Raw genomic sequence first — 140,325 nt, forward strand, 5'->3', positions numbered from 1 at the left:
CCCTCTAGAGTCTCTTATTGTCTGTCATTATCCACAACTGGCAAGTTTAAAGGAAGTGGCACTCTTTGAGCAGCAAACAGGCCCCCATTATTGCTTTGTGTTGACTTTTGCTTCTCTAATCCTGTATTTGAGTCTTTAAACAATCGGTTGAATTAAGCCGGTACTTAACGTTGTGATCACAGACAGGTAATTTCCCAGAAAAGGAACATACAGGGGCAAGACAGCTGAGTAAACACAGATACATACCTCTGTTACATCACATTAACTCCTGCTTTTGACCTGCGTGCTTAAGTGTGTGTATTTTTGTGACAAACATGCACGTACACACACACAAGTCATGACAGGACACAAATGTGCTGGCATCCAGGGCCTGGCCACTCATCACAGACGCTGTGCTGTAAATGGACAAGACTTCCCACCTGTTGTCTTCTCTGCTGTTTGTCAGTTTTTTTTAGTTTCTGGCTTGTTGTGCTCTTTCTCTCTTTAACACCAGATCTGTCTAATCCCTCTGTTGTAAAGAATAGATTTAACTGAGACTATAAAACTGAGAGTTTTAGATATCAGTGCTGGGCCGAGTGTGCTTTGAGTTCATTACAGAGAATTGCGTTCATGTAACTGAGCAACAATAGACGGGTGCACCGAACAGAATTATAATGCGACATGTTTAACACTGGAGGGCAGCCATGGACAGAGTACAATGCTCAAACTATGGGTGTGTGTCTGTGTGACAGCTGGCTATGCCGTGCTGGAAATCCACTTTTGGATTTTACCCTAACAATCACCCAGTCACCAACCCCCAACCTTCAGCCTTCCCGTCAACCCGAGCTTCGACCTCTGGTGGGAAGCACACACGGGTGCCCGAGTCCGTGCGTGTCACATTAGTGGTTGAGGGTTTGTCTGGGACAGCACTGCACAAAGACACGCTGATGGACTTTGGAGCTCCGTGCACTCTGCCACTCTTTATTGGAGTGTTGGTGTTTTGTGCCACAGGTAGGAACACTAAGGAGCCACTGCACAGTTTGAGGGAAGCAGTTTGGGTTTCTTGTTGCTGTGATTTGCATGCTGTTGTTTTTGAAGACCAAAGATGCTGCTGAGTGTTGCTTAGAAACAATATGCTTTTTTTTTTAGCAGTCTATTATTTTCACTAATTCTCACTGTGTTTGCATTCAAACAAAGTGCAGTACACTGAAAAGCACTGATCACCAGACTGTACAGACCATGTGTTGTTGGCATTTTCACTGGTAAATCTCAAAACATCTGTTCTATCTAAAAGATCTAATATACATTTGTCAGTGCACACAGTCCCACTCATTTTGTTATGCTGATACTATACATGTGTTCTCTTTCACAGTCGACTATTAGTCTGGTAACTACATTTTTAAAAAATTATTGAATATTTGAAATATACATTTTAATAGTCATTACTACTTTGTTTTCTCGGGCACCAAAGGACAATTAAAAGCTTTCCTCCATAAGACAGTTTGAAATTGTTTTTAATAACTTTTTTTGTTTTTTGTTATTTTTCCAGTTTGTTAGTAAACTGAAATAATCTTTTGTGCGCTGGTGGTTTTTACAAAACAAATATTTTTATAATGTAGTTGTCTCTTCATTGATCATTTGATTATTACGACAAAGTTTCTCTGGGAAATTAAACTTTGTCAAAACATTCACGAGAGACTGTTTTTACCCGTGCACTTCAGCAGTTTTTTTGTTAGGCTTCCATAATGTTGGGGAGATGAAAGAAGTAAGTAGAGATACCTAATCTTCTGGCTTAATAAGTTCTGAAGCCTACATTTCCCATCATGCAGCTCAATAGCATTTTTAATCAAATGCCCATACCTCCTATATACTAACTTCTTTCATCCAGTTTTTAAAGCAGGCTGTTTGTTAATAATTTTGCCACAAATCGAAACCGCGGTAACCATGTTGTAATCTCAAACGTCACAGTAGAGCTGACGCAACTATGGAGCAAATATTCCTTATGACGAGCAGACAATGCAAGAGATACGATCGAAAAGCTGCGGGCATCATCACATAAACATAAAAATCTCTACACAAGACTTCTGGACTTATTTCAGCACGGATGCTACATCTGCTTCACTTCATAGAAGTTCCATTGTGTCCCCTTGCATTTGTGTCTCTAACAAGTTACAAAAATAAAATCAGATGTACTGGAAGACATCTGGACGTGCCTGAGAAGATCTTGACCAGAAGATCAGTCGAATTCAAATCTTTTACAACTTACTATCTTTATTTGCTGATTCCCACAGCTTTTTGGATTGTCTGGCTATTTTACCTGCTATAAAAATGCGCAGATCGACCCTTTAAATCAACCTGCTTTGTCGTGGCTGTTCATGTTCTTGTGCGCAGCCTCGGCAGCCAACCTTGAAAGGGAGCTGTTTAAGGATTTGATGAAGGGCTACAACAAGAACGTTCGGCCCATGGAGAAGAGTGGAGACATCACTAAAGTCTCCATCAAGATGACGCTCACCAACCTCATCTCTCTGGTGAGTAGAGCTTGTCCTGGTGCGTATGATTAGCCAGTGATGACCCTGACCAAAACCCTAATTCTCACATTAGACAATCAGGATACATCATTTTTATTTTTATTAAATTATTCTCCCAAGCCATGAGCAAAGTCTAAGTGTAATATTTTTGTCTTCAAAACGTAGGACAGGCTAGGGTTAGAGTTGGGTTATCATCTATAATGACCTCAGAGGGTTATTGTCTATGGTTGCAATGTTTACCAAACTGTGTCCTCAGAATGAAAAGGAGGAGGCCCTGACCACCAACGTCTGGATCGAAATGGTAACTTTTGGAGGTCCTTTTTTAGCTTCTTTCAAAAATACCCAGTTTATGCATTCGAAAAGAAGTCAAACCTGCAGTGTTTCTGTGTGTAGCAATGGTGCGACTACAGGCTGAGATGGGACCAGTCACCCAGGTCAGCTCTGTATGGGAACATCACCTCTAGTCTGCGTGTCCCCTCCAAAAGCATCTGGTTGCCTGACATTGTACTGGAGAACAAGTGAGTGAATCCACCTTCAGATATGAATTTTCCATTGAGATATGAGTTTTAATGGTTAGGCAGCCATCATGATACGTCTCTGAGGACTTTTTTGGGCTGTTAGTTGAAGCATTCTAAAATATTAATTAACAATAAATTCATTTTCAGGATAAATGGGAACATTAAAAATGCATTCATACAGTCACCCATCAAATCATAGTTGATTCTGATATTTGTTTATTCAGGAGACCTGTGGGTTAAATCAGGTTTCTCTGGACTAACCAGTCTGCTTAAAGCCTTGTAAATGCACCTAAAGTACTTTGAAAGTAAACCAAACAACATGTGGGAGGCGAAGAAAGCATTCACCAAAGATGTAGCTGCCTTTTTTTTAAACAAAACTTCGGTTCTGTTTTCTTTGAGCTGCACCAACCCTAGTGAAAGGTAAACATTACATCGTGTTTCTAAAATCTCCTTTCCTCTGTGCTCGCCGAGGAGAAGCACAGTGGTGCAAAAATGGAAGCAAAGGGCAGAGTTTAGGTAAAAGAAGTCATGAGTGAACTTCAGATAGCGCTTTCAGGTTCTGCACTCTCACACTGTTAGAGGCAGATTTAGTTTTTAATACTATTGCAATCATTTAAAAACACATATTATCACATTATGATGACAGATGTATTTGTTTCCAGGTAAAGTTTCTCTTATCTAAGATAAACCTACAAGCCTGTACGTGTGAAATCATGAATGAGGCCTGATGTGTGCATGCGTGCACGAATGTATGCAATTAACTGCAGATAAACCATACACCATCTTTCTCATCTTCCTTCTGGTCCGTAGCATTGATGGACATTTTGAGGTAGCTCTTTACTGCAATGCACTGGTGTCTCCTGATGGCTGTGTGTACTGGCTGCCTCCTGCTATTTACCACAGCGCCTGTGCCATCACTGTGAACTATTTTCCCTTCGACTGGCAGAACTGCACCATGGTCTTCCGGTAAGAGATCAGATGGGACTTGATCTGTACAAAACGCAAGCAATCACAAGTCTGTCACCCCCAACCGGTCAAGGGAGATGGTTGTCCCTCCCCCAGCCTGGTGCTGCCGGAGGTATTTTGTTAAAAGGGAGTTTTGCCTTCGAACTGTCACCAAGTGCTTGCTCATCGGGGGTTTTCTCATTGCTGGGGTTTTCTCTGTATTATTATAGGGTCAACCCTTTATGTAATTTCTTCTTATATAAATAAAATTTAATTAAAGGCATGACATGTAAAAAGAATCCAGAGTGTCTAAATCAACAGCAATCAGCTTCCTTCAGTCATGTTACCTTCTTGCTCTTGAAGGTGTTGACTGGTCGACTCTGACCGCATGTTCTGTGCCATGTGTTCAGCTCGCAGACTTACAGCGCCAATGAGATCGAGCTGGTTCTCACAAAAGAAGATGACGTCACATTAGAGTGGGTGGATATCGACCCAGAGGCCTTTACAGGTATTTGAAGAATAGATTTGAAATTAGTGAACACAATAAAGACATCCATTGGTTCATATAAAGAAGAAGAAACTTTTTTTCTTGTGATAAAAGACTATTAAAGACTTTTATTTTGTGTTTTTTAGAGAATGGAGAATGGATTATCAGACACAGACCAGCCAAGAAGGTGATCAACACTCAGTACACCAAAGATGACCTGGAGTATCAGGAGCTGGTCTTCTTTCTTATCATTCAGAGGAAGCCTGTCTTCTACATCATTAACATTATTGCTCCCTGTGTCCTCTTCTCCTCCCTCGGCCTGCTAGTCTACTACTTACCTGCCAAAGGTTCTTCTTCTTACTTTGTGTAAAGTGTGATCATAAACCCATCAGGCATAACATCATGACTATCTGCCTAGTACTGTGGTGGTCCATCTTTTGCTGGACTCCACTAGAGCCCTGAAGGTGTGCTCTGGTATCTGGCACCAAGATGTTAGCAACAGATCCTTTAGTCCTAAAATGTTTCATGGCAGGGCCTCCATGAATTGGACTTGTTTGTCCAGTACATCCTGCAGATCCTCGACTGGACTGAGATCTGGGGAATTTGGAGGCCAAGTCAACACCTCAAACCTGTTCTTGTGCTCCTCAAAGTATTCCTGAAACATTTGTGTCAGGAAGCACTATCCTGCTGAACGAGGCCACAGCCATCAGGGGATACTGTTTCCATGAAAGCTTTTTCATGGTCTGCAACAATCTTTACATAGGTGGTATATGTCAAAGTAACATCCACATGGATGGCAAGACCCAAGGTTTCCCAGCAGAACATTGCTCAAAGCATAACACTGCCTCCACCAGCTCACCTTCTTCCCATAGTGCATCTTGGTGCCAGGTGTTTCCCAGGTAAGTGATGCACACACACCCGGCCGTCCACGTGATGTAAAAGAAAAAGTGATTCATCACACATGGCCACCTTTTTCTATTGCTCTGTGATCCAGTTCTGACGTGCACATGCCCATTAGACTGGGGGCATCATGCAGCTATGCAATGCTTCTTCCTTTTAAAAGGGAGTTTTGCCTTCCCACTGGCACCAAGTGCTTGCTCATAGGGCGTTGTCTGATTGTTGGGGTTTTCTTTGTATAATTGCAGGGTCTTTACAATTAAAGCACATTGAGGCGACTGTTGTTGTAATTGCAATATAAATAAAATGTATTTGAATTGAACTGTAAGGAATTTTGGAGTGAATATGTAGGTCTGAAGCCCCATATGCAACAAGCTACAATGGACTGTGCATTCTAACACTTTTCTATCAGAACCAGCATGAACTTCTTCTGCAGTTTGAACTACAGGAGCTCGTCTGCTGGATTGGACCCCACGAGCCAGCCTTTGCTGCCCATGTGTCAGTGAGCCTTGGCTGCCTATGACCTTGTTGCTGGTTCACCACTGTTTCTTCCCTGGACCACATTTGGTCTGCAGACCAGTAACAACTCATAAGAGCTGCAAAATATGAGATGCTCTGACCCAGTCGTTTAGCCATCACAATTTGGCCCTTGTCAAACTTGCTCAAATCCTCATGCTTGCACATTTTTCCTGCTTCTAACCTCAACTTTGAAGACAAAAAGTTTACTTGGTCCCTAATATAGCCCATCCACTAACAGGTGCCATGATGAAGACATAATTAGTGTTATTCACTTTACCTGTCATAATGTTGTGCCTGTTGATGTACGTAGACAGTGAGTCAGGATTTTATTCATACTTTGACCTATGATCATAGAAATACAGTGACGATCTAGCCGTTGATGCATACATTAGGTCAAAACTGCACCACCCTGACTGAGTGCTGGTTTTGGTTTTACAGCTGGTGGTCAGAAGTGCACCATGTCTATTGTGACTCTTCTGGGCCAGACTGTGTTCCTCTTCCTCATTGCTAAGAAGGTTCCAGAGACTTCTCAAGCGGTGCCTCTTATTGGAAAGTAAGCGGCTGATTTTCAGATTTCAGCTCAGAGTTTTAGGTTTGTGTTGAAAATGATACGAACATTTGACCGCAGGTATCTGATGTTTGTGATGTCGGTGACCACCATGGTAGTGATAAACAGTGTCGTAGTCCTCAACGTATCCCTGAGAACCCCAAACACTCACAAAATGGCAGACAAAGTCCGGAAGGTGAGGCTGTGTCTGAATCATTTGAATATCTTTTAAAGCTGCTCAATGAAGGGAACACGTCTATTTAGCTGTGATTTCATCTTAAACACCGTGTCACCCTCAGATCTTCCTAAACATCCTGCCTCGCCTACTTAGGATGCAGATGCAACCCTGGACACCAAACGCCGGCCATGCATCAGAAATGAGAAATGGTGAAACTGTGTCTGCAGGCAGGAATGGTGTCCACCTGGTTCCCTGCCGTCGCCGCAGCTCTATCACTGTCATCACTAAGGCGGAGGAATACGTAATGAAAACAGCTCGGTCTGAGCTCATGTTTGACAAACTCAGAGGGAGAAATGGATTGATGAAATCAGTGCTGGAGAAGCTACGTAAGTATTTGAAAGAGTTTGTTACACATTCTTTTTAAATTATTTGTAAAACTTTTGACAGTTTAGGTTATCCTTTGAAATGCATAAATATAACACGTAAATATATGGCTTTTTGTGAATATATGACTCCAGATGATGGGCTGGAGGGGGGTACAGCACAGCACCTTGTTAATAGTCTAGCAAAGGCCAGTCCAGAGCTGAAGCAGTGTGTGGTCTCCTGCAAACACATCGCTGAGACTGCAAGACAGCAGAATGACTTCCAGAGTGTATGCTTAACCATTTTACTCTTTGCACATTTGCAATGGACATTTAGATGAGGTCTTAGTTGGGAATGCCAGAGCTAATAGCAATGTATCATCTCACTCAACCGCAGGAAAATGAAGAATGGTTCCTGGTTGCCCGTGTCATCGACAGGGTCTGCTTTATTGTCATGGTGTTGGTGTTTTTTATCGGCACTGTTGGCATCTTCTTGATGGGCCACTTCAACCAGCCGCCCTCTACACCTTTTCCTGGGGATCCAAAGAAGTATCTCCCTCCACTACACAACATTACTGCTGTAGCAGGAATGGAAACAAACGCCTTAGGGTGAACCAGGGAGAAAATGTTTGATGTTATCACTTTAGCCAGAGTGAGAATCTGACAGCCTTCATTAGTGATCTTTCACTAATGACTATGATACAAAGAATGGAGAAGATGCAGCTGTATGTGTTTTCTGCACAGGTGCCTGCTGTGGGGCTGCGGACGATCACAGAAGCAAGTACAATCCACTGCACCATTGTGTGAATGCATACTGTATCAGCTGTCCTGGCTGTTGAGATTGTTTGTGTTGCATTTAATGCTGTAGAAGATGGTCTCCTTACTTACATCTCAGTGTTTGCTCTAAGTGCTGTTCATTTTTAACAAAACTATGGGCACAAGCCACGAGACATGGTGTCGACCACAGATTTCATTCGTTGTACGAGAATCTTTCTTTTTATCAATAAAAGCATTTTAATTGTATGATTTTTGTGACTGAGTCATTTTTGAGGCCAGTGGAAAGTTTCGGCCCCCACCCCTCCACTCCCAAACCTGCCACTGAAGCACAAATATCCTGCACAGCCCCCCTCCTCTAGAAGCATTTCAATTACATGACTGAGTGGTGCCTTTCTACCCCAACAAAAGGCAGATCCGGCTGGTTGGGATGGAAACAGAGTCGTTTTGAGATGGAGCTGAAGTCCGAAAACACTCACAAAGCCAAACACTGCTATGTGAATAGCCACACAAACACACGGGGGGTAAGAAGGCTTAGTCCCTCCAGATAATGATAACTCATGAAGGCTCGCCTGGTTTCTTGCTCGTAACACTTAGATGATCCGAGTCTGTGGAGGGTGAACACTGATGGTAAGCAGGCCTGTGATGCTCTTTTGTGCTGTTTTCTTTCTTTCTAATCTCTTATTGGAAATACATGATAAGTAAAGGCTCCAGGAAGATCTTAGCCAGTATAGAAACTCTTGAGCTATCAATGTTTATACAAGGGAGCTTCGGTTTGATGCTGTGAGCTGCTACTCGCAGCTGCAGGCTGGGTGAGACAGGAATATTAACGTGTGATCTGAATGTGAAAAAGTATTAAGCTATTGCAAGGAGGATGTTAATATTGATACCAGGGAACTGCCAAGAAACACAGTACAGGAGAAGGAAAGCTCCTTTTTTCCCCTATCAAACTTTTGATCACAACATAAAAATTTATTAAATTTTAAATTACAAGCTTACATGATAAAGATCTATTTGCTATGATTTTGAGACCGTTTTAGTGGATGTTTTATCATTTTGTCAGATTAATATTTAGTATTTAAGGCACAACACCAGCTCCAAAAAGTTGTGATGCAATTGTTTGAAAATCTGATAAACCTACATTTTCTTAACAATAGAACAATGAAAACATATCAAACGTTTAAACTGAGAAAATGGCTCCGAAAATTGGGGTGGGCAAAAGGCTGGGAAAGTAAGTGGTACTCAAAGGAAACAGCTGGAGGAACATTTTACAACTAATTAGGTTAATTGCACCATTAAACAAAAATATGACAAAGATCCAGCAGTGCTGAGCAGATATGATCGTAGCTTTTCTAAAAGTGCAGCAGGTGGTCTTCTCAGTACCCAGATGTCTACCGGCTGTTATTAAAAGAAGGGGGGATGCTACACAGGGTAAACATGGCCCTGCTCACAGCTTTTTTAATACATGTTGCTGCCATGTTCTGTTTTTATTTACATTTTACACACTTTCACAACTTTTGGGGGAATTTGGTTTGTAAATAATGAAAGATGTGTGTGGATTTTCTTCTTTAAGCACCTACTATACTTTATTTAAGTAACTTGCTTGCAGCCTATAGACTGGGTATGAGTTAAAGCATCCATCCTTCAAATGTTTTCTTTAAGGTTTCGGTATGATTCATTTTTCAGTTTGAGACCATGTCAGCCGTGATGAATCAGCCTCTTCCCTTTGGACGACTTGAGCGAGAGAAGCACATTCACATGGTCTTCAGGGCTTTTCACAACCGCTGTGGACCCTCTTGTGAGTGCCAGACTCAAAGCACTCCACCCAAATCCCACCAAATGCCTCCTGACCTGGAATCTGAAGAGCAGCTTTTGGGCCAGACTGCTGAGAATGGCTTGATTCAGCCACCGGTGAAGAAGACTGGTAGTGCAGTGAGATCATGCTTTATGTCTGTGCTGGAAACTGCTAGTGAGATTCATATCACTGCCAAGCCAGAGCTGCAAGGTGAGGAGGACTACTTTTTTCTTTTACATAAAACAGGACTCTTGTTTAGATGTGTGTGCGTTAAGAAAATACCACATCCTGACTGCAGGTCCTCAGTGTGTTTCTAGGAGGATCTATAACATCACTACAGAAGGCAACAGGTCACAGTCATTTGTGGCTGTGGAAGGTATTTGTCCCGTTCCACCACGTGTCTTACTCTTATAACTACTGATGTTTTTCAGCATATTCTCAGCATTTGTTCTCTTCTCCCTCCTCTTAGAGAGCTCCTGTGTGTGTCTGCAGTGCTGTGGTCCAGCTCGGGCCTACACCCTGAAAGGCTTTGACAGTGAGGGCAGTCAGGTCTTTTATTTTGAAAGGCCCCTTAGGGTGGACGCCTGTTGCCTTGGCTGCTGCCTGATGGAGATGAGAGCGTACACACCTCAAAACCATCTCATTGGCACCGTACATCAGAGGTAGGAAACTTGTTCATTCCTTGGTGTATATATGTTCCTACTAAACGCTGATGAGTTTGTTTCCTTATGTTGCTCAGTAGTTCTAAACTACATGTGATCAAGCCACACTTAGGCTTATATAACTCACTTCTGTTGTTATAATGAGAGTGAATATATAGGTAGGTACTGTAGGTAAGTAGGTAAAGTTAGTGGTGAAGATTTATATTAAGGAGACATACTTCATACATGAGCCTCTTTAGCTTCTCTGAGAAATCTAATGAACTGAATTTTACAAACTACTGGCCTTTGGTTAATGGGTTAACAAAAATTATAAACATAAATATAATTATGTCTGAAGGAGTCCACAGAAGTCTTTAGTCTGCACTCATTCATTTCAGTTTTATTTATATTGCCTATTTACAACAACAGTCACCTCAAAGCACTTTACATTGTAGGGTAAAGACCCAACAATATTAGAAAGAAACCCTAACGAGCAGATGACCCCCTTGTGAGCAAGCAGTTGGCGACACAGGGAAGGAAAAGCTCTCTTAAAAGGGAGAAACCTCTGGGAGAACCTGGCTCAGAGTCCAGCCCTAACTATAAGTTGATTAGAAAGGAACATTTTAAACCTCAATCTGCTCTATTGGGGTTATATGGTACTATGATGTCTTTCAGATAAAAGGGGGCCTGATTATTCAAGATCTTGTATGTGATCAGAAAGATTTTAAATTTGATTCAGAATTTAACAGGGAGCCAATGAAGAGAAACCAGTATGGGAGAAATATGCTTTCTCTTTCTAGTCCCTGTCAGTACCTAGGTCCTGTCATCATTTTGACAGGACCTAGGTACTGTCAAAAAGACAGTCTTTCAGGGAACTTTTAGAAGAATCTGATAATAATGGGTTACAGCAGTCCAGCCTAGAAGTAAGGAACTAGTCTGGATAAAATGGTTGTTTTGTGGATCATTTGAGTTTGAAGAATAACATTCACATAGTATATTTTTTTCTTATTATTATTACTATAATTTTACATTTTTAATTTGGGTGAACAAACACCAGTAGCATTTTATACTGTCAGACTAAACACTTCGCATGTGAGCCTTTTTCCATGTCATTCAAGGCCTGGGACCACACTGGCCTAGATGCTCAGGCCTGTCTGTAAATAGCAGTCGGGGCCTTTCCTGTTCTGAACAGGCTGAGTGTAATATAAACCTGGGATGGTTAATGCACAGCACAGCTGTCTGCACACCAAAAACACACCAACAGAGCTGGCGTGGGCTCGTAGGGGAAGGAATGCGACATCCTTCCTAATGGGAATGTTGGCCAATGGCATGGCAGGCTCACGGCTCTTCTGTCGTCAACCCAAAATACTTCCTTCTTCATCTGTCCTAAATCTGACTCCAGGGTTAGCGGGGGTGTCTTTGCGTGTCAAATTTAGAGTTTTCCAGAAGCGACAGTCGGTGAAGTTGTGCCCAATTAGGACTGGCCTGGCAGAGGTTTCAGTGACCAGAGTTCGACTTGGTATAAATATTCTCTCAGTTGTGCTCTAATAAAGCATGTCCCAAATTGAACTCTTCTGACACCGAGCAAACAATTGCTTTGGTGCTGCAGAATCATGACAGCTGAAAATGCAATCATCCAACCATCAAGACTGGACTGCGCCTCTGTGTGAAGCACTGGCCAGTCTCTTTGCCAGGAGGCTTAGTGCACGGTTACTGAGTTGCTGTGTGTTGGTGACCATGTTTTCAGGTGGAGCATGTTTACGCCCCTCCTGGAGGTCTGCGCTTCAGGAGGGGCGTCTACCATCAGAATCCAGGGCTCCTGCTGTCCATGCCGTTGCTTCTCCAACCAACAATTCCAGGTAGGAATATTTATAACTCATAAAAGTATATGTGTGACTGAAAAGTGTAACATTGCAGTAGTGCTTTCATGCAGTTTTAAATTATACACTAGATTGTCTCCAACATTGGTGAGGAAATAGGCACGATATGGAAGAAATGGCCTGGCTTCAACGAAGAACACAACATGGACCATGAATACTTTGGGCTGGAGGGTGAGTTCTACCTCAGTAAATTACATTCCTAATTTGTCTTTGACAGGATGCCAGAGAACATTTACCTTTCCCAAAGTTTAGTTTCGGACCAAGTTTACTTTAATCGACCTCTTCAGATCTGATACTTTTATTTACTGAACAGATAAGAAACATGACTGAAAGAAAAACAACAGACCAATATAATAAAGCGCACTAACCGGATACCTTATTAGGTACACCTCGCTAGTACTAAACTGCAGTATATTTTGCCTTCAGAGGTGCTTTAAGTCTTTGTGCCAGAGACTCGACAAGTTGCTGCAAACACCCCTCAGAGACTTTGGTCTATCATGACATGACAGTATCACACAGTTGGAACAGAAGTTTTGGCTGCACATTCATGATGTGAATCTCCTTTTCCATCACATCCCAAAGTTACTCCATTACATTGAGGCCTGGTGACTGGAGGCCATTGGAGCACAGTGAGCTCACTGTCACATTAAAAACAAAACAAACAGTTTGCACTTTCAGACATGGTGCCATCAGAAGATGTGTACACTGTGCTTATAAAGGGATGGACGCAGTCAGAAACAATACTCAGGTAGGCTGTGGTGTTTAAATGCTGTTTATACTAAGTCCAAAGAGTGCCAAGAAAATATTTGGCACACCATTACACCACCAGGAGCCTGAACCATTTATACAAGGCAAGATGGATCGATGACTCCACACTGTTCATTTTAAATTCTGAAACAACTGAATGTTGCAGCAGAAATCAACAACATTCAGTTTTATTCATAGCACCAAACCTCAACAACAGTCACCTCAATGCACTTCTTGTTCATAGCTGACAGGAGTGGCACCCAGTGTGGTCTGCTGTAGCTCTGCTAGGTATGCAAGAGCATGCCTGATGTATTGTGCATTCAGACACTGTCTTCTGCATACGTTGGCTGCAACTCTGTTTAGAAAAGTGCTATATAACTTTAATAATAAAGTTAGTATTATTTGACTTTGTGTTGCCTTCCTGTCAGCTTGAAGCAATCTGCTCATTCTCCTCTGACATCTTGCATCAACAAGGCACTTTTAACTTTAACGTCAGTGGATCGTCTTCATCACAACCACATGCCTAAAAGCTTCGAGCTGCTGGCATGTGATTAGTAGGGGTGGGGAAAAAAATCGATACTGTGTAGTATCGTGATATTTTGTTTGCTAATAATGTATCGATACAGGGACAGCAGAAATCGATATTTTGTTACAAAAAAAGTTTGTGGAATGGAACATGCTCTGACTTCAGAGCATGTTGATCCTTTTTCTGAGCCAGAATCCTGACATTACTTCACTGTCCAAATGTGTTTAACTTTTTTTGGCAGCAATAAACATGACAGTTTACTTATTTTAATTTAAGACACGTTTTATTTTAATTAAGTTTAAAACTTTATTTAATGTAAAATTATATTTTGTTTTAATTTACTTTCAAATTCTTCAGTTGCTGAATGGGCTGCATAGTTTTCATAAATTTCATAGTTCAGAATAGCTATAATTGTACCAGATGGTTGCATTCAGTTAAGTTGGACTAGACTGTAATACAAACCGTTCAGTTTGTCAACAATAAAACTGACTGAAATGAGAGAAAGACTGAGTGTGAGACTTTGATATTAGATAAAATGAATATTGATAAAGTTTACCTGTATGTACAGAATCTGAATATATTTAAAAATATTTTTTTTAAAATTGCAATAATATCGTATCATATTGTGCGTTAAGTGTTGTGATAATATCGTATCGTGGGTTAAGTGTTGTGATAATATCGTATCATATTGTGCGTTAAGTGTTGTGATAATATCGTATTGTGGGATGTATGGTGATTCCCACCTCTAGTGATTAGCTGGTCAGATTTGTGTTAACAAGCAGCCAAACAGGTGTACCTAATAAAGTCACCGGTGAATGCTTTTAATTTATAAAAAATAAATGGAAAAAAAGACTGTTCCATGATATTTACAGGGACATCAACTAACACCACTAGATTGTTTTTTTTTTTAAAAAGAAAAAGATAATTGCCAAACATTAACTGCATCTCTCTGGCTAGTATCAGACTTCTTTAACATTTCTAAGTATACCAAAGTCACAAACATAGTTTATTATTTAATCACGGCTTTAGTACAACTGTATGTATTCTATTTTCATCTTCTAGTTCCACTCAGTATGGAGTCACACACCAAACTCCTCCTCCTGGCAGCCACTTTCCTGTTGGTAAGCACGTGTGTCCATCAGTGGGAAGATGTTCTGTCATACACAATATAATTATACCTTTCCCAAAGTTTCTACCTCAGACTTTGAAGACTTAGTTGCAAGTATGTGTTATGAATAAATTAGCTTACTTATGAATAAACATTCAGCAACAGTTTTATCTGTTCATTCATACTTACTTCAAACAGCAGCTAACAATTTTAATTTCATTCTATAATTTTAGTGAATAACTTATATATTTGTAATTTTAGGTAATGATTTCAACTGTTAATCATATTAATATAAAAGTAAATTTAGCTAACAGTATCATTGGTCCATCTGTACTGGTGGTTGCTTTGAAGACAAGGACCAGGTCTGCAACCACTCACAGTCAGCTGCTGTCTTCAAAATGACTTTTGTGCATTAATACATCAATAAAACCACAATAAGACAGAATCTGCATACTCTGTGACTGAATGGAGGTCAAATTGGCAATAAGATGCAATATGTCTAGAAGACAAGTTCCTTCCCACCCGGCAATCTTGGCAATCGTCTCATGATCACTGACACGCTCCATCTCTTGGTAAGCAGCTGGTCATTACAAATACCTTTAATTTTTATTTTATTTTTTTTAAATGCTTTGATAAAGGTTTTTGTTTTTTGTTTTTTAAGTTGCAAGGAGGTTTCTCCTATTTTCACTCTAGTTTGACTGAGTAATTATTAAACATATGCCCTCCTTATTTGATGTTTTTTTCTTTTTAATTTTCCTAAATGCTTTTGGTCCGGATTGGATCCTTTGGTAGGGCCAATCTGGCCCCCAGGTTGTATGTTTGACATCCCTGCCTTGGGATCATTGTATACTAACTGGAAATCAGCGGTTCAGTATAAAAATCAGGACACTATATTAAGATGATCCCAGATGGGTGCACTGTAATATTAGAATATAATATTTGATGTATTGGCTCGTAAGGAGCCTTTCACGATTTGGTTTAATTGGAACTTGCATTACAACTGGAGATCATAATTTATATTGATGTTACATGCAAACAACCAACATGTTTACATGTAACAAAAGCAACATTTTGATGTGTGGGATCTTCCTCGGGTATCAATCGCAAGCATCAAAAATCTGCTTATGTAAAGATTCTTTAAGGAGTAAATTATTACTTTGAGCCAAAAAGTGTTCAGACCGTTCTTCTCCCCCCCCGTTGCACACTTGCTTTCTTTCTCTAAAAAACATAAAAAGCATACATAAAGAAGACATTTTAATACAAAGAAAAACTAACACGTAGCACAGTGGTTAGCACTGTGGCCGCACAGCAAGAAGGTCCTGAGTTCAATTCCAACATCAGGCCGGGGTCTTTCTGTGTGGAGTTTGCATGTTCTCCCCGCGTTTGCGTGGGTTCTCTCCGGGTACTCTGGCTTCCTCCCACCATCCAAAGACACGCAGCTTGTGGGGATAGGTTAATTGGATAATTCAAATTGTCACTAGGTGTGAATGTGAGTACGAATGGTTGTCTGTCCCTGTGTGTTGGCCCTGTGACAGACTGGCGACCTGTCCAGAGCGTACCCCGCCTCTCGCCCTATGACAGCTGGGATAGGCTCCAGCGCCCCCCCACGACCCTGAAAAGGATAAGCGGAAGCGAATAGATGGATGGAAAAACTAACACTGTTTCTAACCTGTCTGAATGATTTCTCTGCAGAATCATATGTTTTTTGAAATGAGCTGACCAGCATCATCACATGATTTACAGACCAACGGGCACCCAAGCTTCCCGGTCTGGGAAGAAAGAAGAGCGGATAAAGAGGAATCTCGGCTTCTTGCAAACTCCACAGCTTCAGTTCCAGCGTTTATAAAAGAAAAATGGCACTAAACCATCTTTAGCAGCAGATGCATATTTACCATTTATTGCTATAATCCATCAGGTGTACATCCAACAGTGTTTCCTCGCTTTCCACACACTCACACACACACCTGCATCCATCATCACAATAACAAATAAGGGCAGCATTACAGTTTTTCAACAAACTGTAGGCTCTTTCTTAACATATTAAAAAAAACAAAAAAACAAAAAAGCTCCCCAGGATAAAAACTGTAACAGACCCTGGGCCCCGTTTTCTTTCGTGGACTACAAAATGGAAAAGGAGTGAATATCAGTGTTTCAGGACTCCTATACACCTTTAACATTAAAGCAGAGCCCTTCCTTTAAAAGGTGGGGTAAAGAAAGGAGAAGGCAGGGAAGGGAAACCTGGTTCAGGTCGGGCTTGAGGCCAGGCACAGTGATTTAGGCAGCTTGGCAGTTCATTCTAAAGATGCCGGTTATAGAAACCTGCCCAACACAGGATCCTCATCCTTTGGGATACAACTTTTTAAAAATCGTATTAAGTGATCTTTGATGTGGATTGCATTTAAACATTAATATTTGTTCTAGTCCAAAATGACCAGAGGAATTGTAGTTAAAATACAGCACTGTGTTATAATAACCCTGTTTGAGTCCCAATAAAACTGATTAGCACACCTATTTTAACAGCAGGTGAAATGTCACGTTAAGCAATAAAATCATATAGAGTACAACTGATTCTGTTGTATTTAAAGCACACTTTGTCGAGCGTTCATGACCAGAACAGCCCACACCAGTCACTCACTGGTTAAAAGATGTTACAACTTGCATTACTAAAAAAGAAAAAAAGAAAAAAAAGAAACAAAACTGTAATTTCCTCTTCCAGTTGATTAAAATCACCTCTTTCATAGACCTGTTTCAGTGTTCTGTTGAAAGGCTTTTCTGTTCATTTCCAATTTGACACAAAGACCCAACGGTCTCCTGGCCTCGGTCCCCGACTTTTGCTCTGTCTTCGCATTACGCAGTGCCAATCCACGCAGAGCTGCCCTTCTCTGGACTCGGCTTCCCCCAACACATCCCGTATGCACACACCTGCACACCGCAAACAGAGACCACATCAGTAGAGTCTAACTACATCACACAGGTTGTGTTGTTGTTCATGTGAAATCCCACAGCAGGAGTTCTTACTCTTCGCTGAGCATCTCGGTGACGGGGGGCTAACGTCCTCCGCTAGCATTCACCAGACCATGGAAGTCTTCCCATGCTCTGCAAACAGAGGAGGATGCAGTAAATTATAATTCGCAGTAAAAAGCATAAAGAAATAATTATTTTCCTTGAAGAATCGTAAGCCCATCAGTTAACTGAATGAGAGCTTTAGATGGGGAAAAAAATAGTTGTATTCACAGTTACCAAAAACTAATGATGAAAATAAAAAATTTAGGCTTAGCTTTATGAGCTAAAGCTGCCAAAATAAAGAAATATACTAACAGAGGTCATTTCAATATCATAAAGATTTATACAGGCCATGTTAGAATGAATGGGACTTGTTATTCTTAGCTCCATACTGGTATTTCTAGACTTTACTAGAGAAGCTTTGCACGATTCAGAGCTCAAAATAATCCCTGTGCATCTTTTCTGTGCCTTCGTGCAGAAGAAGTTGGTCTTTTAGCTTTTTATCCTTTCTTTGGACAGGCTGGCCATTATAAACAGAAGTTTTTAACAACGTGTGTCAAGAACATCCCCATCTCATTAATATCAAGCGCCAAGCGAAAAAAAAAAATGGAGCAACAACATCTACATGAGGATATAGAGATTGTGTAAAAGGACTTGAAAGCCATCATACTAGGCATTCACACTCAAAGCTACAAAGGACAAACATGGACACAGAACTAGTTGTTTTTTTCCCCAAAGCATGAAAATGGGAACAAAAGGCAGAACTGAGTTCTTGTATACTGAAGAAATACTGACTCAAGGTTAAGACTGCAATGGAAAACCATTATAATCAGTTAAATGGGCATTTGTTTCACTCTCTAATGAACTAATAGAAAAATATGGGAGTTTGTAAAATTATATTAGTATATAGACGTGCACAAGATATGTGGTTATGTGTACAGTTATACATTTCAATTTGGAATAATACTTCAAACAATAAAATAAAACATTTTGATAATTGTGTTTGTTATTTCTCCCTTAAAATCCAAACATACTGTCAAAATAAAAATCTAACTTACAGAAAACCATCATCTTATCACCCGAGCATGTTAAAAACAAGCCATTAAAAAGGCAACATGTAAGTGTACTCTCTCGTTGCCTCTTTGGTTGGAAAATGTGTGTGAGCATGCAGGTTTATGGAATGAGCTGAAGAGAAAGGAAAGCTGGAGAAGAAAATAAAAAAAGGAGAAGACATACATACTTAATGCTGTCTGTGTGTGTCTTGTACTCCATGATGGTGTTGGGGGGCAGGTTGAGGACTCTGCGCAGGGTGTCTCTGATGCGGGCGGTGGTCCCCTGGTCACTGGCTGTTTTGTTCCAGATGGAGATGATGTCCTCCTGGCGAGAAGCAGCATGAAGAGGAGGCATGTGTGAGCGTTAGGTCAGGCAGTTAGTGACCATGTGCAACCGAGTGTGTCTGCTTTTGGCAATACCTGGAAGCGTACTGACACCACAGCCCCACAGATTTCCTCTCCTACCATGAACTGTTCTCCGAGCATAGCCAGGATCAGGTTCTCCCAGCATCGAGACGCCAGGCCTTTTCTCAGACGAATGATCCACTTCCCACCCATCTTATTAGCATCATCCTAAACATACACAATTTCAGATCAGGCCTTTCACGCATAACCAAACAACCAGAGCAAATAGAGGATATCAGCCAGTGTGTTTACCTCCCACATGGGTTTAATGCCTTCTTTGAAGAGGTGGAAGTCACTATGACCTGTCAGATCGCCAGGTCGGATCATGTGACTATAGAAACGCCAAAATTGCTCCACCTGGGATGGACAATTGTAATAATTAGTGGAAAACAAGTCAATATGTGGAGTGTGCAGCTCTGCACGGGCACATAAACAAAAGGAAAAGTGCACTGGCTCCTGTTTTAAGCCATATAAAGATGTGATGAGGAGCGACAGACCGAAGCAAAGCTGCCAATTTGTTTGATGTTCTGTTCGTAGCTCTGAGTGCTGGCTGGTCTCCCTGGGGTGCGTCTGGAGTACCAAAAGGTGTAATTGTACTGGAGAGGGTGTTCTCCTGCTCCTGGCACCACCATCTGCCGGAAATGAGAGAGTAACTTGTACAGCTCATTGACATATTAACTTTATACAGACTCAGAGCTATAATTTGTCATTTTGCCTCTGTACACCACCAAAGCGGATTTTAAATCGAATAATTAACATGTGATTAAAGTGCAGACTTTTTGCTTTAATTTAAGAGGTTCTTCAAAAATTATATTTACTGTTTAATTCATTTCCAGATGTTCAAAATTTTATAGTTTAACAAACAAGCCAAAACTAAAGAAACTGTACCTTTGTTCAACAAATAGTAGCACAATCTGCACATACATCTGTGTAAGACTTTAGCGGCCTCACTTTTTTCTTGGAAGTGTTCTGCTCCTTCTCTTCATCTTCGTTTTTTTCCTTCTCACCGTCTTTCGGTGAGCCTTGGTCCTGGTCGTGGTCTCCGCTGTCATCGTCTTTCAGACTACAATCGAGGGAAATGCAATCAATATTTGAAATCAAAAGGGACTTTACACCTGTTGTCAGGTAACAGCCCTTTTCATTTTAACTCCTTTTACAGAGTGTTTTAAATCAAATCTTTTGTCATTTTGTTACCCAGTCTGTTGGCGTTATACCGTCTTACAGCAACCAGTATCTAAATTATTCAGTTGTGCCCTCATCCTGGTCAACACATCAGAAATACAAGAAAAAAAATTAACACAAACTATATCCTCGACGAATAGAAGATTTGCAGTATGGCTGCTGTATTCATTTAGGGCAACTTAACCCAATAAACCTGCAACTGATGCATTTTAAAGTTGTGGCCTGCAAACATGCGCTCTGTGCTAATCTTAAACTACGGTCACTATTAATAAGAGCTCTCTGCGTGTAACAGTGTCTCTCCAGTTTCCTGCATTTATTGGCCACGCGAGTCTAATTTGTGACCGGCCTCTACGCGCCTCTCCCCGCCTCTCAGTTAACTACCACACCGAGGATTCGAGGCCTATCCGCCTTCCTCCAGGCCAAGCTAACAGCTAACAACACTGAAATTCTTCATCAAAAAGCACCATTTACTCACAGGTATTGCTCCCTTTCTTTTTAAAAGCGCGTGTAGGTGTTGCCCTCGCACTCCTGTTCTTTTATTAACTCACAGAATTCATGCAAAAACATATAATAAAGCTGACACACCTCTCACACACGCAAACCACGGTCAGCTTACGTTACCCTCCCCAGTGAGTTCACAGTAGCGACCGACGAGACCGCTCTCTGGATATTCAGCGAAATGTTTTAAATACTCACGCGTCAAATTTGTTGTTCATTATTTTGTAGATAGGAGTCTTTTCGGAGTCCGACCACAGCCTCCTGAATCCCGCAGCAAGTGACGGCGACGCGCACAGCAGCGGTTTAGTGGACGCGCATGCCATGTATCGATCTTAGTGATGAGCACGAAAAGGTCAAAGGTGAGCCACATCTTTACTATCAAGCATGTGCTCATTTATACTTAATTGAAATGTGCATTAAAATAAATAAGTAATTAAGAAATATGCATACATGAAGCAAAAGTCCCAATAATTTTATTTTATTCTCCACATTTCAGAACTTTAAGATATAATAAATGCACATTAGTACCACTGTGATCTGTTAATTGTAGTTTTTCAGAGTCTGATGACTCTGTTGAATAAACAGAAACCCTGTGTCTTCAGCGCAGATGTATGTGCAGGCCGACACACACTGTCACACAAGAACAGCCTCAGAACAACACGGGTGGCTTAATCACAGCAATTGAATTCCTCTGATACGCTGCAACCCTCGTTTCATCGCTTTCCATTCCTCTGCTTGTAATCTGTTCTCGCGGCACCTTCAAACAGTAGCTGTGCTCAGGTCCAAGCAGAGCTGTGGACCAAGTTTTGAAGAGGGGCGGGGGAGGCAAAAAAAATCAAAAACAAAGGGAGCTGGAGGGTGAGGATGGAGTTGGGACTTCTTTTGGTCCAAATCGGTTCAGGCATTATTATGGAAGCTTAGTGGCTACAAGACCATGAAAACCCCTGTGTTTGTGTATTGGAAACAAACAATTAAAGCCAGATAAAAAGCAGAGTGTTTGGGGGTGAGGGACAGCAGGAAAGCTCCGGGGTGGTATATCACGGTGTGGTGTGGTTCGGTTGGCGCTGCTTCTGCAGACCATCCCCTCGCCCCCTGTGCCTCCACGAGGACCTTCATGAGAGGGCCCTTTGTTCTGGGCCGGCAGGCGCACCAGTGAGTGAATGAGCAAGAGCAGCGGCGGCCTTCTTCAGTGGCGGCTGTTTGTTTACACCAGCCAGTCCCGTCATACTTCATTAGCAGCCCAGCCCACCGACAACCTCTGATGTCCTAATCGCCGACAAGCATGTAGCTGCCCATCAACCCAGAGCCTTGGCGGTTCAGGATAAAGGCTTTTTTTTGGGATTCCCACTAAGCCTGCTTGCCTTCTCATCCACAGGGAGCGTGTACATGTATGCTCACACAAACACACACGCGATATCTGTGGCCTGGCTGGTTCTTTCATCACGGGCCAAGAGGCAAATGGAGGTAAGTCGATGTTAGTGGAGCAGCAACGGTCCCAGAGATCTAGCTCTGCATCACAGAGACGTGAGAAACCTGCCGTCCAGACAGAGGCAGACAAGACAGAGGGATTATTGAGTGCTGCCATCTTCTGACCACAATCATTAAACAGTTAACTACGCATTAAGTCACGCAAATATGCGGCATGCTAACAAGTCGTAATTGTACTAGCGTGTGTTCCAGTGCGAGTTGTCAGGCCTTCATAATTGGCACAAACACTTACCTGAACATCGGGACAAATGATTAGAATTTGGTGGTTAAAGGTCACCCTTATTTTACAAAAAGCTTACATTGCAAGAATTCATGTCAATTCTAAGAAAATTATCACAAAAGTCTAATAGGAAAAAATGGAGAAGTAATGACATCAAACAATTAAAATAGTCAAAGGTCAACATCGCCGTGATGTCATAATGTTCGTCGGTAACTACATTTCTGGCCATTATTCAAGTTCATAACACAGAAAAGGATGGAGAGGATTGGGACAATATTGCACATTCACCCAGACACTAAATCCTTTGGTTCCACCTAATGAATTCCTCGTGTTACATAATACAATGCATAATTCAAATTCACTAACCTCCTGAACGGCTTTCCCGAGCCTTTCCTGGCTTTTCACTACTTTCCTGAAAGACACACACAGATCCACCATCATTAGCGACAAGAACTTGCTACCTATTAAAAAAAACGTCTGCTTGATGACAGAGCTAACCTTTGTATTCTGCGAGCGAGGCTCAGAGTGAAGCCTGCAGAGCAGTCGGGCTGATAAGTGGACGGCACTATGGAGTAAGCCCCCGGAGGAAGTGAACAGGCCAGACTGACGTCCTGCGTGTAACAGTGAGGGACACAGCTGGCCACAGGATCCTCATCCCTGGATATCATCTGCTCAGATTGTCCTTCTACTACCTAGTTATGTTGTTAAAAGCAGATATTTCGACTTAAAGCAGTACCGGATAAAGAGAAGCAAAATAATGTTAAGCTATTCAGAGGCGATGTGAACTCTATCCTAGTGTATAGACTGAACTGCAGAAGGACGGATGTCACATAATCTAAGCTAACACTAATGCTCTGACTTTGTATTTTACTGACCTTATAAATGTGGAAGCCAATAGGGTGCAGATCCGTATCAGGCCGGCTCTGGTGCAGGGTAACCCTGACGTTAACTCCTGATGTCACTGCTGGATCATCAGAAACTGTAAAAGGGAAGACGGGGTTCTGCCAGTGAGACAGGAAGTTCCTGCTTCCTCCGGCTGTCTTTCCCTCAACCCACGAGCCGTGGAAGTAGCTGGTCTCCCACTCACTGTCTGCTGTTAAAGGCAGTGGGGGTGCTGGGCTTTTCATGGCACTGAGGATGAGATTAATTGTTTTAATGGCGCAAATAAAATCAGAAACATTAAATAACTTCGTGAAAAACTTAATAATTTTACCTGAGGGAGATGGAAGAGAAGGAAAAGACCCTGATGAGAAAGCGGGCCTCGGCTCCTGGCTGGTAGGTGCTGGGGATGAGAAGGTAGAATCCGGGCTCCAGCTGCCCGTGGAGAACCACCTCTCTCTCGTAGGTATGGCAGTGAGTAGAAGCGCGAGGAGGTCTGTTCAACATCCGGCTCAGATTGAAACGCTTCTTTTCCACCTAGTGCAAACATACTTTCAGTAAAGCGATGGAAAGCCACACGAGTGCATGTCAACACTAAATGAGAGAACAAACCTTCCACAAGTGCAGCGCGATGGCCTGGTAATGCTGGTGCTTTGTATTGTTGCTGTCCTCGACTGGGGTTTGTGCATATTTCTCTGTGTTTCTCCATTTCCGGCACTGCAACAGAGACACCACCACCTCTCCTCTTTCGCACACTTTAAGCCAAAACTTGGGGTTGCTGCCGTAGCTGCCACAGTTTCGGCTACCGCCAGCAGAGTGCCCTTTTACCCAGCGACCAGCCAGCTGATGACTGTGTGTCAGCAGGTTTCCTGCCGGAGCAGAGAGGCATCAGGTTAAAACAAGGGCACCAAGAAAGTAACATCTGAAACAACAAAAACCTCTTTAACAAAATAAGGCAACACCAGTATAAATGCTCTTCAAGTGTCCTTCCTCACTGATGGGATAGCCCACTGTGACGTCATCAAACTGGGACATAAATTCAGCCTCGTCCAACCAGAATTCACCCTCTGCCACCCTGGCTTGTAGCTCCGAAGCACAATCAGGGGCAACAGAATCCCAACCTGCACCTCTGCAGAGAGAGAGGCAAAGAAACATCTGGATTTTCCCACATTTACAAATTTGTTGATGTAGGTGTGAATTCCAGAAATGCACTCCAAATTCCGTATAATAACTGTGACTTTAGTGAGATAAAATCACAACTTCAGACAGACATCAGTTACACCTAATGGCTGCGACTAAAGTCTGAAATCTTAAAGCCAGTGCTGTCAAATCTAATGAATCACTTTATAAATTGAGTAACCTTTGAGTAGAGCCCGGCCAATTTATTTATTGACAGGTTGATATGAGCTAGTTGCCAATCTATCAACCAAAACTAAAAGATATAGAAGATGCGCTGCTGTGTTGATGTTGCACAGTTTGTCCTCTGCAACTTCCCTGTTGGGAACACTCCAAACACAATAAAGCAGCTGATCCAAGCAGAGTCGGACATAAATGAGTAAAGAAATAACTAAACACGAAAAAAACAACAACATTGGTTTATATATTGGAATATCTGACTTTTAAATCACCAAATATCAGCAGAACTCTACCTTTAAGAGCTGTCACCAGAACCTAACTATGTGAATATGCTCCTGTGTGGCTGTGGATCTGTAGAGTGATGGCATCAACTAGTAGCTAACAGATCAGCTGTCTTGTTTTGCTTTCTTTTTTGTGAATGATTTAACTTTAAAAATTTAAATCAATGTCCAAATACACAGTTTTTGGAACAATCTGACAATAATGAATTACAGTAGTCCAGCCTAGAAGTACTGAATGTGTGAACTAGACATATCACACAAATTCAAGATAGTGCTCCTTCATTTGTTTAATATGGACACTACAGGACATTTCCTGATCAAAAATGACCATGAGATTCATCACAGTGTTACTGGAGGCCAAGGTACTGCTATTGAGAATATTAGGTAAATAAAAGGTAAATGGACTGGTTCTTGTATAGTACTTTTCTGAGCACTCAAAAAGCTTTAATCTTAAGAACATTTGTAATCTGTAATTTGAAGCATCTGGTTTAACAACTTTCAACTCCACACATCTGGGTGTCAGATATACTCCACAATAGACAAGTCTGACACACACCTCCATACCCAGGCTCCTCCCCAGTAGCGTCTTCCCCAAGGATTTCTGATCCTTAGCAGCCGTACTTCACCCCCTGACACCTTCTTCACATCCAGCCACTCCATGACAGTCAGAGCGTGGTACTGATCCAGCTCAGTGAGTCCTGAAATAGAGAAGGCCAGCAAGTGATGTGGCACAGCATCACTCACTGTATTATCTGTGAGCAGACACTTTTCTGACCTCCGGGCGTGCTGTGAGTGGAGAAGCTGAGCGCACAGTCATCCTTCACAGGGTCCAGAAGGTTCAGGTCCAGCCTTCTCTTTCTGACTTGGTCACTGTCCTGTGCTGTTTGCTGCTCCTCCTCCGAGCCAAAGTCACCCAGGCTCCATCGCTCAGCTAGACCACCTGTCAAGTCCACCAGGGCCTCGGACACCTGACCTGCCCACAGTCGCTCGTATGAACCACGAAGCCTGCAGAAGATGAAAGGGAAAGGAAAGGGGGGTTTCAAACTTTTCCTCATGATTAGGTCTTGTTTGAAAAATACATGTTAATCTCAAGGAATCAACTGACTTGGCATAGGCCTTCTCCAACAGGGCAACCCAAAAGGCAGTGGGGGAGTGGCAGCGTGAGAAGCAAAGAGATGAATTAATGCAGGGCAGGCGGTCGTCAATGGTCACCTCTGTCCAGTGTCCCTGCTGCCAAAAGCAAAAATGAAAGCAGCCTCTGTACCTGCTGTCACCCCACTGTGGCTGATCTTCAGGCAGAACCTACACAGGATCCAACGACAATGCGAGTGACAACAGGAAACACACGATGAACATTCTCCACATTTAGAACAAAACCAGTGCTGGGGCTCACAAAATCAAACTGATGAGACAACCAGCCTGTGTTACCTTGTTTAAAAGCTGTTTGTTCTTGAGCAGGAAGGTGCACGCACAGAGGAACCAGCAGTCTCCTAACAGGCCTTGCTTTGCATGCCCCAGGCTGATGCTGCTTGGGAAGAGAGCTGGTGACGGGCAGATCTCCTTGACATGTGAAATGGAAATAATAATTGGGACTGAGACAGTGATATGGCTGGAAACAGCAGAGCAGGTTAATTTAATTGCACATATTTATTTTTGTGAGATACAGAGCAGTAACTTTGAGAGTCCTTCATAATCAGGTCAACCACCAGAAAAAGGAAATCCCCTCATCTTGTGAGGCGGCACAAGCTAATAGGCCACAAATGTCAAGCCCTATGTGGCAGGATCTTATCAATAACAACACCCGATCAATGGAAAGATAACCAATAAGGAATTTTCTGGGCATTTCCACTAGACAGGCTTACTTGGGGCCGTAGCCAGGTGATGTCTCCCTGCAGTCTGGCCAGAGGCGTGGAGCTGCCAGAGAACAGGGAGGCGTCCACACAGCGGAAGTCCGGGTCCTCATACAGAGCTGGACCTCCGCACTCGTCCCTGCCCTCTTCTTTCATGGCTCCTGCTGCTTTCAGCCTGGAAACCTGCTGGACCAAAGGCCACCTTCACTGCATGTACCTACATATAACACTTGCATTACACCTTAACTACATTATGCATTCGTGAAGTCTGCACGGATCTGAGAGGAAGCTGCCGTTACAGAGCATCACTGACTTTTACGGCATATTCACCTTCACGTTTTAGCTTTCACTCACTCAATACCAATGACATACTAACATGAATATACAAAGAGATGTTGGAAACATAATGTCAGAAACAGCATGTGTGTATTTATCTTACCTTGCTCCTCTTTTAAGCTCATTTCGCCACGTAGCTGTCATTGTGTATAATAGCATCGTTAGCTCGAGCTAGCTTGCACAGCACAGACACACACAGCAGGTACGCTAGCATCTCCATATCGCTTCATCTTATCGTGGTTTCAAATCCATAACCACAGCGGTTTTCTCTCAGTGTGACATATTTAGCGATGAGTAAAAGTTATATCGACAGCAGACATAGCGTGATGGTGAAAATAAAACAGACACGGGGTCTTCCGGTGATGCAGTGAATCCTTCCTGTGCTGCGGCCACTGCCGCCCACTGCTGGAATCTCTGAACTGCAGGAACACCGTGTTTCAGATTCCATGGATACATCCAGCTTAAAGCGGGGGAAAAACTCTAAAAGTGTAGAATGTTTTTGTTGAGATTTACCATAATACATTATGAATTAGGTAAAGGTTTTACCAAGTGATTACAGAAAAAATTATATAATTATTTTTTGCTGTCATTGAGGGAAATAATGTAAATAATAGTTTATTCTCTGCAAAGCGGCCAGAATTGTGGCTCCCAGTGACTGGCTGTGTGCTATGTGACATTCAGTCAGTCTCAAACCTCCTTTCCTCAGCCACAACACTGAAGATGGGTCATTCCAGCATGACAGCAACCCAAACATACCACCAAGAAAACAAAGGAAAAAAGCACATGGAGGTCATGGACTGGGATGGCAACTCTCCAGATCTCAGTCCTGCAGAAAATCTGTGCAGGGTGCTGAAGTTTTGTGAGACAACCAAGAAATCTAAAGGGTTTATGTAAGGAGGAGTGAGCCAAAATCCCTCCTGAGATGTGTGCAAACCTGGTGACTGACTACGAGAGAAACGTCTTGCCAACAAGGGTTTCTCCACCAAATACTAAATCGTGTTTTGCTTAGGGATCAAATACTTCTTTGACTCAGCAGCGTACAAATATTTTTATAACTTTTATTTGTTTGGTTGTTTTTCGATTTTTGGTTGATATTCTGTCGCACTCTGTTAAACTGAAACTACCATTAAAATTACACTGTTCGTTTTCTGTAAGTGCTCAAACTTATAAAATCAGCAGGAGCTCAAATAATTATTTCCCTCACTGTAAATGTAGAAGTAGTAAATGCAGAATACCACCTTCTCTGTGTAAATTGATGATTTTGTAGAAATCTGTAGGTTATGAATTTGCCTTTTTTTTTAATCTGATGGGGATCTGCAGTGTGTGGACTGTGTGGGTGCTGTAATAAATTTCTTCATTTCTTTTTTTAGTTTGAGTGCCTGGCTGTGGGCATGCAGGACGTGCCACACTCCTAGGAAGGAGAAAGACACCTACTTGTGGTTGTCTGTCTGTCTCACGTCACTCATTAGTCATTTTACATTTTTGTTTTACCTTCATACACAGTTCATGAGGACATCTGGCATCATTTTTGTCTATACTAGTCATCCTGCACCCCTTTGTGACCAAACCTTTGGCTTTCTTTAACATTTGTTTGAAATGCGGTCCTTTTGTACTTTACACTTTGGTTGTATTATGCATCTTTATTGTGTCTCTTGTAATTAGTTTTTGCTGTATTTATATCTATTGTTGCTTTTAGTATCGTCCTACTTCCACATTTTTATTCTTTTAAGTCTCTGTCTTACTTCTATCTCATAAATTGAAATTCTTGTTTATGTTTACTCCATTACTGTACTCAAGTGCTTTTTAAAAAAGTTAGTTTCTCACTTTTAACCTTTTACTGTTTTCTGATACTCCCTTCTGTTTGTAAAATGGATTTCTTTTCTTTTCTGTAAACGCGTACTCATGCTGTGTCAGTCAGCTTTACTGCTAAATAGTGATGCAGAATAGTGATGTTTTTTCATGAGGTCAATAAAAAGCAACGGATGCAATTATTGATATATTTTTTAAAAAAAATATACTGTATTTATTAGCTTTGAATCATGTTATACAAATGAAGTATAAACAATATAAAAAACAACATAAAATATAAAATACAATACTATTTAACTTTTACAGAACTAGTCTGTAAACTGATGCACTCAAGTGAGCTCCGTGAATGTTGTCCTCAGTGTTTTCTGTTTAAAAAGAAAAAAAAAGAGGAAAGGATTAGAAATCAGAAACACAAGAATAATCTTGAAACAGGTTTTTTTTTTCTTCTTCTTGTGTTTGATAGCTACTGATAGGGTAAGGAATTGATCTTACCGTGGCAGTAACTGAATAGCAATTTTCACCCACTCGTCTTCAGGATTGGCACAGATATGTCTGTTTTTCACAGTCTTGAAACTGATGTTTAAAAAAAGTTCAGACATTAGTATCACAGCAGAGCTGGCAGTCAGTGTGGATTATGTGTTTTAGATGCAGTTACGATATTTTCCCCACTTACATTATTGCCTTGAGTTTGCAGTTGTCATCTTGGACTGTGTAGCTTTTCAGCCTTTTTACTGAGACAGGGTTTTGCTGGTACCGTGTGCAGCAATATTTATTGGAACCTTTGAAGGAAAGAATGAGACATTTCAGTGAAAACAGCATTTTACATGACAATATGACAAAAAACATTATAATAACGTCTCAGTGAATAATCGCTGAAGCCATACTCACTGCTTTCATCCAGTGCCACCAGCAGCAACACCAGCAGTACGGAGACACGCACGGCGAACTTTGCCATCCTCAGTAAATCAGCAGTGAATCAGTTTTCTGATCAGGATTCCCAGGGAGTCAGTGATGAAATGATTGTAACCGGCTGTGGCAGAGAAGTTTAAATACTGTGTGAGATGGAAATGTCCCACGAGAGGTCAGGGAGGTGGAAAACCCTGTCTGAGTCAAACGGGAAATGTGACTCGTCTTTTTTTCAACCACCGAAACCCCCTCCTCTGTGTACATTATGCAAAAATAATATGAACATGTAACATCTTTTAAAAGTTGCTATGTAATAATAATTAGCATATGTTTGCATAGCTGGACTGGTGATTTTTCATTTTTATGGGCCAATGGTTTGTTTTGTTTTGTTTTTCGTTTTTTTCCCGTAACGGTATAAACAATGAAAGGTGGTGGATTGGCCAGATGCTGGGAGATGTGTAAAAATAACTCAGTTGTTTGGTGGTGGCATCGCGGAGCTTCCACAGATTCAGTAACATTAGCAAGTGGTGGAGGTCAGCAGGTGCAACACACTGGCAGGTGGATGAGGGAAAGGCAGGAGGAGCAGAGACCCGAGGCGGTGAACTGATCTTCAGGTAAGAAGTTATGACCTGCAGTCTATCTGGCTCAGATATAAACCAAGTTTAGGTGGAGTTTATTTTCGTTATGCTGACTTTTTACAGTCAGTTACAATAAGTAGTACTGCCTACTAGCTAGCATGGCGGAGTTTATATACAGCTGGGCGGGTGCTGTGATGTTAATGATGTTGAACTTGTTTTATCTTATTTTATTTATAAAGGTTAGTTATTAGAGTTATCAAACGTCCCGTAAAAAACGGAATCCTCTCGTATTCAGAGAAAATATTATGCGTTTGGTGTTGAGCTGAAAAGGAGCACAATTTGTCCCGGACTTCAGCTACAATGAAAAAGACACAAAGCTGGATTTATTCTGTGTCTTTGCTGCACAGCTGCATCTTCTTCTCTCATTCTCCCCCCTCTCTCTCCTGTTTCTACTTCAATCATGAACCTGATCAATGATCAGCTGATCGGCTTTTCTCTCTTGTTTGTTTATCGCCCACTTTGCGCCAGAAAGAGGAAACCGGCAGACGCTAAACAACAGCAGCACGTTTAAGCTTGATCAGCTGTTGTTAGAATTTATTTAATATTAATTTCTAGTGATATCGGTTTGGTTATCTGGTGAGAGGGAAACATGAAGGTGAAACCAGGAGATGTCCTTACTGAATCATCAGAGCTGAACAGGTGATGGAGAAACAGGTTTACCTTTTAGGTGACATGAATGAGTTGAAGGGAAGTTATGAACTGTTTCTGAGAGACAAATAACACCAGGATCCTTTTCTAAGATAAGATAAGACTTTATTGATCCCACAACGGGGAAATTTTTGAGTCACCTCAGCTCAGGTACAGATATCAGAAGGAAATACAAAAATACAAATAAGTACAATCGATGAAAAAAAGTGAGATAATACACTATATACAATGGTAGCACACACAGTATGTGATTATGGATATGGTTGGAAATATGGAAGACATAAACTATATAGCTTGATGTAGCTATTGTACCACTACTATCCCTATTTGTAGACATGTACACACACATATGTACACACTAAATATACATATGTATACATATACATACATATATACCTGCACATGTCCATACACATGGAAGGTCCATTATGCATGAAGTGGTGACCGTGGATGTTCACAGTGTCCTGTGACTTATGACATCGTGATTGAGGAGTTATAGAGTCTAACTGCTGTTGGGATGAATGATCTGCGAAAGCGCTCCTCCTCACATACTCATGCAGTGGGTGATGTGGGTTGTTCATGATGGATGTCAGCTTTACTAACATCTTCCCCTCACCAACCACCTCCACAGACTCCAGGGGACATCCCAGCACGGAGCTAGACCTCCGCACCAGTTTGTCAATCCTGTTCCTGTCCCTGTCCGTGCATCCACTCCCCCAGCAGGCCACTGCATAGAAAAGGGCAGATGCTACCACAGTGTCATAGAATGTCCCTAACAGAGTCCTGCAGACTCCGAAGGACCTCAGTCTCCTCAGCAGGTGGAGTCGACTCTGGCCCTTCTTATACAGGACGTCTGTATTTGTAGTCCAGTCCAGTTTATTGTTGAGGTGAACACCCAGGTACTTATAAGAGTCCACTATCTCAATGTCTTTCCCTTGGATGTTCACCGGTGTTGTAGGGGGTGACTTCCTCCTGAAGTCTATGATCATCTCCTTTGTCATGCTGGCGTTGATTTGGAGTACATTGGTCTCACACCAGCCAACAAAGTCACTGATGACCCCCCTGTATTCCTGATCATTCCCGTCTGATACGCATCCAATGATGGCTGTATCATCTTTTTATGTAGCTGACAACTGGTAACTGTACAGGGGTGGATCTAGCAAAGTTTTGCCTGGGGCCCAGGTAGGGCATTAACAGGGAGAGGTGTGCACAAGGAAATACTTTTCTTTCTTTTTCTCATTTAAAATGTCTCGCTTTTACCAAATAATTATCTGAATCTTACAACAAACGTTTTCATCTGATGTAAAATGTATAGAAATCCATTATTGTACATAGCATTTTTTTTAGGGTCCCATCATAATTTCTTCAGAAGTAGCTAAGTACTGTATATGATGCCAGTATTTTCCCACATTTTCTAGATACTGTATCAGTACTGTGTGTAAAATGCCATCAAAAAGTCAATTAAGTTTTATTCTTTCTCACCTGTCTTTTTATCTCCTCTCACTTTTTAAAGGTTGCCATGTTAGAAAAAATATTTTGCCCTGCCATGCTGTTTATTGATGTGGCAAATGAATGGTTTATGAAAATATATCTAAATCTGTCATCAGTAATCAGTAATGATCATGTCTCACCTCTAGTCTTCTCTGTCTTAATTTCAGGTTTTCACCATGTGTTGTAGACAGTTCAGGAGGTTAACACCAAGCAGTCTACTTTCGGGTACTGTTTAGAATACCAGAATAGGGAGGATGGTGTAGGTTTAAGTTTATTAGACTGATGCATATATACCAACAAGACACTGTACATCACTGTGACAACAGCGTTTGTTTTCATTCAAAGGCTTTATGGTTTTTCCTATAATACCTGGTGGGCCGGTCTCTAGTCAAAATGCCCGGGTCGATTTTTTGTCCCAGTCCAGCCCTGTATGTTTGTTATTCAACTTGTGTTAAAACATTTAATCACGTAGCCAGAACTGTATGTTGTACTCCACTACTGCATGGTACAAAAGTCCCCTCCTCCATCCCCATTTTCTTGGAGTTTGGCGAGGTCACTGAGGCAGTTAGACATCTCTTTGGTAGCAGGACCCTTGGGGTGGACATGGTTTGCCTTGAGTTCCTGAAGGCTCTGGATACTGTAGGGCCGTTAGTTGATACACCTCTGCAACATCGCATAGAGATCTGGGGCGGTGCCTCTGGATTGGCAGACTGGATTGGTTCTCATCTTTAAGAAGGGGGACTAGAAGGTATGCTCAAAATACAGAGGGGTCACACTCCACGGTTTCCCTGGGAAGGTCTATGCCAGGGTACTGAAAAAGAAAGTGACTCTGTGGTTGAACTTCAGATACAGGAGGAACAATGCAGGTTTCGTCCTGGTCGTGCAACAGTGGACCAACTCTTTATCCTACCAAAGATATTTGAAGGTGCGTGGGAGTTTTGCCCAACCAGACTACATGTGGTTCGGTTTGTGTGTGCTTCGGTGGTATGTGGTGTGTGGCCCTTTGCTACAAACCATTCACTCCCTATGCAACTGTTGAAGAGGCCGAAGATCATTCCTGATCTCAATTTTTTTTTTTTTGCAGAGGATGTGATTCGGTTGGCTTTGTAATGTAACAATGCAATACAACCCCCCCCCCCCCCCCCCCAAAAAAAAAAATAATAATAATGCTGCAAATTTTAGAAGATGTTCTGTCATAATATTTCTAAAGTAATTTTGCTAGTCTACTGTACAATATCCAGCTAGGTCATCACTGTAAATAAGTTAAATCTAATCGAGAAGATGGAGCATGATGTACTAAACATCCTGTTGATGTTACTGCTAGACGGATAACATCAGAAGCCCATGTGCACAAGACATGGGCTTCTATCTGTAAGTATAACCGCAAGCTGTTTTCATCTTAGCTGTTGACCTTCACTGAAAGTTCTCAGTGCTTGTTTTCTAATTTCAAAGTCTTTACTGTTGATGTATTGCCATGTCTTACTCGAATATGGTTAGAAAGCAAACAATGTCATTAGTTACACTTGATCATCTCCTGCTGTGACAGACACCGCACTGTTCTCTTTTGTAGTACCGGTTTGGATCCACTTTTGCATTCAGAAGTGCGTTAATTTGTCATGGAATGGATTCAACAAGATACAGTGCTAGCTGTACAGTTTAATAATAAAGCAAAGTCCCATTCTGTATAATTCTGTATGGCTGTCACATTTCTGTATTTTCTGTTTAATTAAACAGTTTATCTTATCTCATCTCATCTTATGTAATGTTATGTTATGTTATCTCTTCTCATCTCAGTCTCATCTCTTCTTATCTTATGTTGTCTCATCTCAGCTCATCTTATCTTATTCGAGGGACTCTTTCATCTGGGGAACAGGAGGGACATTTACACTGACAGCAAACTCTCTCACCGAATTTTGTTGAATTAAGATGGTCTTGAAAAATCAAAAATATATTTACTTTTCTGTATTTTCTGTTTAAATGAGTTTGTTTTATTGATTTTTATTTCAGTTTCCCCATCCATTTTCTATTGTGATATCACATTTATTTTATTGAATTTTAATAATATTATTTTTAATGTTTTGGCTTCTGTAAGTAACGCAGTAATCTCCTCTTTTGGGGGGTGATGAATATATCTTATCTAACGATATCATTATTGAGAATATTATAAGTAAAGTAAAAGCATTAGAAAGATAGATATATAGTTTTCAATGATGTTTGACTATGAGATTGCGAACTGCAGGAACTCGGTGATGTGGTTTTGTTGGAAACTTCATGATAAGCAATTACACTTACAATAAGTGCATCATGACCTATTTCAGTGCTCCAGATGCAAAGCTTTACCGTTGTTGCATGGGTCTTGGGTATAAAATAAGTTCCTCTGACCTAGAAAAGAACATCCAACCTCAAAGCAACCCACTTGTAGCGGCCCACGTGAAGTCAGAGCACGGAGGTCTTCAGTGAAGCTTTCATCCTCTTTAAACTCTTATCTCCACTTGTATCTAAATGTCACATACTTTATATCTATCTATAAATATATATATATAATTATTTTTATGTCTCTTTTAAGTTTATGTCAAGAGTCACAAAGAGGAATGACGCTTTATAAAACGTCCCATGTTGCACGGCTGGCTCTGTCTTATCAGGGTGTGTTGATGCAGGTCACACTGGTCACATGTCTAACATGTGTGACCTAATATGTCTCTTTTCAGTTTTCCTATAATTACAACTTCTAGTTTATATTTGGCCAACATATGACACAATGAGCACTGAATAATATAAAGAGCTTTTTCAAAAAGCTTCTGTATTTTGCTTTTATTTCAATTCAGTTCAGCGAGCAATACTTTTTAACCACACTCTTTTTTACGTGACAGTTTTAATAATTTTGTACTTTACAAATTTCTTTGTATAAATACAATATATAATATGATGCATAATTATTGTGCCCTACCCTAAATACAAGCAAAGTTGTAACAAGTTTAATTGATCGCTTATTTTATAGAAAGTACTTTTTAATTAGAAGGGGGTTTTTTTTCCTTGTAGTGGTTTTATGTAAGGTTTTACCATTTAAACGTTTCCACTCTTGGTTGGACAGAATTTTGGGTTCTATAAATAAAAAAAATTAGGGGGGTTTTCGTGACAGTCTAGCACCACTGATGTGGTCAGAGCTGAGGTATAAATGAAGCTCCTCAACAGTGCACCCCCTTTCACTCCACTTGAAGATAGGCGAGACAACTTTATCATCAGAATCACTGTTGTCAACTGAAACAAAGACATGGTGACAATCAAAGCCATGGCGATGGTGATCGCACTCACTATTTGTCTGACTGCGAACAGTTCTGACGGTATGTACTTGCTGCCTTTCTGTTTTTCATCTTTAATTTTAATTATTTATTACTATTATTTATTATTATATATTTTCTTTCCTTTTTCACAGGCTATCGTTACTGCTGTCGAAGATATATGACAGGCCGATTACGAGATCTTGAAATTAAGGGGTACTCAGTCCAGACTATTAAGGAGATGTGTCCCATTGATGCCATCATGTGAGCGTCACTAAAATCATTTTAAAGGTTAAAGACAGCTTCAATGATTACCGTGGGTGTATAAATATTTACATATTGCTTTGTTTTAATGCAGTTTCCACACAAAGAAGGGGAAAGCATGCGCCAATCCAGCTCTGAAGTGGGTGATGGACGCTGTTGATCGTTTAAGGTGAGATTTTTAGAAAGAAAATAATGAACAAATGTTCTGATTTGAAACAAACAGCAAGAGAAGTAACTCCATCTATCATCATTTTAGGAATAAAGCGCAGAAGATCCACCAGAACAACTCACTGTAGCAGAAATAGAGGATCGTCTGAGCTTTTTAAGGATGCCAGCTACAGCAGACTGTTTTCTATGTGAGCTCTGCAGCCTGCAGCCAGCAACCAGCAATGCATCACTGTTTTTAAATCCAGTTAACTCCAGCTTGAAGAGCCTGCTGTAAATGGCGAATGTGGTGTTCAGCAATGCATATCTCAGCTCAGTTGTAAGAGCTTGTATCATATTATGTCTTTATCGTCTTTGTAAATCTTATTTTTTGCTTTTATATGTTTATAAAATAATTTATAAAAAGAGTCATTTGTTTTATTAATGGTTTTGTAGTTTCATCTAATCATTCAAATAAAATGAGTACCTGTTCCAAGTCTAAAACAACTTGTTCTTGTGTGCTGTTTAATTTTTTATCGTTAGGCTGTGTACACCAGAAATAATTTTAACTTTGACTATATGTATATATATTTATTCAATCTCCTTTTTCCATCACACTTTGATTGCATCACTTTTTTGTATTTTTTCTATTTAATCAGCTGCTGTAACACAGTAGCTTCCCAACTTTTGTGATAAAGAAAGTATTTCTCATCATATTCTAATTACATTATCACAAACTGAGAATGCAGAATTCTAACTTATTGTAAATGCGGTGATTTAAATGTTTAAACAAGGCATCCACATTTTTTTGGCCACACGGCACCACAAATGGACATTTTTAAAGTAATTTACACAAATTTCCCATAGTCTAAGTCGATATAAAAGCACAGAATTCGATGGGCATTCATCCATCACGTCTCCGCCAAATAAAAAAAACAAACTTTCCTTGCTTGGAAGCAAGGTTCACTCAGAAAAAAGCAATCTACATGTAGCAGATATGAGATAAGGGCATATTACAGATGATATATTTTATTATGCTCTCTATTTATCATGATAGATATAATAAGAAATACATGGACTGACAGTCACACAGTCTCAAAAAATGGAAACAAAGTGCCAAAAAATCCCCAAACAAACAAAACCCCAAACTCTCTCTTATTGATATGCAGACAATGTTATTTCTGTTATTTCTGTATTTTTTAAAGTCTTATGATGCCATAGTCAAGCGTTTTACACATTCATCCAACAAGTAAAAGAGCAGACTGAGTCGAAAGCAGACACCGTTAATGTCGTTAGTATCACAGATCAAAACAAAAAGACCCGTTAAAAACACCTGCCGCAGTCCCCTATCAGTCAGAGGAAGCGGTACAATTAAATCGGTATCTCTCATTTTCTCCGCTTTGCTTTTCTCTCCACTGAAGAATCTGCTCACATCTATAATCCCACATTCTTTTTATCATTTTATGTCTCCTGATGGCCTGTTATCACAGAAACATGGCATGTTTTGAAGCCATAATTAAAATTTGGACACATCTGTTTATGTCGAGAGAGGCCATAAACAGAGGATTTTTTTATGCCAACTTAAGTTTGACTCGGGTCAGACCAACAAGTACTCTGGATTTGATCTTTTAGAACATGAGGAACGCTTCATAGGATGAACGTTGAGTAGAAATAGCCTTGAAAAAAATGGACTATTCACTTAAACTGAATTGCTCAAACATAATAACATCAGTGCTGTACAGTACAAACACACCAATATGATGATATACAGAACACAGAAATAGAAAAACAGTTAAAAACAGTTACACAGGAGATTTTCTGAACTTTACTGTAAAATTTGAACAATGCTGTCATTCTATAATCATACCAATGATTGCAAACGCTACCATTGTTTTGATCCAACAATGATCCAAGCAGTTCCTCTTTGTTTCACTGGGGAAAGTGGCAGGATTTTTTCATGATGTAGCTTCTTCTGCTCTGGGCTGAGCTGAAGTATTTATGAAGCTGCTTGATCAGCACATTACCAGCACAGCCTCACTGACTCAACCTGAAGAGCCACCAGATACAGTGAGATAGCTTCATCATCACTGCTGCCAACACAAACACAGAAGACATGCTGCCAATTAAAGCTGTGGTGGTGATCGCACTTACTGTTTGTCTGCCTGCAAGCACATTTGCTGGTATGTACTTGTCTTTGTTTCTTTTGTTTCTTTGTCTTTTCTCCCTTAATCACATACGCTTACACATCAGCATTGCCACTACTGGGATCTGGCAGATACAGATATTATATTTTACTCTTCCCAGCTTATCGTCACTGCTGTCGAAGGTACATGATAGGCAGGTTACAGGACTCCATCATCAAGGGGTACTCAGTCCAGACTGACACAGAGATGTGTCCCATCAATGCCATCATGTGAGCATCTTTAAAATTATTTTAACAAACTGCTTTAAAGATCAAAAAATACTTGAGACGAAATTAGTGTTTACTGTGGGTGTAAAAATATTTACATATTGCTTTATTTTAATGTAGTTTCCACACAAAGAAGGGGAAAGCATGCGCCAATCCAGCTCTGAAGTGGGTGATTGACGCTGTCGATCATATAAGGTGAGATTTTTTGAAGCAGAATAAAGAGCAAGTGTTCTGATTTTCTAATAAACAGCAAGAGAAGTAACTCCGTCTATCATCGTTTTAGGAATAAAGCACTGAAAATCCACCAGCACAGCTCACAGGGGCGGAAAAAGAAGACCATCTGAGCTTTTTACGCACACGGTGGATGCCAGCTAAAGAAACACTTCACTCTTTTATCTTCCACTGACGTCCGTCTCGTGGAACCTGCTGCAAATGACAAATATGTTGTTAAACAACAGCAATATCAGCTCAGTTTTAAAAGCTTGTGTAATATTTTAATTTTATATTCTTTGTAAATGTAAGATAGGATTTTATAGTTTCATATAAATGTTGAAATAAAACGAGCACATGTGCCCGATCTGCTTGTGTGCTGTTGTTTTCTGTGGTGAAAACATCCAGCTTTGGAAGTTCTGTGCTGCTAATAGTTAAACAATGACAGGTGAGAGTCCTGTGACATGAGCAGGAGGAAGTCATGGGAGCTGAAGAAGGAACCGGTATTTCTGTTGACATGGTGTCATTAGCTACCACTTAATTATTAAAGTAACATTCATGTAATAATTAAGTAATACAGCAATAATGGTTTGAACTGCATAACATTAAATTGCAGTTTATTTAATTGGGTTATATGGGGTCATAAACTGGATGTAATAATGTCTGTGAAGCAATGCAAATCAGAAATATTATAATATATAGTGTAATATATTAATAAGAATATATAACTGCTAGGAATCAAATAGTGATAACTATGCATGTACATTTTTATATACTAAATTTAAAGTGGTAGTAACCTCATAATAATAAGGTAATACTGGTTGATGCTTTAATATATTAGAAAAGTTTTATTATATTATGACGATGAAATTAAACTTACCTTACATCCCCAGCATGTGTTTGAAGGTAACTGTGTAAATATTCTGTCAATTGCTGTCTTTTAAAAACACACCTGAGATAGTTTCTATGCAATAACCAGGAATCCGGGCTGCAGAATGCATAACTCCCTGTTTTCTCTCCATGTTAATAACCTATGAAAGCAAACTCAAATAATGTGTTACTTTGTGTAACCATCACGTTACTTTGTCATAATTGAATGAGTTTATTTGCAGTGCTCATGAACGCGAATCATACAGTCTCGATTTACAAGGTCCTTTGTAGAGGAAAATCCATTAATGAGGTCTGAGCTCCAATCGCACGTGAAGAGGAACAAATTTTTCTCCACCCCTCGCTCTCGCACAGATTTCTCTCAGCAGGATAACTTCTCCACAGAAGAGAGGGACAGGTGAATAATCGTAGAGGAACAGAGTTGCAGACTGGAGCAGGTTTCAATAACATGGTTAATTCAACACTCAGACGCAGACTAAAGGATCTCTCCCAGTATAAGTAGTGGCAGGTTGATCAGCACATGACAAACAGGTGAGCTTGATTGTGTCAGGTGTCCCCGAGTGGAAGGTGGGAATTCTGGAAGGATCAAACCCTTGCAAGACAAAGCATGGTTAGGCACGCACGCACAAACACATCCACACACTCATAGTGATAAAGAAGGAGAGAGAGAATGGCAGCGATGCACGGGAGGACCATGACAGCCTTGGCTGTTATAATGGGTAGGCGCCTGACCTGATGGATACAGACTCTTTGCTCACTCACGCAGAAATGCACTGATTTACTGACTTTTCTGTCTTTGTCTTTTGTCAGTCAACACCTAATACACTTGTGTGGACTTCCTCTTCTGTATCAAGCTAGAGCCGCTTGCCACTTGTGGTAGTTTATGTGTAATAACCAGAAATGAGAAATATGTAACCAAGACATGAGATGGTTTTGGTGGAAAGTTTATAGTAAGCAATTGCATTTATAGTCCGTGGATCGTGACCTATTTCAGTGGTTCAAATGCACAGCTTTTCCTTTGTTGCATCGGTCTTCGGTATAAAATAAGCCCCTTTGACCTAAAACCTTCGTATAACCTCAAAGCAACCCACGTGTAGCGCCCACATTCAGCAAGAGCACGAAGGTCTTCGGTGAAATACCTGATCCTCTTCAAACACTTATCCCCATGTGCTTCTAAATGTCACACACTGTATTAGTTATTTTTAGGTATCTTACATTTTAAGTGCATGTTGAGATTCACAAAGAGGAACAACACCTTAAAAACCTTGTGCTAACATGTGTCTTTTTAAAGTTCTTTCAAAAAAATACCCAAATATAAGCTCATGTACACATTTAAAGTTCCTGTATTTTACTGCAGTTTAGTCCATTATAATTCAGAAGGAAATGCTTTTTTTGCTGGGTTTTCGCTGTGGAGGTTTCGTTGTGGTTTTTTAAACCACACTTTTTATTGTGACAGCGTAAATTACTTTCTACTTTGCAAATTTTTCTCTGTGTTTACAGTTAACATGATATGATGTTTTCTTAAAGGTTAAACAGTCCCACCATGAAGACAAGTGAGTTGGAATAATTGTAGATGATCGTTTAGTTTCTAGAATGTCAGCTGACACGTGCGCTTACATTTTTATACAACCTGTTGCACACATATTGGTTATCGTGTTGTGGGTCATGTTGTTTTCTGTGTGAGCTTTGCCGCCAGCAGCCAGCGACTCTTTTGGTTTGCTGGTGTAAACAATGCAGTATCAGCGCGCGTGTAAGAGAAAATCTTTATAAATGCATTTTGTGTTGTGCTGTTTGAATGATGTATCCTTCCTCCTTTACTCTTAATTCTCTATTTAACAGGTATTACAGTCACAATTTGAATTCTACTGGAAGGATTGTACAGCACACATTTTTGTTAACTTTAAAAAACAAGACTTGGGTTCCCCAGTTTGAAATTATTTTGGATTTTTTCTAATCAATGCAGGATCAAAAATACGGCCTTTGCATAAGTCTTGTTGTAAGCTGCAGCTTAACCAGACATTTTTGGTCACCTTTAACGAGCTTCGGGCATTCTGGCTGGAAATTTCTTGGCACTGACTCGGTCACAAATTTTTTGATTACTATCAAAAGTGTAGGCCATTGGTGTCCAACTCCAGGCCTCAAGGGCTGGTGTCCTGCAGGTTTTAGATCTCACCCTGGGTCAACACACCAGAATCAAATGATTAGTTCATTACCAGGCCCCTGGAGAACTTCAAGACATGTTGAGGAGGTAATTTAGCCATTTAAATCTACCGTGTTGGATCAAGGACACATCTGAAACCTGCAGGACACCGGCTCTTGAGGCCTGGAGTTGGACACCCCTGGTGTAGGCTACCAAAACATTTAATAGGCGTGCATCTATACTTTTGTTCCCGTGTGGGTTACAATACCGGCATTCATTTTATATTTAATCCCCTAGTTGTGCCAGATTTTGAATTACTACGGTGTAAACCTTTTTGTATTTTCTGTTTAATCGGCTGCTATAAGACAGTTATTTCTTCTTCTTCTTCTTTTTGGCTGCACATAGAAAACACATATGTTCCATAGCCCAGGATGACATCATTGATGTGGAAAAAGCATAAAATTTTATGGACACTGGTCTATCAAATCTCCACCAATGAAAACTCTTTCCTTGCTTGAAAGCAAGGCTCATTCAGAAAATCTACCTGTAGCAGATATGAAATAACAGTTAATTACACAATGGTAAGAAAAATCTGTCATAACACAGGAAAAGATAAGCCTGAAGCAAACCCACTCACACAGACAGAGTGGGTTTGCTAGTTTCAGTTTAGTTTTTATTATCTTTTGTATTTATGATGATACAATGATAAAGAATAGAATAAATATTAGAGATCTAGAGTGATTGTAGTGATCTCAGTCTCAAAAGCACATTTGACCGTGTCCACAGAGTGTCCTGTGGGAGTTGCTCTGGGAGTATGGGGCATCTAAGAGCCGATCAGTCCTTATACTTCTATTGCAAGACCTTGGTCTGCATAGCCGGCAAATAAGTTTGCTGGTGGGTGTTGGACTCCATCAGGGCTGATTCTGATCATAAATTTTATGGACAGAATTTATAGCAGTAGTCAAGTGGCAAAAGGCTTCCACTTTGTTCTCAGAATCTCGTATCTGCTTTTTGCAGATGATGTGGTTCATCAGCACCTCCAAGTCTGAGGTCATAGTCATCAGCCAGAAAAGGGTGGAATTACCACTCTGGGTCGGGGGTGAGTTACTGATGAGTTACTAATGATGAGTTACATCCTTTTACTTGATCAATGTACATTTTTTTTTGCAACAATCCAAAACAGCGAAAAATACAATGTCAAGTCCAGAATATTCTTCAGTAAAACCTCAAAGGTACTGAATGCTCAAAAATATGCTGAAAGGAAACTTAAGCACATACTCCCACACAATGTAACTGTTTAATTTAACATTAAACACAGTTAAAGCTCACAAATCACATTCCCATCTAAGTGGGAATAAATAAAATACATATGCAACAGTGGGAAGTGTAATAGTTTATACTTCCAGTGTCTTTGAATGAAACAGTTCGGCTATACTTCTGTTTGCTCTCCAGTTGTATTTAGCAGAGGCTGAGCAACCCAAGCGTGTTCCTTCTTCTTTTTCCTAACAAAAGATAAAGATGGAAACACCACAAAGGAGAAACAAAGATGTTCTTTTTATGAACAAATATGCGAAACACTGATACATCTTACACCACATTGTTTGTTTTATTAAAACAGACACTAATGTGTCCTTGTATGTATGTCCTTGAGTGACTTATGTATGTATGTATGCATATATATGTATATATTGTACTATTCTTAGTTAGTGTATTGTCTGTCTTGTCTTAATGTTGGTTTAAAATGGAGCACTGTAACAAAAAATAATTTCCCCCAGGGATCAATAAAGTATTCTGATTCTGATTCTGATATTTGAATACAAATACCATATATAAAATATCACACTTGGGTAATAAAATAGTGACAGGTTTATAATTGAATTTTTGTCTCAGCCTTTTGGATTATGACCAGTAAAAATCAATGGTTGTAGCTATGTTTAAACCAGTGACATTTCCCTAATTTAAGAATGACGCTTTTGTGATGTCAATGCTGAGAGTCACAAAAAGGAGCAACGCCTTATAAAATTTCCCACATTGCACTGCTGCCTCTACAGGAGTCTTTGTCCGGTCAGGGTGTGTTAATGCAACAATTAACATGTATGATGCAATGTTTTTCTTTTAAATTGCCCATAATTATAATTCCTTGCTTCCTACTGAGCTGGTTTGAAATCAATTCCTCCCAAAAGTTACACGTTTTTACACAGTTAATAAGTAATCACACTACCTTTTTGTGACAGGTGTGTGTATGTGCATAAACACTGTAAGACTGGAAAAGTGTTAAATAAAAGTTGTTCCATAAATTTCCATAATCAAAACAAATGTTTCCAAACACTGCCGTTGTGTGGATCCATGTGGATTCATACGCCCCTCCTACTTGTGCCTCTGCTGGGACTTTTTGTGATGATGTCACATGTCTTGATGCGTTTAGAGCTGAGGTATAAATGAGGCTGCTGAGATTAACAGTTTTACCAGCACAACCTCTCTGACTCCACCTGAAAAGGCGAGACAGTTTCATCATCAGAGTCACTGCTGCCAACACAAACGAAGAAGACATGCTGCCAATCCGAGCTGTGGTGGTGATCACACTTACTGTTTGTCTGACTGCAAACACATCAGCAGGTTCGTATTTGTTGCTTTCTTGTCCTTTCTTGCCTTTCTATGATTTGTTTCTTGTTTAGTCACAAATTGTCTTTCCTTCTTTCACAGCTTATCCTGACTGCTGTCGAAGGTACATGAGAGGCAAATTACCATATTCAGCCATCAAGGGGTACTCAGTCCAGACTGATACAGAGATGTGTCCCATCAATGCCATCATGTGAGCATCATTACAATTACTTTAACAAACTGCTTTAAAGAAACTAGTGTTCACTGTGGGTGTGCAAATATCAACATATTGCTTTATTTTAATGTAGTTTCCACACAAAGAAGGGGAAAGCATGCGCCAATCCAGCTCTGAAGTGGGTGATTGACGCTATTGATCGCATAAGGTGAGATCTTTAGAAACAGAATAAAGAGCAAATGTTTTGATTTTCTAATAAACAGCAAGAGAAGTAACTCCATCTATCATCATTTTAGGAAAAAAGCGCAGAAGATCCACCAGCGCAGCTCACAGCTGCAGAAATAGAAGATCATTGGAGCTTTTTAAAGAGACCACTGATGCCAGCTACAGAAAACAAAGTTTTTTATGAGATCTTTGCATCCAGCAACTGTTTTATAGTCCAGTGAACTCCATCATGTGGAGCCTGCTGTAAATAAGAAAGATGTTGTCAAACAATGGACATATTAGCTCAGTTTTAAGAGGTCTATAATATTAATTTATACTTTGTAATTGTAACATTTTGGTTTTGTGCATGTACTGTTGTGTTAAATAAGAGTAATTTATGCAATTGTTTTTGTGGTTTTATACATACATTGAAATAAAATGAGTACCTCTTGTGGGTCTAAAACTATTAGCACGTATGCGCTGTTGAATTTTTTCACACTAAACACGTGACACTGCATTCCTCCTTTAATCTTTCCAGAGTTCCAGCTCTAGACATTTGTGTCATAACATGAAACCTAGAAAACAGCTAAACAATAACTGACGAAACTTCTCAAAGGAGGAAGTTGTGGGAGCTGCTTATGTAAAGCATGTAGTAGAGCAGGTATTTCATCAGCTATGATGAAGTGGAAGGCTTAGAAGGCTTAAATAAGAGCTGCAAAATGCATAACTGCCTGTTTTCTGTCCACTTTAGTGTTAATAGGTCAAGGTCAAGGTCAAATTTATTTATATAGCACAAAGTGCTTAACAATATAAGCCATTCAACTTTACCCCATTCAACTTTAAACTTGAAGTAATGTGATGATTAACTGGTGTGATAATCCGCCTCAGTTTGTCTTTGTCAGTCACATGATTCTGGAGTGAAGCCAAGGAAGTCTAGCCAGGTAGCAGGTGGCAGTTGAGCTGATGGTAACAGACTCTTTGCTCACTCATTCAAGAATGCACTGATTTATTGACTGTCAATTTTCTACAATTAAAAACCATAAAAAAAAACTTGTCTGTACTTTCGAACAGAAAATGTTAATTCACATGACCTTGACAACAACACCTGATTAATGGCAGATAACCAACAAGGAAGTTGCTGAGGCATTTCCACAGTCCTACCTGCGGGCAAAGACAGGTGAAATTTTCCGGCGGCCCTGCCAGAACCACAGAGCTGCCAGAGAACAGGGAGGAGTCTACAATAGGGGAAGTCCAGGTCCTCAGACAGAGCTGCACCTACACACTCTGCTTGGCTGGTTCAGCTTCCTGTGACCATCTTTGCTGCATTCCTGTACATTTCACTTTTGCATTATATTTAAAAACACAGACTAGCTACATTATGTACTCATGAAACTTGGAGAAAGGAAAGCTGCTGCAGCTGTGTGCCGAGGGAGCTCGGTTTCAATTTGGGCAAATTTCCTCCCTCAAGTACTTTAACATTGTTGCTTTACACTTTAATAATATTATTTAACATTGCACCACAAAATTATGTGAATAACATTCATTTTTAGAAGGTAATCATGCTTCATCTGATATCCTGTTTGACTTTTTAACAATTACTCACTTTATCACAACACAGTGACGTGGATATGATCAAGTGGGGCTGCTGGTACACTGAGGGGACACACTGCAGGGATTCTATGCATTATAAGTTCACTATTACACACACCCGGCTCAAAAATAAAGTAATGAAAAAACTGTGGCAGTGCAAACATTTTTCTAAAGATTTACTAGGTCAACTTTATGCACAAAATTAAAAGATTTGCTTTTCACTCTAAAAAAGAAAACATTGGCAAACCTTAAGATATATCAGAACAACATGATGCAATGCCTTTCTGAAAATTCTCAGCTTTTGACTTTTGTTGCTGACTTTAAAAAGAGCTCCTCATTTAGTCAAGAATTCTAGCAACCTGGACTTTCTTGTTCATCTAATTCCAATATTCCTGTGTGGTTGAAAATAAACTTGTAGCTTCAGTGGTATGTATTCCCCCATTCTCAGAGGCTTGGCTTGTATTGCTCCCAGCTGGCGACCTGGGACTTTTCATCTGTTTGGCTGCTGTACTAACCACTGCACCGTGGCAACACATGGAGCCTTCCTTTACAAACATTTAGCTGATAAAACTACATTTATTTAATGTAGAATAAATAAAATGAAGAGGACACAGCAGAAGGTTAGCTGAAACACTGTTTCTTCTGAATAGGTAAACCACACTAGTTTGGTTAAAGCCATAATCTTTGCAGGTAAAAAGTGAACTGGAAATGCATCCCAATCATTCTATGAATGAATTATCACATGCTTGGCTGGCTGGATTGTTAGCTGTTTGGTTTGATGATGGGTTGGATGGTTGGAGGGTCAGTATTACTTTTACTATTAAGAAACTGTGTCCTTTAGTCTCATTTACTTATCAGAATTTTGTCTTTGCTGATGTAAAACTCAGTAGTTTAGTGTTGTTCTTAAAAATGCAACTAAAAAGTTTTCAGCAAGACTAAAAATGAAATCAGATATATTGAGTTTAATATAGTTTGTTACTTTTAAGTCAAAAACTTTAAATTAGTGTATATTTACCCAGGCATACTTGAGCTTTTCATAAGCTTGTCTTTTATTGAGTACTTTACATCAGGTGCTGTATGGCTTGTTGCTGCTGGATCTGCGGTCATTTTCCTGGAATAAGAAGGAAAATGTGATCTCGCCTACTTAATCTTTAAATAGTTTTGAAACAGACATTTAATCATACCTGGAATTTTTTCAAACTAATATTATCAGTGAAATAGTAAGCATCTGCACATATTTGGTCTATAAATATCACAACATTCCATAATCAGTGCAATTTCAGAAGCCTGCAGATCCATGGATCCATGTGTATTTATAGGTCCCTCCCACATGTTCCACCTGTTTTGTTTTTATTTTTAACTTTCAATGCTGGGATTTTTCTAGTTCGCTAAGAGCTGAGGTATAAATGAGGCTGCTGTGATCAGCACATCACCAGCACAACCTCTCTGACTCCACCTGAAAAGGCAAGACAGTTTCATCATCAGAGTCACTGCTGCCAACACAAACGAAGAAGACATGCTGCCAATCCGAGCTGTGGTGGTGATCGCACTTACTGTTTGTCTGACTGCAAACACATCAGCAGGTTCGTATTTCTTTCCTTCTTGTCTTATTTTCTTTAATTTTTTTCTGTTTAATCACATTTACACATAAGCACTATTTTTTGTCCTCTGTTATATGAACAAATGGTCTTTCCTTCTTTCACAGCTTATCCTCACTGCTGTCGAGGGTACATTACAGGCAAATTACCATATTCAGCCATCAAGGGGTACTCAGTCCAGACTGACACAGAGATGTGTCCCATCAATGCCATCATGTGAGCATCATTACAATTACTTTAACAAACTGCTTGAAAGAAATTTGTGTTCACTGTGGGTGTGCAAATATCAACATATTGCTTTATTTTAATGTAGTTTCCACACAAAGAAGGGGAAAGCATGCGCCAATCCAGCTCTGAAGTGGGTGATTGACGCTATCAATCGTATAAGGTGAGATTTTTAGAAACAGAATAAAGAGCAAGTGTTCTGATTTTCTAATAAACAGCAAGAGAAGTAACTCCATCTATCATCATTTTAGGAAAAAAGCGCAGAGGATCCACCAGCGCAGCTCACAGCTGCAGATGTAGAAGATCATCTGAGGTTTTTAAAGAGACCACTGACGCCAGCTACAGAAAACAAACTAAGAGCTTGTATAATATTAATTTATACATTGTAAATATCAGATTTTGGTTTTTGCATCTAGTGTTGTGGCAAAAAAGCGTAATTTATGAATATGTTTTTGTGATTTTATACATACATTTAAATAAAATGAGTCTAAACTATTACCCGTTATGTGCTGTTGAGTTTTTTTCACATTTAACACGTGGCGCTGCATTCCTCCTTTTATTTTGTTTCCTAGTTTGTAACAGTGAAAAATTCCAGCTTGGAAGTTCTGTGCTGCAATCTAATTGTTAAACAATAGCAGATGAAAGTCCTGTGACATCAGCAGGAGGAAGTCACAGGCTGTTTATTTAAAGCATGTATCAGAACAGGTATTTCTGTGCAGACAAGATGTCATCAGCTCTGATGATGGTGTTTAGTTGCACTTTTTACTACAGGCTGGTAATAATGATGCAATAGTGGGGGTAATGAGGTGGAAGGAGCCCAGTAATAACACAGAAAGAGGACGTTATTACTAATTACTAAAGTAATATCAAGGTCATATCATGAATCACAATTGTTTGACAAAAACCAATATTAGACTAATTGGGTGATAAGAGGCCAGAAAATGGGAATAGTGGGAAATGTAGAAACAACATATGCCAATAAAACAATGCCAGTTAGTACAGCAGTATATCGAGGACAATATGATAAACTGCTAGCAATAAAATTGTAAGAACTGTGCATTTGAATTTTTATTTACTGACTTTAAAGTGGTTGTAACCTCATAAGAATAAGGTAATATGGGTTAATGTTTTAACGTATTAGGATAGTATTACCATATTATGATGCTAATATGAATCTTACCTTACATCTGCAGCGGAAACATTATTATATGTGGCCTGTTACCTGGAAACATCTGCGATACTTTCTGAGCAGCTATACAACACTTTGATAATCAAATGTAGCTTTAGGCCACATCGGTACGCGAGTGAAAGTGATTTTTAGATGGCATGGATGCACAGCAGTCATGTGGCGAGTCCTTCATGTGCTGCTGTGCACTGCCACCCACTGCGGGTACTCTGCACTACACACCGTGGCTGTTCAGCATGTCTTATGCTCTTATGGTCACGTCACATTTTGCTTGATCATTATTTACAGTTTCATAATCGCTTTATTGGGAAATGTTTCTATATTATTATTCCAATTTTCTGGCTTCTTATCACCCAATTTATGGTTTCTTATGGCAGTTTGTTGTCTTTTCTGGTCATTTTGTGTATAATTGATTTAATTAATTTTATTTTTAAATCTCATTGTGGTCCCTGAATCTTTGGCTCCTTGATTTTTCTGTCTCTTTATTCCTTTAACTGTTTTGACATTTTGTTTGTTGCCTTCTAGCTTTATACTTCTTTGTAATAGTTTAAAATGCTTATCTTTTTTTTCCTAGTAGTTTTTCATTGTATGTATTTATGTATTTGTTTGATCAGATATATTAACTGCAATATAGTTTACTACCTCTAGTCTAAGGAGCTTGCAAAGAAAAGCATCTGGACTTCTTTGAGTTGCTTGAAGACGTTTCATCTCTCATCCGAGAAGCTTCTTCAGTTCTAAGGTCAAATGGTGGAGAGTCCCAGATTTAAACCCAGTGGGAGTTTCCCCCCAAACAGGGACAAAGGGACCCCCTGATTATCCTCTAACTAATCACATGAGCCAAGGTGTGAAAATGGGTGTGGGTCACAATCAGCCTGGTTTTGGGTGAGCTCATTGTGAAACCTAACCCCACCCTATCATGTGATTTCCTGAGGTCAGATGGCCCAGGGTGTGAGTGGGCGTTAAGGCGTCTGGGAAGGGATCTCAAAACTGGATTATAGATGGCAGAGAGTTGGTGTCGTAAACCCCCGCCTCTGTTCAAAGATGGTCGCTCACAGTGGACATAGATGGCTTCTTTCACTCCTCTTTCAAACCATCTGTCCTCTCTGTCCAAAATGTGAACATTGGCATCCTCGAAAGAGTGTCCTTTATCCTTAAGATGCAGATGGACTGCGGAGTCTTGTCCTGTGGAGGTGGCTCTTCTGTGTTGTGCCATGCGCTTGTGAAGTGGCTGTTTGGTCTTTCCAATGTAGAGGTCTGGGCATTTCTCGCTGCACTGTACAGCATACACCACATTGTTAAGTTTGTGTTTTGGAGTTTTGTCTTTCGGGTGAACCAGTTTCTGTCTGAGTGTGTTGCTGGGTCTGAAATACACTGGGATGTTGTGCTTGGCGAAAACTCTCCTGAGTTTCTCTGATACACCGGCTACATGTTCATCGTGACCTTTTCCAGCTCTTCAACTCCAGAGATTTTCATTTTTATTTGTAATTTTGCATTAGTTGATAATTTATCCTCTTTAAACACTTTATCCCCATGTGCTTCTGAATGTCTCACACTGTATTAGTTTTATTTTTGCCTCTTTTATGTTTTAATTGTTTTAACTGCCTGGTGAGTCACAAAGACACTCCTTATAAAACTTCCCATGTTGCAGGAGCTGGCTTTGCAGGAGTTTTTGTCTTGTCAGGGAGTGTTAACCTAACATGTGACCCAATATTTGTATGCATATATATATATATCTTTAACATTTATATAAATTTATAATTGTGTGTATGTATAGATAGATAGATAGAACCTGGAAGTCCCGAGGTCAAAATGGGAGATGCCCCCAAGGGTGATGGACAACGACCGAGCTAAGATCCTGTGGGACTTCCAGATACAGACGGACAAAATGGTGGTGGCTAACCAACCGGACATAGTGGTGGTGACAAACAGAAGAAGACGGCCGTAGTGATGGATGTAGCGGTTCCAAATGACAGCAATATCAGGAAGAAGGAACACGAGAAGCTCGAGAAATACCAAGGGCTCAGAGAAGAGCTCGAGAGGATGTGGAGGGTGAAGGTGATGGTGGTCCCAGTGGTATGCCAGTCATCATCCTCCCAAATACTGCGTGTTAAGCTTTATAATATGTTGCTTTGTTTATTCATTCATCATTTTAAAGTTTGGATTCTTTTTCTGGACAGACGTTTGAAACATAGAAATGAAAAAAACTAAAAATGATCGTAGATATACATGCATATAGAACCGTTAGACAGAACACTTTTTTTGCACTGATATTAAATTTTTAACATTTAATAATTTTGCTGGAACAAGAACACCATCTTTTCCTCACCTGCTTGGAAATATGTCATCATGAATGTTTGTTTTTTACTGATATCATCTGTGAAATAAACATGTGCACACATATTTGCATACTTACTAAAGTCAAAACAAAGGTATGCAGACACTAACACAGTGTAGTTTGTATTTATAGCCACTCCCACCTGCTCCACCTGTTCCACCGCTTCCTCTTTTTTTATCTTTAACTCGGGAAAATGCTGGGACTTTTTGTGATGATGTCACATGTCTTGATGCGTTTAGAGCTGAGGTATACATGAGGCTGCTGTGATCAGCACATCACCAGCACAACCTCTCTGACTCCACCTGAAAAGGCGAGACAGTTTCATCATCAGAGTCACTGCTGCCAACACAAACGAAGAAGACATGCTGCCAATCCGAGCTGTGGTGGTGATCGCACTTACTGTTTGTCTGACTGCAAACACATCAGCAGGTTTGTATTTGTTTCCTTCTTGCCTTATTTTCTTTGATTTTTTGTCTGTTTAATCACATTTACACATAAGCATACACATATTTTAATTTAACACGTTTTCTTTCCTTCTTTCACAGCTTATCGTTACTGCTGTCGAAGGTACATGACAGGCAGATTACCATGTTCAGCCATCGAGGGGTACTCAGTCCAGACTGTCACAGAGATGTGTCCCATCAATGCCATCATGTGAGCATCATTACAATTACTTTAACAAACTGCTTTAAAAATTAAAAAAAAAAAAACTTGACACAACATTAGTGTTTACTGTGGGTGTATAAATATTAACATATTGCTTTGTTTTAATGTAGTTTCTACACAAAGAAGGGGAAAGCATGCGCCAATCCAGCTCTGAGATGGGTGATGAACTGTGTCGATCGCATAAGGTGAGATTTTTAGAAGCAGAATAAAGAGCAAACACTGTGATTTTCTAATAAACAGCAGGAGAAGTAACTCCATCTATCATCATTTTAGGAATAGAGCGCAGAGGATCCACCAGCTCAGCAGCCTGTGATTCCTCACTGTTTTATAGTGAACGGCGTCTTATGGAGCCTGCTGCAAATGACAAATATGCTGCAGATATCAACTCAGTTTTAAGAGCTTGTGTAATATTAAATGTTTGTATTCATTGTAAATATAAGAGTTGTCCATGAATTAAGCTGTGGTGAGAAAGAGTAACCAGTTCCATGAGTGGTTGTGTGGTTTCAGGGAAACATTGAGTACCTGTTCAGGTCTAAAACCACTTCTGCTTGTGTGCTGTTGAATTTGTCCACATTAACACGTGACACTGCATGCCTCCTTTTATCTTAGTTCTTTGTTTATCTTCTCACGCTGAAAGATTCCAGCTCTGAAAGTTCTCACTGTGAGAAGTTTTCTGGAAGTTCTGTGCCACGTGATAAAAAACCCAGGAAGTCGTTAAACATTAATAGGTGAATTTCCAGTAACATAAGCAGAAAGACAATGTGGGATCTGTTTCTTTAAAGAACGTTGCAGAGCAGGTATTTCTTTGTTGACAGTTAGATGAGAAATCTGCCCTGATTTTAATCTGTAGCTTTTCTGTGGTTAAGCTAGTTTGACCTTTGACTTAGTATAATACCTCGTTACACATTACCTGCATTCATTTTGTGTTTAATCTCATTGTATTATATTCTGATTTATGAAGATCTTCATTTTTTGTATTTTCCATTTAATTTTCTGCTTAAACACAGTCATTTCCCAGCTGTTGGCATAAATAAAGTATTTCTCGTCTTATCTTAATTATATTTTGCTAGATTCTGTGCATGCAAGGAACCGAGGCTCCTTCAGAAACAGCCTGTAGGCAGCAGAGTTATCAAAATTAGATTTTTTTTTTAAATTTGATTGGTTTTAGTGTTAAGTTTTACTCACTACGATAAACTTGGCTGCAGTGGTAAGCGTCTGTGGGTAAGACATGGAGTAAATATTAAAGAACAGCAATTTATCTTTTTAATGGTAATAATGTAATATGGCAATGAGGGAAAGATTTTTAAGTAGACAAAATAAGAAATACAAAAGGACTGTACAGCTGCAAAGTGCTGTCAGGAGCACATTTTCAATATTCTGCAAAGGTCTTGAGCAAACCCTAATTTCTTTAAAATTAGCTAGAAAAGTGAGAGATGTATGCAACGATTTATTGAAACATGTACAGACATAAATAGAAATAGAGTCTATATAAAGTATATAAATCAAAAACAGAGTATGTACTGTTATGAAGGAAGGAAGGCTCAGGGTTTAAGTAATCAGCATCATGGGCTCATCCGATTAGAATAAGAATAAAGCAGTCATCTAATCATTCACAGGGTTCTCCTTTTATTCTCAAATCAATAAAGCAAAGAAGGAAGGAAAGACACACATGGACTGCCAATGCTGAAAGAAAACAGAGATTTAAGTTACTCATTACCTTAAACAATACATAAAATAAAAACCCCAAACAGAACCTCACCTCTGCTGCCGCCCCGTGTGGGAGTGAAGAAGGAGTGAGCCAAAAGTGAATGCAGTCCTTATATTATGTGTGACAGGTGAGTGCAATTAAGGACAAGCACCACACCCAATCAAAGGTGAGAGAACTAAACAAGGTGTATCTGGTGAAGTGAGTGGGTGTGCTGGGATGTGCTAAAAGGTGGGTCTTTACAACATGTACAATTCTAAAGAGCTTGAAAGTCAGTATTTGGTGTGACCGGCATTATTCTTCAACACTGGCTGAACTCTCTTCATGGAGCTTTCTCTTAATCTCTAAGTAGTCTGCAGGAATAATTCTCCAGGCTTGAAGGACATTCAAAGCTCTTCTTTGGATGTTGGCCGTCTTTTATTCTGTTGGTCTGGGCTCTGAGGAGGCCAAAATCTGACAGTACTTATCTGTGATCATAATTCCCAACACCACTTACTATTAGGGATGGGTATCGTTTAGGTTTTATCCGATACCAGTACCAAACCGGTACTTTTGAAACGGTGCCGGTGCTTAAACGGTGCTCAAACCGGTGCTTAAAGAATGGAGAACACAAAATTGGTCCACAAACCTCTCATGTTCAGCTGTTTTTTTTGTAAAAAGATAACAATGTTAGCCTTTTCTGCAGCTATGGGGGATTTATGGCATCACTCTTGGCTGGAAGCAGTGCTTAAACAATGGAAAAAACACACTTTGTCTAAAACCTCTCATGTTTAACTGTTTTCCACTTTTTCTTTGGTCATTTTAGCCTTTTTGGCCAGGGTGCAGGGAGTATCTGACATCAAACAAGACCACAGCTGCATGTAACTACAAAGGTGTTTGCTAGTTCACCTTACGTGCATTAATGTAATAACTGGTTAGTGTACTCAACGTAAATTACACACGAACAACATGAAGCTACTCATGCAGAGAAGAACGGCTGCTGCTGCCGTCATCATCCGTCATCATTTCTGCTACACTGGCAGGGCTAGGGGCCAGGACTCTCCTCTTCGTGTTTTTGGGGGATGTTGCTAACTCTGGGTCCAATAACAGGCACCACACCCGCAGTAGATGTGCCCGGTGTGAGGTCTCGCAGCATTTCTCGGCGTATAACAAAATGCTATACGTCACCAGGTGTTTCAACAGATTCGAGGAGTTACCTCCTTTGCACAGTATCACCTTAAAGCACTTGTTGCAGGCTGCTGAGTTTGCATCTTTTGCTGTGAAGTACAGCCAGACTTTGACCGCTTCGCCTTGGGCGTTTTTAATCTGTAGCTCTGCTCTAAAAGAACGTACGTACCTGGGCCCGCCTACTATCCTCGGAAACCTAAAATGATTGGCTATAGAATCCAAAGTGACATCTCAGGAAAAAAAAGCACCGAAATGTGCGCTGCTTTTCGGTCTGGTTACTACCGTTTATGTCAGAACCGGTACCCGTCCCTACTTACTATCATCATTATCATAGAGTCTTTTAAAGAAAGCATCTTATAACAAAGTGGGTAAAGATCGTTTTTAACATTTGTTCTTTAGCAAGTTGTCCGTTATTTGTCGACACAACACTGGTTCATCCCTGGAGTTCGTTGCCCTTTTTATGCTTGAATCCTTCATAGAACAAGGTCAGAAGTGAAAAAGCAACCGATGTCCAAAGAAAAAAAACTACAGTGCGAGCGCATTATTAATTTCTCAATACTAATGTGATGTATTTATCTCAACAAATTGATAATTCCCAATTTATGTAGCACTTTTAATTACACCAAACCAAAGCCAGGGTTGGAAATGATTTAACTGTAACACTCTAATGTTGTTGTTGTTTTCTGTAATGCTCCAAAGCAATTTAAAATTTTAAAGATTAATGACAAGGAATGCACTTCTGTAAAAAACAAACAAAAAAAAAAAACCCAAGATCAATTAAAAATTAAAGCTAACCAAAATACTCGGCTGTGGTTGGTCAGTTTCCCTCAGCTACTCTATGCTAAATAAATGATACATGATTTCCACATCGTTACAGAGGGAGGCTGTGTGTACAGCTCAGCACTAGATGGGGGTAGTGTCACTTTGAGGTGTTGTGAAACAACGTTTCAATAACACTTGGATTTGTTTCCAGCTCAAGTCTGTTCCCGAGGTTTCTTCTCGTGTCTCTCAGCATCCCAGCTTCTTACACACTGGTTCACACGATGTGGGCTTTCACACTGTTCCCTTTATACATTTTATGGTTTGGATAACTTTCCGAGTTTAATTTCAACAAAACTGTGATGACACTTTTATTTATCGTCTCTTGCCATCAGCTGCGCCTTTTGGCGACACCAACAAGGCTGAACAAACCGAGCGTTTTCTCCTGTCGCATGAATCCATCCCAAATGACAGTCCGAAGCCACGCTCACGGCCACTATTACATCACCTCCACTCTTCTGCACCACTGCACAGAGTGCTTTTCTATGAATAATACAGAGAGACTTGGGAGGCGGGGGTACACGGACATGGGACTTGGTGACTAAATGACACAGATGACAAAGATCGTTCTTACGTGAAACACGAGTTAATCCGAACAGTAAATAATCACATCAGCCTAATGAACTGATTCAACTTTATTAGTTTAATTGACAAATCAGTGACACAAACATTCTTACAGCCATACATCACATGTGTGAGCTTTGGGTTCACCTTACTTGAATTACAGAAGTCGTTGCAGGCGGCTACAATGAGAAATGGCAGCGGTGTGGCCGGTCCCAGACTGCGAAGGAAGACAAGGTTATAGACTGCTTTTTTCCCCCTCCCCATGAGACAGCAGGCTTTAGCATAGAAGGAAAATGACATATTGCACCATGAGATCACCAGACAGGTCCTCTATCTTAGCCAGCGCACACACACACAAACAAACAGGGGCAGGCAGGAAACCTCTCATGAAACTCAAACACAGATAATGAGGCATCCTCGGTGAGAAAGGTGGAAACAATTGACTTTATACAGCCGGAATTTCCTTCCTTCTCCCAGCACGTTTGCATGAGGGGGAACATCGAGCAAAATCTAGTGAAAACTAGATAATCGTTTATCTACTGCTGTAAGCTTTCTGGAGTTTTTGTTCTCCCTGTCCTCCCTCTCCATCAGCCCGTCTCTCTTGCCAGCACAGGCGCACAGTTAACGCAGAGTTAACTCAGCTCAGTGTATAATTAGACAAACAAAAAAGAGAGGGATGAAACATCTAAAGGAGAAGAGACTCCAAATGATTACACATTCACTCCGCTTCCTTCCCCCTTGCTGCACACATAACCATCAATTAGAGGAGAGGAGGATGAGGACAAGCAAGCAGCCAGGAGTCTATTTGTGTCTCTATCTCTCCTTCTCTTTCCCCTTAAGACTCCCAGCACCGGGGAGGGAGGAAGGAGGGAGAAAATAGAAGTGAAAAACAAGAAGTATATAAATAAAATAATCAGAGTGCCTCACATCCGGCCGACTGATTGGCTGAGACGCGAGTCAGGCAGATCTGGGCCACAGTTGCACTCATTGTTCAGTGAGCTTTTCTACACAGTCCAACCCAGCGACAGCAATGAATGTTGATTGTGACCTTAGGTCTTCGGGTACAGTGGAAACAGAGTGTCACTTTTGTGTGCGGCGCGGCTGTGTGCGTCTGTTCTCGTCACCGGATTTTCATGCAGCCACTTTGCCCCTTTGTTCATTTTTTTTTTCTTCCTTCGCTCGTTCCTGACGCCGTCGGAGCGAACCACGGGGCACAGTCAACGGTCGATGGTTTTTTGTGTCCATACCAAACTCACCGACAGCGTTGAATGTTCACCGAGGCAAGCAAGGCGAGGAAGGACGGCAGCTGTGACCGTGAGCCGAGCTGACACGGGAGGCAGGGTGTGGAGGAAGAGGAGGGAGGAGAGCCAGTCAGACAGGCATGGGACAGGGGGACGGGGACGATGCTCAGAACCACAGAGGTCAGGTTGCGTAACGAGAGGACATAACGACACAAGACAGTGGCAGAATGAGTCCGCTGTCCTCAGGGCAATGACAGTTCTGGTTATGTTCCCCGCACACACACACACACACACACACACACACACACACACACACACACACACACACACACACACACACACAAGCATCACGAAGCATACTTAAGCTCGAGCATAAGCTGAGAGGCTCTGCTTTAGAGCTTTACTACCACCTCATTAATCAGAGGAACACGAAGTCTTTCATCTTCAGATGAAAATTGCTCGTAACAGCATCTGAAACACAGATGAAGAAAAAGTTGTTAGCGCTGATATCCCACTGTCTTCTCTTTAAAGACTGATTTCACACACATGAAAAAAGAAGAAGAAAAACACACACGCAGACAAACATTTTCTCCATTTCCTCCTGTGGTGTGTAGCCATGAGGATAAATTTGGCTTCTTTTGCATAGATTTTGTGAGATCTGTCTGAGCTCTTTGATTTATGCCGTTTTCTTTTTTTGTTTTTCTTGATCACAGCATTGAGAAAAAAAAACATTCAAAACGTTACATACCGAAACCATCTTTCCAGAAACAAAGTCCCAGCTTCTATAAATAACCCACATATCATTCTGTCAGCGGTGTTCATTAGAGCCATTTCTTCACTACAAAGTAGTGCTTCCATTCATCTTCAGTCTTTTTGTGGTGGAAGCATAAAATAAAATCTCAGAGACAAATATCTGGGCACTGGGGAGAAAATGGATTTCTGTAATTAGGCTGAATTCTACTAAAATATAATAAGCATATGCTTGTATTTCTACTCTTTAAAGACCCTGTGAGCAGTTCTGCTTAACCATCTTCAATCCTGGCACAGTTCTTATGGACACCGAGTCCGGAGAACAATACTGACGTCCTGCTGTGAGCTCCCTTTGTCCGAAGCGGACCAGTATCTGAGGGAACAACTGCTGGCGGTGTCAGTGCACTGCTGCACAGAGCAGGGGCTGACGTCAGGTTGGTAAACGCTGATCTATGGTCATTCATCGCCCCATTTCATCGGCTTAGGGTGCTGATGTCATCGCGCGAGCTCGACCTGCATCCATTACTCTGCTGGGGCTGCTGGGAGGCCAGCATGAGGCTAGCGTGATAACGCCCCGGCTGCAGCGGATGAGTAATGCGCCATATTACTGCCGCTGTAATTCAGTCATAAAACAGACAATTTGTTTTTTGGTTCTTTGTCCCGTGCGTACGCCGCGTCTTTGAATTACTGCCTCTGAATTCTGCCGTGGGATGCTTTCCTCTGTGTACATGCAAAGATGTTCAAGTCATTTTTTATTTTTTTTAAATGACAGGAATACATTAACTGCTAAATAAAATGCACCATAATATTTAATGATACTCAGCAGATAGCAGGTCTGTAACATCACGTGTTCGGATGTTTCTCTTCTTTCTGACTGAAGCAGAGGTCTCTTTTTCTCCCGGGGTGAAGCAGGGCAGCTTCTGATAAGAGCCTAAATTCATATGTCGAATTAGATTGTCCCTACTCCATCACAGTCACACACACACACACACACTCTTACACCTCGCCCCCACAATAAGACCTAAAATGAAAAATAGGCGGAGGGTCGAAGGGAGAGGAGAAAAAGGGGGCTTTGCCATGGCAACCCCAGTGTCAGCCAGCCATTTCTACTTAATCCCCCCCCCCCAGTTCAATGTCGCGCCCTCTGAGAGACCCCCTCTCTACAGCTGAATATTTCTTTTGTGCTGGTAGACTTTGCGTGTGTGTGTGTGTGTGTGTGTGTGTGTGTGTGTGTGTTAGGGAAGGAGGGGGTGACAGAGGGAGGAGGGATTGGGGTTAGAGGTGGGTAGATCATAGCTATCCCAGTTTAAATGGGGGGCCAGGCTGCAGGTCACAGAATCTCAACATTACACCGGGGGCACAAACCAGAGATCAAATCACACACACACACACACACACACACACACACTCAGATATATACATTTAAATACTGTATTGATGGAGAGTGATAATCATTTCAAATAGCTGATAATTGCGCCATATGGCAAACAGCCGTGCCTTTCCTCCCCGAGCCTATCAACAGCTAACTCCACTTCTTTTTCTTTTTTTTCCCTTTCCACTCTGAAACTCTCATGGTCTCTCGCTCTTGCCCGAGCAGGCCACTCTACATTACTGACAAAAGCGGTTATGGAGGAGTGGGTGGGGAGAGGCGTCAGCTGCTAGACAAAATAAAAAGGCCTCTATTTGTTCCTGACAATAAACGTCCCCATCTTTGGAGCTCCTCCACAGCTGCAGCCAAGATAGGCTTTCATTTCTAACTGCAGACTAATAGAGAGCGGTGTCTCCTTCCTCCACTGTATAAGCGGATTTGGCATGCAGGATAAAATTCAAGAGGTTTATAGCCATCTTTCTGTGACGCACTGTGAATATTTTTGCAAGAAAGTGAGTGCTGTGGTGAAGTATACCTGACTGAAATCATCTTCACGGAGCCGGGTGGGAAAACCTAGAAGACAAGAAAACGCAGGAGGGTGTTTATTTCAATGCACAGAACAACAAACACAAAAAAGAAGGAAAAGAGTACAATGTTTTCTTACAATTAATTGGATTTTCACTAGAAAGTTTCCTAATCAACCCACGATTAATTGCCCCGAGTTTGCTCAGGAAATCCCTAAACGCACTTCCCTTGAGGCTGAGCGATGGAAGCGGGCAGAGGAAGTGCCAGCGGTGTGTCTCTGGGGTGGTCCAATGTGGCCGTGGGTGAGGCTTTAATGTAGCTGCGTGTCCACTCCAGTGTATACTGTACATTCAGTCATAATGACTAACAGACCTGCAGTCTCCCCGTAGGGGCCTCACATGCCACTCCATGCCTACACATGCATACGCTCCACTTTAATGACGGCTCGCAGACTTTATTTGAAGTCTGCTGTGCTGTTTGCAAAAAAAAAAAAAAAAGAAGAAGAAGAAGAAGAAAAAAAACGAAGCTGGATTTTCCATGAGGAAGGAAAAATACAACTTTGAGCATCGACGTTGCCTATGTTGGACTAATAAGTGACCCGGGAGGGCTGATTATATAAAATGGGCATAAATCAATTGAAAATATGGACAATAATTACAGCTTGGCTGCTTTGCCGTGGTTCCTTTTGCTCCCATATATAGATGTGGGCTTGCCAAACATCTGGCTGGGTTATAGTATGCGCCATAGGCTACAGACATAATATTAAAAAGTATACTGCCAAGCAAACCTGGCCAAAGCTTTTTAAAGTCAATGTGCACATTTTGCAGCCTCGGGCTAATGTGTTTTCTTTCTCCATGTTCTGTTTTGCATTTAAGCCTCTGAACCCCGAAGCTGCAGCAATGAAACACTGCTACGCTCTCCTTCTTCGCAGCCCCCTCCCTGTTTTTAAAAAAACGATTATTATCTAAGCCAAAACTGACTTAACAAACGTAAAAGTGCTCCGTGCCAATCCAGTCTATTAGAGAGCAAAGGGCACATTGTAACATAAGGCTCAGAGTCTGTTCAACAAGTGCGAAGACATAAAGCAAAAACAAAGGCCCCGAGTTAGTGCCCTGGAACTGATTGGCAGGGTGGGGTCACTGGGTGACCCCTGACCTTTTTAACCTCCAGGAATGTTGTCATGCTGGTGTGTGTATTGTTCGAGCCTCCCTGAGGCCAGCCGAGCTGAGCGTCAGATTAATGTGAGCGCTGAGTGTTTCTGGGCCCCCTTCCCTCCAAAAAAAAGAAAAAAAAAACGTTGTCTTTCTTCCCCTAATCCCTTCTTTTCTGCTGTTCGTCCTCATATTTCAACAAACAAAAGGTATCAACAGGTCTGAGAGTGGGAGTGGGAGTGGGTTGATGTTGACGGTCTGAAGAGCACATGCACGCAGAGAGGCCTCCATAATGTGGGTGCCAGGCTGACTCTCGTTGCTAATCTAAATGAACTAGAAACAAGCTTTTTTGTTTCTTCTTCTCTCTCACTCTTTTTTTTCGATCACTTAACAAATAAACTACAGTTTTTATTGGTCCACGGTGCAGATCTAAGAGATCTCTGTATCCTGAGGCAGTCTGAGAGTCTGGCTCTGGAGGAGGTCACCAGCAGCATTAGGAATCCGACAGATGAGAGGGCCAGACAGACAATTACTGGCCAGGTACGTCCTTTATACCCACCTAGGGCTGGTCAGAGGAAATGGAGGAATTTATGATGTCATAAAAAAGTGCCAGGAGAGAAGTGCCTGAGAACAGGTTGTCTCTGGACCTGGAGCCATAAAAGACTCCTGCGGCTTCCGCTCCCACCCCCCGCCCCTCCTGACAACACTACACTGAGGACCAATATAGAAGATTTAATGAAAAAATATATCATTTGCTCATAAAATTAAAGGCATTTTCAAATCATATTGTATGTTTTTAGGTTTTTAGACTCACCGACGCCAAAATGTCCTACAGCCCTTATCGAGCCTTAAATGTAACACTGTGAAGTTGAACAGATTTTGTTGCTTTTAATATCTTAAAAGTGGCTTTTATTTCTTTCTTTTTTTTCTTACTGGTAATTGAAGGTAATTCCTTCAATTTTGAAGAAAGCAAAACACCCAATGTCCGTGTCCCCTTTTACTGAAGAGAGGATCCAGCAACATTTTTAAATGGCATACGTATTTATTTTTTTGATATCGCCCTTAAATTTCCCCCACCCATCTTTTAACAATTTCAACCTCGGTTGCTGGTTCATCTTTTAACAGCGAAGCACCATCTGTCAGCTGAGCAGGTGTAAGGAAGCGAAAGCTCAAAAAGCACTCTGCGCAGAGACAAAGGATATCCCTTCCTCCTTTACACGCGCACACAAACTCACATCTATAGGTATATACGCGGCGCTGCTCCTCCTACTACAAAAAGAAAAAAGATAGAGATACGCTCTCAGCCTCGGTGCTTGTTAAAGAAAAGGAAGAGAGAAGGTGGTCATTTGCCCTACAGCCTCGCTAAGGAGGTTTCCCATTGTAAAAATGAGTGGCTGCACAGCCCCGTTTCCTTTCATCCCTATACTTGAGGCACGCTGCCTTTGTCTCACAGAGGACACAACAACCAGCCTCCCTGCTACGCTAGACTGGTCAAATACCTGGGAACTACCCCTGGCCCGGTGGGAAAAACAACAAGAGGAGTTTGAGGAGGAGGGTAAGGTGTGAGTGTCAATCTGTGGGGTGGAGAGGCTGATCGTCTGAGAAAGCCTGTTTAGTATTAAATCAAAGCAGTGAGAGAGAGCTATGAACACTTTTAGCCAAAATACACAAGAAAAAAAAGAGGCTAAACTTTGTGCAGCTGAAGTGATGAATTAATTCAATTAACATCTGCTTTTAATCTTCTTTCAGTTTTTCCCTTCAAAAGGTAGCAACTGCATGTGTTCAACTACGAGCTCCGAGGTTAAAGTGTTATTTTTTCCCTCTCCCCGCTCTCCCCTCCTTCCAGTTCTGCACTTTCATGCCAGCTCAGCATAATGAAGGCAGTTCCTGTATACGAGGTACTGTATAGGGGTGAAGTGAGTTTAAGTCCTCCACAAACCCGGCTGCAGCCGGCTGAATGCAAAGCTTTACGTTCCAGTCCACGCGGCCTGCCTCGGCAACCAGACTTCAACTGTCACACCTCATAAAGCAGAGCCCAAGCAGCGGGGTTGTGTTTAAAGACAGGCGGGGGGAAGATAAGGCAAAATAAGGACAAATACTGAAGGAAAAGGAAAAGTAAAAAAAGACAGAGAGAATGCGTCCATTCAAGAAACTGTCGAGAAGAGGGTGCAAAGCTCTCGACAAAAAGCGGAAACTGCGGTGGCGCGTCTCCAGTAGAAGAAAATATAGATTTGGGGACAAATTACAGCAGCAAACACAAGAAAGAGGGAATTGTTAACACCATGACCCTCACTTCTAATTTCTAGTTTTGTGCTTGGCTGTTGAGAGAGAAGTGAGGACCCACAAGTTTATTTTCAAATTGTCCACAAAGAATGCCAGTCATTTCCTGGCGTTCCCCACTTCCATATGAAAGCCCCCCTTTCCTTTAGGAACAATGGGAAAGATTCCAAAATTTCCAATGGGGAGTTTCTTGTGCAGAGATACAATAGAGAGCATGTAGTGACAGAATGGAGACGGGCTGTTTCTCTCAGCAGCGACAGGTTCAAGGCTAGTTTGTGTCTTACGGTAGTTTGAGATTAAACACCGCAACCACGACGTGGGAAAAACGAGCAGATTAGCCGATCTGCGTCTGGATTTTTAAATCTGTTGTTTCTCATATCTTTATTGGTCAACTACACTTTGACCCTTTAAGATAAAAGCAGAAGAAGAATCAGGCTGTTTGGGGGGAAAAAAATATGTAGGCATGGGACGGGTAAAATCTGATTATTCCAGAGATGTTTAACTTGTTTTCTTAGCACCATAATCAGCATTTCCCACGACTACTACTCTATAAATTTACCTGTAACACAAAGCCAGACAACCATTTTCTTTGTCTCCTCTCGTCTTTGTCTCCTCTCAGAACCATAAGAAGAGCAAAATAATAAATCAAGCTAAGACCAATTATTCTGCCCAGTTGGATAATAGCAGGAGAAACACAAGAAAAGCAGGAGATAAAATGCACAGAGACTCAAAGGCTCGATTTCGATCACTGAGACTGATTTCTGATATTGTGCAGTCCAATCATATATATGTGATTGATTCTTACTCTTTTCTTGGGTTAGTCATTTCAAATAAACAAACGGCCAGCGCAGAGAGAAGAAAAAGAGCATTTTAAGATCTTAATTTGGGATTTTGAGCTGCTGCGAGAGAAAGGCCATTTCTCGGGAGCTGAATTTAAGAAGTAAGGAAAAGGCTGAATTAAGTAGATCTTATTTTGGACTGTTTCGTTCCTCTGAGATGTGCGTTGATCTGCATATCAAACCCCTCCGAATATGGTCGTAGATCAAGTGTACCTACCACAGCGAGGGTATTCCCTGATAGCAGCGGCGTCCACCACAATGCGGCAAAAACTCCTCAGGAACAGCTTGAGAAACACGACAAAGGTCCAACAATCCTGGAGGCCCACCCATCAAGAGGTGCAATATTGGTGCAAGACAAGGTGGGCGTTCACAATGTTATGGCAAGTGGCTTTAATGTTGCTGCTGATCAGCCGACGTGCAAAGAGTTTAAATGTCATCTGCTTGTGAACGGGCCAGTAGGCTTTTGAAAGCCACCTGGCTTGACCCAAGCGGACCTGAGCCGTTGGCTAGACAAGAGGTTAGAGGTCATACACTCATCTAGACACGCAGTATGTCACAATGCCTAAGGCAGGGTGCAGGGGTCTCCATTACCTAGCCTTTCCATTTACCCATTACCCAATCAGACACACACACAGGGGAAGAACAAACACACACAGGATCCTGTTGATATGAACGCATTCAGGCCTAAACTTCCATTTAGCTGAGATGCATGGACATACCGCAAGGTTTCTTCACAGGAGTTGTGAGATTGTATTGTATTGGCTGTTTTGGATCCTTAGACAGAGACGGATTTATAAAAATATACAAGATGTAACTAGTTTTTTGCTATTTAAAAAAAGGCAGTCGTGCTGAATGAGTGCAGCTGAACTGAGCTGTGCTATCCTCAACACTTTCGTCATCCAGGAGTTGAATTTGAGCCAGAATGAACGAATCGGCGAACCCCAGCTGCTGTTGCTGATGATGATCCCCTGTGCCATCGCTGCATTTCCACCGACAGAGACGAACTAAAGCAACAATAATGTTTAATTGGAACTGTTCTGCGGACTCTGTTGAGAAATAGATGCCGTGTAATGGAGGAACAACAGTGATCTGCGGCTGAGAGCCTCTCCGCTGTGATAGCAGGTTGCTTCTCAACATAATTGCAGGGTGCAGCTGATGAAACTCATCATATGTGATAATGAGCTATGCAGGAATGATGATCATAGATCCAAGCAGGAGATAAGATAAGCCAACATCCAAACCGCCCCTGCGTCCACATTACAGCGGCAGGAAGACGCTGGCTTTGCTCCGTTCACTTATCCCACCCCGATAACTCTCTGAAACCGAATTAAACAGCTATGCACCCGGACATTGGTTGCTCTGTAATGTGAGGGAGCAGCTTTTTCTACTTCACAGGGGACACGGCTAAAGTGAATTAAATGTAACTCAGTCCTGACAGGGATGGAAGCGAGGCCATCACAGCTGATCACATCAGTGCCTATCAGGAGTGTTCTTCCACCACACGGCTTACTGAGACAGATTTTCCCACTAATTTATGTAAAAGAAATTAAAGTACACGCAGTTAAATGGCTCTCGGCAGTAGGTAAATGTTTTTTCTTCAATTCCATTGATTTTTCTTTTCATCAAATCACTCTGTGAGTAATCTATAGTGGGTAAAATGTAGTGCTGCACTAAGCGTCTAGACCTACTATATCCAGATGGCAAAAGAATTTATGGAGACTGCCTCATTAACCTTAAGGCATATTAGTGCTTGGTACCACGTGTCTATAAGCTAAGCAGTGCAGTTTCTGAAGTCTCCTGGCCTCTATGCCCCAAACTGAGTGTGCAGTGCTTGTGATGGAGTGTGTTTATTTGTATCTGTGTGTGTGTGTGTGTGTGTGTGTGTGTGTGTGTGTGTGTGTGTGTGTGTGTCCACCCTGAAAATGGCAGTCTGGCTGTTTTGTTTTTTTCGCCATGTGCCGAAGGCCCAAAAATTCCGGGAGGAAGTCAGATGCGCAACAAGCTGTTTCCGAGAATTCAGGATGCGCAAATACAGCAAACGCTTTTCTCTACTTGCACTATTCCAGTCCCAGCGTACATCTGAGGATAAACCACACATCAGCAGACACGCGTGCATGATGTGGAATCCCTTCCCCAAAAACAAATCATGTTTCAATTGCAACACTTTGTTCCAGCGCCTGTTTATTTTGTGGCCGCGTTACGCACCCATCCACTCAGACGGACCACACCATGAGTCACGGCTTGGCGAGAGACGGGTGGCGGCTCTGAACGACCGCCGTCTGCTGTCTGCGCTTCAGGTGTCTCCCACTCAGGATTCTTTGTGGGGCAGGAGAGCTGGCTGTAATGTCGATACAATGACAGATGGTCCAAACAAAGCCGGTACGCATTGTTCGGCTGGGAAAAATAATAGACACCATTTATCAGCCGACTTTCAGGCCTCAGTGTGAACGAAAGACTGTCTGCTGAGTGAAAGCAGTCAAAGTTATGCTGCACTGAAGCCTCTCGGCGTGATTCTTTTGAGCTCTTTTAAACACACCGTTAAAACTTTCCGAGAAGGGAGGGCAGCGTTTGTCTGCCCACCGTGTGCAATCGACGCGTCTGCGAGAGCGTTTTTTTTAACTGAAGTGCGCTTTAAAAGGATTCATACTTGCCAAAGCAATCGGAAATCGCCCTTTTCCCCTTCTCTTCCTTTAGTCACACGGATGCCCAGAAGAAGAAATGAGTGGCATTGAGAGCTAAAGCCGCCTCGATAGTACCGAGCGACAACCCGGAGTACATCACACACCGCCACAGAGTTTCACATCCAGCCACGTATTAATCAGCTCATTCATACTTTATTTAAAAAACGCACATATATAAAAAAAAGATGCATCATCTCTTTTTAACTAAACCGCCGGTTTTGCGCCGACTGCACCGGATTAACCAAAAAAACACCACATCCCCGTTTTAGGTTATGCATTTGACATGATGGCATACTCACAAGATTTCCCTTCACCCTGCTGGTGAAGCAGCAGGACTCATTCTCCTGTCGCGGGGGCGCTGATCGCAGTTTCTTCTGATTCTGCAGCGGGGAGTATTTCTTTTCTTTTTTAATTTTTTTAATTTTTATTCTTACTCCCATCTTCTTCATCCGACACCAAGTCCACGCACTGACTGGGCGCCTGCCTCTCTGATCCACAGATTACGTCTGTTTGAGGGGCAGAAGGGAGGGCATCCGGTTTACAGGGATCACTGAGTGGACTGGGATTGGCTCAGAAGAGATAGCTTGATAAAATGCGCGTCGGCTATTGGACACAGGGCCGGCGCGGAGGAGGGGGCTGAAGGGAGGAAGCGCAGGAGGGGGTGTCCATCGTGCATTATTCAGGAGAAACCGGGTGGGGAGTAGAGGAGGAGGATACTCAGGGCAAAGAGGCATATGCAGACAATGCCCCGTGTCTCAGAAATTCAGATTTCATTGGTGGGACTTATCCTCCACAGTTTTATGGCTTCCCATAATCTCTTCATATGGACTCAGAGTGAAACTGGAGCACCCAAGTGCGTGTTATTAGTGTTTATAAAGACCTCAGCGCACTTTATGTAGGCTCAGAGACCGCTATAATAACCCACATTACGGCATAACTTAATATGGGAAAAATGATGTAGCAGCCTATAGAGAAAATCCTAAATTTTACAGCATTACAGCAGCGTGCTTCTGCAGGGTTTTTTTAATCCGTCTGCTTGTCCTATTTTAAGATTAATTTAACAAAAAAATATGCAGAGCCATTCAGATGGAAGGGAATGACTATAAATAAATCAAACAACTATTATTCTGCAACATCAAACCTCAACGCTGTGTGTGTGTCTCTCTCTCTTGCTGTGTGTGTCCCTAAGCACAATGTTTATGGGGCCCTGAGTGTGTGTGTGTTTCTGCTGTATGTAGGCTACGACAAAGCTGGAACTGCAGAATTTTCCACACAGGAGCAGGGGAGGAAATGGTGCATGGATAATTCTGTCTTCAGATCCTCTGGTACTCACTCCGAGAGTAGTCGGCTGAATCAATACAGCTTAAAGCTTTCTCATGTTCCCCCTTCTCACATACTGTTGAGAGGCAGCGCGGTCCGAGCTGATCCATTCTAGGTGAGATCCTGCTTTTAAAAAAACCCACCACTCTGGCTCTATAATTATAATATTAAATCACCTCTTGACCTGTAACCCTCCTGAACACACTCACTCACATTCGCATCCGTAACACAGACAGTGAGTGGTTAACCTGTGCGAGCAGACAGAGAAATCCTAATAACCACAGCAGGGGTCTGTCCAGTAGCCATGGTGATTGAACACATTTCTCCACACAGCAGAAAGGCGGCGTGTCTGTGGCACACCACACAGGCCTTTATAAGGCCCAGACCCATGCTAGAAGGAAGGAAACACCAAGTGGAGGATCACACCCCGTTTCATTGTAGCTCTACGATTTTACGACAGCCACGAAGAAGCCGCAAAACGAGGAGGCGCCGCTCTCGTCCCTGTTAAACCTATAAAATAAGCACGCTCAAAGCTCCAAACAAAGCGCCACATCATTCGATTATTGTGTGCATTTTGAAGGATAATTTGCATAACTGGTGGGAACGGTGCTCTCGAAAGTAAAGCACCTAGATTTATTCACTATTCGGTCTAATTTCCAACATCCAAACGAGAGCAACAGCCTTGGCTTGATTTCCGTTAAGCTTCTAATCTGTCTTTCCTCTTAATTTAGCCCCAGCTTCAATCACAGCTCTTTCACAAATCTAACCACGTGGGTGTTTATGCGCGCGGCTGCTATGGTGTGAAAACCTTATAATTCCTTAGTCGGTGCAATTCATCTTTCCTTTTAAACCAAAGCGTCACATGGTTCTCGGTGACTTTAAAGAATCTGGGTGCCCCTTTTTGACAAGGTATAGTGAAATCTAAAGTTCAGGGTTACCTTTTAGCTGACCTTCCTTTTGTATTTGATCTGATATGACATGGAATTCATCAGAAATGCAAAAGACACTGAATTCACAGAATTACATGTCATTAGTTGTTTACGATTGTTTCAGCGGTCCATTTTTAGCGAACACCACTCCTGTGTTCTACAAACACATTGTGTGAGCTAAACCAAACACAACACCAAACAAGACAAGATATCATACAACAGCACTGCTATTTAATGAAACTTCCTCCTGAAGACCTGTGCGGCGTCTGATGTGCTTGTCCTCTTCATCAGTTTTGCACTGGGGCCCCCCACTTGTCTTTCTGCTTTGGTTAGGGTCAGCTCTGTTCTGTGAGAAGGGTAGTATATGTGTGAAATCCCGGGGTTTCGGGCTGGGTGGGTTAGTTTTTTTTGCATGAAATTCCCTTTCAGTTCTGCTGACTTCACCAGGAAAGAGTCTTTTCGGTGATTAATAAATGCAGGTGTAACATGATAAACTTGCACAGTGACAGTAGCTGAAAACGGCCTTGCTGTAAAAGACAAACTGAAAAGATCCTTTTTGTCTGCGTTTAATTCGATGAACCACTCCTGGAACAGAACGATCCGTTTATCACAGAGCTCTCCACTGGGTTGGAATGTTCTTACTAGCGTGTTAACATTTATAACTACAGATACAAATTTAAAGCCTCATTTAAAAGAAGAAAAAACACCCCACATTTACTCATTACATACATCACATAATAACTCCAAACTTAAGGCTTCTTTGTTTGCTTGTGTTTTTACACTGGTAGAAAATGCACACTAATGCGAGAGCAGTTTTAAAATCAGTTGATTTTTTAAGGTATTTGTACTTTCATTGAGCCCTTCCATTTTATTCTGCTTTGTACTTCTAGTTAAGCACATTTAAGTTTCTTAAAAGCTAGCCTAGGTTGACAATCTAGATGACTAATTTAGAATCACAACATAACTATGAACGTGTCTTCTAACTGTGGAGGGAGACGAAGGCCAGAGTAAAGTAAACTCACAGAAAAACCCCAACGAGCTGGTGGATTCAAACCTGTCATCTCATTGCTGTGAGATGACAGCGCTAACCACTGCACCACTCTGTGTTATAGGTTAGCTCCAACTTCCTCAAACAAAACAACCCTCGATGCTGTACAAAATCCTATAATTTTACATCACCATGTGGATATTTTGAGCATGAGTTCACTGAACGGTGCTTTGATGAGTGGTCTTATGTTTTGTTTGCATCTCATTAGGACACATACACGCAAGCAGCGGAACGGCTGCCGTACATTTTGCGGTGGCTGGCTTTCATGTTATTCTACTGATACGTAGTGATGTGCCAAGAAGCACTGAAATCCATTGCGGACGCATAATCACATCTGATGTAAATAATGCACATTTTAAAATCTGCAGAATACAAAGTACGTCAGCTTTGCATATGAGGAGGAAAAGCTAAGTTTGGCAAATATCAAGCGTGTACTCTGTGCATTTGGAGAAAAACACTCACTGTAAAGAAATAAAACAGGAAAATTAAAAGGATTCCTTTGGATTGTTTGGAGTATTTGTTATAGTGTGGTGTTTCTCTAAATAATGCATCAGTCGTTACTAAAAACCATTTATAAAGTGATACACATAATCATTCAACTGTTCTGGATGATTTCATCTCCTGCAGATGAATCTAATAAACTCCAAATGTGTTTTCGTCTGTGTGACAACATGCCTGTCTGCTGAGTTTATAAAAAGCTGGCTTTTTTCCCCCTTTTTTCCGAGGACAATGAGGCTCAATTGCAGCTGCGTCCGCGTAAGCTCGACTGATGTACGTATTTACACTTACTTCCACGTGCCGCGCAATCCGGGAAACGAGCCGGCGCCGGACTCAAGGCAAGATGATAAGAGTCCAATGTGTTACTGTTAATTTTCATGACAAGCTGAGGCTTAAAGCCGTGGATGTTCCATACTGTGCCTAGTAAGAGTGACATCTCCAACTGCTTCAGTAATGAGCTGTCTAACATGCTGTCATCCACTACAGATGGAGAACATACAGTGGGCCACCCAACACTTTTGATAATCATCCAATCAGAGACGTCTTAAAGGAATAGTTTGACATTTTGAAGAATGTGCCCGTTTTCTCGCAGAGATTTGAAAAGCTTGACGCTTCATATCTGTAAACTGAGAGTGTTAACTTTGCTTAGGTCAAGAAGTATAAACACAGGGAGTCTAAATGTACCAACATCTCTAGAGATTTACAAATGAAGGGTAGAAATAACACACAGTAGTACAGATCAGCATCATTTGGTTGGAAAAGTTATTTTAGATTCCTGCTTTTATCATATGCTAAGCAAATGTCTGACAGCCGGTGCTTCACATTTAAGTTAAACAGTTCCTTTAAAATGTCCTTTACATACAAGATACATCTACAGCTAAACAACATAAAAGGCTTTAGTGGATTTCAGGAATCTGGATTCCAGGTTTCTCAGAGCACGGGGGATAATACCAATATCCGTAAGTACCTATAAAATCCAGGTTATCGTTAGACACACACAGGTTTTGTTTACTTGATGGGTCAGAAAATCTTCACATAGCTGTTTTCTAGTAACTCTTCTCATACTGATAATTGCGAACCAACAGCGCGAGCGCCTCATCTAACACCATCGACACTATGTTAAAGTCCCCGCCAACTCTGGACCGCAATCCCGTGCGCGGCTCTGCCATCATGGATGCCTCCTGTTGGGTTTCATTCGTGCTCGATGCCAGAAGCGAATTCGGCGTCTCAATTAATCACTGAGTTTCTAATGGAATGCTTCCCTTCAGGATGAGGCCCATCACAGAGGGGGCTGCAGTCAGTGCTGTTGGTGAAGCTGCTCTGATTGCCTGAATACACTCCCAGCTTTGGAGTCACTGCAGATGTCTGCTAATTGTGGTGATTATGGTGAACGGAGGGGGGTAGGAATATGTAATGAATTTCCCATTGCTTTCACGCCTCACATCCTTTGGTTCTGTGCATCTGCTATAAAAGCAGAGCATCCGCAGGGTTTGGAGACGGACAAAAGTGACATGGTGGATTGGGCATGGGCTTTTGGATGGGCAGCCATTCTAGCACCAAGTGCAGCCAGATTGGGTCCATTTATTCTTTTAGTTTTCTTCATTGCCGATACAAAGCAAGTTTTAATTCCTCTCCTCTTCACCATGTTCTTATTCTTTCACTTCCTTTCTCCCCTGCTTTGGGTGGGTGACTTTAATAACATTTAACAACCTTTTTTCATTGGATAGAATTAGAGCCATCAATTTGACCATCACTATAAACTGGGGGGCGGGGGGATTCTCACACTAAAAAGAGGCTGAACGAAGGGGGGAAAAGAGGAGAAATAGAGGAGGGAAGAAATTAGCTCTCATATAGGCTATATCACAGATTATATAAATGGGGGAATCCCCTCAGCGGAGCTTCCTGTTTCATTTAGAGGTTATAGCGAAGTATAAAAGAATAGAAGGGGTTAAATTTAGGGGCTAAAATAGTCCCGAATGTGCTGGCATCTTTGGCTAATGAGCATTTAAAGCAGAAAGGCAGATTAATACTTAATACTGAGGAGTGAGCACATTTTCGTGCGCTGCAGCTTGGTGATGCTTTCAGCTGACGGCATGGAGATACTTGTTCTGTAATAAGAATGTAACGACACCCCACGACCTCACACACTCTCAGGGTTGTGTGAGTTTGACTATGTGAGCAGGTACAAATTTCCCTTTTTTGGGATTAATAAAGTCATCTGAACATGAATCTGGATCCCTCCACCCGTTCCTTCTTCTGACAGTACAGCTGTCATTAAGTTCCCACATGCTGTACTTCAGCATCTATAGTTTTTTTAAGAGCAATTTCTTTAGATGCGACTTTTCGAACAGCTTAACAAACACATACTGCATCCTGTTTCTGTTCAGAGGACAGTGAGTCTGCTAGCTAAATGGACTATGTGCCAGACTAAGAAAGAAGACAGAACAAATGATTTCCAAAGGTAAGCACTGACGTGTGGTAAACTAATTCTGGTTTAATTCTATATTTCTTTACAGTTTTAATTGGCTGTTGAATGTGTTGATAGGTCGGGGGGAGGGGGGGGGGGGGTCCATTCTGTGAATATCTTGCAAAACAAACTGAACCACACTAATTTTGTGTTGCTCGAAGGTTACATGAAAATATGAGGTAGTTAGTGCAGGCTAAACTGGTTACATTTATGGTAATGTACTGTGTTGAACTGGTGCAGAGCAGATTGTGTTGTTCATGCTCAATGCTAGATTAAATCAAGGGCAGCAGACAGCAATTTAAATTTAAGATGATGATGCTGATTAGATTCACTCACCGAATTCATCCTTTGTACAAGCTTTAAACTGTACAGGGTTGGAAAACCAGCATGATTATGTAACCTCTGCTTATATCGTGTTGAATTTCTTTGGCTAAACAACAGTGACTCTCAGAGCAGCTGCAGCAGCACAGGTCACATATAAGGATGTAATATAATTTCACACAGCTTGAATAGAAATGTAACTTCACTGCAGCTGAGAGTGAATGAATAGTGGCATTGTAAAGCGCTTTGGGTGCCTTGAAAAGCGCTATATAAATCCAATCCATTATTAATCCATTATTATTGCAGCTCAATATAAAAAATTATTGTGACATATTTCTAAGTGACCCTGTCATAAGGCCTTTACACAACTGATGCATAAAAATGTGTTTTGGGCTCACTTATTCATAATACAGCCTGATTTCGCTGGATGATTTTTTTGTGGCATTTAGCTCAATTTATAGGATCAGAATAAATAGAGCTGACCAGTCAGATCACTGTATTTGGCAGCAAGTGACCTACTAGTGCAAAACATACACTAGTACTGAATATACAATGATACTTACCTCTGACATACAGCTAGACACTGCTTGGTGTCAATCGGCTGTCTGAAAATATTTCTCTGCCTCCTCAGATGTGGTCCCAACTCTGCCAACAAGAGCTCAAACTGCTGGACTGACATCCTAAAATATGTACGAAACTGCCTTCTATTTTGAATTATATGAATCTGTTTTGTATTTTTCTTGTTTAGAAACTAGCTCGTCATGGTTTGATGTTAAGTTCGTTTTTTCACATTTCATTACACAGGAAGTTCAGATCTCATGTTGCTTTTTCACAGCATGCTTTTTGTGTAAAGGCCTTCAGGGTTATCCTAGCTGCCAAATCCTACTTAGATTAGATTAGATTAGATAGAACTTTATTAATCCCTCGGGTGGGTTCCTCTGGGAAATTCGATTTCCAAAAAAGCACAGCACCGACAGAAGTTACAGAGTTACAGAATATTATATATATATATATATATATAATACACACACACACACACACATATATATATATATATAAATACAGAGACAATATAAATAAAATATACGAAGGGGATAAATAGAATAAATAGGAATAAAAATAAAAATAAAAAGAAAATAAAAATAAAATACTTTATCCCCCAATTAGAGCTCATAGCTAGTTCTTTTTAAATTTCTTTTAACGCAAGCATGAAAGTATAAAAAAATGTTGACTTCCTACACCAATAACAAGTAACAGAGAATTTGAAGCAGTGGCTACTTTGTAGCTAATTGTCACTGTCAACCAGTAGTTTGGAAGCTTGTTCCCGCCACAAAAATCAAATTTTCAAGTTAGTATCTCTAAGTCTTACTCATTTAGAAACAACATGTAATTTCAAGATGCTTATTTTTGGTTTTTTGTGTTTGTTTTGTTGTTTGAAATTATGTAAGCTAGATACATAACTCGAGTGGTTATCTTGAAATTTTAAGTTATAAAAAGTTACAAATTATTGAGGAACAGCAGTAGAATTACAATATGGACTGATTCTACCGCTGCATTATCATATAATAATATTATTATATATTTACTTTGTTTACTATAACTAGATTAAGAGATTGAAAACAGCTAAGCTATAGTCAGGCAGAAGCTAGCTTAGCTTAGCTGAGAGTAGAGAAAATATTTAGACTTGCTCATTCTCATAGGTGTGTAATTCATAAATAAATATATATGCTTGTTTATTTTATATATAACTTATGAACTGAAAAAAAAACAAAAAGTTATGGTTATTTGGTTGTTCTATCATTTTCTTTCTTTAACCCTTTAAAACCTGTTGGAGCAGCATGCTCTGTTTTGCGTAACTATTTTTAAATCCCTGTAGAACCGGTGTTCTGAGAAACCATCCTACTCTGACAAAATGTCCTACCCGTATTAAAATTTGACAGTGACTTGCGACTAAACCTAACCCTGCCCCTAACCATAACCATAACCTTAAGAAATATTCCGGATAGGTGAGAGAAAAAGAAGTTAATTCGGGGTTGGTGTTGTGCGCATGCACCGAGTCTGCGCAGAACCATTGGATAGGATGTTATTTCAGGTAGGATGGATTCCCAGAAGTACACTAGTGCAATAATTTCTTTTGCTTAAGAAACTGCAGGAGTTGTACTTACATCTTATGCCATCAGCTTATCCTAAGTCACGGTTTCCTTCCACATATGGCTTTGCAAAAACTGCATAAAAAGCACTTGCAGCAACAAAAGCATAATATTCCAGAAACATGCTTTGCCATCCGATCAGCTGTTCATAACACTTCCTATGTTGGAACAGACCTCAGCATGTCCGCCATTACCTGCCCGAAACCGGAAGTGACGTCATTTCGCAGAGAATGTAGTTTTTGTTTTGTTTTTTACCTTTGGGACCTTATATGCCTATACTGGTGTTTTTAAAAGTCATGTTTGACTTCATGCTTTTCTGAATAGTTTCTGGGATGCTTAGAACTCAAATTGCACTGCTGGAAATAGTTTCTTTTTATGCACATGCTTTTTTTGTTTGTTTTTTTCACAAATTTGCATTACAATATTTATTTTTGTTTTTCCTGCAATATATAAAAATTGGTGTATCTCAAAAATAAAACTATGAAGACACTCAAAATACATTTCCTGTTGTTGGAAACTATTTTGTGCAACTTTTTTGTATTTACAGTTTTGAGGGATAAACCTCGGAAATTTCTCTAACTAACTCTTTTTTTTTTGTAGTTTATTGCACTTTTTTGCAATTTATGTAGTTATTATGCACTTAATGCATACATATTATTAACATTTGGGCTATGACGGTTGTATTGATGTATAACAACTTGAAATGCTCCCAAAAATGGCACTACAGCATGTAAAAATATAAAGATAAGCTCCGGTGGACTTGGTTATATGGTAGGTCTTAAAGGGTTAAGTTATCTGCTAACTTAAGCAAAGCTAAACAGCTCCAGTTTGTGGCCTCAAATCTAAGTGACAAACATGAATGTTGTAATCTTCTTATTAACATTAAGCAATAAAACCTAAGTATCAAACTGTTCCTAATTAATTATCTTCAATTTTATATACTAAGAGGAAATATTACATCACCTTAACCGTATCTTATATCGGTGAAACGCTCCAGCAAGCAAAAATAAACAAAATCGGGGATTCTTTTAAAAGTATTCTCCGTGTCAGGACATTTTTTTTAGGAGAAATAAAAGTGGTACTAATTTAAAAGCTGTATGTAAATTGCTTGTGCAGAGTAACAGGCTGTTAAACTGAGCGGATTATACATGCAACCTGAATTTCTGCACATTCTGCTCTTTATGGTTATCATGGCACTATGGACATGCTAGTCTGGACAGTGAACTGGAACAAATCATATTCATACATTTAGCATATTAATGAAGCTAAATATCAAACGTTCTCTCCCCTCTGTTGCAAATGCAAGCACGCCTGATTTATTGTGGATGTGCTTTTTTTTGTGCAAGGCAGGAGAGTTAGCTAATTCCTTTGGGGCGAGTGCCCTTCCTGTCACACTGATCAAAGACTTTCTTTTGATATGAGCATAAACTGCTCCATGCCGCATCACCGTCAATGTCTGTGCATGCGTGTGAGTTTGTGCGCGTGCGCTTGCACAAGTGAATGTCTGCGTGTTGTGTGCACATGAGGTAAGGTGGGAGCTCTGTGTGTTCGTATCCATCCCCCCATCACCAGAGGCTGTATTATGCATTGTTGTTGGCATGGCCTACATGCTCATCCAAGCATGGTCCAGTGTGGTACAGTACACACATCTTCCCATCCCCGCTGCACTCCCTTGTCGTGTCCGCAGGCCCGCTTCATTTACTTTTGCTCCTGAATTAATGCTGGTTAACTGTCACATTAGCTCAGATCTGTTGGCTCACTTTGTCAACAGCATAAACTAGCCTCAGTATGTGATAGTTTATTTTTGCCTTGATACACAGAACACGCCTGAATGTGTGTAGGCTACCTAAAGCTGCACCCATCCATCCATAACCTTTATCTTAATCTGAACAAAATAAACTGTTGCGTAAGCTTTTAAAGCTGTATGCTGCTTTAAACAAAAATTGCAGAAAAATGCAAAACTTTCCCTCAGAGTGGAGCACTGGCCGTAACGCAGGTGTTTCTTTTAGTGTTCCAGTGGAGGCCAAAAACAGTGGGTGGGCAGTTGTGGGGTGCTTGTTTGAATGAGTGCATGGCTTTGTATGCGCACGTCTTCTCATGTACATGTGTGCGGAGAATATATTTGCTCGCCAGGAGCAAGTGTGTTAAATTCTCTTAGCATGTGTGACGAATCAGGTGGCTGGGAAAAAGAGCCGTGCATTGCGCGGCTTCTCCTCTGTCTCTCACAAACTGAATTCTAAAGAGCCTATCGATCAGTCAGGGTCTCACTTTGTCTTTCGCTAGGCACCTATCTCGCTATCTTATCTGTCGTCTACTTCCTGCTCATTTTGAATGGCCCGTGTGAGAGATGCAGCAGTGGGTGAGACATAAAAAATAGAGGCACCCCCACCAACCCCTCCAACTTGCTCCATACACACTCATATGTCTTTCATCCTAATCTTTAGTCTCTGTCCAAGGAAGGGCCCCCTTTTCACTTGTCTGCCCTAAAGCCTCTTATATGTGACCCCTCTGTGTGTCCCCCGGGGCCTCTCTCTCTCCCACGGCCAGAAAACACGCTCACAAACACGTAGACATACACATGTTTGCATTTCAGCTTTGATAAAGGGAGAGTTGCATGTGTGGCAAACCACGTCATGTTTCCTGTGCGATGTCGGGATTTGCAGAACTGACACAGCCTCTTACTACATGATTTTGCCTGCAGGTGAAGGCAAATTTACTGGCAGGCTGACTAACACAGCTGCTGGGAGAGCGTGTCTCTCGTTAGAAGAATTGTCCTCAATAAAGATGGACGTTTGGCAGTGTGTTACGTAACAGACTGAGGATGATCCCGAGGCTGTGTGTGTGTGTGTGTGTGTGTGTGTGTGTGTGTGTGTGTGTGTGTGTGTGTGTGTGTGTGTGTGTGTGTGTGTGTGTGTAGCAAACCTTGCGTGCAAATCTTATACAAGGGCATTTAATGGTGTGTGAGAGTTCATAAGAAAATATATATATATAACATATGTGTGAAAAGGATCCTAAGGGCGTCCAGCTTTTTTTAATACTTTCTTCAGATTCTTTCTGTGACATTAAAAACACTATGGCTACCTTTTTCCCCCTCAGTATCCTAAAAAATGTGAATTAACAGTATTTAATTCAAGGTTTTACATTTTCTATTAATTACATACCTCAGTTAAAACCTCAATTGCACCTGAAACCTGAAAAGATTTGTTTTAAGTGTCACAAAATGTTCCATATTTCACCTTTTCTAAATTTCAGCATAAAGAACACATATTTGTTAATTATTATTCTTAACCTTAAATCAAGTCGCAACTCCAAGAGTACACTAGATGGTTTTATAGTACGTACAGTGTACACTGACTTGTCTCTGACGTATAAGGATGGGTTCTGAAAGGCAGTCTCAGTTGTGCGCACTTCCAGCTAAAATCATCATATTCATGAGCTCTGTGGACAACAAATCCCTCACTGAATCTTTCATTTATTAACTCTATTACAGAGTCTCTTTTGTCTCTTCATGGCAAAGCTGGTAATGTACACAGAAGCAACAAAGCTGTTAACAAGTCTGACGGATTGACATTAGTCAACTAAACCACTTTCTGATGCTGTATTTGCATCACGGTACACACAATACGCGGGTTGCTTAAATATTTATCTGCTCTCCTTCATGTTTAAGTAAGAACTTTGGGGCATTTTCTTTATAAAGCTCCACCTCCCCTGTCTGCTGGTGTTACACTATATTCTGTGTGACCTGTCAGTTTATGTAGCCTGATTAAAACTTTAAAATGGCTCAGTTTTGATTCTAAACATGATTCAGAATCAGGAAAATGTTACAGAAACCATCTTGTGTTGCATAATCAATACAATTGAGTCTCACTGATTCTTTTGTCATTTATTAGTATCTTTGGGCTTTTTCATGTAGACATGTTCAAGACAACCTTGTAAAGTTCAAAGTGAGCATCAGAATGAGGCAGAGATGTGATTTGCGTGACTTTGACAGTAGCATGGATATTGGTACTAGATTGGCTGCTGTGAGTATTTCTGAAATCACTGATGTAATGAGACTGTCCCGCACAACCATCTCTATGGTTTGCAGAGAATGGTCCAAACAAGAGAAGATATCCAGTGAAATTCTTTGTGTGAAAATGTCTTGTTGATGGCAAAGATCACAGGAGAAAGGAAAAACTATTTTAAGCTGAGAGGAAAGCAACAGGAACGCAAATTTGTTAGAGCCAAGCTATGCAGATGAACACACAACAGGTGAAATCTTGAAGCAGACTGGGCCACAGCAGCAGAAGACCACACTGAGAACAGGAAACTGAGGTCACGCTTCACATGGGCTCAGCAAAGTTGGACACTAGAAAACTGGAAAACCATTTCCTGGTCTGATGGGTCTCGACTTCAACATTTAGATGGTAGGTTCTGAACTTGCTGTAAACAACACGAAAACATGGATCCATCCTGTCTTGATTAATGTGGTGACGGTGTAATGGTGTGGGAGCATCTTTTAAACACCACAGTCTGACTGTTCTTGCTAACCATGTCCATCCTTTTATGACTGCAGTGTACCCATTTTCCGATGGCTTCTTCTCAAACTGGTTTCAGCGAGTTCACTGTACTCAAAAGGCCTCCACAGTAACCACACTTCAGTCCTGCGGTGGATCTCTGAGGACTATTTCGAGGACATTGTTGAACCTGTATCATGAAGAATAAAGGTTGTTCTTAAGGCAAAAGAGGGCCCAACCCAATACTAGCAAGGTGTACCTAATAAAGTGGCCAGTGAGTGTAGATTAAATGTATCATTCATATGGTTTCTTGATTTTGGTTTTCTTGGCTTGCTGTCAGTTACAGAGGAGGGTGTGTGTGTGTGTGTGTGTGTGTGTGTGTCTTATTCCATAAAGAAACTGAAATTCCAGCCTTGAGATATTTAAGGAAGGCATAAAAACCACACTTCCTATAGAGTCACATTAATCCTTCAGAAATGGTTACGTGCAGTAAACATATCACATACCGCTCTCTGCACTCAGAACAGAGAGGCTCTGTGTCTGCGCTGCATTGAAGGACTTGATCTTGGTTTTCAGTGTGCCTGGTGTGACCCCACCCCTGGTAAATACAGGGTTGGAGGTTTCCTCTGAGGATAAAAATACACTTGCCTCTCAGCCGAGAGGGGAAAATGCCAGAATTCCTCCTCTCTTGTACGCCCATTGTGCTCAAGACTTCCACACTTCCCCGCAAGAAGAGATCTTTTTTTCTTTGTCTTCTTGGCAGATGCAAACTATATGAAAAAGTTACCATACTATATGAAAATACATGTTAAAGTGTTAAATGTTTACATTATAAATAGAGTCTCTTAAGGACGGTACAGCTCTGTAATATGGAGAACCCACGGGAGAGCTGTAGTCTCAGTTGGAATTGAGGCTTCTTCCTGCTTCAGTCTTTTGTCCCTCTTGAGCTCCTGTACTTCGCAAGCTGTGACATCATCAGTATGTCCTCCAAAATTACTTCAGGCTGGCAGAGGCCTACAACTTCAGCAGGTACGTTCACTGGAAAAGTTTAGTGTAGAAGTTTGAGGAGACTTATTGAGGCTAGGGTTATTCTGAGGAATCATCGGTCTCTCAGAGCCTTGTTTTTGGATTTTAAGATAAAAAAGTTTCTATCTGAAAACTTAACTGAAGCAGAAAAGCACTCTTTGGGACTTCCTTATTCTGAGCTAGAAACACACACATAGCTCAGTCATAGCTTTTGGAACATGATGCTGGTCCTGATTTCCGTTGTTTTAGTCCAAAATGATCAGATGAAAGTTTATTTTACCTCTACAGAACATAATCCAAAGAGGAATAATGAAAGATCACAAGAGGGAGACAAAATGCTAAGCTTGATGTATTAAAATTCATTGAAGTTACTTTTTGAATACAGTTGAAGCACATCATGTTGTGACCACGTGTTAGCTCTGTGATTTCTGACACGTTTTCTTTTTTTATGCCTAAAGAAAGAGGAACATACAGGAAACGGCACTTCTTCAGCAACTCAAGTCCCTGAAGAACTGAGAATGGTTATGCTCGACAGTCACATGTGATCCCATCGACTTTGTTACACGCTGGCTCACAGGTGAAGTTGAAAATGAGTCTCGAGAGCCGAGCCAACCATGGGACAGGACTGAGGGATGTCTTTGACCTTCTTGTTAAGACACCTTCAGAACGACTCCTTAGTCTGACATTCCAGTTGGGTGACTCTCCTGAAGATAAAATCATACACGCCTTGTGTCTCATCGTCCTCCACAAGGAGGTGGAAGCTCTCGACAAACTCCAGATGTTGACGGACAGCTCCCTCGCTAAGCATGTGGCCGAGAAGTGTCAGATGAGAGGAGGCAATTTGGAAGATTTTGGATCTCATTGCGGTCTTTTTGAAGCCTTAACGGGAGAATCGTTGGCAGAGCTGGCTCATGTTTTTAAAGTTTTGACAGAGCAGAGGCTGTGTGATCCACTGCTGAGAAATCTGGCATACAAGCGTGCTCTTTCTAGTGACTGCGTAAAAACAAGAAATGGTAATGACCTGGAACTATACAACTATGAATTCCTGGAGGAAGCTAAAAATGTCTGTGGGCCTGAGTGTGCAGAGTGGATGTCCCCCTCCAGTGATCAGAAGGCAGAGCCTGACTCCAATCTTCTCAGTAGTGTGGAAAAATCTCAGGTTTCATCAGCTTCATCTCTTCCCAGCCCCCTCAGTGCAAATCTCCCCTCAATGCCCTCTTACCCTACTCATCTGGAGATAAGTATGCCCTCAACAATCTTGTTTCAAGCACACGGAACCTCTCCAGGGAACCCAGGAAACCCCAAATCGAATCCTCCCGTCCTCAGCGTTAAAGAAAACAGAGCACAAAATGTGACCGAGCCACCTCAGTCATCTGAAGCTCAGCCTAAGACCACTGGATCTCCTCCATTTGACCCAAAACAAGACTCAAGTAAGTATGGCGCAGCAGCAGCAGCATCACTAGTGAGCAATGAGAGTGACACGAAATCAGACAATCAAACAAAAACGCCAAGTCCTAAACTACCGAAGACGAGTGTTCCTGGAGAAATACATGAAAGCAAAGCTGTGGAAGAAGAGGAAGAAGAAATGTTTTATGCATTTGTTATCTTGCATGCACCGGAAGATTCAGATATGGCCGAAAGCATAAAGGAGAAAATAGAAGCAGTCATTGGTGGTGAATTTGAAGGTGCGACTTTCTCTGACTTTTCCATTGCCGGAAAGACCACTATAAAGAGCATGGAGGACGCCATCAACAACTCAGCCTTCACCCTGCTGCTGCTTACCCGCAACTTCAACACTTGCATGCTGGATCTAAAGGCGAACGCTGCCCTCGTCAACTCTATAAACAAGGCACATAAATACAACACTGTGATCCCTCTGCTGCCACGAGAGAACTGCATGCCCAAACAGGATATGCCTATGGTGCTGCAGGGAGTGAATCCACTTGAAGAGAGAAAGAACTTTGAGAAAAAGATCCAAAAGTCATTGTTGCCTGCAAAAATTAAAAAACAGAGATGGATCTGGAAACAGGAGAAAGCTCAGAAACAGACAACGAAGCATTTAAATAAAATAAGCAATCTGACAATCTCAGTAGAACCAAACCTTCGACCAGGGCCCCCGACGGCTGCGTGGCACCCACAGCCAAACATTCATATTGAAAATGCTAACTACATTATGATTGGTAACGACTCTCGAATGAATGTGGATTTGGGTGGAAATGCAAACAGGGAGGATTCCAATTAAACAAAGGGGGAGCAGTGAAGCTGGACATTTTATGGCACGTGTGGCATCAGTTTATATGCTGAGAATGAAAGAAGTATTCATGTTTTTCCTGAACACTAAAGTGTTAAAGCTGTAACGACCACTATGAGGAATTTATTTGCTGTAGTTTACGTCAGTGCAATCAAACCTGTCAGCGAAAGAAATCCCAATAGAGCAGCAAAAGAGCCATTAAGTACATGAAAACAGTGTAGTAGTGATAAAGTATGCTGAACAGAGCAAGGGCCATTTTATGGTATAATTGGCATAGGAGTGCCATCTACTGACTAATAAGAGAGGCTTCCTTTTTAACCTCTTCAGCTGTATGAGCTCTTTGCAGACACTAGGGTGCAGCACTCTTACACACTTCTCATCCATTCCCATGACTGCAGTCATCTTGCATAGTCACTGTCCAAAAAGTAATTTTAATATAATTTCCATATTCATCTCAAGTGCTGATTTGAGTATGGCCAAATGTAATCAGTTCAATTCAATTCAGTTTTACTTATATAGCGCCAAAACACAACAACAGCCGCCTCGAGGTGCTTTATACAGTAAGGTAAAGACCCTACAATAACAGAGAGAAAACCCCAACAATCAGACGACCCCCTCTGAGGAAGTACTTGGTGACTGCAAGAAGAAAAAGCAGAACCAGGCTCAGGGAAGGGCAGCCACCTGCAGGACTGGTTGGTGGGGAGGGGAGGAAATTGCTGTGTAAACTTTGGAACAGATGTGTAACATTTGGATGATGATTAAGTTGAAATGAAGGGGAAAAATGCAACAAGAAGCAACTTGTTGACAAACGGTGATTGGTTGGAAAGATGATTTTAAAGAACTTGCTGATCGGGTCATATTCATGTCAAAACAAACTACCAGGGAAAACTTTTAAAACCTTTCAAAAGAAACGTACATTTCCAGATGTCTTTTTAGTTCTGCTGATTCTTCTTCTTCTTCTTCTTCTTCTTTTTTTTTTTATAGATTTACTGTTAGTGTCATTGATATTTCATTTAAGTTCTCCTTGTGTGTCACATTTTCTGATGTAATATCAAACGGTTTACTGATGGTGATGATGATGATGTCTTTGTCAAACACATTTGTGCTTTATTTCATGGTACTTTTGTCTTCTGTGACTGATCCTCAGTCTCAGTTGCTAAGAAAGCATCTCAAGTTGTTATGACCTGAACTTCTGTCATGTAAGAATTTTAGTCCGTAAGCTTTGAACTACTTGACATACTTCAGAAGGTTATGAGAAACATTTGCTTTTTGCACTTTATTGTGATATAAATTTATTTTAAATAAATTGAAGATAATGATAGTTCTCACATCATTTCCACACAGTCAAAGTCAAAATGTTGATTATTAGCATGTGAGTTGTGTCGCATCACGTATATTCACCGGGCACTGAAATCTAATGCAGCATTTCTGCTATTAATTCTATTTATATGTTCTCTATTTTCAGTTTTCAAACAAAATGTTGAAAAGCTGATAATTCTTCTTGGCGTTTATTATGAGGCAGCAGACGTTGGTGGTGGTGTACTGGGACTGTCTTCTTTCTTCTGTACAATATTGTCAAAGTTATGAGCATCCTGTCTCAGAGTGATGCTGAAAAACCCACATTTCCTCCAGGCTGGATTATTGTAATTTCTTATTACTGTGAGGTCCCAACAACAATCATCCAGCTGGTTTCAAATGTAAGTAAGAGTGCTGACAGAAACTAGAAAGAGAGATCGTATGCTTTTCATGTTAGGATCTCTTTATCTGCCTTTGTAATATCCAGAGGTAGCTTTGAAGTCCCTTTCCTCACACACAGAGTCCTGAATGGTCTGAAGGTCACATATCTTAAAGATGCCATTCTATCACGTAAGTCTAATAGAGCACTTTGCTTTCAGACTGTGGGCTTACCTGTGGTTCCTCGAGTTTCTAAAAGTAGAATGGGAGGCAAAGACTTAAGCTTTCAGGCTGCCATGGAATCAGCTCCCAGTTTGGACCTGAGGCTCTGTATGTTGCCTGAGAATACTTGGGTATGTGGACTGGAGAAGCAACAGATCAATCCACTGACCTTTCAATTGTTAGATGACCCAATCTACCCACTGAGCCAACTGAGAAGAAGCCCAGAGCCTTCTTCTGATTATAAATTTTCTTCCACATCACATTGTCAGGTTTCTGTGTACATTTTGTAAGGATGCCAACAGTATGTAACATGATACTATGTCTGTAGCGACAGACGGTCGTACTATAACATCACACTGTGGGAGACTCTGTGCGCACCACTGATTGAATATTTTAAGCACATTTTTGAGGTGGGATGCTACTAATTCTGTCCTCATCTCCTAACACTTCAGTGAACTGCGGATCGCCTCACAGCATTAGGAGAACATGTTGAACTAGCTGGAAGTGTATTTCTCCTTGGAAACAACATCTGGGATTTAGTTAACTCCACCTTGGTTTATATTACACTGTGGCGACTCCTGTCAGGACTGAGCAGACTGGGTGGGTGGATCGCGCGTGCGCAGTGCGCTCCATCCTCCGATCAGTGCGGCAGGAAAAGCGCAGGGGAGACGCCGCCGAGATACAGAGGGTGAGAAAACAGTTAGGAAAGGGGAAAAAAGAAGAAGAAGGAGAGCGGCATGAACACCAACAGCCAACTCGGTGTGACCGGGGAAGTGCCCCGTGGTGCCGGGCTCTAGCGCTCCTCCCGTGCCACACAGCTGCTCCGTTATGTCGGGAGACCGGAGGATAGTAATGTCAGGGAATGGAGGAAATCTTCAGAAATCCTGCCACTAAACTGCGCCGTGCTGCCAGGGTTTAAGGCTATCACGGAAACGTAACGCTGAGGATGGAGCTCATATGAACCGAGGGGCGCCGTTTCATTTCCAGCTCGTCGTGCTCTCAGAAACCAGGCCAAAGTTGTTGGGTTTTTTTTCCCCCTTTGATTCTTTTCGGTTTTTTTGGGAGAAGGAAATTTTGGTGCATTGAATTCCTCTGGACGGGATGTTATCCGCAGTCAGGAGGAACTCCTGCAGACTGAGCCTCCAGCAGCAGCAGTAAAGCAGCGGGTCCCTCACAGTGAAACAATGGGAGATGCGGCAGATGACAGAGGGATGAGACGGACCTTCATCGTCCCTGCCATCAAGAGCTTCGATCACTACGACTTCACCAGGGCCAAGATATCATGCAGTCTGACGTGGCTGGTGGCCAAGGCTTTCGGCTCGGGTAGGTGGTGCCTCGCTCCTCCTTTCCCTTTTTTTTAAATTTATTTTTTGGATGAGAATAGTGGAAAACGCTGTTAAGATAATTATCTAACGTGTAATAATAAGGCCTGCTGTCGTGTCGGACCAGAGGGTGTGCAAGTGAGACTGTTTTGTAAACAGCATCCTGTAATCAGACTCTCACTGTGACAGACAAACACAATTAAACCTCGTTATTAGGGCAAGAAATCTTCCCATTATTTCCCATTCAAAGTCCTATTTAACCGCACACTAACCTGGAGTCTATATGAAGGCTTAAACTAGCTGGAGCCCATAATAATGTCTCTCCTGGTTACATTAGGCTGGGTTTCTAAAGTCAGTCCATATGTCATATCAGCCTCACTGTATCCCTCCACTATTGGTTCAGGATTATTGGTTTAACCTTTTGCCGACCTGCTGCTAATTATTCCCAATAGCAGAAGTCAGGTTGGACAGATCGGATCAGCTTCTGCTCATAACTTCAGTTTAGGACTGTAACTTGTTGGTATATTAAGAGAATAATAGTTTGGTCTTAAAAGAAAAAAAAAAAATCAAAATACTCCCCGGAAGAATGGATTATAAATAAAATGCACACGTGCATTTATTCACATGCATAAAATATGATCATTGAAGTAATCAGTGGGCTGAACCAAGCACAGACTCTTCTGCTTTGGCTAATTGTGTTTTTAATCATGGCAAACTTGCTTTTCTCTACATCAGGCCATCTGATAAATGTTGACCAATGATTATTAAACCCAAAGTTTGTGCCGAAACTTTAATTTTATCATTACATAAAGTGAAGAAAAATGGCAAAGAACCCATAAACACATGAGTTTCATCACATTTACTTAGTGGAAAAAACATTTAAATGATTACAATGAAGTTTTTTCATATCTCCTCCTGAAATGATTCTGTGTGTCTAACAGCTGCTTAGAGCTCACAGGTTCCAGGCAGCCCAGTGTTAGCTGTAGCTTCTTCTGTCATGGTGGTGTTTTCATGTGGATCTCTGTCTGTATATGTGACAGCATGTGTGTGTACCTCAGCGTTAGCCTGTCTCTTGTACTCTGTGAAACATCTCGGCCTCATAAAGACGGAGCAATTCCAGCATCGTCTGAGCCCAGAGGTTCATCCAGCTGTTAATGAAGTCTTTCAACATCTGCGTGGACACTACACAGACAGACAATGAGGCAGACCTCATTGATCTTACAGCGTTTACCAATGTGAGCACTACGTTACTTTTCTTCAGCCTCAGGAGCAATGACATGGTGGAGAGACATGCAGGATAGTAGCGTGTGAGAAGGCCAAGCTTGGTTGTGCAGGACCCTGCGGCTGTTGCAGCATGCTGCTGCTGCCACTTTGGTGGGGTTTTTTTCTCCCTCCGTGCCTCCGGTGACACAGTTTCAGCTCCCAGCACCGGCGAGAACTGTGGCCCAATTCATAACCGGTCCTCAGAGTCCTGTTTGGCCTAGATAGGAAGCATGAGCTATGGCTTGAGTCCGGTGGTGCTCAGTGGGAACAGCTCTGTGCCCATCAGTTTAAAGTTTGTGCCCCAACTTCAGAGAAATGGATCTGCATGCCATATATGTGTCTAAATATATACAACCCTGAAAATCTATCCTTTTTAAAGCTGCGGACTGATATCACATGAGCTGAAAAGATCAGCAACAGAGTTTGTGATTAGTGTGTGTGTGTGAAATAAACAATAAACTTTTGAGAGCTCCACGTTGGCATCAGATGAACTTAAAACAACAAAGGTCGCCTGAGTTTTTCAGCAGCACGGCCACAGTGCTAACTATTAATAGAATAGAGTATTCAAGGATGTTCTGGATAACGAGAAGCACCGAGTTTGGTTCTCTAGGTGCTCGTGGTTGTTACTGGCCTTTAGTTGACCTTATTTTAGGTGCTCCCGTGTAAATGCGCTCCCCAGCTACTACATCAGAAACTTAATGATATCTGACGTGTAACGAGCGGAGTTGTTGAGACCATAGATATTAGACTTACATCTACCACATCGACAGGAACATAACGTGAGTGTTCTTGGTGCTCCATGTCTGGTAGCTTATGCATTCACCAACAGTTTTCAAACAAGATGTCAGTGTTGTTTTCACACAAATGACCAAAGAAGTCTTTAAAGGTTTAAAGGGACTACTAATAATCAAGATGAGCACTAAACTAGACCCAGTAAAACTAATATGTATTCTATTTAAACATAGAGCTCTAAGGCAGCAGATATAAACGCTGCTGAGCGGTAATCCCAGAGGTCTCCAGGGGAGCAGTCTTCTCCATGTGGACTTCCTGTGGCAGCTACTTCCTGTCTGTTTCCTCTTTGATGGCCAACACAAAGGAGAGAGTTTTTACTTGACCAGGCAAATTTTCATGAACTCTACAAAAGCGGGGCTCTTCGTCCTAGCCTGCTCTAGCTCCTTGTTTAATTGTTTTATTGACCTTTAAGTGTAAAAGGTCATGTGATTTCTTTAGGACTTTAAAGTGACACAGATCGTTGTCACAGCTCTTTGTGTGGAGTGCAGCTAAACAGTTCCAACAAAAGTGTAACTATCAGACACCAAAGTCGCAGCGATGTGAGCTCCTCTCTGCTAATCAACTTTATACTTCTTATAAAAACTCGACTGATTTTTGAACGCTGAGGCTGGATGCAGGAGGGCTTGTTATGGAGCCGTTTAACATCTGCCTGTTGCTTTAAATATCTCTTTTCATCACCCGCTGTCGAAGCACAGGGAGGCTTGTGCTAACCACAGCCACTGGAAAACTGCTGAGGTTTGATCACAAGCCTAATAAGAGTTTTTTTTCCCTGCACTGAGCTTTACATATTTGATTTTTTTTTAAAGTTGTTTGGTAAAGCTTTTTCTTCCACACGGTTTTTCTTGTTTCGAAGAGGAAAGCTGTACCTTTAAGATGGATTCCTTCAGTGTCCTTTGTTTTCCTCAGGGTGATTCAGACGCAGGCAGAGAGGAAATGACCCTACACACCAGGAATACACGCGTATTGAAGCACACAGTCTTTTAAAAGTGTGTCACACACATTCTTATACAGGCGTCTTGTCTGAAAGTCATGCCTGTGGGATGGAAGTTCATATGCGCAGTATGTATGTCATTCAGTGATAGATTAATGACTAGTTCAGCTGTGAGTCACAACCTGTGGTTAACAACAGCATAGTAGGATGAAAAGGATCCGGAGTGAGTGACTTCTAGAAGCTGTTTTGTGTGTGTGTCTGTTTCTGTTTGGCTATTTTCTTCAAATCAGATTTACAGGATGAGGTAACAGGATTAGAAGGTGCTTCATGCTTTGTAACACACACTTCCACCAACACTAACACAGGCTCTGAATTGGACATGCAGTAGACCTCCTGACATGTGTTGATTACATTCTGAAAGTTTGTGAGTGTCTGTGTGTTAGAGTGTAGCGAATTGTAGCAAAGACGGGAAAAGCAGAGCGTAAAATTCAGGTTTCATTTTTATTATCTGTTTGATTCTCTGTGTGATTGTTTCTTAGCATTGATGCCTTCGGGAGTGTTCAAATCCTTCGTGGCGTAGATTCAACAAGGTTAAAGGTGAAAGTTGGACAGAAACGTTCCTCAGATTTTGCTCCATGTTGACACAATAGCGTCACACAGTTGTTCGCTGCACATCCATGATGTGAATCTCCAGTTCCAGCACATTCTGAAGGCGCTCTGTTGGGCAGAGAACTGGTGACTGTGGAGGTCGTTTGAGTACAGTGAGGTCATTGTCGTGTTCAAGAAGCCAGTTTGAGATGATTTGAGTTTTGTTATCGTGCTGGAAACAGTCGTCAGACGATGGGTTCACTGTGGTCAAAAGAGGCGCATGCCTCGTTCAGGGTCTCTTAAATCAACTTTCTTCCCCATTCGGGTGCTCGGACCATGTCTGCATGGCTAAATGCATTGAGTTGCTGCCATTATTGCATATTTGTGTTAACGAGCAGTTGAACAGGTGTGCCTAATGAAGTAGCAGGTGAGTGTTTTTGTGGCCACAGTGTTGAGTTTGGCATGTTGTCCATCATCATCTTGTTTTTTGGGTTAGCAAGGCACATCCGTAGCCTGCATGGGTGCATCGCACAGAAGCAGAGCTACTAGGTATTCACTATTTAAAAAAAAACAAACCTGGAGCACAGACTTCCTGAATGGCCTGTTAGTAAAATGAACTACATGGGACGCTATAATTTGTGAAGCACTGACACAGAACAGAGAGAGCTGAGAGGTCCTGTTCAGTGAGCGTCATTAGCAGACAGCTAGTAGCTCCAGTCACCTGTTTCCAAGCCCACCTGTCTCTGTAGGTGGCTATGGTCTTAATTATATTAGCATAATATAATTTAAATGAGTAAGATCTGTGGAAATAAAAGGAAATAACCGTCCCGTGCAGCTTCATGAAGACCAAAACTGAATTTGATTTGTTTATTTCTGCTGTAAAAGTAGAATGGTCTCAAGTGGCCATATGAGGAACTGCAGGTGCGAACTTTGACCTGTCTCATTTTCTGTTTCTGTATTACCCCTCAGATGCAGTGCCAGAGGAGCTGGCTGAGCCTTTCTACAGGGACCAATACAACCAGGAGCACCTGAAGCCTCCGGTCGCCTGCCTGCTTCAGTCTGCAGAGCTCTACTGCCGGGCGGGAAGCCTGATCCTCCGCAGCGATGCTGTCAAACCGTTACTGGGACACAATGCTGTCATTCAGGCGCTGGCCCAGAAAGGCCTGTACGTCACAGACAAGGACAGACTGGTCACAGAGAGGGATCTGACCAGCACACCCATAAACATGGTGAGTGGAGATGTTTTTGGCAGAATGCCTGAATGAGTTCAGTGAAAAAGTAGGTGACACAGAAGGATTTCTCTGCCTCAATGAGCATTTATTCGTTAGATGTTTTTCATGAGCGTGGACAGCGACGTCTTTTGGATTTCAAAGCATGTGTGGATTCACATTTAAAATCCAAAGATCCCGGTATGGTATTATCCGTGTAGGCGTTATGTGTGAAATGTGTGATGACCAGTGTTGGTCAAGTTGCTTGAAAAAAGTAATCAATAACTAATTACTGATTACTTCCCCAAAAGTAATTAATTACTTAGTTACTTTTTAAAAACACGATTTACAACCTGAATAGGTGATAAAGCGATAGATCTTTCAGCCCAATTCTACTTTTTCTGCATAATCCATCATACAAAATGTAATCAAATGGAAAAGTCTCTTTTTAAAACTTGTTTTATTAGTTTTAATCTTTTAACTTCATGCATCAAGCAGAAATTAAATTATATGCAACATTCTCTGACTGGAAGAAATTTGTTTAATATTTAAACCTATTTTCTGCACATTCCAGCACATAAAATAAAATATTTTTTGTGTGTTTACACTCAGTCTTTCAAATAGATGCAAGTAAAACACAGCAGAAAATAAATAAAATAATAAAAGACTCAGTGGTCCTGTTGCTCTATTTTCACCTGTAAAGCAGGAGTAGGGTAGGCGGAGGTTTACCCTGGTGCAGAGTTTCCCTGTGAGTTTCCCATTACGTGGTAGCGCACTCGGTGCTTGCTCGGAAGTTTAGGGGTTTTTTTCGCTGTAAAAAGAAGTTTTCTTCCCACGCACAACGGACGCTAATGTTTTTGTCACTTTTTATGGAATCAAACTCAAAGTAAGGTCAGTACTTCCACGCTTTAAACGCTGCATGCTCATACTCTCTCCCGCACTCTATATATTATCCATTGCTGATCTGCACACAGCTGTTGTCACGAACGTCACACTCGCTTACATCACTGTCATGAGACATTCTCGCAAAAAATCACGGTTTTAGTAACGCAGTAACGCAGCGTTCCTACGGGAAAGTAACTGTAATCTAATTACCGTTTTTGCGATAGTAATCCCTTACTTTACTCGCTACTTGAAAAAAGTAATCAGATTACAGTAACGCGTTATAAGTAACAAATAAGGCGTTACTGCCCATCTCTGGTGACGACATCAATTAAATCTCTGCAAATGTACGCATGTGCTCACATGTATCATACTTTGTTTATAGTGACTGTTTACTCACATATTTTCACAAATCCTTTAGAAAATGTTCAAACAGCACAGAAACAGTGCCGGCGTTTCCCAGACCCCAATTTATTTTCAAATTGTTTGGTTTATCTGACAAAATTTCCAAAACTATTCACAACAGAGAAACCTGCAAACCCTCACTGCTCACTTTGAGGAAGTGGAAGCAGAAATGTGTGACTTTAAACATCATTTGAATCAATTAACCAGACAGCAGCTTTATTTGATTACACAGTTAGAAATAATTATACTGGCACTAATATGACCGTGGCTGTTACTGTGTGCTTTGCTGTGTGCCAACCTCATGTGGAATACGTATGAGTCGTACTGTTAAACCATCCTCACAGATCTGTCTTCTTGCAAGTAAAACAACGGCTAATGATGGGTTTCCTATAGCAAACTGTTCCTCACTGTTTAGCCACTGAATACAGCGCAAACTTGACTCAGGTCACCTCACTAAGAGATATTACACGTATAGTCGTGTGCTGTCAAAACTACATTCTGGACTGGATGGAAAACATTACAGTGTAGCGGCGTTACGTCATCGAATAAAAGCTCATTGTGAGGTTTGCGTAAAACATGTCAGAAAATGGTAAATTTAAATTAAAAAAAAAACGCCCTGAGGTGAGTGTAGTTGTCATTTGATGCTATATAACTGAAATTGAATTGAAATTGAAAAAACTACTTGGCTTACTAGCTAACCGATGTCGTCTAATTGGTTGTTGGTCCAATCAAAGCAATGGTGGAACAAAACAAAGATGATCAGTTTGCTGTCGTATAAAACAGTCAGACCAGATTTCTCTCTCTCTCAAATAAAAAAAGGCTTCATCTTTGCTTGAAATATAATTGAAACAGTTACAGTAACTATTGATAATTTCCGATTGATCTACAAATTGATTGTCTCATATAAAGCCGTAATAATGTTGTCACCTTTTACAAGCTGTGAGAGGAGCTCACAATAGTGTATTTTGCTTTAGTTCTGATAGGATGGTGAGTTGATGCCTGCAGATCTACACACACTGCTAACACATGCACGGCTGGAGCCCGGGCACTTCTGCTGACGCCAAAAGGTGTCTGCATTGCAGTGCACCGTTTCCTTCTCCTCCCTCCCTCTCTCTCTCCACCCCTCTCCATCCTTCTTCCACCTTCACTCTCTCGGCCTCTCTCAGCGTTTCTCGTCTTTCTCTGTCTTTGCGTCACGTTAACTCTACTTAATGCGTGAAATTAAGCCAGAAATGATTTTCTCCTGAATTTTGGTGCAGTTAGCACTTTTCATTAAGCCTGCCTGTGCCGCTGCATTTTTCTCAGGCTGTAGCTGAATTTTATTAGCCCTCATTTTCAGCTCCAAGAGGTAATTCAAAGTTACGCAGCCAATTGAATTTTCGTGTCTGTGTTTGGTTGTACTCTTTGCCTCCTTCAGCGCGTGAGTGAGGTTTTCTTGAAGGTTGCCGCAGCGCTAAATGACCCCATGTCCTTGCACACCTGTAGAAGTGCACATAAGGACCGGCGTGTGTCCACACGCCTCCGTCTTTGTGTGCTTCAGGTGATTTAGTGACAGTCGTTAAGTAAACAAATGGAGCCCATCGACTCTCTAACTCATCGACCTTCATTTGTCTGACGCGCCGGCAGGCTATTAGTTAATCTCTCTGGTCTTATTGTTACTCTGTGTCCTTGTGATTTCATTAGATTGCCTCTGCAAAGCAGAGGATCTGTATGTATTTATGGACTCAGCAGGATCATTTCGGTCACACTAGAGTTGAGGCTTTTCATTTTGGGTTATGGTATATCTGCAGAGAAAATGATGAGCTCATGGTTTTCTCAGTGCTGTGCTACAGAAGAATAACTCATGTCAGGAGAGGGAGGAGGAAGGGAGGGGAGCGTGGCAGTTTGTCAGAGACCGAATGGATATATAGAGAGAGCGAGAGGAAAAAGTGGGGGAGATGTAGTTTGGCGGCTGCCATTTGGTTGCTGTCCAGGAGGAAAAGCAGGAAAGTAGAGCAAGAAAAGAGGGGAAAGGGTGAGTGTGGGAAGAGCTTTGGAAAAGATGTGAAGGAGGTATTGCCTTTCTGGCGGTCATGAGGACACGTGTGTGCCAGAATATGTGTGGAAAAGGCCCCGTGTTAATATGGCCATCTGGAAAGACGGGAGAGGAGGAGGAGGGGGGGGGGGGAGGGGGGCATGACGGAGGAGGAGAGGAGCGGCATACGTGGGGAAGAGGGAGGGTTAGAGGAGAGGAGGGAGGAAGACGTGATGTGCACTACTGCAGCACTGTGGAGGGTGGGGCTCACACTGAGTCAAAGAACGTCTGGCGCACAAATTAGAGCTCCTTTAATTGCCCGTCTTCAAATTCACACCTCCGTGGAGCAGATGGAGTCAGATGTCCGGTGGCGTGTACAAGGCCTGCTTTATTTTCTCATTCCTCTTTGACTCGTCGCCCTCAGTGTTAAAACACTGAAACGAGAAAGTGACAAATGAGAGAGTGAGAGACGGAGCCTGAGCAGTAACTGATTTTTCTCTGCAGAGGGGCGTGTATCCCTCCATCAGCTCTCTGTTGAATAACGCAGAAAAATTTGGAGATTTTTGCAGATGTTTGCAAAAGAAAGACGGCTATCAGTCTCCACATCTGGGTAGAGGCAGGCGTGTAGGTGTAAAGTTGTGCAGTACAACCACTTGCGGGGCTCAGATGTCCCTGCACTTGTGATGTTTGTGGAGAATGACTTTTATTGTCTGTTTGCTTGGCTGTATTTTGTGCTTTACTATAAATGCCTTTGATCAGGGACACACGCACGCACACAGCTGTGGGAATGAATACCGATGAATTCCTGTTAGAAAATGTGCACGAGCGTACTGCAGCGCTTTACATGACAGGCGTCTGCCATCTCCACAGCCTTATAAGGCGTTTCTGTCACCGTGAGTGCTTTCTGTGCACAGACACGCACCACAAAGGTCTTTGTGGAGGCATAATAGATGGCACATGGCTCTTAAAATCTTGTTGTATTATCAACAGTAGCGTCTTTTTCCCCTGTGGATATCTGACCAGTCTGTAAATATGTAAGCAGCGACTGAAAACTGCCCGTCCTGCTCATCCTCATCTTTCAGGCTCACACTTTTATGTTCATCCCCATTACTCCAACATACATGCACATGGACATCGTGGACTATAATTTCTGCACAGGCTATTATTCTTGCAGCATTAGTGGGCACTCAGACAAAAAACCAGCCCTGCTTTAAAACAATGTTAAGTGGCTGTGTAGGTGCGAGCACATTGTGTCAGGTACTCTCTAGTGCACTTTGAGTACCGGAGCCATTCATTTGAATTGAATGTCAAACACTGCAGTGGGTTTTACTGGATACAACTCAGGATTTTACAAGTCTGGAAAGTTATCAGGGCAGCGCGCTACTATCTTTCATCGCTCAGGCTGCAGGGTAAACAGCAGAAATTGCCCTTCATCTAATCTGCCAGGAATGTGCCTGTGTGGACCTATGGTGGTACTGCTGTGTGTACTGTAAAGACTCTGAAAACCACTGGAGGGGTTAGCTGTTACAAAGCTAAAATATATAGAAGACAAAAAGTTGGGTCAAACGCACTGCACTGAGACTTAACTTTTTTTGTGTTTTTTGGACTTTTACGATTTTAGTTTTTTCTATTTTCTGGTGTTTTCTTAAGTTACAGTCCTCTCAGGGCCACCATACTTTTGCCATGGCGAGGCTTCCATCCGTCCATTTAACAGGTTACTGTCAGTAACTTTGTTTTACTTTGACCCACAAAGTCAGTGGAAAACAGAATTGTTTCCCATCCACGGTGGGAGGGACTTAATTAGCTTCTGTTTCTCTGCATAGACCACAGAGCTGCTTCAGTATGGGCAGTCTTACATTACCATAAAGAATAAAGAGAGCTACAGTAACTGTTGTCTGTCCTACCAGGTTACAGAGAGTTATGTGCCTTAACTAATGTTCTCCATAAAATATGACAAATAAAATGCTGGATGTCAGTGCTTTTTTTTTTTCCTGATATAAAAAAAAATGTCAGCTTAAAAACATCCTTATTTAAAAAATGAACATAAGTGATTTGTCACAATCATTTAAATTCATGTGGCTTCTCTGCTCAGAGCCCTGCACACACTCATGCACACACCTACCCAAGCCTCTAACCAATATTAAAGATTTAGTAGTTTTATGTAAATGACTTAAGAAAAGCTTCAATCACAGAAAAAGCTCAGCGAGTTTCATTTAAATCACGGTATTTCACTCTTTAGCTTCGCTCTAAGCTGCTTGGCGTCTCCCTCCGTTCGTCTGTCCAGCCGTCAGCCAGACGTCCTGCAGCACATCTGGAGGAGAATGCACACAATGTCAGACATCTGGCAATATCCTGAAGCTGCAAGAATTGAAAACAGTGTCTGTCTGCAGACGTTTTCATAAACAGCTCAATAAGTTTGGTAAGAATCATAAATTGGAGCTGTCCAAACAATCCTGGGCACCTGTGTAATGCGCTGCAGGTGAAACCAGCCACCATCCTCAGACGCACCAGCTTACACAACATATTTGTTTATATAAACAACTTAATAACTGATGTTTGTCAAGTCATGGTAAGAGTGAGAACCTGCTGCTTCTTCTGTTTTTCTGTTTGTTTGCATAGCTTCTGGTTTTGATGTGTTGGTTGGGGTTGGGATTCATATTAAATAATAAATTAACTAACTCAAGAACAGAGCTTACACTGGATAAGTATGAGCACTTGGTCTACATAACAGTATTTAATGTGTGCAACGTAAGCACAGCTAACTTGAGTAGCATTTACTCACATCAGGTACAGCTGATCAAAGCATCTCAGCACGTATTTCCATGAGGTCAGAGCTCATTTTACTCCTGCACCTCTCTGCATGTTTAGACTGGCAGGACGACATGCCGTGATGACTCGGAGCACCAGTGGAAGTGTAAACTCATAGCGCTGAAGCAGGAGTTTGTTTCTTTGGAAAAGACTTGGTCACACTGGCTGTTGCATGTGGCTCTGTGGTTATGAATAGAGGCCTGTGCTAGACACAGCGCCTCACTGCTTGTTTTTGTCAGTTTGAGTCACTTCGATCATGGAGCTCCAGATTTTAGATGGTTGTTTAGTTAGGCTGGACGCACAGAGCAATGCTGAGGGAAGCAGCAGGCAAATATGCTTACACACATACACACACACACACACACACACACACACACACACACACACACACACACACACACACACACACACACACATATATATACACAATGTTTTTGACTGTAGGGTGACAGGAAAGGGAAGGGGAGGTCTGTTGGTCTGACCGGCCTGGAATGGGACTAGGAAGGCTGGGATAATGTCAAGCTTTGTGTAGGTGTTGATGTTGCTTTTTTACAACCACTCAGATAAAGCCAATGACTCAAAATTGGACGAAATGTGCCTAATAGAAAAAAATAAGTATTTTTTTTCCAGCGTTTAACAGTGAAGCAGTTTTACATGGCTTAAGGCAAGACGGATGGTGATCAGAAGGCAGCTGAGCAGCTGGTCTGGTTGGACAGACTGTGTGAAAGTGAGGTGGATTTTTTAAAAAACAAATGTGCCATTTATATAAATTACTTTCATGGTTTGTTTTTTTCCCCACACTCTTTTTGGCAACTTTGCATGTAAAAATTCCCAGTTGTCAGTCTGTTGCTTTTGGGAAAACCTTTCAAAGAAAAAGATAAAATAAAAATTTCAAATCTGTAGCTGACTTTGCCTTTTTAACTTGATCTGGCTGCTGTGTGTCTGTGCAGAGTTCCCACCTGGCGCTCATAGACACCCTGATGATGGCGTACACCGTAGAGATGGTGAGCGTGGAGAGGGTGATGTCCTGCATCAACAGATACTCCACAGCCGAACCATCGAACGGCGACGGACGCATCCAGGAGCTGCCTTACGACACAGAGGATGCAGTCACCACCTGGATCAACAAGGTACTCGTATACACAAACACAGGGAGATGTTGTCTCCACGAGCTAAATTAAGCCTTAAGCCGTTTACCAAGGTGGCTTTTTATCGTTTCACTCTACTTACTTTGTTCTCTGGATTTAGTAGACACTCAAGCTCCTGGAAAGTGTGTCAGTTCTTAATTCCTCCACTGTTTGTAAGAAATCTAATATGTTTGCAAGAGGAGAAGATGGAAAAACTGGCACCGTGCACATGTGATAATGCCAGAGAGATTCCCAGTCTCTGTTAAAGCAGGATTAGGAAGAATAGTTGTACCTCAGTGGGGCTTTAAAGCCTGTAAAGCCCCACTGAGGTACGACTATTCTAACCTTGTAGACTGTATATAAAAGAGTGACAGAGCCAGCGTGATGGTGGTTAGTAAGTCCAGTTGTGAAGCCTCAATCTGAGCATTTTTCACTGATGTTTTGAAATCGGATGTGATAAGCAAATAAGCAAATGATGGATCATAGAGTAGCCATTTCTTTCTGCTTTGTTCTCCTCTTTCACTGCAATCGGGAGCATAATTTAGAAAACAAGCTTTGTTGTGTTCAGTGAGTCTTATAAGTAGCAGTTGTCACTATGAGCTCACCAGGAAAATATCTGCTGAAGTCACAGGGCGGATTTCTATAAAACCGAACTTCTTTCTTCAGTCAGAGGAGGCGCCACCTGCTGACCACCTAATGAATACAGGTTAAAAGAGCTTTCACATTGGCTTCAACTTTCAGATCTCCATCCATCTTCTACATACAGTCAGTATTTTTAACAACTTGATAGTAGTCTCACCTGTTTCAGCTAAACTACGACCGATACAGGTTTGTTTTTGTTTTTTTAAACCAATACTGATACTGATTTGGTGATATAAAAATCTAATATTCACAAATATTGCATGATGTTACTCTTCACTTCAGACATAAACATGAACAGATTTCCTAAAACTTGTTTGCACTCTGCCTAACTTTGCTGAGAAGTAGTGCCCTCTGGTGTACAAACTACGCAACAACAACACTCGTAACATCTGAAGGGTGTTTCTCCAGTCTTTACTTAATTTTTTTAAATTTTCATTCATAGGCTGTTCTTGCTGTCAGAAAGAGAGGCTGGGCTTGGATTACAAAGGTCAAACTGAAAACACAGAACGTCAGCCAGACTTTGTTTATTGATTGCAAATCAGCGTTAAAGTTCCCACAATTGGAAGCTGCAGTGGCTCAGGAGGTAGAGCATGTAATCTGCTAATCAGAAGGTTGGTGGATGGATCCCCGGCTCTTCCAGTCTACATCCCAAAGTGCCGTTGGGAAAGACACTGAACCCCAAATTGCTCCTGATCCATCAGAGTGTGATTGCGTGTGTGATACTTAGAAAGTGCTTAAGGCATAGAATAAAGGGCTGTATGTGTGAGTGTGAATGAAGCGGGTGGTAAAAGCACTTTGAATGCTCAGAAAAGAAAAGCACTAATAAGTACCACTCCATTTACCATGTGCAATCTCTCTTACTGTTTCTCTCAGCATTACAGTTTCAGGATGGTTCTGGCCTGTGGAGAGACAATCAAAGCTAATGGTAACATTAGCATTACAGCTGCAGGACGCACTAAAACAAAGATTTTCTCATTGTTGTGGAACATCACATATCAAAAGTCAATTTAATCTAACTGGTCTTCAGCTCTTCGAATGACTGCCAGACTGTTGAGTTTGGTTTTACATCCATGCACAAACCAGCATTTGTGCATGTGGCTGAGAGATTTTAGATCCTACAGTGTTAAACTTCAAATTACCAAAAAAAGAATAAATAAATTACACAGGCACGAGTGGGCTGTGCTGGGAGCATGGCTGTGTGTTAGCAGATTGCAAAAAATGACCTTATTAATACCCTTTTTATTTAATCTTTTTGGGGTGCCATGCAGAGGGTTCTCTGGCAAAGGGTAAAACTTAACTCTGGGGTCAATCCACCACCTGGATCCAGCTGAAAGCACTAACACGTACCCAACATGAACCCCGTTAACTCCAGCCAACTGTGTAAATTAGAAGGTTAAGCACATTCCTGGAGGGAAATTACACTCACAAAGCTTGTTCACTTAAAATTGTGTATTAAAGAGTGAGCCAACACTTTACGGTCCATCTCAACGAAAGGCCGACAAATAAGCACCAAAATAATAAGAAACATCCATAATTCAACAAAAAAACTACAGTTTCCAGGAATACAAACAACACAGTATTTCAGTTTGATGCAATTCAAATTAAACAACTAGGGAAGTTTTACTCTTTACCAGGGAACCTTCTGGCTAGCACCCCAAAAATATAAAACAAAAAGAAAGAAGGTAATTCTTAAGTATTTGGAGACTTTCACAGTATTTGCAGTGACTATTTATATTAAAAATCCATTCAAATTTACCTTCAAGATGACAGCAGTTTGATCTCTGTTATTGCAGCGCTTTTAAAGATTGCTTGGTCACATTAAGTGGTTTTTACTGTCCTTGATGAGTGTTTGAGGAGTAAGCTGAGTGTGAAACAGCCTCATCTCAAAGATGAATTCCTTTCTTTCTCCTTGAAATAATAAAACAAGCCTCAGTACAGAGTTCATCAAATGTAAGATCTTCTTATCATCAGCCATAATCCTTTCTGGAAGAACTCATGTGCTGTCTGCTTCAAGGCCAAAGACGGAAAGATGCACACTTTGCAGGATTTATTTACAGATACACACTTGGTAAAACATTGACGATTGTGTCTCTGCGTAGCCCCGAGGCGTGGCACGCAATGGCGGGGGGGAATGGCTGATGTGACCATGTGTATCCTCTGAAAACAATAAAAACAAACCTTTAAACCTGTGCTTGCATCAGAATTTAGCCGAGTTCTGTATATTGGTTCGATGGTATATTTATACACTGAACAAAAATATAAACGCAACACTTTTGTTTTTGCTCCCATTCCCCATGGGATGGACGTAGAGACCTAAAATTCATTCCAGATACACAATATAACCATCCCTCCCAAACAGTGGTCACAAATCAGTCCAAATGTGTGGTAGTGGGCACATCTGCTATATTGAGATAATCCATCCCACCTCACAGGTGTGCCACATCAGGATGCTGATCTGACATCATGAGTAGTGCACAGGTGTACCTCAGACTGCCCACAACAAAAGGCCACCCTGGAATGTGCAGTTTTGACTCACAGCAAAATGCCACAGATGCCACAAGCAATGAGGGAGCGTGCAATTGGCATGCTGACAGCAGGAATGTCAACCAGATCTGTCGCCCGTGCATTGAATGTTCATTTCTCAACCATAAGCCGTCTCCACAGGCGTTTCAGAGAATATGGCAGCACATCCAACCGGCCTCACAACCGCAGACCTCGTGTAACCACACCAGCCCAGGACCTCCACATCCAGCAGGTTCACCTCCAAGATCGTCTGAGACCAGCCACCCAGACAGCTGCTGGAACAATTGGTTTGCACAACCAAACAATTTCTGCACAAACTGTCAGAAACCGTCTCAGGGACGCTCAACTGCATGCCCGTCGTCCTCATCGGGGTCTTGACCTGACTCCAGCTCGTCGCCGTAACAGACTTGTGTGGGCAAATGCTCACATTCGATGGCGTCTGGCACGTTGGAGAGGTGTGCGCTTCACGGATGAATCATGGTTCACATTGTTCAGGGCAGATGGCAGCTGAGAATGTCCCAGTTCTTGCATGGCCAGCATACTCACCGGACATGTCACCCATTGAGCACGTTCGGGATGTGCTTGACCGGCGTATACGACAGCGTGTACCAGTTCCCACGAATATCCAACAACCTCGCACAGCCATTGAAGTGGAGTGGACCAACATTCCACAGGCCACAATTGACAATCTGATAGACTCCATGCGACGATGTGTTGCACTGCATGAGGCAAATGGTGGTCACACCAGATACTGACCGGTTCTGGGTCCCCAGACCCCCAATAGTGCAAAAAACTGCACATTCCAGGGTGGCCTTTTGTTGTGGGCAGTCTGAGGTACACCTGTGCACTACTCATGATGTCAGATCAGCATCCTGATGTGGCACACCTGTGAGGTGGGATGGATTATCTCAATATGGCAGATGTGCCCACTACCACACATTTGGACTGATTTGTGACCACTGTTTGGGAGGGATGGTTATATTGTGTATCTGGAATGAATTTTAGGTCTCTACGTCCATCCCATGGGGAATAGGAGCAAAAACAAAAGTGTTGCGTTTATATTTTTGTTCAGTGTATTTAGCTTCAGTCGTTGATGGGTGGAGGTGGTGGTGACAAACAATCTTCTGTTTGATGTGTGCCTTCTTACTATCACCGCCGGTTTTTCAAGTCTTCAGCACAGACTCACTATTCACTTTCAGTGTGCACCAGATGCTCGTCTGACTTTTGACCTCGTTGCCTTTCTCGTTCCTTCTCTTTCTCTGAAGGTAAATGAACACCTGAGGGACATCCTTGTAGAGGAGCAGAAGTTGAGAGAGGCTTCACTGCAGGAGTCAAACGCCACAGCGCTTAAAGTAAGAACGCACGCATAGACTGAAATAAAAAATTCCACGAATGATCCAAATAACAGGGTGTTCAACGACCTGCTGATGCCTGTGCTATAAAACTCCTGTTATTAGAACTGCAAACATGGGGAGACTGTTAGCTCTTTTTATCAGCACCTCTAAATGAAACTCTGGTGTCTTGTGAAACAACAGATTGTAGTTTTTTTTTTATTTTATCCTTGTTCCAGCGTTTTACTTTACACACAGAGTTGCATAAATCTTCCAATCTACGGTAACTTCCAGCAGCAAAGTAAATGAGAAATTTGTATGCAGGTGTTGCAAAAAAGAAAAGAAAATCTATTAAATCTAGAGATGGACCGAACCGATATTACGTATCGGTATCGGTCCGATACTGACGTAAATTACTGGATCGGATATCGGAGAGAAATAAAAAATGTCATCCGATCCATTAAATATCAAAAAAGCACCTCACAAAACTTGCACATTGGAGCAGTGTGCTCACGTGATAGAGCGGCTGTGTGTATTTGTAGCTTCGCTACCAAACCGGCATTTCATCTCCGATGAAGTTATCCCAGAGAGAAGTAAAGCAAGTGTGTAAGTTCATCTCTGAATGTTTGTAAAGCATTCCCGCATTAAGCTTAACAACCGATATATGGAGCGACGGCCTCTTCTCTCCCCCTCCCTCTCCTGTTGCTACTTCAATCATGAAACTGCTTAATGATCAGCTGATCGGCTTTTCTGTCGGGAGTAGTCTCTCTTCTTTGTTTTTGGCCCACTTCTCACCAGAAAGAGGAAACCAGCGGCTGAACAACAGCAGAACGTTTAACCTTGATAAGCTGTTGTTAGAATTTATTTAATATTACTTTCTACACCAGGATCTTTTTCTACGCAGCTGACGGCTGGTAACTGTGCAGGGGCGGATCTAGCAAAGTTTAGCCAGGGGGACTGATAGGGCATGAACAGGGAAAAGGGGGCACAAAGACATACTTTTCTTTCTTATTCTCATTTAAAATGTCTAGCTTTTAATAAATAATTATCTTAATCTCACACCCAAAGTTTTAATCTTATGTAAAATATATAGAAGTCCATTACTGTATATAGTAACTGTTAAGTCTAATGTAACCTAGTAAGCTATACTACTTTTTCCTTTGGGAAGGTACCATCTGTGCAGTCTGCAGTTCTGTAGAAGAAAGATATTGAATCTATTTAAATATTGTAGAAAAATAATTTATTTCTGTGCATTTTTTTTCCACACTGCATCAAATTAAAGTTGATTATGTCGATTAAGCATCATGGGGTGGGGGGTGGGTCCCTATTTTTTTTTTTTTTTTTTTTTTTTTGGGAGTTTGCAACCCTATTAGTTAGGTTGCTTAATATTTCTGCTAAGTACTCTTTCAAATACCAGAATAGGAAGGATGGTGCAAGTTTAAGTTTATTAGATTGATCAGTTTTGCTGAACTATGAAATATTTTGGGTGCAGTTCATTTTTTACATACAGGTATAACACAATAGCTTTAGTGTTGTTGTTTATTTAAACTCAAGTATGAACTTATACAAAATGCAGCAAGATATTAAAAAAACAGTTTTATTGATTTAAAAACACTATATGGGATTCATATCGGTATTGACCGATATCCAAATTTATGGTATCTGTATCGGACTTAAAAAAGTGGTATTGTGCCATCTCTAATTAAATCTATTTTTGAATTCTTTCAATTACTTCTCATTTTATCACCAATCGCGTTCATATTATTGGATTTTAAACACACACACACACACACACACACACACACATGCAGTCACATGCAGCTCAGTACACGGGGCTCTGTGAATCAGAGGAACAGATGAGCTCAGTCTCAGACCAGCTGCAGAGAAATGTTGGCAAGAGTTGCCACACTGCTGTTAAAGGAGACAAAGAAATGTGCGGGGAAGCCAACGAGAGAAAGGGTGACAGACACGGGGGTGGAAAAAAACAAGAGAGAGAAAAAGAGGGAGGAGGGATAATCAGAGATGGAGGAAAGGGAGAAATGACACCACAGTGAGAGACACTCAGGAACTTTGTCAGCTGTAGCAGAAGAGAGGCAGTGTCATCCTGCAGGCCTCGTAGTTATGCAACGCTTCGAGCCAGTCTACTGGCACAAACACACTGCAGTCAGATACCGTCCTCTGCTGCTCACTTAACCGTGAAGCTACAGTGCGGTGCTTTGTCGGGCCTCGAGTTCTAAAACGGGCACAAGATGGCGAACGTTTAAAAATGGAAAAAAAGATTTTTATCTCACCAAGATGGAGTACAAACGGGGGAGGGGGGATCACTTGTGTCAGGTGGAAATGATTAGCTATACTCTAACTCAGAGAGGTAAACACTGATTGAATGGAGTGAAAGGACTAATTTCAGAGATGCAATTCAAGGAACATGCCTTTGTTTAGGATCTAGAATCTTCTCCAGGCCTGTGTGCCTCTGTGAGGAATGTTGGTCAGAGCCCAAAACTTAGAAATGGAAGTTGATGCTGACAGCAGAGAAAGTGTAGTGTCCTCTAAAGCTAGTGGGGTACATCATCTGGGAAACATGAATGTCTTTTTCCAGCAACCCACAGAACTGACAGATAGTTAGCCCAGGTAACAGACACAAAATGTTGATTTGACCTCTTTCATGCAGTGAATTAAAGGGGCATTCATACAGGAAGTGAGTAAGCTGCAGTGACAGGATGTTTAATACCTTAGGTTACCTAGGCAACCGGAGTATGGAATGTCCACCAGCAGCGAGTGAATCACTTCCTGAGTGGACACCTTAACTCTAAAACATGCTCACAGGTTAGTTCAGCAGCCCAACAGTAACAGTATCTTCTTATTAGATATTTGTTAGCGATTCACACAAATATGAACCTTTATAATGGCCGCACACGGAAAGTGAGGGCATCGTCAGAGTCGGCTGGATTCCTCCTCTGGGGAGCATGAATGTGCGGTGCACCCACAAAGTTACACTGCAGTTCACAGCTGAAAACACACAGTGTCGTGGATGAACCTGTTCGCAGGCAACAGGTCGTAAGTTTCCTGCACAGTGTCACTGTGAGTGTGTTTCCTCATATGGAGCAGAATTAACTGGCTCTTCAAAGAACTGCAGGACGTCACGAGTGGTTAAGTCAGTTAGACGAGAGCTTTTATCTGCTGTGGGAGTTTCTTGGCACGTTTTCTATTGCTTACTGTCTGTTTTGTGTTAATATAGTGACAGAGAGAGAGATCAGTGCCTATCTGCGATTGCGCTGTGGTAACACACGCGGGGTGTGTGACCTATCAAGGCTTTGTTAAAACAAGTTAGAACAAAGGAAGACTACAGCCTTTTTAAGGTTTTGAGAAATAGCTGGACGCTCAGTCAGTCAGCTGCTTTCCTCCATGCTCCATCACACAGCTCTGTCTTTGCAGTGTCAGAGAGATAGAAGTCTATTCACTTATTAGGATTTTTTACATGTACACACACACTGTGCAAACACACACTCTCACACCAGAGGATGAGCACAAGACACTTCTCAGTGGGGCTTGTTTATTCTAGGATTGTGTGAAAAGTCGTTAACTATGGTCTTATGACCAAGCACTCAGCGTTTCTTTGTGTGGACTGAGACTTTAGGTCTTAATCGTATTATTGAGCAGAAAGTTAGAAAACACACAATGTTGGATCGTTACACAAGATTTAGGATCTTAGTTGCAAAAATTAGGTCATGCTTGTGGCTCTGTAAAGTATTTTTAGCTTTAGGTTTCGAGTGCTTATTAGTTTGCAGCTTGTGTCAATAACTTTTCAAAAGGCTGCATTAAGTTTAATGGAACAAACTGAGAAGACAGGCCAAGAAATGAGGGATTAGACTTTGGATGCAGATCTGACTTTGAAACAGGCTTGTGCACATTTAAACTACAATTAAGTGTAAAATAAAACTGCAAGTCCTGCCTGAGCACAAATGGACTGGGAAGATCAAATCTGCAGTTAGTCTGGGGACCATGAATGAATATGACAAACTCGCTGACTGTTTTTATTTTGCCCAATTAGTTATTCCCATTAGCTCTCTGTACATTGTGTTAATAACTCATTTGCAATTGAAAAGGAGCTGAAATTAGGCAATAAACATTATATCTAAATACTAAAAATATAAATCACCTTGAACCTAAACTACAGCCTTCTATCTCAAAACACGTTGCTGTGTAGTATTTGTGACTTTGTGTGGTCTCTTTATGTATGGTACACATTATGATTACATTTACTTATTATAAATAAACATCCTCACTGACATTAATCCAGTTACATTACTTAAAGACACAGTAGGCTTTTTGACTAAGAGGAATAATTGTTTATTTTGATGATTGTGATTTATTGGTAAGGTACACTGCTAAAAAAAAAAAACACCTACAGTTGATTGAATGAATGAGAATTATGCAAAATTGGAACATAAGGCGCTTGAAGCCAGTCGTTTAAGAAATACTTGGCAGCGGGTTGGTTGAGCAATCTGACTCTTGTCACACCTATGAAACATAGACAGACCCAGACAGCTGTGACCTTATTGGCCAGTAGCTTCTCAGGGGTTGCTGATTGGTTCAAACCAACTTTGTTTGGTTACAGATGCTTAAATTAAACTAGCTTAAAGTTGTAATAATGCAGGTAAATAATACTTAAATTTTTTATTTGTATTAAATCACAAGAAATGGAGTGCAGCAAAAGTAAGTGGTGTAAATAAAGTTCAGGGTCATATGTACCCATATGGAAAAGATGTATATAAATCTTATAAAGTTTGTATCTGTCTTGTGTGAAACTTCTATGAAAAGCACACAAGAGTGAAAACAGATATAAGATCCCTTGAAAAATTATATAATGAAACTTGTATGTTTTGGATACTTACTAAAACAATGTATGAAAGTAATGAGAAAGTGGCCACTTTCATGAGTAAATCATAAGTTTTTACTATTTCTTTTCCATGTGGGTAAACATGGGCACCTATGGGTGTATGACACAACTAAACTTCTGCTTTAGCAGATGCATCCTGTGATTCTCACTGTGTGTTTTGATGCTGATTTCAAATGTGTAAAGAAAGTAACACATTTTAAGTATTATATAGCTTTTGTAGAGGTATTAAGATGGTGTTTGTTCATGAGTCCTAGCAGCTGTAGCATATTTTTCCCTGCTGTTGTTTGGGGAAACACCTAACACCTAACATTCTCTCCTGTTGTTGTCCGATCATCATCCACCATCAAGTCTCCTAGCAAATGGTACTGGAGATTAGTACCTGTAAGTCGACTCATACTTAGAAACACCTCTTCAACAAACCCGCCAACTTCCTCCTCTCCCAAAAATCCCCCCGTCCCTTCACATTCACCTCCCGACTTGCCTTGTCAGTCACTGCATGCGGCCCTGACCCTCGTCATGGTTTGGTCAGACACCCCCGACCCTTCAAACCCAACCATCGTTTTCACATCTTAGACAAAAATCATAGTGACCATTATGACCTGTCATTAGGGAGCTACACCTATACTACTGGGCTATGCATAGCTCTTATGAGCACATAAACATGAGATCTTCTACTGAGTAATTTTATTGAACATAATCGCTCTGTTGTATGTGATAATTATTTTGTCTTCATGGGCAAACTAAGAATACCGATGCCCTGAATGTGTATAATAATATGTAGTAAAGTTGTTGCTGTGGTTTTGATAGTCCCAGAGGGACATGAAGAAAACTTGCAGGGAGGAAGGATGCACTCACACACATTATTATTTAACTCTAAATCATACACATTGTCTGCTGCAGCACCAGAGCTTCAGACTGCCTCAGTGCCACTGAGTTCTCAGTAGATGTTGAAATGGTGCAAACCGTTCATTTGCTAGCATGCATGCAGGGAATTAACCACGCCTCACAACCAGTCGCAGAGAGCAGGGTTGTGAGGGTTATGAATATGCGTCCTTCTTACCATTTATAACATGATAAATCTTATTGAGGTGTGGCTTAACTGAATGTTTGTTTGCATGAAGATGTTAATCTGTATTATTTCAGGTGTGTGTGTGTGTTTGAAGATCCTCAAATTAACACTTCTACCTTACCCGTGTGTGTGACTGACTGGAGCATGGAGATGTGGTTGTATCGATAATCAGAGAGCCGGCTGTACACACCCACCGCGATGACACATGTAGCTGATGTCTCTGTGCCGTTGCCATGGTTTCAGGCTCGCTACAGGAAGGAGCATGCCCAGAGGAGCGCGCCGTCGCTCCCCCTGGTGGAAAACCTGCTGAAGGACAACACAGATGGCTGCGCCCTGACTGCGCTGCTGCACTTCTACTGCCCGCAGGCCATCAGACTGGAAGGTCTGCAACCATCCCCCTCTTCTGTTAACTATCCACACTTTCGTCTGTTAGCTTTATTACACACAAGACTGCAAGACTAAACTCAGTTCAAACACACATATTAAAGGACAGAATAGCGAACATCAAACTAACCACAGTGACTTTCAGTCAGAGCACAAAAAAGTCACTGTTCTCACTGCCAGTCTCTTACAATAGCTTAACAAAGAGTGTATTAATAATACTTGCATTGTGCATAAGCGAGTGTTATAAATGCAAAACCTAATCCTTATATTTCACAATATGCATTTGTTGATAGTGGTATAAATAGAGGGATAGAGGAAGAAAAAGGGTACTAGGATTCATGGAGAACAAAGCCGTGTTTCCGCTGAGCTTGCCCAGACTGTCGTTTTTGAAAATGCCCCGGGTTGGAATGTGATTGGTCATGAGGGCTGTGTGAGGGAGAGGTGGAGCCGGCTGCTATTTCAAAGACAAACAACTCTGGTGTTCGACTGTAGTTCGCAGGAAGATCTCAGGCATGTGAACCAGATGTGAAAACAAGCTGTGCTTCGTTAAGGTTTCTTGTTGGCAGCTTGATTTACTCTACTGTCTTCACTTTTTTTTTTAAAGTAAAGCGCAGAATGACATCACAGCAGAGAAACCAGCTGCCGTAGTCTTCCGTTGCCTTGTCAGACCTCCTACACATACACGGGCCGTCCTTATAGTAACGTCAGGGGATAAAAATCCTGATGATTCATCTAGAAGCACTTGAAGAGGGTTTGAACGTTTTCGTCACAAATTATTTCAAGGAGCTTAAGTGATTCAAATGAGAGGCTTCTTATGACAAATGCAGGACAATTAAGAGTCATTTCCTCCTCCTCTAGTCTTTTTTTAAACATAAACTCTTATCGTGTCCTCGGCTTCCTGTGTGGCGCGTTACCCTTTCCTTGTGTCTCTGTGTTTGACCCCTCCCCTTTGCTGAACAGATATCTGCCTCAAGGAGACCATGTCCCTGGCTGACAGTCTGTACAACCTACAACTGGTGCAGGAGTTTTGCAGGAACAACCTCAACCACTGCTGCCACTTCACCCTGGAGGACCTGCTCTACGCCCATGCTTCTATAAAGGTTGGTCAAACTGTATGTAGACAGTTCTGCTTTCACGGTGAAAGGAGATGGAGAAATGGTGAGACGTTTTTGGAGGGGGAAGAGCAAGAGTGGGAAATTACGCATGGGCAAAAATGAGTCACTCAAGGAAAAGTTTGAATGTGAGTAGGCTTGGCTCTTACAGGGATTGCTATTGTGTGTATGTTTCTGTGTGCGTGTCTATGTATGTATATGTTAGAGAGAGACAGATTACAACAGACTGTGTGTGCTGGTGCTTTCAGAGTGCAGTGTCTGTACTTTTGAGAGACTCCCTTCACTCCATCCCACTCCCTTCTCCAACAGAGGACAGATTCACATCTCTGCCCGCCTCTCTTGTTCTTCTCTCTTCATGTCTCTCTTGTTCTTGTGAAAAAACAAACAAACAAAAAAGACTTTTATAGACACAGAGCTCCTCCTTTCATGCTTATTTGGTTATGGTTAGGAGACCTACTTTAAGAGCACCCCTGTGCCATCCAAACACCAGTGCAGCAGTGGCAGTGTGGGTAAATAGTATGCAGAGAGTGTGGGAAGGAACATTAAGATTCAAGCCATGATCCGAGCACGCTGGGACTTTCCATTCCTCAAAAAAAATAAAACATCAGAAAGTTTTCGTATTTGCACACTGTTTTCCTTCATTTCTCATCCACTACATAAATTTTAGTGTGTGTGCATGTTGACTTTTTAGTGGTACAGTACTACAACAGTGGGGTGGATCACGAAGGCCAGCTAAAGGCTCTGGCACACTGCCCGTCCACCACAGACTCACTGCGCACAGAATCTTAACAAGTGTTTGTCTGCATGTGTCTGTTCATTTTCAGTACATTACTTTAAGTAAACACAGAGGAGTAGAGATCACAGCTTTCAGCTCTCGTTCTTTCCTTGTTAGAGGAGAAACGAAAGCAGCCCTCAGTACAGCAGGTAGTTCTGCAGATTTTTACCCAGGATGCCCTTCTTGACACAACCTCGGAGGGATTTGGGTCTCCTCTCGGGATCAATCTCAGGATCTTTTGCTTGTTAGATGAACGTGTAAACCATTACACTAAAGACTCACCTTGTTAGAGAAGAAATAAACTGACAAATTAGTTTTCTACAGATCATCATCTTTGCAGACCTCCTGAGCCTATCTGGTTATTACACTAACACATGCACAACTCGTGCTGCTTTCTGCATCCCTCCGTGCACATGTTAATTTAAACTCCAGATGGTGTTTTTTGGCAGTTTTCAAAAGGTGTATGGATTTGATATTAAGTAAATCAGACAGTCAAACATTTGAAAGTACATGCACACAAACCCCAGAGTGAGACAGGCTGCTGACTTGCTGTGACCTCATTAATCCATCCAGATGTTATCTGTTATGATTGGTAGCACCTTTACAGAGACACGGAGGGAGAAGTCAAGTGTTGTGCTCATTGTCATTTACTAATATCTCCAAATTAACCATTAAGCTGGTGTGGTCTTGCAGAGTAACTACCTGGTGTTTATGGCTGAGCTTTTCTGGTGGTTTGAAGTGGTTAAACCGTCATTTGTACAGCCCAGAATCTTCGACCCGAACGGTATAGTACAGCTTTACAACAATATTAGCACGCTGTTGGTAAATGATTGAAAAGCTGAATATTGACTGTATGTTTTTGTATGCAGCCTGTGAGCCTGTATCCTGTAGAAACATGGCTCCTGTGTCCAGTCCAGTCAAACAGAGCTATGCAGACAGACCTTTGAGCCCAGAGAAAATTCCTTCTGAAGGTAACGATCGATCATCTGCTGTGATATAGATGTTTTAGAGCATTTCTGATGATTCGTTATTCAGCAGTGTGGAAATAAGTGTGAAAAAGAGGCAAGAACATAAAACAAAAAAACAAAGAGCTTTATTTGACTCATACAATAAAATAATGTACTCTGAAAGTCACTGAGGGGCGTTAATACTAACCAGTGCATGGTTTTGTTTTGAATCAAGATGCCCTCTAGTGGCTGATTTGCAGCAGTAGAAACAATCTAAACATAGCACTGTAAAAGTAAACACTTACTGCGCACACAGTGTGTGTAAATATTTTCATACAGCCAATAAGTCTCTTAAACAAATATACTCTGCGTCTCTGACAGGTGTAATGAAGAGATCTACCTCCATGTCTTATGTTGATGGCTGTGTCGGGACTTGGCCCAAAGAAAAACAGTAAGTGCTTGAAATCCAACAGCCCTGCTAAACTGTGCCTTCTTTGGCTTAAGTGGACCTTTTTTTCCTTATTAAACTAACAATTCTTCTCCTTTCCTCTTCTTTAGGTCCTCCTCTCGAGGAATCTCCTTTGAAATTCCTCTGGATGGAGACCCAACCTTCCCGCTCGATGAGGCTCCCTCCCTGCGCGGCATGACGCGCTCAGCCAGCAGCGACGGCCTTGGGTTCAAAGTTCACTACGCGTCCCGAGGAGGCATGAAACGCCAGCTCTCCATGATGCCTGTCAGTGTAAACGGCCAGAGCAGACACATACCAGAGGAGGATGACGACTTCACCTCACACAAGCCTCTGGGACGGAACAACACATTCACAGTCAAGAGCCAAAGCAGGTACAGTATAGCGGGCTTGTTTTGATCCATAAGTAATGGCTCCTGCCAGCTTTAAATGATGTTAGGGATGCAAAAACTAATGTTTTTTAATTCGTTTTACACATGTAGGTGGTGATTGAATGTAATAAATGCTCTTTCTAGAAAACAATTTATTTGTAGCATGTTGACATGGTGACACCAGATGGATTGATGGATGGTAGCTGGATAGGTGATGGTTGAAAGTTGAGATATAAAGGGTATCCAACACTTTCTTTCTGATTCTCACTGAGCAGGAAGTTAAAAGATTCCTCTAACCTGCACTGTGACTGTAATCGGTTAATTTACGTGTCTCTGTTCTCAGGTATTCTAACGGGGTCCTGCCAGACAGAAACAGCCCCAGCCACGCTGGCCACATCAGCCCATCAACTCCCCCGAGCATTGAGGAGGCCTTGAAGATTATCCATGACACTGAAAGACCACACGCTAGCTTGGGGATGGGGGATGGAGATAATGCCTTCTTTCTCCATGGTGCAGAACCTTCAGACCTTCCAGGAGCCCAAGGTAGAGGAGATGACCTGAGTCCAGCAAAGGCGCGACTCAATGAGCACGATCCTAACTCTGTATCCACTGATGAAGTCGACACAGGGATCCATGTGAGGACCGAAGACATCCAGAGCTTGGATGAGGACTCGTCCTCGCTTAGAGACTATTCAGATATGGACCCAGACTGTGAGGCCATGACCCGGTCGTGTCCTCTGCCGGACAAGCTAGAAGGGGGAAGAAGCAAGGAAGGAGGACGCAAAGGGGTCGGTGGCCCTAACCCTGAGAGTGAACGGGGAGATGGAGTTGACAGAAACAGCCCCTGTCCCAGTTCAGCGCCCACGCTGCCCAGATCACACACAGTCAGCCCTGTCTCATCTTCCGGTGGTTCCGGAGGTGGCTTGGTGCGGATGACGAGCTTCGCGGAGCAGAAGATCAGAAAGCTGGAGGGAAGGAGCAGTGGAGGGACCACGCCAGAGAGTTCAGACCTCAATGTCCCCTATACGCACTCACCAAAAAACATTTCATCTCAGGTTTGTCATTCATTCTGAGCCACTCGCACAAATCTTTCTGGATTACACCTCAGGCTGAAATAGCAATGAATCAGTGTTGCTGATGTTTACATTTGGTTCCAGATCTCTACACCTCCTCTACCAATCACATCACCCTCTCCAGTATCTCCTTCACCCAGAGATCCCTCGCACCTCATCGCCTCAGAGATGATTCAGCTGAGGATGAAGCTGGAAGAGAAACGCAGAGCGATTGAAGCACAAAAGAAAAAGGTAAACGGACTTAAAGAGATTCATAGCAACTTAGCATCACATATAAGTGTGTAAACATCACATGTCTCGCTCTTTAGGTGGAAGCTGCTTTCACGCGACATCGACAGAGAATGGGCAGAACGGCCTTCCTGAACGTAGTGAGGCGGAAGGGAGTGACAGCACCCCCCAGCTCCAGCTCAGGAGCAGAAACACCTCCGCCAGAGCCGCTCACTTCATCCAAGGACATCAGGCAGGGCAACATGGAGCGGGCCGAGAGGTGCAAGCCAGACGGGGCAGCTCCGAAATCTCCATGTGAAGATGGTGGCGGTACGAAATCACAGCACAAGATGTTTGTTTTTTTTGGGGGTTTTTTAGTGAGTCTTTCAAATATTTTGATTAAATGTCTGTATTGTTCTGCAAGTTGCTAATGTTTCACTCTTCAGCCTGGATCTTAGGAAGCTGTCTGAATAGATTTATTTAGGTACATAATTCACGTCATTGCTCATGTTTGCGGTGACGCAGGTGTGACGCCAGGAGAAACCGATATTGCAGAATACACACGCTCGATTGAGAGGCTGAACACGTCGCTGAGCTTCCTGCAGACAGAGATGCAGCGTTTGGCCCAGCAGCAGGAGAAGATCATGGCCATGAGACAGCAGCAGCAACAAGCCTGGGTCATCCCACCTCCTGCACCGTCTCCACACAGGTACCACCTAATCCAAACCACTTATTTGAATTGGTCACTTACCATCACCTTGCTACCATGTCACATGTATGTTGTGGGTATTTGCTCCACTCAGGCAGCTCCGTGAGTTGCGTAGCAGCAGTGTAACAGGCCGGGGATCAGGGAGAGGCTCGGTGGGTTCCTTATCGCCGATCCTGTCCTCCTCTGGTTCTCCACACGCACCCAATCGCTCCCCTGCCGGCATCAAACGACGACCGGCCTCCTTCCACGCCAGAACCCCTCGGACGCCGCGTCCAAATGATTTGAAGGTCACGCCCTTTAGCCGAATGCTCAACACACCCACTTCCGTGGACAGCCTGCCCAGACTGAGGCGTTTCACCCCCAGCCAAACACAGATCAGTTCTTTTGCTTACTTGGGCCACGATGAGGGTTCTGGGGAAAGCAAGCACGCACACACCAAGGACAACAAAGAAAACACTAACAACGAAAAGCAAGCCGTGGTAAAGGCGAGTGCTGACACGCCTCCTACTAAAGAAGCAGCCAAAGAAAAGGACGATGAGCGACGGGAGAAGAAGACGGAGTTGAAGGGAGAATCCAAACAATCGAAAACATCACAGGTGCTCTCTCAGCCGGTGTCGGAGATCCAAGGGACGACAGACAGCCGGGTCAGAGGAGACCCAGAGGATCGGAAAGACGTGGTGGAGGTGCCTCAGTCGAACCTGAAGCCTCCAGAGAGCCAAGGTCAGGAGATGGCAGGAGAGGGAGAAACAGGAGAAGACCAAAAGATGTGCTGTGGCTTCTTTTTCACGGTGAGTTTCAGCATCAAATTTTTTAGCTCAAAACAAACCTCCAGATTTTTGTTTTTTAGCTTTTACAAATGATGGTGATTTAAACATGGCCTAACATTTCTAACATCAGCATAACCGCTAGTCGAGATGTGTAAGTAGTACCTGCCATGAAACGGGGCTGTTCAGTATTCACCCCACATTTTTTACTCTCTTCCCTCAACTGTAATGGTAATTGGTGCACGGCTCACCAACTTCTCATTAATAACACAGACTGCATGCCCTGATGGTGAAGGAAGAGTTTCACACTGTGTGAGTCTGGAACAGCATGTGCGGTGATGAGCCTGTTGAGCCATGAGCTGATCAGAGACAATACACCACGGGCGAATGAGGGCCGAGAATAACGGGCCAGAACACAAACTCGCGTTAGTCCAGTACACTCTGATAATGTACCGACATCAGAGCTGCCATCCTTACAAAGAGTCAGTTTTCTTACCTTTGATCCTGAGTTTCACACTTGATTTGCACAAATCACACTTTCTTCACCCAGCTTTCATTTCTTGTGCTTATAATTGGAGGTCTGTTATACATCTGTGTGTTTCTGTCCATGAAACACCAGGATGATGTGAAAGGGGAAGAGGACATGGCGGCCAAGAAAGCAGCTCTGCTGGAGAAGAGGCTGCAGAGAGAGAAGGAAGCTCAGGAGAGGAAACAACAGCAGGAGCTGGACCAGGAGCAGAAGAGGGAAGCTGCACGGTCCGTCTGTCTTTCTGACTTTCTGCCTGTGTTCAGCGTCCAACTACAGTTTGCATTTACCTACTTGTCTCTTGGTTTCCTTCTTTAGGTTGAAAGCGGAGGAAGAACAGCAGAAGAAGGACGACGAGAGGGCGAGGAGGGAATACATCAAGAATGAGTATCTGAGGAGGAAGCAGCTCAAACTGATGGAGGACATGGACGAGGTCATCAAGCCTCGATCTGGAAGTCTCAAGAAAAAGCCGCGGCCCAAGTCCATCCACAGAGACGTCATGGAGTCGTCGACTCCTCCCGCGAGAGCAACAGGTGAGCAACGCGACAAACCCAGCGAGCAAACGCACCCGAACTTTGTGACGCGTGGTAAAACCGCACCTGTCTGCTGTCGTTGCGCAGGTGTGCGTCCTCGAGGCTTCTCGGTGTCCAGCGTTTCTCTGGCATCTCTCAATCTGGCCAACAATGACAGAGATGCAGATAACAGGAAGAATAACAGGTAAGGCGCAGCCTGTCTGCCTGACGATCACATTTTGGACCCAAAAAGATCCAGGAGAAGGAACGCAAACATCTATCAACACCTGTCCATGTCAATGAAACCAGCCCAGGAATAAAGAATAAAACTCTTAATTTCAAAAGCAGTTTATTACTTGGATAGTGGGTTCGTGTCCTCCCAATTGTGACCTTCCAGCTGTGATTTTAATTCGAGGAAATGTTTCTTTTTTTCGTTTCTCCCTGTGAGGATCTGCAGTCTGCATCTTGATTCTCTCTTGTCCCTCTCTTCTTTTCTCCCTCTGTTTTGCATGCTTCCCTCAGAGGCCACAAACTAGCTTCTGCCAATATCCCGTTTTATTTAAGCTCTCCCAAAGAAAGAAAGGGAAGGTTAGTAACCCTGCGACGAGGAGCGCCTCAGCAGAGCGAGTGCATTAAACTGAAGTAGATGTGATTCTGTGTTGATTTACTGTATAAACCTCATTTCATTGGCAAACGCATAAAAGCAGATGGATGTGTCGACACTGAATAGCTGCTTCTGCAATAAGTTTCCCGAGACTCGCGTGGCTGAGCTGTTTCCACCTTTCTTGTTTTTTTTTTTCTTTTCCCATCTTCCCGTCCTGTGCAGTGCTGCTCTCAGGCTGTTGTTTGCTCTCTCCTCTCTGCTGGCTGCTCTCTGCTTCACCAGTGTATTTGCTCGTTCCTTCATAAGTACTTGAGCTCATCCCTCGCAGCACCTATAAAGACAGCACCGAGACTTTGCTTTTGCTTGGATGAACGTGCCGTTTCTGCCCCTCGCTGCTCCGTTTCATCTGACTATGACAGTACGATGATGTAATGCGGGACAACAGGCAGGGCTTGGAGATCTGTGTCACGGCGTCTGACCTTATTTTGCCACATCTGTGTGTGTGCATGTCTGTGTGTGTGTGCATTTTGTTGGCGTACGTGTCGGTAACGTGTCCACGCTCGTCTGTCGTCTTCGTGGTGGTTATGTTTGCGTGTGTCATTTGTTGGTTTGTGTTGCGATCACCTCCAGGCCAGACTCCGCGGAAGGCTTTTCTTCTTGTCCTTCGGCCGGCAGCCGTAACGGAGAGAAGGACTGGGAAAACGACTCCACCACCTCCTCCACCCCCTCCAACACTGAGTACACAGGTAGACACAGGAGTTTAGATAGTTTGTTTACATTTGCATAGCTGCTGAACAATGAAGGATTTTTTTTTGTCTGCAGTCTCACGCTTGTGCGTTGTTCCCACAGGACCTAAACTTTATAAGGAGCCCAGTGCCAAGTCCAACAAGCACATCATCCAGAATGCCCTGGCTCACTGCTGCCTGGCTGGCAAAGTCAATGAAGGGCAGAAAAACAAGATACTTGATGTATGTTTTGTATCTGTGTGTATAAATATATTTTTCCTGACTAAAAAGAGCGTAACAAACCGTAATGAGATGTTTTTTTGTTTTTCTTTTAATTTGCCACCATAGGAAATGGAGAAATCTGAAGCCAACAACTTCCTGGTGTTGTTTCGCGATGCCGGCTGCCAGTTCCGGTCCGTTTACACCTACTGCCCTGAAACCGAGGAGATCACCAAACTGGCCGGCATCGGCCCGAAAAATATTACAACAAAGATGATCGAAGCTCTGTACAAGTACAACTCCGATAGGAAGCAGTTCAGCAAGATCCCTGCCAAAACTATGTCCGCCAGCGTGGATGCCATTACCATCGCCAGCCATCTGTGGCAGACCAAGAAACAGGGCACGCCCAAAAAACACCCCAAGTAGTGCCCAGATTGGGTTGGGCAGCATCTGGATGTGCTCCGTCGAAGCAAAAACACAGGACTTTGCGGATTTTGCTCTTTTATTGACATTCCCACTTTTAGAAATCACAACTGGAATGTAAGAACACGGGTGGGCCTCAGATTTACTTTCACAAAATCAGAGCTGGCTGTAACCATTTGGACAGCTTCAAACGAGCCCCAAGTGTGTACTCGTCAGCACGTGCATCAATGTTCTCATGTGCCAAAACAAAGAGAGAGATGGAATAAAATATTAAGAGGCGAACCAATGCCTTATCTAGTTGAACCACTGAAGCACTGAATGTCACGCCTCTGAAAGAGGCCGTTTGGTTTCTCTGAGTTGATCATGTGTGGCCTTATGCTTGTTTTGTGTCAGACGAACACACCGTGAGTGTTAACGTTATTTTGTCACCGCCTGTTGCGGCACAGATGAGGGATCAGCTTACCCCCCCCCCTCCGCCTCCCCATCTTTGATCAGAGGCATGTAATTTTTTTTGTTTGTTTGTTTTTTGTACACGTGACTGAAAAACTTCTAGACGGTTAAATTTAGTGTCTGTGTGTGTTCGAATGAGCGTGTGTGTGTGTGTATAGTGAAGTGCCATGAAGAGTGAGGGTTCAAAATACCTCAGCTGGTGATTGCACTTACTTTCCGAATAAAATGATGAGATTATCGAGCATGTGCAGTACCATCAAACTGTTCTGGAAAGCACCTGCAATAGGCTCTTAATTTATTTCAGTGCGATTTCGATGCTTTGAAGATGATTTTTAAAAAAAGGCGTCTTAGATTTTATTCAGAGAAACATAATATGCTGTACCTGTATAAGTTAAATTAGTTTGTATATAATGGCAGTTCCATTAAAGATGAACAAGTCAGCTTGTGGTAGCTTTTTGAGTAGCTTTTATAATTTATCACGTGCGTGTCGGTATGTTGTCGTTCGGGGGCCTTTTGTTGTGCTACAGATGCAAAAAGTGTGACCGCTCAGCAGCGTCGCTGACGAGACTATCGTGAGTATTAGATTAGACGGACATCCCACACTGTGTCATCAGTCTGTGCAATTTAAGAGTGATTTCGAATGCTCGCCGTTGACCATGTTGCATTTGGATCTAACAAACACTACAAATGTCACTTTAATGTGGATAAACTGTTAAAGAGCGTGATCGCCCTCGAGGTCGTCCACAGTTGTAAATAGCACTTGAGGACCCCGTCCACTGTTGTCGAGTCTAATCGAAGATGTTCCCTCTTCAGGACATGCTTATTACATTTCTTTTACGTTACTGTTACATTTTCTTTTTTAAAATCATACGTTCCTTCAGTATGTGTTTACACTGTACAGATATATTTTGGCATATAGAAGTATTTTTTGTAACAACATTTAACTGATGGAAGTGTGTACTAATGGAAGCAGTGCAGATGTTGAAGGAAGTGTGCTGAATGCAAAGTGTAGCTGAGAGTGCGTAAAGTCTCACACAGGCTTTAGTGTGGTATTGTATAAAACCCAGCAAGTATACAGAGAAAACCATAGTATTTTTTTTTTCCAACTCTGAACTCATTTTCTTTTCAATTAACAAACTATGCTCAACTGTTCATGGATCTCTTTTTTTTTTTTTGTGGTTGTTATTGTTTTTTCTATTCCTTTGAGCTTTATTAAATGCCAGCTATCAATAATACGTATGGTGTCTCATTACATGTCTGTGTCATAAAATGTGCTTTTTTAAATAAACTATCTGTGCTTGTCTTTGTGACGACTTAAGTAAAGTAAGAGCTGTAAAAATGCTCTTGTCCACAGTGTGATAATGATGAAAGTGCTGTGGGTTCATATGTGTGTGAAGGCAGACTAGGAAGTATGTTTGGCAGTATAGCGCAGTTTGGGGTCATTTGAAAAAGAATGCACTGCTTTGAAAACAAAACAAAATCCATTGGCAGCCAATTGTTTTGCTCTAGTTTGTGCAAAGAATTCGGTAGTACTGGTGGACCCGCTAACTCTGGTACGCTTGGGCAAATCCCAATTCAGCTTCATTGTTCTGGGCTTTGAGCACAGGTCTCACTAAAGGATGTTGAGCCCTCAAAGCTAATGTTTCTGACATTTTGCTCAGAAACATGCACGACTAGTCTGCACGAAGTACTCATTCTAGTACTGCTGCACTGTTGATGCCCTTATATGGCCCTGTCCACTCTCCCTGTGTGTAATGGTCCACCTCATGGTTTCTCCTGCATCTTTGAGGAGCTGAATAAGCTGCATTTATTATCTTAGCCAGCAGTAGCATGGAAACTATCAAAAAGCAAAAGTAGAGAAAAATCCTTCAGGATAGATAAAGAGAAAAGGAAATATCTGTGGCCAGCACCTGCAAATCCATTCTCTTTTTGGGGGATGTCTTGTTATAACTTTCATTTGCACCAAAGCAGGTGAAATTCACAATTCACAGCAGATTCATAATGGTTTATGCTTCCTAACTGGATAGATCGATATCTCTGAAGTATACCTGTCTTGATGCAGGGCCTTCCTGCAATATTTGTTGGACTTTGTATTTACAGCATGCAATAAAAGAAAGAAGAAGACCGACCAATCTTGCAGGACAACATACATTAAAGGTACAATACAGAGAATTAATAGTAATTATATACAGTAAAACGTGGAATCAGTCTTCTTCTTCTTCAACCTTTATGTTTGTGAACTTACCTGGAATCTGAATCAGTGAGGCTTTTTAACAGATAGACCTCAGAAAGTGAAAGTCAACAATATCAGATGTACTTTACCTTCCACCGGTTCCCCTAAGGTTCGTGTCTCCACTTTTATTTATTCTTTATACAAATGAGAGTCAGAACCTCGATCAGGACTGACATATAATCAAATTTGCAGACGACTCAGTGGTCATCTCTCTGCTTCATGATGCAGATCGTGACCCAGTTGTAGATGAATCTCAAGCATGGTGTGGACAGTCCCTTCTAAACATTTAATGTGTTTAAAATGAAGGAAATAGTTACTGATTTTAGATAAGTTGGAGAAGAGGTTGGAGCATATAGTTAAATTGTGTAGCAAAGTGGCAGGTACTGAAGCTAAATGATCCTGACCTCATGTACAGAGGGAGGGTGACCCTTAAGGCAGAATGGATTTGGGGTGATGGCACACATCCTTTGTTTCAGAGTATCAGCTGTTATCTTCAGGGAGGAGGCATTTTTTCCCTCGGTGCAGAAAAAAATCGATTTAAATTCTCATTTGTTCCTACGACTATTACGTTTTTTAATTATGTGATTTGTGGTTTTTTGGCTTTATACTTTATGTGTGTTATTTATGCTGCTGACTACAAATCAAATGTCCCCCTCGGGGATAATAAAGCTTGTCTTGATCTTGAAAGCCATCTCAACCTGCACTGCATGTCATGCATGTTGCACAAACAGACCACCAGAGGACCTCAAACACATCATCTTAATGCAGATGCTGTTAATTTCCGCCTTAACTGAAGTAATTAATTTAATTAATAGATTGATTTCTTTTTTTAAAATTATTATCTTTTTTTATAGATAGATACGTCCCGTATACTAAAGGGGTCACACATGGTTTATTTATTCTTTTTCCTTTAAATATGTGTCTTTACGTTCAAGAAGGTAACAATAAAAAAGCCTCACTGTATGCACACCTTCCCTTCACAAAATGCCATTATCTCTATAATACACTGTTTAATGCTGCTGATTGTGTGAAGTTTGGCTGTTTGCTGGGTGGGTGGATGGATGGATGGATGGATGGGTGGGTGGAGGCGGTGCCCCTGCAGGCAGCAGACAGGCAGGCAGGCTGGGCAACAAACAGACCGCAGAGAAACATCCAGCAAGGAGGGGACACCGTCAGAGACCAGGAGGAGGAGGGAGGGACCGACAGACACCGAAACAAACGGCGCTGACAATACCGCACCGGTACCGTCGTGACAGCGGCTGTGGGCAGCACGGAGCGGCGTTGAGGGCCAGCGTTTTCATCCCCTGTATGTTCAGAAACAGGTGAGGGTAATGGCAGCACGGCGGAGGGTTACTGTGGTCGGTGGGGACGCTGTCAGTGAGCACCCCGCCCGCCCAGCTAACTAGCGGATGATGCCTCTCTCCCCTCGGCCTGGCTGAAGCTAGTCAGCCAGTGAAATTAGTCAGCTTTGTATGAGCTCTGTCACTAACTAGCTGTTTGATGGTTTTGCCATAATCCGGAGGCTGGATCCAGGACCTATATAAAGCTAACAAGTAGCCTAAGCTTCTTATGCTGTTTGACTTGTGGCTTAGTGCCAGTGTTATTAGCTAGCCATCTCTCAGGCTAGCTTAGCGGTACTGCAGTGCGTGCGTGTGTTTGTGTGCCTGGCTGTGATTATCTGGAGTTTTATAAATGAAATCTCTCCGATCTCGACGACAGACAGCCATCAGTACACCAGAGGCTACATAGTATCACGACAGTCATATAACGTGCTGTTTTCTCCAGTGTAAACACAACCTCTGAGGCGGCACCTTAATGTTTTGACTTCAAACCTCTGTTTTGCCTGGCTTGTATGTTTTAGCGTGTTTAACACATTTACACAGACTGGCACACAATGACCTCTGTTTTTTTTTTTTTTTTTTTTTTTTTTTTGGAAGACTTAATGCAAACCTGTAATCTCAGTCTTAAAATCTACTTTTTACAAGCTTTTGCATTTGTTTTGCCTGCTAAAAAAAGGCCCTAAATTAGTTTCATGTTTCATCCTGAAGTCACGGTGCCTGGCGATGCATTAAAACTAATCCTACTATTTTATCCTCAGGAGGTGGACAGTGTTACCCAGAATCCAGTTAATATAATATCCAAAGCAGTGAGATTTGTTCTTTTCAAAGAGAATGAATCTTCTTCTTTTGCCTGCTCCCTTTAGCAGCTCCTCTTCCTCCATCTCATCCTGTCGCCACCATCCTCCTCTATCACGCCTACTCTGCATGTCCTCAGTTACTATATCCATGACTACACTACATCCTGTAGTTTTCCTCCTTTGTCCGATATAGCCACGATCCCTCCTCTGCATATGTCCAAACCATCTCAGCCTTGCCTCTAACTTTGTCCATGGTTTTCACTCCCAACATTTTTTTAATCATTTGTGTTTTGCTTTTTTTCATCCTGTAACTGGCAGCCCGTCGTCACAATGACAGCAGAGGAAACCATAAATGTGAAGGAGGTGGAGATCATCAAGGTGATCCTGGACTTTCTCAACTCCAGGAAGCTGCACATCAGCATGCTCGCTCTGGAGAAAGAGAGCGGCGTCATCAACGGGCTCTACTCAGACGACATGCTCTTCCTCAGGTAAGTGAACTCAGTGGTCACTCTGTACAGACTAGATACAGGTGTGTAAGAATTACTGTGAAGTAGGAGCAATGGGAAACTGTTCCAGTCAGTCCAGTAAGTTTAGTGTTTCTGATGGCATCTTCTATGGTGAGGATAGTGTAACACTGCACCTCCACACTGGATGTTTGAGTGCTGCTTTGGAAGTAAGCCAGTCTGCTGAATCTGAGTATTAAAATACATTTTAGTGGTTCACCAAATAGTGTCAAGTTTCTGTTATACGCTGTCATTTTGTTGTAGTAAACACAAGATATTCAAAAAACCCTTATGTTACCGTGAGTCTTCTCATTCATAGGTCACATAAATATTTTGTTTCAGGCAACTGGTCCTCGACGGGCAGTGGGATGAGGTCCTGCAGTTCATTCAGCCTCTGGAGTGCATGGACAAGTTTGACAGAAAAAGGTGAGGCTTCCTATTCTTTTATTGCAGCTTTTCACATATTCAGTTCATTTTACCTATTTGACACTTTGTCGCTGATAACTAAAACAAACAGGCGATGTAATGTTTTCCTAAGTGTATGTAAAAATAGTAAAAGGACTGAATTTTGCCACCAGGTTTCGTTACATCATCCTCAAGCAGAAGTTTCTGGAGGCTCTGTGTGTGAATAACGCCATGTCTGCAGAAGACGAGCCACAGCACGTAAGTCAGAAAACTAAAGACTGTCATCAAAACCTGCCAAACAAAACCTGAATTTCCAACCTTTATAGCAGTCACGTGTTGTTAGGCTGTGAACAAGGTGGGCCACTGTCAAGATAAAAACAGGTAAAAACTGTTTGTAATGTGTATTGTTTGAAAAGGAAACCGTGGAAGTCTGCTTAAAAGCTCTCTGCTTATAAGTGGGTGGGTTATGTGTGTGGGTCTGTGTTTAATGGTGGCAGCACTGACATTTAAGGAGTGACTGATGGCCACACTGCGGTCAGAGGTTATCTGGATTAAGCTCTTTATTTGCTCCTTTGATGAAGTTGTTTGCTGTTGTGGATAAAACACTTAACAAAGATCATCTGTCCACCTGTGACAGCTGATTATGACTGTTTTCTCCCTCCTTGTTCTGGATCGCGTACACCAGTAGGACAGCGTTAGGAACAAGGATCAGGAACACATACTTTATAGGCTAATGCTACGGTGGTACAGTGGTTAGCACTGTTGCCCCCCAGCAAGAACGTTCGGGGTTTGACTTCGCCGGCCGGGGGCTTTCTATGTGGCGTTTGCATGTTCTCCCTGTGGTTGTGTGGGTACCTCGGCTTCCTCCGACATCATGTTTGGTTAATAGGTCGTAGTTACAAATGAGAGCATGAATGGTGGTCTGTCTCGATGTGTTAACCCTGCGATGGACTGGCAGCCTGTCCAGTGAGTACCCCACGTTTTGCCCAGTGACAGCTGGATTGGGTAAAAGGAAAATAGATGGCTGGATTTCTTGGTAATAGATGGGTTATTACATGTACCAGACCAAAAGAGTCCAGACATATTTAACTTTCAGAGCCTTTTTAAATGTTTTGCAGAAATAATATGTACATAATAAAATATTCACATTGTCATAAACTCCCCTGCTGAGGCTATAAAAGATTCATATGAGAGATGATTCTAATTTCTCTGTTAGTCCTAATTGCTAATAATTTGAAGTCAGACACACACTATTTTGTATAATCAGACAACCAGACTTGCATGAAAACTCCATCTATCCTCTCAAATTAGACTAGCTGTGAGTCTGCTGTAACATGATGTAGTTGTGGATGCTGCCTGTGATGCTTTGTCGGAGCCATCGTGTCCTGTTAAACTGGATTAGCTCACACTTCTTTGGACATCTGTGCATATCGTGTACTAGTGAGCATGCTCACAGTTAATATTGTAGCTGGGGGTGTGTATTACTTGTGTAACGGGCCTGATTGTGTGCTGGTGGTGATTTTTCAGCGCGTGGCAGTGCGAGAGGGCAAAAACCAAAACAATAGTGTGCTCTTTGAGAGAAGATTGATTCTGTTTTTTAGAGGAATCGTCTCCTTGATCATCTGTTACATAAAAATATATATTTCATGTGTTTTCAGCTGGAGTTCACCATGCAGGAAGCTGTCAAATGCCTCCACGCCCTGGAGGAGTTCTGTCCGTCTAAAGACGACTACAGCAAGCTGTGTCTGCTCCTCACACTCCCTCGCCTCACAAATCATGCTGAGTTCAAGGCACGCAGTCTGCTGTTACAGAATAAGACTTGCATAATATCGAAGCAGCAGGAGGAAACTGTCTATGTATTTTCTTTTGTGTCTCATTTCTCTGTTGGCGTCCCCTCAGGACTGGAACCCGAGCACGGCCAGAGTTCAGTGTTTCGAGGAGGCCTGCACCATGGTGGCCGAGTTCATCCCCGCAGACAGGAAGCTGAGTGAGGCTGGATTCAAGGCCAGCAGGGATCGACTATTTCAGCTGCTTCTCAAGGGAGTCCTCTATGAGTGCTGTGTCGAGTTCTGCCAGGTGTGAAACGCTAAAATTTAACGTAAAGACTGCGGCCTGAGTGAGTTTGTGCCTCTAACCGGTCTTTCTCGGACGCTTATGTGCAGAGCAAAGCGACGGGCGAGGAGATCACAGAGAGCGAGGTCCTCCTGGGCGTCGACATGCTGTGCGGTAACGGCTGCGACGACCTGGACCTGTCGCTGCTCTCCTGGATGCAGAACCTCGCCCAGACCGTCTTCTCCTGCGCCTTCGAACAGAAGCAGCTCAACATCCACATAGACCGCTTGGTCAAGCCTGCTAAGACTGGCTACTCTGATCTCCTCACCCCGCTCATCAGCAAACTGTCGCCATACCCCTCCTCCCCCCTTCGCCGCCCGCAGTCCGCTGACACCTACATGTCGCGCTCCTTGAACCCAGCGCTGGACGGGCTGTCCTACGGGCTCTCCGGCCAGGATAAGCGAGCGAGCGCCGGGGAAATAGCGCCAGGTAAAGGGGTCTCTCCGATGTCCCACTCGTTTGCCAACTTTCACTACCCGGGAGCAGGAGGGCAGAGCTTGAGCAGGAGTCTCATGATGGAGAGCTCCGACTGCCACAGCATCTTTGAGGAATCCCCTGAAACGTAAGAGCTTAGATTTAGAGCTTAAACAGATTTCCTGTCTCTAAATCTTTTCCTAGAGATACAAAAAGGGAGCAAGATCCATTATTGATGTTGATTTATTTGATTGATTTTCTGGGGTTTGTGTTTTCTCGGTGAAGGTCGAGGACAGACACACCTGTGGATAAGATGATGGGCTCAGCTGGAGCCCAGAACACGCGTCCTGCCTCAGCTCCGGGCGAAGACGCTCCGTCAGCTGGTTCTGCTGACAGGAATGAGGTAAACATCAGCGACTTTTGCTTTTTGAACTGGTTAGGCCTGTTGCATGCGAACACATTTCCAAACAAGTGCTGTGTTTTACTAAGCTTCCCTAATTGTTTTCTTTCGTTAATGGGTGTTGCCTACAGTACCAGTTCCGATTAGTCTGTATTTGGTATTTTAGTCTTTCTTCACTTCTGATTGGCAGCCCAGGTTTTGTTATCTAGTGTGGATGAGAGTGCATTAAGGAAATCCTACATACACATTTGTATTATGCTTTCTAAAGTCATCACTAGCTATTTAAACATTAATAATATGCTCTGTAACGATTGCTTTGTGTAACCAATGAGGCTGGTGGATCCAGGTCATGATCCGGGGTCAGTGGGGACATGTGGCTCGAGAGCCTAGGAGCACAGCCACAAAAATGATTCATCAGTGCCCTCGTGTTGCCCGTAAACACATCGTGAACACAGTATCTGTGTCTGTCTGTCACATGGTTTCTATTCTGGGGCCTCTTGTGCAGCTCAGTGTGAAGCTGGTGCTTTCCTCTGCCTTCCCCGTCACCTTGGAGACACACAAAGAGGCCAGAAACAGAAGCAGACTTTGGGACCTCTGTGATCTCACAGTCACGTCCCTGCCCTCTCTTCCTCTCTGTTCTCTGTCCCTTTTCCAAGCTGGCGCGATGCCAGCGTCTCTGTCCTCCCCCCCAACACCCGGTAGGTCTGTTCCCATCAGATTGCGAGGACAGGAAGCAGAGGACAGAGGGGGGAAATGATCTGTCCTCAGCTCCCTGTCTGACCCCTCCTTCCTCCGCTGATACCTGAACTGGCGCGGAGCAGGGGTCACATGATCACACTTCTGCCTTTGAGCAGTGTTGAAGCTGCCTGGTGTGGCTTGGTTTGTGCAGCTTTTTCTTTTAAAGCGTTACATTAGAACAGTTTGCATTGTTTCTGCGTGAGTTTGGATGTCCACTGTAGAGATGCATTATGTTGAATATAATGGAAAGTACATGTCAAAAAAAGTAATTTGTTTTTGGCTGATATTTCGACCCGGTTACTAGTTTTTAAATCAAACTGCTCTCAACAAGTTTTGTGATTTCATTTTTTTCTTGAAAGTTTTTTTTTCTTTTACTCCTCAGCTGTTAAAGGCTGCTGGTGTATTATTGTCACCTTACTGGGCGGGGGGCGTAATCACCCAAGTTTGTGAATACGGTAACTCAAGGATGAGGCGACCTAGGATCTTCAGATTCATACCCTAGAATCTCAGTGACCTTTTCAGTCAGAGGTCATGATTTCTGGAGCGCATCGCTGCATAGTCTTCACAAATTCAGTGTACTTGAGAAGGCAGACATCTGTGACATCAGCTGATCTACAAAACTGTGCAATTCACAGTGAAACAATCTGAATGGAAATCTGATTTCACATTGAACTGAACCTTTAAAATGAATGAAGCAGTAGAAGAAAGTCACGGTTGATGAGTAGCTTCATCAAAGCCACCATCATCCTGTAAACTTCATTATGGTGATCCTCTGCGACGGCAGGCCGGGTCAGGTCTGGTGGAAACACATTTTGATTTCATGGTTAGTTGCAACACCATGTTTTACAGGTTATCCCTTCAATTGTGTGCAACATGATGCAGCTCAATAAAAAGAAAGGTATAAATAATGTGCTTCTAATATTAAATATTTATGCTTCATTCCCAGCTTCGTGACTCAACAGAGAAGTATGAGGAGTTTTATCGCCAGCGCCTCCGCGTGCAGCAGCACCTGGAGCAGAAGCAGCAGCAGAGGCAGATGTACCAGCAGATGTTGCTGGAGGGAGGGGTCCAGCAGGAGCCCCCGCCCAGCGACATGCAGCACAGCCTCACAGAGAAGTTCCTCAACAGGTACGAACGCAGCGAACGAAATGACTTAAATGCTCTTTGCAAGATGAGGAATGTGCGTTCTCTGTTTGCACATTCAGCCAGAGGTGTGGTTCACACAAAGAAACAAAAGCAGGCGCATAGACATGGACGGGTGGCGTCTACTTCAGCACTATAATCATGCTGTTTACAAGATCTTTTATTTGTTGAAGCTCATCCTTTCATTCACAAAAACTTTCTTATTCTAAAGTCCCGTCCTGCTTTTTTGTATCAAGTCAGCTGAGTCAGCTAAACTGCTGACTCAGCCTCCGCAGGTAACGGCCTGATTTTCAGGGCTTCCTGTTGGGTTTTTGGATATTCAGGCCAAGACTTCCTGTTTAGTCTGCCGGCCATTGTTTTCAAATGTGGATAAAGTGATAAAAGTTAATAAAGCAGATTCTCCATTAAGCATTAGTCAAGTTTGAATTTGAGCAAATGCAGTCTGCCTTTAGCTCGACTTTATGCCTGCACATGACCAAAACCTTCAAATGTTATCGGTCATTAGAGCCTAACAGATGATAAATGGAAACCAGAAAGCTTCCAATACTAAAAATTTTGCTTGCTTGCAGATTCTTCTTATTCATATACAGATATCTGTCTGTAGACTGCATAACCAAAGCATTTTAAAAACTGAATTCTTGTTATTTCTTGTTATATGCAGTTGATTTATTCATTTAATCTCATCCAGCAGCTATATATATAGCCCTGCAGATGTTTCACTGTAAACACGTGAAGGGTTGGGTTGTACCAACAGTGCAATGCAGTAGCTTAAACTGGGGAGAATGGACCAGATCCCCAAAATGAGACTTCATCTCACAGTTCGGGGAAATATGGTACAGACAGCTGTTCAGTCGTATGGCGCACTTGTCATGGTAGTTGTGGGACAGCTTGCTGAAGTGAAGCCTGCATGACATTGACCGTCGTATAACAGCAGAGGAGCAGCTGTCAGAAAAGGTTAACATATTAAGGCTCTTAAAAACGACGAGTCCCATGTGGATTCGCTTGCATGGCACACCCCCTCCTGTCTATACTGCACCATCTGCTCTAATCAGCTACAACATAACACATGGGACCACCACCTCATGTGTGTTTGTGTTGTACACAATATTAGACACAGTTTCCTCTCAAAACTGCAGTAGCATTATGTTATATGTATATTTTTACTGTATGTTCTCTAACCACAAAACCACTTCAGTTAGCTTCAGCTCAGTGATTAAAAATGAGGTGACAAAATAGTTTTTTGTTTTTTTTTCTTCTAGCGGGACAAAAGCTCTTTGATTTGCCCTCAGAGACATCCTCCCCATCCTCCCCATCCTCCCTCTCCCAGTCTACGTAGCACTCTCAATTATTCACAAGGCTAGCTGTGAATAATTACATTAATATTTGAGTTTTCCTTTGTAGTTCTAACCAGGCTGTCGGCCTGCAGGTACAAGTCTTTAGTAGAAAGAAGAAAACAAGTTGCCTCTTTGGAGACAGAACTCGTGTGTTTGGTTGTTGCAGGTCCATCCAGAAGCTGGAAGAGCTCAACGTGGGGATGGAGAATTTGGGAGAAGAGGTAAAATCTCTGACGCAGCAGTGTAATGGCAACGGGAACACGCCCGCCTCCGAGGACAATAACAACCCTCCGTCTGTAACCCCCGAGCAGAGCCGGACCCAAGGGGGAGGGGTGCTCAGCAGCACCCCGCAACGCACCGTAGGGGGTCGGCCTGTGCCGCCTCCAAATGAGTCCCCTGTCGCCACAATGAGGTTTGTGAGTTTGCTTTTGTTTGTTTTTGTTTTTTAAACCTGCTTGTTGAATTACTGGCCCCTGTTTTTTGTTTGTTTGTTTGTTTTTTACAGTGGGCAAAAACCAAAAGGAGGCCAACAAGGTGACTCTCCAGGCTCTTTATCCCGAATTAAAGAGGTAGGGACGGACACACACACACACACACACACACACACACACACACACGGTGACAGCAGAATGACAGCCGTCATTAGAAATAACAGTTATGACAGACCTGGTGTTAATAATCAGTTTCAGGTTGTTACTCAGGTGTTACCCTTAGTTTAGCTCTGACCTTGTGTGGTGTGATTTTAAAGTTCAGCACATTCTCTGTTGTTTACATTGTACTTTAAAATGATCCAGTGTAATGCTAATTTGGCTAAGCGGATTATAACAGTTTTATCTGAATGGCAGTGATGTCACAGCAGTATGCATGTCATAGGGTAGAGAAGATCAGATGAGATTACGGTGCTGTAATCTCATTGCTAATGTGTGTTTTTCGTATATGGCGTGTTTTCAGGGTGACAAACCAAAAAGCCTGTTTGTACCGGTGCATTCTTTGGAAGACACTCAGGCTATTCGAGCCGTTGCCTTTCACCCGTCTGGAGCGCTGTACGCTGTGGGCTCCAACTCCAAAACGTTACGCGTGTGCGCTTATCCAGAGACGCTCGACACGAGGTAACAAAAATCAAAAAAGTGAATGTTAAATGTTAACAGATGTTCTCTTTTCCATTTTTTTTTGTTTAGTATGATCCATCACATCTCTGTTAAAACCCATCTTTTTGTTTCTGATCCTTTAAAATATGAGTGAAAAGTAGACTTTTTAGTACCTTTTAATGACCACATAACAGCCAGCAACTAGATGTGCAATACACATTTTTCCCTAGCGATTGGTGGTTGCCATGTGGTCACTGATCTGTCAGTTAGCTTATAAACCTCTCTTCCATATTAGTTAAAGTTAGTGTGTAAATAGTTGGAAAGTTCAAACCAGTAACTGTTTATTTTCATCTCTGCATACAGTAGCTGACCACCTTTTCCTCTCCTCAGTGGTTCAAGTCCAACAAAGCAGCCGGTGGTTCGCTTTAAGAGGAACAAACACCACAAAGGGTCCATCTACTGTGTGGCCTGGAGCCACTGTGGGCAGCTGCTGGCTACAGGCTCCAATGACAAATATGTCAAAGTGCTGCCTTTCAGCGCAGAAACGTGCAACGCCACAGGTAAGTGTCCTCAGCGTGAATGTGTGGTGGTCGTCCCGTTTGTGGCATTGCCAGTGTTCTCATTTTTGTTTATTTTTGTGCATCCTAGGCCCAGACCTGGAGTTTAGTATGCATGACGGTACCATAAGAGACCTGGCCTTCATGGAGGGGCCTGAAAGTGGAGGAGCCATCTTGATCAGTGCCGGGGCCGGAGACTGTAACATCTACACCACAGACTGCCAGAGAGGACAGGGTCTGCACGCCCTCAGTGGACATACAGGTAACTGCTCCATCCCTCCATCTGTCCAGCACAAATCAAAGTGGAAGTCAGAGAGAGTAAGGATGATGCTGAAAGTGGACAATGTGTAATCTCTCTTCAGGACACATCCTGTCTCTGTACACGTGGGGAGGCTGGATGATCGCTTCCGGCTCTCAAGATAAGACGGTGCGTTTCTGGGACCTCAGAGTGCCCAGCTGTGTGCGGGTAGTGGGAACTGCTTTCCATGGCTCAGGTTTGGCTCGCATCATGTGTTTCACCTCTTAATATAGCAAGTGTTTGGGAATTGTGAGCCAAGATACCAGAAATAGTAAATGTTATCATTGGTTCTGTTGTTCTCGATTTGAAAATAATGACAGTTCATACAACTACACCCCTTCTTTACTACACAGGGAGTCCTGTTGCCTCAGTCGCAGTTGATCCTAGTGGCCGTCTCCTAGCAACAGGACAGGAAGATAGCGCATGCATGCTGTATGACATCAGAGGAGGACGCATCGTCCAGGTGTACCGGCCGCACACCAGTGACGTTCGGTCCGTTAGGTTTTCCCCTGGAGCGCACTACCTGCTCACTGGTTCCTATGACACAAAGGTTGTGGTCACCAACCTCCAAGGTATGTCTACCTTCAGAGCGCATGCAGTGGTTGCATCTGGATATGATGTGGTATAGCTACAATAGTTAAAACATCTGTAACAGCACTTAATTCAATAGAATCACTTCAAACAAAGTTTAAAAATGTTTCATTAAAAAGCCACTCTTGTTTGATCACTAACATCTGGGGAAAAAAACAATCTTTTGAGTCTTAATAATCAGAAGTAATTGTAATAATAATAATTATAATGATGATGATAAGTATGCCTGTTTTATAGAAGGTTTCCCCACCTCCTTAAATAAAATATAAATTAAAAGGATGATTGTGAGATTGGCTCCAGGTCTGCCACTAGAGGGGACTGAGTTACATCATAGGTGCATCACATTTGGACGTGTCCAAGTTTTAACCATTGAGCTGTAGATTCGAGGTGAAGTTGGAAGAATTTGGAGGTAATACTCCTTTATCATTATTCCATTCATTTTGTGCAATGTCCCAACATTAAACAACCCAGAGCAGGATGCTACCACCAGCATGTTTGACAGCTGGTACAGTGTTCTTAGGGTTGAACGCCTCCAAATATACTGCACCTCTTGTCACTGTGGCCAAATAACAATCTTTGTCTCGTGTGACGGTAAAGAGGTTGGTTTGTCCATGTGGGCAGCTAGTTAAGATGTCGCAGATCCTTTAACACCACATATTAAAAGATTTAAGAGTGTATGTATATATTTGAGGCCACATGTCAGCGCGTGTCTGATGGTTTTCTGCCTCCTCCTCCGTCTCTCTAGGTGACCTGACCAAACAGCTGCCTCTGACCGTGGTGGGAGAACACGGTGACAAAGTGATCCAGTGCCGATGGCACACACAAGACCTGTCCTTCCTCTCATCCTCTGCTGATCGCACTGTCACACTTTGGACACACAATCCATAACACACACACACACTTGTATGCGCACACACACACACACACACACACACACACACACACACACACATACACACAGAGCCAGTTGTTTCTATCTGACACATTCCCCTAAAATATTACTGCTCCTCTGCATTGTAAACACTGACCCACCCTTACACACACACACACACACACACACACACACACACACACACACTCATAGGTACACAAACTGGTGAACAAGCCTTTCCCTCCTGTCTGTAGTAAAGCAAATGGGACTCACACCTGGGACACATCAAAAGCACACTTGTTGCATGTTCTCCTTTCTTGATCACCACACTGAGGAGTAAAACTGCAGGATTCTTCGTCGTTCTTCGTCCTGTAATTCGCCCTGCGTTTTTGCTCTCTGCTCACACCAATCAGTTGCTGCATGTCCTTTTTCCTAAAGGGATGAGTAGGAGAGACAGGACAGGAGTGCTTTGTTCATGATGGTGCCTTCCTTGAGTTCTCAGTTTCCATAACAAAAAACAAAAAATCAAAAAATGGTCCTTTTTTTAATATCAAATTTTGTTAAGTCATTTTGAGAATCATACATTCCTCTTTTTGCATATCATTATTTTTTACAGCTGGTGAGACGCTGCTATTGTTTAAGAAAGACAAAAATTTGATGTAAAATGTAGTTTTTCCAGTGTTTCAGTGGTGAGCTTTTCCTCTCGGGAGGCCGAATCTATGGAAGTCAGGCTATCTCGTGCTTCCCCGTGGGGTGTCTAACATTACTGTATGCACTGTATTACTGCAGCTCCAACTGTGTAAACGAGCTAGTGTGTTTAAATTTAAAATCAGTGTTTGTTTTTTTGTTTTCTTTCTTTTTTTTTTGCGCTGAAGCTGTTCTGGTGTCTTTGCAGTGGCTTGCTCGTTACTATGTTAGTATCAAAGGGAAGTACAGCATGTGATTATTGGTTGGGCGCCCTTGCATACAGTTTGGATTTGGCTGTGTTCAAAAGCTTTGGCTTGTCTACTGCTGTGTGTGTGTAATGTCAGTAGATGGCAGTCTTTTCCCCAAACAAGGGTCTGACCGTATGCACAATGGATTCTGGATGGACGCACGGGTGTTTTGATATTTATTTAGAACCAGTGTTTGGGGCATATGCATATTATTTTATTTTTTATTTTAACCTGCGCACTTTGTCCTTTTAACATCGTCTTCTAATATTGACTTACTTGCAGAGATGCATATTTAAGTTTATATGTTAATGTATAGTATATATTATTTTAACAATGAAGGCCAAACTAATACGTACATAGATGTATTTATTTCAGTTGTGTTTATGTATGTACAGTTAGTTTGTTTTTGAAATGCTAGTGGCTCTTGTATTAAGCCTTGTTTTTAAAAGTGACAGATGAGTTCAAGCTAACTGAAGTCTGACTGCTGGTACTTTCAATAAAGTGTCTTTTACACAAACTCTGCATTTTGTGTTTTGCTTTTCTTCTTTGGATTAAATACTTGATGCTGAACATTTTCAAATAAGTCACGATGGCTACATGAACAGACATGTTTTATTCCTCTGAACTCATAGTATTTAGTACAAAAGGATAAGAGACACGGACTGTACATGGGTTAAATCCATACTTTATCAGTTTGCTCATAGTAGCTTTTGTAAGTGCCTCCTGTGCGACTTCAGGAACTTAACTCAAACAAAAACCTCATACAAACAGACACACACTCTTCTCAATGAGATTCATAAAGCACCATGGTCACTTTTTCATGAAAAGTTTCCACAGAAATCAGAACAGATCACACCTTCAAACATTTACATTTTACTTGCAACATGGCACAACTCAGAAACTCCATGAAATCACATCAAACAGACACGCACAAGACACGCACACTGCCATGTATGCCACATCTGTAAAGGGCTGTAATACATGAAAAGAGTGATTTAAAACACCACTATGAGTATACCTCTACTACTTCATAGCAGTGGGACGGCAGTTCATGGGACAAGAACAATAAATACAAACATACCTGCAGTGGTGTATTTAAAAATACACAGGGTGAAGTGAGAGTATGCAGCAGTACAGAATTATTAAAAACAATTATTAAAAAAACACTTTTGTCCCTGATGCTACTCTGAGTTCATCTTTGTACAAGCTGTGTGAAAAGTCCTTGTTAATCTGAGTTCCCCCGCCCCCCCATACTGTCAACTGCATACAGTGCTGATAATGCTATGTGTTGTCCTAAAGGACAAGGAAGTGATCACTGGTCCATCACGATACTGTCCACACCTTCATTAAACAAAAGACCTCACAGTCCCTTTAGTGCTTTGTTTAGTTGGAGCTTGGCCTAGATGCAGCGTTTGCAGCAGAAGGCAGGGTGACGCGTTGTTCGTCCATTCGTTTGGCCTGCGACCGCATGATGAGGCTGAAGAAGTCCTCATCTGGTACGGTGGGCCCTCGGACTGGAGGAGGGGGAGGAGCACACCGCTGGTCATCCAAACGGGAGCCCTGGAAGGAATACGGTGAAAGCAAAGAGTATGACTTTGATGTCTGAGTAACAGGATGTTTATAATCTTGTTTCTAACTTTTTTCTTTGTAATATACTTTGCTCCTTTGTGCAGCTGATCTCTTGCAAGGTAATAAGAATCCTGCCTCCTGACCTCTGGCTACAACAAACAGACATCACTCTTCTACTTATGTTACACCGGCTTCCTGTTACCTTCAGCATCCACTTCAAAAACATCATTCTTGTATAGGATGGATTCCACTGTTGGGACTCTTTAACTACACAATTATTTTAAATAGGAGCTAAAATATTTCTGTTTATACCGGTGTTTGAATATCAAGTGTGCCCACCCAGCACTATATACAGTGGGGCAAAAAAGTATTTAGTCAGCCACCGATTGTGCAAGTTCCCCCACTTAAAATGATGACAGAGGTCAGTAATTTGCACCAGAGGTACACTTCAACTGTGAGAGACAGAATGTGAAAAAAAAATCCATGAATCCACATGGTAGGATTTGTAAAGAATTTATTCGTAAATCAGGGTGGAAAATAAGTATTTGGTCAATAACAAAAATACAACTCAATACTTTGTAACATAACCTTTGTTGGCAATAACAGAGGTCAAACGTTTACTATAGGTCTTTACCAGGTTTGCACACACAGTAGCTGGTATTTTGGCCCATTCCTCCATGCAGATCTTCTCGAGAGCAGTGATGTTTTGGGGCTGTCACCGAGCAACACGGACTTTCAACTCCCGCCACAGATTTTCTATGGGGTTGAGGTCTGGAGACTGGCTAGGCCACTCCAGGACTTTCAAATGCTTCTTACGGAGCCACTCCTTTGTTGCCCGGGCGGTGTGTTTTGGATCATTGTCATGTTGGAAGACACAGCCTCGTTTCATCTTCAAAGTTCTCACTGATGGAAGGAGGTTTTGGCTCACAATCTCACGATACATGGCCCCATTCATTCTGTCCTTAACACGGATCAGTCGTCCTGTCCCCTTGGCAGAAAAACAGCCCCATAGCATGATGTTTCCACCCCCATGCTTCACAGTAGGTATGGTGTTCTTGGGATGCAACTCAGTATTCGTCTTCCTCCAAACACGACGAGTTGAGTTTATACCAAAAAGTTCTACTTTGGTTTCATCTGACCACATGACATTCTCCCAATCCTCTGCTGTATCATCCATGTGCTCTCTGGCAAACTTCAGACGGGCCTGGACATGCACTGGCTTCAGCACCAGAACACGTCTGGCACTGCGGGATTTGATTCCCTGCCGTTGTAGTGTGTTACTGATGGTGACCTTTGTTACTTTGGTCCCAGCTCTCTGCAGGTCATTCACCAGGTCCCCCCGTGTGGTTCTGGGATCTTTGCTCACCGTTCTCATGATCATTTTGACCCCACGGGATGAGATCTTGCGTGGAGCCCCAGATCGAGGGAGATTATCAGTGGTCTTGTATGTCTTCCATTTTCTGATGATTGCTCCCACAGTTGATTTTTTCACACCAAGCTGCTTGCCTATTGTAGATTCACTCTTCCCAGTCTGGTGCAGGTCTACAATACTTTTCCTGGTGTCCTTCGAAAGCTCTTTGGTCTTGGCCATGGCGGAGTTTGGAGTCTGACTGTTTGAGGCTGTGGACAGGTGTCTTTTATACAGATGATGAGTTCAAACAGGTGCCATTCATACAGGTAACGAGTGGGGGACAGAACAGCTTCTTACAGAAGACGTTACAGGTCTGTGAGAGCCAGAGATTTTCCTTGTTTGAGGTGACCAAATACTTATTTTCCACCCTAATTTACGAATAAATTCTTTACAAATCCTACCATGTGAATTCATGGATTTTTTTTTCACATTCTGTCTCTCACAGTTGAAGTGTACCTCTGGTGCAAATTACTGACCTCTGTCATCATTTTAGGTGGGGGAACTTGCACAATCGGTGGCTGACTAAATACTTTTTTGCCCCACTGTAAATGTGTATTAGCAAACTATTCAGTAAACTATGCTTTTTCTGTTACCTGGCACTTGACAAGCATATCAAAGAAGTCATCATCAGGCTCAGCGCTGTCAGCGTTGGCCATCAGGTGGCTGAGCACGGCCTGGTTGCTGTTTTGGTTGAGCCTGAGTCCTGGCAGGCTCCCCCCTGCTGCTGATGACTCCTCTAAGCGCCTGCCCTGAGCGCCTGACACATTGGCAGACTCTGACATGGCTACAAATGAAAATAAATAAGTACGCAAATTATAAATTATTTTAACAGTGGTTATATTTTTTGTGTGGGTGGATTGCATGGACCTACATTTCCTGATGGTCCTGGGAGGTGACTCTGGGCCGCTGTTTAGCGATAACCTGCTGCCTCGGTCCTGTATCGAACATCGCTGGTCATCCATGCGGTTGCTCTGGAATCGGCTCAGCAGGTCAAAGAAACCGTCGTCTCCGAGCATGTCGGGGCTGAGTCGCTGGAAAACAAAAACAAACAACTTGAAAAAAATAAATAAAAATAAAACAGCAAAAGTTGTTTGATCTTGAATACATGAGTGCTCTCTGAGTGATCTTCAAATGAATGCCCCAGGTCTGCGTACTTTTTGTGGTCCCTGTGCAGGTGGCTGACTGGTATCCAGGGTATTGCTGGTGTCCTGGAGGACCTTACTGGAGCCACCAGACTTGCACTTCTTCCCTCGCAGACGACCAACAAAGAAGAGCTTGGAGGAGCTCTTAGCCAGCGAGGGTTTGGACTGTTTGGTCAAGATGTCGCTGTTCCACTTTTGACCCTTCAGCACAGAAATGGATCACAATCATCACAAGTTCAATAGCAAAGGGTGATGTAACAAGAAGCCCTTCTTGTAGATGAGGTGTGAGCAGAGCACTACAGTGGAGCAGTTCTTACATTTACTTTGTCTGGAGTAAGCTTCACCAGCTCCAGGTTCTCCATGCTATGTCGTTTGCTCATCCTGGGCCTGGCTCCTGTAAAACAATAACAATGTTACGTAATCTACACATTCAAAGCATCTGAAATATTATAGCAAGGGGCATAGGGAAGGTCACACAGTTTTTACCGTGCAGGC

General features: G+C 42.1%; 10 protein-coding genes and 1 long non-coding RNA gene across 20 annotated transcripts in view; 6 read left to right on the plus strand and 5 right to left on the minus strand.

Moving 5' to 3' along the window:
- The first annotated feature begins 734 nt into the window (after nt 1-734).
- On the plus strand, nt 735-7,983 carry chrng (cholinergic receptor, nicotinic, gamma). Its single transcript, XM_004542568.3, has 12 exons — nt 735-990; nt 2,371-2,507; nt 2,764-2,808; nt 2,901-3,025; nt 3,836-3,991; nt 4,381-4,478; nt 4,604-4,804; nt 6,312-6,426; nt 6,502-6,616; nt 6,720-6,984; nt 7,117-7,250; nt 7,358-7,983. The coding sequence occupies exons 1-12, from the start codon at nt 738-740 to the stop codon at nt 7,571-7,573; spliced, it is 1,860 nt and encodes a 619-aa protein (XP_004542625.2). The 5' UTR covers nt 735-737; the 3' UTR covers nt 7,574-7,983.
- Nucleotides 7,984-8,277: 294 nt separating this feature from the next.
- LOC101477699 (phospholipid scramblase 1) lies at nt 8,278-16,496 on the plus strand. 2 transcript variants are annotated; one of them, XM_004542566.4, is made up of 8 exons: nt 8,278-8,364; nt 9,421-9,739; nt 9,828-9,905; nt 9,999-10,191; nt 11,918-12,029; nt 12,122-12,221; nt 14,386-14,444; nt 16,124-16,496. In XM_004542566.4, exons 1-8 carry the CDS (start codon nt 8,362-8,364, stop codon nt 16,148-16,150), a joined length of 891 nt encoding a protein of 296 aa, XP_004542623.1. In that variant the 5' UTR covers nt 8,278-8,361; the 3' UTR covers nt 16,151-16,496. The 2 variants fall into 2 exon arrangements, with proteins under 2 accessions (XP_004542623.1, XP_076732414.1); XM_076876299.1 differs by lacking the exon at nt 16,124-16,496 and having other exon boundaries at nt 14,386-14,562.
- Nucleotides 16,297-21,003, minus strand: eif4e2 (eukaryotic translation initiation factor 4E family member 2). 2 transcript variants are annotated; one of them, XM_004542567.6, is made up of 8 exons: nt 20,770-21,003; nt 19,843-19,954; nt 19,389-19,523; nt 19,144-19,248; nt 18,907-19,059; nt 18,675-18,811; nt 17,450-17,527; nt 16,297-17,353 (listed from the first exon to the last, which is right to left on the minus strand). In XM_004542567.6, the coding sequence occupies exons 1-7, from the start codon at nt 20,892-20,894 to the stop codon at nt 17,479-17,481; spliced, it is 816 nt and encodes a 271-aa protein (XP_004542624.1). In that variant the 5' UTR covers nt 20,895-21,003; the 3' UTR covers nt 16,297-17,353; nt 17,450-17,478. The 2 variants fall into 2 exon arrangements, with proteins under 2 accessions (XP_004542624.1, XP_023010422.1); XM_023154654.3 differs by having other exon boundaries at nt 18,671-18,811.
- Nucleotides 21,004-21,022: 19 nt separating this feature from the next.
- Nucleotides 21,023-27,391, minus strand: capn10 (calpain 10). Of its 2 annotated transcripts, none has more exons than XM_004542564.4 (13): nt 27,085-27,391; nt 26,658-26,831; nt 26,224-26,355; nt 25,901-26,097; nt 25,571-25,800; nt 25,352-25,493; nt 24,121-24,287; nt 23,771-24,027; nt 23,493-23,695; nt 23,155-23,410; nt 22,778-22,971; nt 22,646-22,691; nt 21,023-22,104 (listed from the first exon to the last, which is right to left on the minus strand). In XM_004542564.4, the coding sequence occupies exons 2-13, from the start codon at nt 26,799-26,801 to the stop codon at nt 22,075-22,077; spliced, it is 1,998 nt and encodes a 665-aa protein (XP_004542621.3). In that variant the 5' UTR covers nt 26,802-26,831; nt 27,085-27,391; the 3' UTR covers nt 21,023-22,074. The 2 variants fall into 2 exon arrangements, with proteins under 2 accessions (XP_004542621.3, XP_004542620.3); XM_004542563.4 differs by having other exon boundaries at nt 26,658-26,828; nt 27,085-27,390.
- A 1,604-nt stretch (nt 27,392-28,995) lies between these two features.
- Nucleotides 28,996-29,824, minus strand: ccl20a.4 (chemokine (C-C motif) ligand 20a, duplicate 4). Its single transcript, XM_004542562.3, has 4 exons — nt 29,679-29,824; nt 29,464-29,569; nt 29,283-29,363; nt 28,996-29,155 (listed from the first exon to the last, which is right to left on the minus strand). Exons 1-4 carry the CDS (start codon nt 29,743-29,745, stop codon nt 29,146-29,148), a joined length of 264 nt encoding a protein of 87 aa, XP_004542619.1. The 5' UTR covers nt 29,746-29,824; the 3' UTR covers nt 28,996-29,145.
- Nucleotides 29,825-35,460: 5,636 nt separating this feature from the next.
- Nucleotides 35,461-36,648, plus strand: ccl20a.3 (chemokine (C-C motif) ligand 20a, duplicate 3). The gene is made up of 4 exons (XM_004542561.3): nt 35,461-35,814; nt 35,907-36,015; nt 36,110-36,184; nt 36,272-36,648. The coding sequence occupies exons 1-4, from the start codon at nt 35,745-35,747 to the stop codon at nt 36,309-36,311; spliced, it is 294 nt and encodes a 97-aa protein (XP_004542618.1). The 5' UTR covers nt 35,461-35,744; the 3' UTR covers nt 36,312-36,648.
- Nucleotides 36,649-56,695: 20,047 nt separating this feature from the next.
- LOC143413579 (uncharacterized) lies at nt 56,696-67,967 on the minus strand. The gene is made up of 3 exons (XR_013094184.1): nt 67,778-67,967; nt 60,538-60,575; nt 56,696-58,354 (listed from the first exon to the last, which is right to left on the minus strand). It is a non-coding gene; the product is annotated as an uncharacterized LOC143413579 (long non-coding RNA).
- Nucleotides 67,968-81,604: 13,637 nt separating this feature from the next.
- On the plus strand, nt 81,605-85,303 carry ticam1 (TIR domain containing adaptor molecule 1). Its single transcript, XM_004542558.3, has 2 exons — nt 81,605-81,736; nt 82,192-85,303. The coding sequence occupies exon 2, from the start codon at nt 82,323-82,325 to the stop codon at nt 83,973-83,975; it is 1,653 nt and encodes a 550-aa protein (XP_004542615.2). The 5' UTR covers nt 81,605-81,736; nt 82,192-82,322; the 3' UTR covers nt 83,976-85,303.
- A 1,193-nt stretch (nt 85,304-86,496) lies between these two features.
- Nucleotides 86,497-121,252, plus strand: camsap2b (calmodulin regulated spectrin-associated protein family, member 2b). Of its 4 annotated transcripts, XM_004542556.3 has the most exons (23): nt 86,497-87,203; nt 91,746-92,005; nt 99,044-99,223; nt 103,651-103,737; nt 108,962-108,994; nt 109,926-110,064; nt 111,027-111,166; nt 112,647-112,737; nt 112,823-112,924; nt 113,282-113,351; nt 113,459-113,740; nt 114,081-114,792; nt 114,895-115,041; nt 115,119-115,347; nt 115,543-115,726; nt 115,821-116,514; nt 117,110-117,246; nt 117,335-117,549; nt 117,637-117,733; nt 118,051-118,116; nt 118,763-118,878; nt 118,982-119,100; nt 119,206-121,252. In XM_004542556.3, the coding sequence occupies exons 1-23, from the start codon at nt 87,065-87,067 to the stop codon at nt 119,500-119,502; spliced, it is 4,536 nt and encodes a 1,511-aa protein (XP_004542613.3). In that variant the 5' UTR covers nt 86,497-87,064; the 3' UTR covers nt 119,503-121,252. The 4 variants fall into 4 exon arrangements, with proteins under 4 accessions (XP_004542613.3, XP_004542614.1, XP_012772304.3 ...); XM_004542557.3 differs by lacking the exon at nt 118,051-118,116; XM_012916850.3 differs by lacking the exon at nt 108,962-108,994.
- A 2,011-nt stretch (nt 121,253-123,263) lies between these two features.
- Nucleotides 123,264-136,225, plus strand: wdr47a (WD repeat domain 47a). Its single transcript, XM_004542552.5, has 17 exons — nt 123,264-123,504; nt 124,638-124,807; nt 125,165-125,248; nt 125,401-125,485; nt 126,886-127,017; nt 127,127-127,303; nt 127,390-127,901; nt 128,039-128,156; nt 129,838-130,019; nt 131,535-131,780; nt 131,874-131,937; nt 132,320-132,477; nt 132,847-133,016; nt 133,105-133,275; nt 133,376-133,507; nt 133,665-133,883; nt 134,648-136,225. Exons 2-17 carry the CDS (start codon nt 124,650-124,652, stop codon nt 134,788-134,790), a joined length of 2,751 nt encoding a protein of 916 aa, XP_004542609.1. The 5' UTR covers nt 123,264-123,504; nt 124,638-124,649; the 3' UTR covers nt 134,791-136,225.
- Nucleotides 136,226-136,302: 77 nt separating this feature from the next.
- Nucleotides 136,303-140,325, minus strand: part of gpsm2 (G protein signaling modulator 2) — a 12,377-nt gene continuing 8,354 nt past the window's right edge. For all 4 annotated transcript variants that reach the window (XM_004542551.2, XM_004542548.2, XM_076877100.1 and 1 more), the window contains 6 exons: nt 140,317-140,325; nt 140,148-140,224; nt 139,843-140,031; nt 139,560-139,719; nt 139,282-139,472; nt 136,303-137,268 (listed from right to left, as the gene is read on the minus strand). The exon at nt 140,317-140,325 is cut by the window's right edge and continues 121 nt beyond it. In XM_004542551.2, coding sequence (XP_004542608.1) covers nt 137,092-137,268; nt 139,282-139,472; nt 139,560-139,719; nt 139,843-140,031; nt 140,148-140,224; nt 140,317-140,325 — 803 coding nt within the window. In that variant the 3' untranslated portion in view covers nt 136,303-137,091. The remainder of the gene's footprint in view (nt 137,269-139,281; nt 139,473-139,559; nt 139,720-139,842; nt 140,032-140,147; nt 140,225-140,316) is intronic.

The sequence above is a fragment of the Maylandia zebra genome, linkage group LG18 (assembly GCF_041146795.1).
Source record: "Maylandia zebra isolate NMK-2024a linkage group LG18, Mzebra_GT3a, whole genome shotgun sequence".
Taxonomy (NCBI): Eukaryota; Metazoa; Chordata; class Actinopteri; order Cichliformes; family Cichlidae; genus Maylandia; species Maylandia zebra.

Excerpts from the sequence above, each read along its gene's own strand:
- chrng (XM_004542568.3), top strand. The coding sequence starts at position 738 with ATGCCGTGCTGGAAATCCACTTTTGGATTTTACCCTAACAATCACCCA. Across the intron at positions 991-2,370 it reads GTTGGTGTTTTGTGCCACAG|CCTCGGCAGCCAACCTTGAA; the intron begins GTAGGAACACTA and ends TCTTGTGCGCAG. Across the intron at positions 4,805-6,311 it reads CTACTACTTACCTGCCAAAG|CTGGTGGTCAGAAGTGCACC; the intron begins GTTCTTCTTCTT and ends TTGGTTTTACAG.
- LOC101477699 (XM_076876299.1), top strand. Across the intron at positions 9,740-9,827 it reads TGCCAAGCCAGAGCTGCAAG|GTCCTCAGTGTGTTTCTAGG; the intron begins GTGAGGAGGACT and ends TCCTGACTGCAG. Across the intron at positions 12,222-14,385 it reads TGAATACTTTGGGCTGGAGG|TTCCACTCAGTATGGAGTCA; the intron begins GTGAGTTCTACC and ends TTCATCTTCTAG.
- eif4e2 (XM_004542567.6), bottom strand. The coding sequence starts at position 20,894 with ATGGCATGCGCGTCCACTAAACCGCTGCTGTGCGCGTCGCCGTCACTT. Across the intron at positions 19,524-19,842 it reads AGAACACTTCCAAGAAAAAA|ATGGTGGTGCCAGGAGCAGG; the intron begins GTGAGGCCGCTA and ends CATTTCCGGCAG. Across the intron at positions 19,060-19,143 it reads GCATTAAACCCATGTGGGAG|GATGATGCTAATAAGATGGG; the intron begins GTAAACACACTG and ends GTGTATGTTTAG.
- capn10 (XM_004542564.4), bottom strand. The coding sequence starts at position 26,801 with ATGAAAGAAGAGGGCAGGGACGAGTGCGGAGGTCCAGCTCTGTATGAG. Across the intron at positions 26,098-26,223 it reads ACAAACAGCTTTTAAACAAG|GTTCTGCCTGAAGATCAGCC; the intron begins GTAACACAGGCT and ends GATCCTGTGTAG. Across the intron at positions 23,696-23,770 it reads TCGCGCTGCACTTGTGGAAG|GTGGAAAAGAAGCGTTTCAA; the intron begins GTTTGTTCTCTC and ends TGTTTGCACTAG.
- ccl20a.4 (XM_004542562.3), bottom strand. The coding sequence starts at position 29,745 with ATGGCAAAGTTCGCCGTGCGTGTCTCCGTACTGCTGGTGTTGCTGCTG. Across the intron at positions 29,570-29,678 it reads GGTGGCACTGGATGAAAGCA|GTTCCAATAAATATTGCTGC; the intron begins GTGAGTATGGCT and ends TTTCCTTCAAAG. Across the intron at positions 29,364-29,463 it reads TGCAAACTCAAGGCAATAAT|TTTCAAGACTGTGAAAAACA; the intron begins GTAAGTGGGGAA and ends TTTAAACATCAG.
- ccl20a.3 (XM_004542561.3), top strand. The coding sequence starts at position 35,745 with ATGGTGACAATCAAAGCCATGGCGATGGTGATCGCACTCACTATTTGT. Across the intron at positions 35,815-35,906 it reads GACTGCGAACAGTTCTGACG|GCTATCGTTACTGCTGTCGA; the intron begins GTATGTACTTGC and ends CCTTTTTCACAG. Across the intron at positions 36,016-36,109 it reads TGTCCCATTGATGCCATCAT|TTTCCACACAAAGAAGGGGA; the intron begins GTGAGCGTCACT and ends GTTTTAATGCAG.
- ticam1 (XM_004542558.3), top strand. The coding sequence starts at position 82,323 with ATGAGTCTCGAGAGCCGAGCCAACCATGGGACAGGACTGAGGGATGTC.
- camsap2b (XM_004542556.3), top strand. The coding sequence starts at position 87,065 with ATGGGAGATGCGGCAGATGACAGAGGGATGAGACGGACCTTCATCGTC. Across the intron at positions 87,204-91,745 it reads GGCCAAGGCTTTCGGCTCGG|ATGCAGTGCCAGAGGAGCTG; the intron begins GTAGGTGGTGCC and ends ATTACCCCTCAG. Across the intron at positions 113,741-114,080 it reads ACAGTCAAGAGCCAAAGCAG|GTATTCTAACGGGGTCCTGC; the intron begins GTACAGTATAGC and ends CTCTGTTCTCAG.
- wdr47a (XM_004542552.5), top strand. The coding sequence starts at position 124,650 with ATGACAGCAGAGGAAACCATAAATGTGAAGGAGGTGGAGATCATCAAG. Across the intron at positions 124,808-125,164 it reads GACGACATGCTCTTCCTCAG|GCAACTGGTCCTCGACGGGC; the intron begins GTAAGTGAACTC and ends ATTTTGTTTCAG. Across the intron at positions 132,478-132,846 it reads CCAGAGACGCTCGACACGAG|TGGTTCAAGTCCAACAAAGC; the intron begins GTAACAAAAATC and ends TCCTCTCCTCAG.